This window comes from Dufourea novaeangliae, unplaced genomic scaffold, assembly GCF_001272555.1.
Source record: "Dufourea novaeangliae isolate 0120121106 unplaced genomic scaffold, ASM127255v1 scaffold25, whole genome shotgun sequence".
In the NCBI taxonomy this organism is placed as follows: domain Eukaryota; kingdom Metazoa; phylum Arthropoda; class Insecta; order Hymenoptera; family Halictidae; genus Dufourea; species Dufourea novaeangliae.
Genome location: NW_015373901.1, coordinates 1,552,175 through 1,678,001, shown reverse-complemented (window position 1 = coordinate 1,678,001; position 125,827 = coordinate 1,552,175). Strand labels below are relative to the sequence as shown.

Sequence of the window (125,827 nt, the reverse complement as noted above, 5' to 3'; positions counted from 1 at the left end):
GGGTCTATGAAGAGCGGGATTGCACTGTGGCGCATTGTCTCACTGTCGCATACGATTTTGTTACATTTTGTCAGGAATTTGTTTTTTGAGGACTTAATGAAAGATTTTTATACTGAACCTTATTCTTGTGTATTTACTATATCTGAAACTATAATCAAAAATTTTGTTTGGTGGAATATATGATACAAAGATGGCACTATATACCATAGAAATCGATCACCTCGAAAGAAATTGCTCGATTGGTTGTCATGATTCTAGTCGTTCTGTTCGTCTGAAATAAAAAACTAAAAAGATTCTTAAATTATTCGGTCAAAGGTTTTCAGAAGTACCAGATTTGAGTTGCAATATTAAATATCTTTAAAATGACTGCAAGTTGAAAATTAAATGAACAGATGAACAGAACGATGAAAATTATAACAACCAATCGAGCAATTTTCTTCGAGGTGGTCACATTTCATGGGCTACAGCACCATCTTTATTTCATATTTTCAACCAAACAAAATTTTTATTTACAGTTTAAGATATGATAAATATACAAGCGAAGGATTCAACATAAAAATCTTTCATTAAGTCCTGAAAAAGAAGTTCTAGCAAAAAATTTTTAAAATTGTATATCATAGTATTACACCCCCCTCGAAACATGGCAGAAAAAGGGTACAATTGCAGTTCTCAAATTTTTCCTCCCGTCCCACTGATCAACATCGCCGTGAGTATCACGGGCACCGACCATAATCGTCTGTAAATTCCAAACAAAGCATCCGTGGTCCCATGTGGAAAAGGGGTTGCTCTCGCTAACACGTACTAAAACGGGTACTAAATATAGCAGTGTGAAATTATAGATGCATTACCACAACAAGCGAACCGGGTTGGGCTCGCGAAAGCCTAACTAGAAAACCTAAACCAAACCCGCGGTTCGGTGGCGTTTTGCCAAGAAGTCCACAGGCGACCGCGACATCCGTGGAGAAAATGGGGGAGTAGGGTGAAGAGTGGAGGGGAGGAAAATTGAATTTGTTAAATATTTAAAGGCCCGCCCATGAGACTGGGCTCGACGCGTTAAATTACAATAACTTTTAACCTGTACTACACTTTCAAATGAAAAAAAATTAAGCTTATTCTATTAGTATATACGAATTCATAGAAAAAAGTTTATCATCGATATACCTCATAATTTTTTCTAACAAAATTCCTGAATGTCACCTAATTTTTAACTCGTCACAGTAGAGAGACCCCTTAATGCCGGATAGCTGCATACATATTCCCCTCATCGCACCCAAGAGATTTCCAACGTTTTTTTTTTATCTGGAAACCCGTTTTCCAGGGCCGTGCCTTGGCTCTATTAGAGCTGGTCGTGGCCGAGGACTATCCGCCACTTTTGTCTCACGCAAACTGGGTAAAGTCGATTCATCAACCTTATCTACCCGATCATCTCTGACTCACCGTATTAGGGGGATCGAAGGCCGTTTCAAGAACTTTTACTTCATTCAGTATAAATGTTTCCAGGCTTCGTGTCCCCCGGTGGATAGACAAGGTCTTCGTGGGTAATGCAACCGACGCTGCAGGCGAACCATTGTCTGACGGGTCGCGAGAAGAATACACCGGGTGGTCTCCGAGCCGGAATGGAGAAATGGAGAACTGGAATGGTCGAACGTAGGATAGCCTTCAGGGGTTATGTATATCGAACGATGTGATAGAATCGATTTTTCCGATTAGGTTATTGATAACCAGCGGAAACGTTTATGGAAATTCATATTTTGATGAAGCATCGTGGTAGACAAACTAGAATCAACGAAATCTTTGGTTCATTTGTTAAGGTAATTTAAGCCAGATACACACTAACGGTCACGGTACGGTTAGTTTAGGCCAAAACCGGCAGCAGTCTTTATCGTAATTTAATGAGAGAAATATAGATTTAATTCAGATTGACCGTGATCTCACCGTGCCTTTGACCACTAGTGTGAATCTGGCTTTAGTGAATTGAAGATAATACGAAAACAACATCGCAGGAAAATATACGAATAGTTTGCTTGAAATAAAATATCAGCAACACTTAATTCTACTCATAAACAGTATTTGAAATTTTGATTGAGTAATGATCATGACGGAAATGTTTCATCGATGATGGCGGGAAAATCTGTTCATCTGCGGGGCAGAATGTACCCTTCGTATGCGGAGTATTCAACAATAACTGTCAAATTGAGATGAAAAAAATAAAAAGACCTAAACAATATCTGAAAGACTAGTTATTTGCATCGAATCAATCGTCATTTTTTGCTGCAGTATTCGATGCAGAATAACATCTGACCCTCGCACAACCTCCAAATCCCATCCTCTGGGAGAAACACCGCGATACGTGATCAGAATTCGTCCTTAGAAGATTCCAGCTTACCGAATAGATTCTGCATCTTCTCGGATGGCTGTCCTATTTACTCTGCCGCGGCGGTATTCGAAATTTACTGCTTGATCCACGCTTTTCGATAAAATGTTTCCCCTTCGCGAGATACTCTGGATCGTTGCGAACGCAGTTTTCCGTTAAAACTATTGCAATTTGATTGATCGATAGCGTCGATTTCACTACGTAACGCTGTTACATATTTTAAAAAGTACAATCAGTTAGAAATGTATTCATTTACAATGAGCAATTTATATTTATATCTGCTGAACTTCTGAAAACCCCCATGCTCCGAATTGGATGAAATTTTCAAAATAGGTTGTTTTTTGACCAAAATGATGATTGCGAGAATATTAGTATTTCTTAACTTGGCGCGGAATATTAATATTTCTTAATAATTTTCATCTTAAAAAATTGCTCCCAATTTGCTCCCTCGGAATCTAAAATTGCTCCCATTGCAACTATGATATTTAATGAGATATTCGCAAATGAAAAAACAAAACAACAGACGACTTTCTACGCTGTCCGAAGTATGCCTAAGCACGGTGATTATGTATTTTAAAAGGTTCCGCTCCCTATAATAAAATATGTCGGTAAGGTAGGGAATGATACTCAAATGGTAAGCCGCTAAACTTCCGAAAACCCCCATGCTCCGAATTGGATAAACTTTTCAAAATAGGTTGTTGTTCGACAAAAATGCTGATTGCGAGAAGGATTTTTGGCGACTCGAAAAAAAGTTTTTTACCATTTAAGTATCATTCCCTACCTTACGGATATAATTTATTATACAGTAGGCGCTCATTTATTGCAGACTATTTTATTGTAGTGTAGAAACACCCTTCGCTCACACGTATTTCTTACCCACGTGCGCGCACCCCACTCTGTCGTGCAGCACATTATTTGTTGCAATCACTAACCCGTGCTTTTCTACACTTTTATACATAACTAAGATAACTAAGCAAATTTAGTTATTAATCATTTTGTACAGTACAATATTATTCAATAAAGAAGAATAAATGAAACTACTGTTCAATCATACGTGCATTATAAAAAACAGTGCAGTAACTTTGAGTGCTCAATATCTTCGAAAATAACCGAAGGAATCATGATCGCAGATTCTTCTGTTTGTTCGCTAAAAAGTAAAAGTATTAGAAAGAGGTTTTGTGTTTAAGTCCTGCCAGACCTATTATTTTTTTTTTTCGAGTACAAAAAGTAATAACGATTAATATTGCTATTATAAACACGCTAATATTATTTATACTGTATTCAAATACTAAATAAATTTAAGTTATATTCATTTCGTTATTAGTCTGCAAATGACAGTAAAACTGTTGAAAATAATAATTAACACACTAACGGATGAAATAAAGTTTTATTAACATACTAACTATCATAAAAATTAACTCTAATACCAAAGGTGTCCAAATGCCGCCCACGAGCTACAAGCAATTACAAACTTCCCATCGTAGGTATCCCTGACTACAGACCTCAAATTGACTTGAGATAGTCAATCCAAGTCCCATAGTCAGGGTACCTCCGGATGGGAAGAATGCTGCACATAAGTAGTAAATGAACACCTCTAGGCCTGCCCTTTTTAAAGGACAGAATACAAATACTCATTCCTTCTGAGTATATACGTCTACCATACCAAATATGTTTGTGGAACACTATACATACTGGTGAAACACAGTAGTACCTTCCCTGCATTTAACGCTCACACTCCATGAAAATGGTCGTGAGTACACGCCAGTACGTCTCGGTACTCTACCCGTGTACGTAACCGTATGCGTTCTTTGCCAGTGGCAACGAAAACACCGGCCACGATAACTGGAAATCGCAATGCACTTTTCAATAGTCATACATGCACAACGTGTTAAATTGTTCCATAACACGCGGTTTTTCACTAGGGCGTGCATATCGATGCACAGGTGACATAACTTAATACGTCTTCTTTTTATGCACGGATACTTTATCGCGATTCCCAGTACACGTATTCAACTGTTTCATGGAACTTGCAAATACGAATAATAACCTTTGTGTCTCGCGACACTGGTTCCGGCATTTCAAACGTGCTGTCGCGTCTCGTGGTATTGCGCTAACTGCTATAACATGCCCATCTGAGAAGGCACCACCCCGTTTTCGCCTCTATTTTCAACATACCTGTTTGGTGTCCGTTGTTTCTACTCTATATTCGAATCTACCATTGACACTTGTTTCACACATTAATGACTTGAATATTATTTTTTTTATCAGCTAACCGTTATTTACAGGCCACTGCGAATTTATTGTAGTTTCTATACTCTGTAATTTACTTTATGTAGAGCTATTTCATTTTATATTCATAAATGATATCTGACTAAGGTATTGAAATGAGTATACTGAAGTAACTACAATGAAATTATTGTGCACATCATCTTCAAATTACTGCATCTTCTAGTAAAATTAATAACCTACTATCATGATATATACTCAATTAATTAAAAACTAACAATTGTTTAAGTAATAGACCGCTCGGTCTTGAAATATCAAGATCATTATCATGTGTTAACTTGTACCATTAAAAAAAATACATCATATGCAATGTGGTTTCGTCTGCATCATGTTCGCCTGTATACCGGACATTGCATATTTAACTCATAAATATAGTTTTAATACAAAATATTTATGAATTATATTACTAATAATAAGCGCGGCGTACAAGAAGACCCTAGCCTAACTAAGAAACATAACAGATCAAATACTACTCGCGGACATGCAATCGTACGATTGCATAACCTCGTTCACTGTACTCGCCAAAGCACGTATACAACCAGTCGCCCGTGTCGTTTCGGACCAATCATTCTACGACATGATTGGGGACTGGAGGAATTAAAATATGCACTCACCCGATGACTGAAGAGCTCCCTATAAACCCTGTAGCTTCGTCCGAGGACATCTTCTGTAGTGGACGTTAATGCAGCATCTGATAAATCTGAAAAAAGGAACGAAACTCGTTATAACCTCTTCTCAAAATTCTAGCTGTTTCAGTTAAACAGTGTAGGTAATAAAACATTAAGATACTTACAATCTCTATTGCTAGAGCTTCGCCCAAAAACATCCTCTTCATTAATGCACTGACTCTACCACCGCGAACAAGCACTTTAAGGTAGAAAAAAAATTAATATAAAAGACTATCGCGATCGAAGATCCTAACCGGCGAACAAATGCAAAGAGTGTGCCGACACTCTGCAAGTAATTGATTGTACGCAACAAACACTGACTCTACTTTCGCGAGCACCTAACACCTCCGGTGAGATTCTACTGGGAGCCAGTTCGCTCCGAACAAACAGAAAAAACTTCGTTGTAAACAAACACTGACTCGACTCGGCCGCCTTGCGCGCGGCCACCAAATACTGTGGAAAAAAATGAGGCGAAAAGAAATACAATACAGCGCACGTACGCAACGTAAATTTTAACGGTCACGGAGGCATATTAGATGCTACAATTACGCATTTGAATATGAAATATATTTCGAAAGAATTCTTCTTCGATTTTAACAAAGTTAATCATAAAATCGTGATCATGTTTACGGTCAAAACAATAAAAATGCAATAAAATAGAAATATGCAGTCGAGTATAACCTATTTTGTTATAATACATCACCAGAATTCACCAATTTCCCGCCAAATTGCCTCTAATGGGAGAGTCTCGGTCTGTCATCGGTGGCGCGTTCTTTCTAGCCGGAATTCTGAAACAAAAAATAAACGTTAATACGAAGTAATTATACTACATTAACAATGATTGAGTCACAACGGAACAATTATTGTGTCAAGGAATGTCGCCAAAGATTGCAAATTGAACAAAAACTGCGTAAATACTAAGTGGTATCGGAGGGAGCACAGAAATCGTAAAGCCGGTTCAACTTTAGCTAGTAATACCGACTTTATTTACGATTATTTACACTGCATTGAATAGATATTAAACGAAAGTAACAATAAAGTGTTGACGAAAATACTAATAGCATAAATAATTTAAAGTGAAAAGTAATAATACTTACTCCACCACAAGCGATATCACTTCACGTCTAATCACTCCAGCTTCCCTGAGACGAATGTCCGTTAGGTTGTCTACGACAGGCTATGATTGGTTGATTCGTTTATATATGAGGTTCGTGATTGGTGCGTCGGTTGGTGAGGAATGTGAGGATTGGTCGCCTCCATCCTTGCCTCACTTTTTATTTGAACAAAATAGAATATTTACCGCCGAAATATATTTCAAAACATTTTTCTTATGTGCATCCGAAATTAATTTAGAAGGGAATGACTATCATGAAAGGGAAACGAAGAGGCACGCACTATTCCCGAAATTTTTATATTCTAATTAGTTTTAAATAGAAAATATTAATTTTGCTGCCGTCTTCTCGAAGTTTACAATCCTGCAATGGTTCTTGAACGCCATCTATGAAAACCATATCCTGTCAATTTGACAATGGCGCCAAAGTTTATGAAATACAATCTGACAGATAGTACCAATTAAATAATAGATAAAAACTTTTCGTTATGGAGAAAGTTTGACTACTTGAGCTCCAGTTGGTTCCAAGTTCACTATTTAATTACTCCCAATAAGTAAAATTAATCTAAATAAAATTATATATTAGAAGTCACCAATTGCTAGAAGGTAATTGATTGTGCGTATTAAGATTCCCATATCACGTTATTAGATAAAAAAGATATACAAACGAATAAAAAAGGAACGTGGAAAAAGTAACGTTATTAAAATGTCCATTAATGATGCACTTAGAAAGAAGTTATCTTATAGATAAGTAAAAATATATGTATATCACAGACGAGGTATAGGAGTAGACATTTCATGCAATGTCTTTTTGCAGCCCACTTTTCTGGGGTTACGTTACCGGAAAATAGTTGGCGCCGAATGTTAACGTATCTCAACGATTTATATCTCAACAAATTGCTCCCAATTTGCTCCTTCCGAATCTGAAATTGCTCCCCCAGCACCGTTAATAGTTAATGAGATATTCGCAAAAGAAAAAGTAACAATTTGTTGTTAACAAAATAGGGAGTAAATGACCTTTTTACAGAAATGTTATGGTACCAAAAAATTGCTCCTGATCTGTTTTATAATATTCAATAGTCAGATATGTCAATAACTTTACTCGTGAGGGTACATCTCACACACACGGGGTCCCTGGCGCCTACACCGGGGGCTCTATGACCCCACGCTCACCACACGGGGTCTCTGGCGCCTCCACCGGGGGTTCTATGACCCCACGAACTCACCACACGGGTCTCTGGCGCCTCCACCGGGGGTTCTAGGACCCCACGATCTCACCACACGGGGTCTCTGGCGCCTCCACCAGGGGTTCTATGACCCCACTCTCTCCCACACAGGGTCTCTGGCGCCACCGGAAAATAGTTGGCGCCGAATGTTAACGTATCTTAACGATTTATATCTCAAAACATTGCTCCCGATTTGCTCTTTCCGAATCTGAAATTGCTCCCATCGCACCGTTTATATTTAATGCGATATTCGCAAATAAAGCAAAAATTTGTTATCTGCAAAATAGATAGGAAATAGTCTTTTTACAACCAGATCATGGTACCAAAAAATTGCTCCTGATCTGTTTTATAATATTCAATGGTCAAATATAAATTAATTTGCTCGCGAGGGTAGATATGTAGTGTTGCACCAAAATGGGTAAATGTCTACTATTATTCCAGAATTCGTCGCTTGGTGCAGCACTTATCCGAAAACAACGAATTCCCGGATTCCCGGGCGTGAATACCCTCATTTCTCATTTCCTCTCTGTCAATATTATTGGAACCTGGGTGGATATTGACAGCTTCTATGAATGTATATAGTATTATCTTAACAGTTTTTATTTTATTCGTACCAAATTTTCAATATAGCTAGCCACGAATATAATTGGATTTAAACTTGTGAATAATACTGAAATGTCACATACATTGATTCAGCGATTGTAACAATATTATGCTTAACCTTCCAACGAAGTAAACAAAGAATTTTTTTAAATTATGGCGAGGTATTCTAGTGAATCAGATTCAGATCACAACAGTAGATATCGAAGAAGGCGCAGCCGAAGATCTAGGTATATAACATCTCAATAACAATTAAAAGTGTATAATACTTTACACAGTGCAATGTGTATACAGTTGGACATTTCAGATATATATTGAAATATTTTAAGCAGCTTGTAGAGAAGCTGAAATGGAACAAAAATATCTTACATTATCATATCCAATCTGTTACTATTTCACAGTAATAATGCTTCTCAATTAGCACTATTGGAGAATGCAAGTGGTGAATGTCTCCAAGCACCCATAGATTCTCACCTGCATATCTAATTTTTCAATTTACAGTTAAATTCATTTAACGTGCAGTTATTTACAAAATCATCAACATTAATGATTTACTTGGTATTAAAAGTACCTAAAGTGTTTAAGTATATAATTTGAAACATCAAACCTGTAATTTATTTTTTAGATCATCTAGTTCAGATTCCAGTGATTCATCATCTCATAGAAGAAGATCGTCAAAGCATTCAAAAACAAAACGAAGACATCGTTCGCATTCTAGAAGCAGAGGTAGAGATAGAGAACGTAGTCAGAAAAGTTATAAAAGCACCAGGAATAGTAGTTCGAAAGGTAGAGAAAGGCACAGGTACCGTTCTAAATCGCGATCTCTAGATCGCTCAAAACGAAGACCAAGATCAGTATCAAGAGAAAAGTCTAGTAGTTGTTCAAGTAGTTCACAATCTAATGCAAAAGCCATTGTGACTGAGAAAACTAAGAATATAGTAATTAAAGGTATGAATAACACATTAAGAATGTTACTTTAAATGATATTTACATTTCTCAACCAAATTGACAGTATCAGCTGTAGATTCTTACTTACCTTTGCTTATACATTATACCAGAGTGTGTAAAAATATTTAAAACATACAAAGAAGTGTTAAATGATCTGTTCCAAATTAACATAAAATTGTTCTTTAAAGATGATTTTCCAATTGAACCACGTTTTAAAGAAGGAATATTAGATGCAATAAATTCTGAAGGTTTCACTCCAAAGCAATTTTCATCCTCCAATACAAAAGAAAAGAAATTTAAAAATATTGTAATAGACATTGCAGCAGATACTATACAGGTTCCAACAGTGGCTGATATTCCTAGTGGGTCAGAAAGTATTTTTCATTCATCGGTAGTGTATCTTTTTCTTTCTATTTAATATTTCATACACAAATATAATAATGAATTTTTATTCTAATGTACCTTTTTTTTTTAGATAATTCTTGATCAAGAAGCAAGGTTTGATAAATGGGTGAAAAAGCTGTACACGCTCAGACAAAAAGCCATAACAGATTTAGCACATTCAAATATCACTTGATGATAATCTAGATTTATTAAGCGAATAATATAAATAAATATTATTTGAATATTACTTGTGTTGCAAGTAATTGTACAAGCATGTAATATAAGGAATAAATAGGATGTGAACATTTTTTGCAACTTTTATAGTCATAAATGAACTAAGAGCATTTATTTAAGTGATCCGTTAATAATATTTTGTTTATGCGTAAATAATATGTGTCATAAAGGTGCGAGTGAAAGATTGAACACATTATGGCCTACCGCAATATTTATTTATGCGGACGTTCGTTTCTACAGCTACAGTTTAAACATCATCAAAATATACATAGTATGATAAATAGTAAATAAATACAATATCTTAACAAACGTTACAAATTAGCGTACATCTGATTATGGTTATGAATTGGTGTACATAAAATCCACAAAGGAACATACAATTTGTAATGTTCCCTCAAACGAACACGATAATGGTACGCGCGAAATTAAATAGCGTACATACAAAAGTGACCAATCGGTGTATGAGATTCACTGAGTATATGTTGGAAGAACGCATTGATGAAACAGTCAAGTAACGTTGCGTTTGCTAAGTGATATGAACGATACCATTGGGCGTTACTGCAACGTATATAAATTCCATCGTAAACGTGTGCAATTATAGTATCCAAAAGCATCGTTCGTTCCTAAACATCGACTGTGAGGTGTTTGTGTGTATTGTATAAATAATTTTTCCATTTACACTATAGTAAAAGTATATAGTATGAATTCCGCGTCTAAAACAAACGAAGCGTTGCTTTTTGAAAGCTCAATCCGTGTTTACAGTTAAACGAAACATCCTTCCATCCCTTCCATTGATGTTAAACCGGAAATACTTGACGATTTAGTGTTACCGACAAGAGGAATCGATGGTGCTGTGGTTGTCACATGTGATTATCGTAAACAGCCACGTTTCTGCTGTTCCAGACGAAGACTATTCTATGCGTTATGAAGAATGTTGCCCTATGCATTCCCTTTTCGTAATACACGCAATACATATATCACTACGCCTAAATAAATATTTTAGTATTGGTATCCACCGTTGGCCGCGGCATCGCCTCCACTTCCGGATGGATATCCGCCATTACCATTGCCGCCACCGTTTCCGTTTCTGTAGCCGCCATTGTTCCCGTTCGGTCCTCCAGATGGATATCCGGCTAATCAGATGTATATAGTTATATATATATTATTAAAAAATATATAATTACAATAAAAGAAAAACTTCAACGAAATTCTACAACACTTTCAATTAACTCACAACCCGTTAAACTCATTTACGAAGAAAATAAATTTTCAATGAGAACGATTTTAAATATGACATTCTCCGAGCAATGTTTAACGCAATTGATTTATAGTATTTCACATTACGTATTATTAAAAATAGATCCAATAACGTAGTGTTTGTATTCATTTTTATCGAGAGAACATTAATAGTCTACGACTATTTAGTAACGTTTTCATGAAAGTAAAACGAGTAAAGTAGAAGTTGATATTTCTATTAACACGTTACTCATTCTGTGTGCTTAGATGGCACCTGGAGATCACTTAATTATTCTTTCACTTAAATGTTCTTCACTGTCAAGCAAACCCAGATAGCACATGACGCCTTAGAGATGCCCATTTTACTGCTAGGCCATTTTAGGTCTAAAGCGCCTGTAAGCTGTCTGTGTGCTATCTGGGAAGATAGTTTAACAGAGGGTTATGTGTCACATATTATACAAGCAACTATATTATCGTACCGTTACCAAAATCAGATCCACCTCCATTGCTACCTGGTCCTCCCGCTGGATAACCGTTGCCATTGCCGCCATTTCCATTCTCGTTGGGGCCACCACTCGGGTATCCATTACCACCGAAATCGCTTCCACCGTTCCCGCCCGGTCCACCGGAACCGTATCCGCCGTTGTTTGCCTCGCCCTCGTATCTAATCTGTGGTTTAAATCCGTCCTGATCGGCCTCGTATTCAATGATCTGCTTTCTTCCGTCAGGAAGCAGAACATTGAATTCTCCTTGCGCGCGATCGCCGTCTCTGGTTTCCGTGTGCCCGTAATCAGCACCGGACTGTTCATCCTTCACCTCATAAGAGAATTCGTATTTCGCTGGTTCCTGGATCATTAATCTTCGTTTATCCGACAGACAATACGCTTACACCGTGTAATCAAGAAATTCCTCATTACCTTATTCTTAGAAATGAAATACAGGAGACTACTCAGAATAATGTAACACGTATCAAAATGTTCGCGGAGAATTGCTATTTCATTAACTCGAATAGCAGAAGTTTCAGGTTAATTATGGTTGCAACTAGCATTCTCATAACGATCCCGATCGATATGAAAATGTTTAAACGAAACCATGTTAAACTACACTCATAGCTCTAGAACACTCCAGATATAAATGTAATCGAAGAATTTGTGGACCATTGTTAACCCTTTCATTCCCAAATTATTTAATAATCACAAAGAACTATTGTTGTGCATTTTGTTTTTGTATATGACATGATATGCGAATGATTCACAAGACCATTTTAACATTTCGAATGCGCTTAATTCTATTTTCTATTCGTTGCCATTTGGCAATCTTTTCACTTTTGTCATGATAGAATCCGTTTTTCTTACCTGTTCTCAGTAAACCACTTTAGAATATTTGAAAGAAATTGAAGCTTTACAGAGGTTTATTCCATTCCTAAAAATGCTGAACGCTTGAATTTCCGAAAATGAAAGGAACAGAGTATGTACAATAATGTCTTATTTTACGAGATAAGCTTGTAAATTGTATATTAAAATTCGTATCATGCCATCCTATACAAGACCAGACGAAACTATTAAATGCTCACTGATATGAAGAAATACATAACACTAATAATATTTCATTTCACAATTTATAATACGTAGCCGTATGGCTACAGTAGGAACGAAAGGGTTAAAAGAAAGTTCGTGAATACGATCGTCAAGACTAAAATGAAACCAGTATAAGAACCAAATCTACACCTGAAATCAGGACGAAGACGTTAAAACAAGTCTAACAATCTGCGCCTCTGTTTACAAACGTTACCAAAGTAACATTATTCACTACAAAAATTAATTGGAAGGGAATGTTTCCCCAAAACGTGAAATAAATAATACAGTACATAATCGACGAGTGTTCGAGGGCTCCGCGGCACTAGCAAAGAGAGTTCCCCAGATGTAACATTGATGTTATAATGAGATTTATCAAAGTGATAGAGCTTGAAATTCTGAAGCTCATGATATTTGTCTCAGCTGCATACGGCCATTAGTTTATGAAATATTTAATGTTCAGCGTCGCCTTCGAACGCTCATCGAGGATTCACTGTATTTCGTACAACTTCTACTCACGTTACTTTCTTCCTCTCCGTTAGCCCCGTAACCTCCACCATTTCCATTTCCGCCCGGTCCTCCAGACGGATAGCCACCATTTCCACCAGGTCCTCCCGACGGATAACCACCATTCCCATTTCCATTTCCACCGGGTCCACCGGATGGATAACCACCGTTACCACCGTTTCCACCAGGTCCACCGGATGGATATCCACCACCGTTGCCTCCGTTACCACCCCCAGACGGGTATCCACCGTTCCCTCCGTTCGGTCCACCAGACGGGTATCCCCCATTGCCTCCGTTCCCTCCATTCGGTCCACCAGACGGGTATCCACCATTACCCCCATTGCCTCCGTTCGATCCTCCAGACGGGTATCCACCATTGCCACCACCGTTCCCACCGTTTCCACCACCGTTATTCCCATTTCTGCCAGGCGGTCCGTAAAGTCCCGACGGCCTTCCATTGTTCCTTTCTGGTGTTCCATAGTTCCCAGACGGCCTTCCATTATTCCTGTCCGGTGGCCCGTAGCTGCCCGACGGCCGTCCTCCGTTGCCACCGTTACCACCATTACCACCGTTCCCGTTTCTTCCTGGTGGTCCGTACAGGCCGGAAGGTGGGCCGCCTCCATTGCTGCCACCGTTCCCACCTTCTGGAGTCCCGTAACTGCTGGATGGTGGGCCGCCATTGAACTGGTTCTTGCCGTTTCCACCGCCGTTTCCGCCACCGTTACCACCGCCAGGCGGTCCGTAGCTGCTGGAAGGTCGCCCGTTTCCTGAACCACCGTTCCCGCCAAATCCATTTGACGGTGGCCCATACGAGCTGGATGGTTGTCCACCACCCAAACCGTTCCCTCGGCCACCACCACCGTTTCTTCCGCCGTTTGAACCAGGTCGTCCGTTACCGGAACCGCCGCCATTGTAACCGTTGCTACCACCTGCGGGCGCGCCGTAACTGTTCGACAAACCGTTGCCGCCATTACCGCCGTTTTGACTGTCGAAACCGGGCGGTCCATAGGTGTTCGATGGACTTCCACCTCCGCCGCCACCGTTACCACCACCACCACCGCCGCCGCCAGGTGGTAGATACGAGCTCACTGGAGGCTCGGACCGCACCAGGCTGAGAGCCACGATGAATACTGCTAACGCGATCTGTAAGTGAGTTGGTCAAGCGTTTTATGTGGATTTTGTTCGGTATAATGCTTCCCCGAGCTATCAATCGAATTTTACGTGTAATGAATGGAAAGTTTTAGGGTGACTCCTTTTTTAGGCTTTTGTAAGTTACGTTCTTTTAACAGCAAGAGTTTATCGTCGCATGAGTTCGTAACTGTTCTATCTCTATTTTTCAAAAAAATTTAGTTACTTAATCTACGTGCATCTCATTGGTAGAAAGAATACAAATTTACCATAATATAAAAAAAATTCAACCTACAAATTCAACCTACCGAAATTTTGAATGTTCTTTTTCTTAATGGTTGTATCTCCAAATACTAACAACAATTAAAAATGTATATTGATAATAAGATAAAGTTTTATTAAATATTGTAATAAATAACTATTCGGTAAATGATATTATAGTGTGTTTGATTATTTCACTACTTTCTTGCTTCTATAATATTAAACTTCGTAAACTTTAAACTCAGTTTAGAAACTAATGGAGATGGAACAATTAAGAACTAGAGCGACGATATGGCAATGAGCTAAAATTTTTAAGCTTTACTTTTAGTTTTAATAGGGGAAGACGTTGAATTTGGACTATCGCCTAGGTTGGACCACTATTGTAATATCATGTGTAAGCAATTTTCGTCGTATGATAGAAACACAATGTATATTATAGCGATGAGTGTATTAACTAACATACTATACTATATACGCAACACATATTGTCTATCATACGGCGTAAATTGCTTACACATGACAAGTTAGAATAGTGATCCAACCTATTATTCCGTTATTTTCTATCTTCCACTGGAAATTTCTTACATTTTGTGTTAGTCGTGACTATGCAACAACTTTAGTCAAGGAAACATGGAAACTCAGAAAAAAAAGTTCTTTAAGGACTGGAAATTTATAGATTGCTATTAACGAAGTGTCCACTAGAGAAAGTATAATTAAGGAAGCTACTTTTATGTGACAAATTAAAGTCGTTTAAGAAAGTCAACCAACCGATAGATCAATTTAAATGAAAAATAATTGCAATAAATCATCGATGAGTGTTCGAAGGGTCCTCGGCACTGACAAAGAAGGGTCCCCGAATCTAACGCTTATTTAGCACAGTGAAAAAACTTAGAATTCTGACGTGAATAATATTTGTTTCAGCCACATATGACCATTAATTTCTAAAATACTTAATGTTCAGTGTCGAGGAGTTATCGAACACTCATCGATGCTTTACTGTACATCCACTTACACCGAAATTACTTCAAAAACGTCTAATTTTTCCTCTAATAAATCTCGACTACGGCCTCCTCTAGGACAGCTTCCCGGGCGTGAACAAAGTCCCAATAAACCGCGATCTCGACGTTTAATCTCTCGTTCCTAGAGTCTTTTCTATCCATTACAAACCACCGCGCACCTCCTGCAGGTTCCAATTGTGCTCAGGGAACCCGTGGGGTCACGCGACCCTGGCACCTCGGTTTCGACACAAGAAATTACCACGACATCCCCGACGGATCCACAGCGCGAGCTTCCCTCCTCTGTTCGATGGTTATCAGTTGCGACAGATATAATTCCCCTTGCTCACGCTGGGCCCCCAGGACGTTTTTCTCACCTTAGACATGTCGGGTTGAACCTGTCCGTTGTGCGCACGCCCCGTCGAACAATAAACCTCCTCCTCCTCCTCCTCCACTTGGTTCCCCGTTCGCTGTTGTGTTTATCCTCGTGAACTTCTGACGATCACGCGATCTTCCCGCCGTGACGATCACCGTTAGGGGTACCACCGCACGGGTAAGAAGACAGAGGACAGACTCTACCTTGACTATCTTCGGTTTGCACACCTTCCACCGTGGGACGGTGTCGAGGGAATGACAAACTTTGCTTCTAATCCGCTTTATATATCCCCGGGAATCATCCGTGTTTCTGGATCACGGGGTTTGGTGGAAGCGGGGCAAAGATTTACAGCGGGGACCACCGCGCATACACACATCGGTTGCAACCGTGTCACGGTGGTGTTGAATCGGCTCTACGTCGACGGTGGGGTGGTAGTGATGGTGGTGGTGGTGGTGACGGTGAAGAAGAGTGGGACCGTAGGCAGCATCAGCAGAAGCAACAGCCACCTAGAGTATACGGGTTCGTTCCATATTTCACGGCTTACGAATCCTATATTGTAACGCAATTGCGGCGCATCATTAACTTCGAACAACCGTCGTGGCTGGTACTTCTCTCTTTCTCTCCCGTCGATTCTAGGAGAGTAGACTTGGTCCGAACGAGGATGAAGGAGTACCTAAGGATACGAAGCCATCTAAGGATAGTAACTACATTCGAAACTGGCTCGTCTTCGTTAACCGGGCTTGATTAATACTACTGTGTGTCCGTGGGCTCCTAGGCTATTCGGACTTTCACGAAATTGTTCGATGGTACATGCATACGCGGCCGTGCAGACTCTTCCGTGGTTTCGAGTCCGAGAATAGAGACGTTGGGCAATGTTCGAGCGAAGGAGTGCTAATTACGCGGGGGGGTTAACCGGCATAATTAACCGGTGGAACGATGCCTGCCGGTGAATACGCCGAACGATGATTGATCGGGCGTGTCTGATCGGTGATTGATCGAGTCACGCGTGGTTTTTCGAAGAAGCTCGACGATCGGCGAAACGATACGTTCGGTTTTGGTGTTTTCGGATGTTTCACTTGAACGAGTCGACGAGGGAGAAAAGTGTTCCGGCGGTGATAGTGTTAACCCTTCGTTGTAGAGATGAAGAAATATTTATGGCATGTCGATTACTATCGTGAACTATCATCTTGAAAAAGACATATATGCTTTGTTGAATACGTTAAATGAAAATCAAAATAAATCAACAGCAACAACTTTTCGTAACCAAAAAAGAGTCACTACGATGTATCGGTAACTAACGATGGTTACAACTATCGATATTTCTCTATCTCTACTTCATTGTCACACCTCCTTTTTTGACCGATTTTGAAAAGGAGGAGGTACACAATTCGATGTGTACGTACGTTCCTTTTTTATGTATTTCCTGCGATTGCACTGCAACAAATGGACAAATCGAGATGAAACCTTTTGCGTCTTGTAGACGGTGTTCCCACGGTGATCCCGATTGCAAAACATTTCTGATTTTTTTTTGTTTATTATAAACTATTTTTTCCATTCAGAAATCACGTCCTTCCAATAGTCCAACCCTTAATTTTTTCTTTACGGTTACTGCTTAACTAATGATAATGAAAAGCATCTTACGTTGACCCATTGTCCCATTAGTATTGTTCCCTATACCTTTTCTACTTTTTAGCGCATTTCATAGTTGGTCCACATTTTTTTATCAAATCAAGTTGTCACACTGGATCCATTCGATCGCGGCAAAATTCTGAAAAAGTTTTTTTTTAAGATACGTGAAATTACTACTACATGGCGTTTGTAATACCATTTTCAATGAAGCCTCAAACATATTTTATTTCTAGGTGAGATGCTGAGTCAGTTTGACCCAGTGTGATAACGGAGGGTTAAAATGAAAATGGGTGCAATTACATGTAAATTGTTAACTATGGAAGATGGAGTGACGAGAAAGTCGTCTGTACTCGAGTGCATCTACCGATAGTTTCTCGTTTATTTTGTCTGTCTACTGAAAATTCTTAAATTTATTATTAATTATTATTATATGTGAACATATTTGTCAGTTACTATAAATTCCAACGTTTATTAATATATGGTACATATATATGTATAGTAGATATGGTATTACGTGTATTCTGTTATATAAATTCATGTAACATACATAAATTTATGGCGTTCGTAATAACAGTAATATATTTTGCAGCATCCGTAAGAATGGAAACCATGATAAAATAAAAACGTTCATAGAATTTAGTAAATAATCCTACTTGTTTACATCAATAATAAATGATATATGTTTACGTCAATAATAAACATAAATTTTTATTGCACTTCATGATCCATAAGTTAATCCTTAAACAAATAAATCATACTAATTACAAGTACAGCATCATACTTTTATTATTTTATAATATTTAGTTCACTTTCAAAGCTTTTACACAATGGAGATCTGTGAGAATTACGAGTGAACTTGGGATATCTTTTTTATCGAGATGTGGATTTATTTTCGGCCAACAATTCGCGCGTCGGTCGGGTGTTTAATTGGTTGTGAAACGAAGTGACCGGTAACATTAATCGCTTGCAGGTCCTTAAAATACTTTGATGATCATCCCGATTACCCATGTTAATTTCGCAACCGATAAGTAGCCTTCGACATGAATGTCATGGGATTTGATACAGTCCAATTTCCACGTGGCGTAATACGCTTACGCTTTCAATTTGATGATCCTTCAGCAGACGTAACGCTTGGATCGTCCGCTCCATTATTCGCTCATCGTAATATTAATTCCTTTTGATTTACTTGATGGGCCGTCTGGATATAATTGCCTTCTGTTGCCCGTAAACGGATCGAGTAAAAACGGATATCAACGATGACGAATAGAATTAATTCGGAAAAAATGCCTCGTTCCGAGAATATACAACGGAATGAATCATATAAGAAATATTGGAAACATGATAATGGTAAGTTCTACTAAATGAAATGGAATATAATACAATCGAAGCTAAATATTTAATTCTATGTATGAATCACAATTATTATACTACTATAATATATAAGTAAATAGTTAAGGAACGGTTATTCTATACAGTAACCTTAACACTTGAATTTTCTACTAATTAGTTTTGGTTAAATAATATAAATACATAACTCATCCTAAAATCTACCGAACATAAATTAAAATAGCAACTTTCACAAAATAAAATATGTTTGCGTTGCAAAGTAAAATAAATAGTTATTATATACACAGCATAAAACAGTATACTAACGTTGAAAGCATCTACGATTTTCAAGATGGCGGATGTATCGTATATTAATATATAATATATAGAATAATTTCTATATTCACAGATACATCATTTTAGCCTCAATAAGTGCTGCAAACTTTCTGTACCTACGAATTCGCTTGATTTGACTCCCTTTGTCTATATCCACTCTTCAATATAAATAATAAAGATTAAAAAAGACCTTATCTTTATATTTCTGTATCGTCTCGTTATCGAGTATTGTATATGTGCCTAGCACCCTGTATCCGGCATTGTGTAACCGGAAGTCGCCGCAAAGTCATAAGCCAAGCGGAAATAAAGTATTATTATTATATTAAACAAATGTGACTCTTCGGAAAGAAAAATTTTTCGAATAACTGGCAGCAAAATGCATAAATATTCCACTAAAAATTTGCCGTATCACTTTCAGTCGGGACACTTCCGATTCATCCCCAAAAAACGTGTAATACATGATATCCACCTTAAAGTTTCTGTTTTCAAGAAACATCGCCGCAACGCGTGTCTTCGGAACGCAAAACCCCTTTTAAAGTGTTCCGCTCGATCGTCGAACATGGAGACATCAAGATCCTTAACACTTGAACCAATCCTTCACGAAATAAAATATAGCGTCTCCTTAACATTCGGCGGGCAAAAAAAAAAAAAAAAGAAGCTAACGCCGTCTATGTGCACGTCGCGGGGACGAGCCGAAAGATTCTATAAAAAGGTAAGGCCGAGGTAATTCGTGCGCGGAGAGCCCGAAAAGGAGAGATGGCAATTAAACCTATTATGTCCCGCTCGGCGAAGGCAACGTGGATGACTTTCCGTCGTCGGGACTTTCTCGTCGATGTTCGGTCTTTTTTTTTATTTTCTTTATTACCAGCGCACACGTCATCGAGTCATGAAGGGGTTAAGACCATCGCTGCTTAAAATGTACATTACGTGAATCCCGAGCAGCGGCCCGATTCGATGTACTTTAATCATATACTTTAGCATGGTATTATGGATTAGACGCTGCATCGGCGAGAGGATTGAATGAAGAGGTACCAGCGAGTCCTATCAAATTACACAACATCCCGTGAGTGATAGGAATTCGAGAAGAAAGGCGCAATTGTTGGATCGTCTATCCAGCGTACTTTTAGTACACACTGTACGGGAAATTGAATTTTTTTTTTTCTCCAAGAATAATGTCATTAGTTGAATCGCTATTTCTGTGATTTATATAAACAGTTTTTACATAGAATTATTATTTTATTTGCCGTTCCGTATTTAGTTGTATAACATTTTTTTACTTGCAAATTGATTTCGAGCATGATCCGCATAAGATCCAACATCAGGAAGCACACCTCTGTACAAACATATACACCAGGGTTGGGCAAAATTTTTATCCAATTGAAAGTTTTGAATAATGAATAGAATTTTATCTGTACCTATATTTTATTCGAAGGCTCCGAATAAACCTTCGAATAACTTTGGCCAGGTCGAATAAACGCGCTGCTGAGCGTCAAAGGCTGAACGTCAAAGGCCAGGACTTACACACATTATAAGACTACAAAATAAATATTACTTTCTGTTAAATAATACAGTAATTATACGGAGATTTATTATATGTACCGAATGAATATGACAAACGTGGCATAAAGCAGTTTTCCAGACACCAATTGGCAACGTCCGCCCATTCTCAAGCCACCGGATGCGTCAAATCGCGTGAACCGCAGCGAACCACCTAACCATCGCTCGATAATTAACAAAATTAATACAAAGAATAACTACAGGTAAATGAACTAAATAATAAGTAATCAAAATTATGAAAGAATCAATCGTGTCTATGATTAAAGAATCAACAAACCATCTAACCATCGCTCGGTAATTAACAACATTAATACAGAGACTAACTACAAGTGAATAAATTAAATAATAAATAATAAACATTATTGAAGAATCAACAAACCACCTAACCGTCGCTCGTTAATTAACAAAATTAAGCTATTATAATATTAGAATGAAATAATAAGTAACAAAAATAATTAAAGAATCAATCGCGTCTATTATTAAAAAATCCACGATCCATCTAACAGTCGCTAAATAATTAACTACACTAATCCAAAGACTACCTACAAGTAAATGAATTAAATAGTAAGTAATAAAAATTATTAAACATTCAACAAAGATTAACAACAAGTAAATGAATTAAATAACTAAGTAATAAAAATTATTTTAAAAAATCGATCGAGTTCGGTCTAGCAATTTCACTGTTTTCCAAGTCACCGCGATAGAAAGCGTGCGACGACCAATATTTCTCGTGGCGTCCGTCACAGCGTCGTCGGGCGACTTAATTAATTTCGTCCGACTAATTAAGCCTGATTCGTTTAATTGTCCCGTATGGAAAAACCGAACCGTAGCCGCGTCAAGAGAAATTAGTAGGGCGCGCGCGCACCCAGACACACGGATTTCGAACTGTCCGACGTGTACACACGCTCGTATCCTGGATGCGGCGAGTTTGTGCAATCAGTGAACTCGTGCTGAATACAGGTGGTGGCAACGTGGGATGTTGGTTAAGATAGGGATACATTATGCAAGATTGCGTCACGGGGTTTTATTGTATCAGCGGCGCATCGTACCACGAGAACGAGATAGCGGAGCCTGTGTACCCGGCTGCGGGGCATCCAGAATCATTTTCTTTCTTTTTTCTGTTCTTTTTTTTTTTTTTCATCGATCGAACGATTTATGCTTGTACCGCGAATCCTGAAATTCGTCTTAATCGGTTTTCGAGCAGTTTCGATTGTATCGCGACGTTGTCTCCGCTTTTATATTATACATACCTACACATCGGGCCACGTAACGCGTTGCGAGATGCTCTCGGATTGAATCCTCCGTGCATAAATTGCATCGCGCAACATCGCCACGAAACTATACGGATTTAATAAACGACCAACGGCAAACTCTGTTTTTACACGATATGATTAAGTTGAAACACCACCACCACCACCCCTGTGACATTGACGCATCGCAACCAGGAAACAGTCAAGGTTCAAAATTCCCCTTGATATTTCAACGGGGGAAAAAAGAACTCGGTCGTTTGTTACATTGAACGGTAGGTTTTTTGTCACTGTTAACTCGATTTTTTTTATTCATTGTACTAATGTCAGACATCATAATTGTTGTAAAACCAATGTTAGAAGTTGTGGTATTAGAGTTAATATTTTTAATTGAAAAAGTTTTAGTTGCGAATAAGCATTATCGATGACGGAAATTTGATTTGGTTACCAGTAACCAATATCGAGAACAAAAATTTTGTTTGGTTCCATTCGATTATTGTCAATTGTTATGAACTATACTGATAATTAATATTCATTGACAACATCAAAAAATTATAAAGCTTGTAAATTTTATTAAGCAAACAAACGGTATGAAAACAAATGAAACAAAGGATAGAATAAAAAATATTGGAGTACAATATATTTTATTTTATTTGTTTGGTTGCTTAATAAAATATGTAAATTTTATAACTGATTTTTATTATGTTTTCAATGAATAGTAATTATCAGTAATGTTAATAACAACCGACAATAGTCGAATGTAACCAGAACAAATTTTTGTCGTCGCTATTCGTTAGCGATAACCCAAAAATATTCCGATCATTTATATTATAAATTTCCGTCATCGGTAAAGGTCATTCGTAACCAAAATAAAATTTTAATCATTCATAATGGTTACCAACAATCGGAAAAATTACAAGTATATTTTCCTAACTTGTCACTTCCAAAATTGTCCATATAAAAATTAATTCAAGGTAACGCAGCTAGTACCACACGGCTCGATCGGTGGAGCCGATGTTCTTCGAGGAGCGTTAACTTCGACTAATTTTCATATATCCAATTGTGAAGTGATCATATTTTCAAAAATATCCTGATTTTTCTTCAAACTTTTCAATAGTTCTCCGCTATTATAAAACCGCATTAATTTAATACAATTGCGAAATAATCAGTTAAAAAATATTTTTCTTACATGAAATAATTTCTCCCACGTTCTCTTATGTATGTACGCTAAGCACCCACATAGCTCATTGTGAACAGTTTCTTAGTTCAACAGTAATAATTTATGATAAAAAGGTTAACACTACGTTTCAAACAGCTGCAAAACCAACAATTTTTCAAATTCTCAAAAATCCTTCAAGATACGTTTACATACCACTGACCAAGTTGCAACAAAATCCGTAATGTTACTCCGAAAAGTGTCCAATTTCCCGTGGAATGACCCACAAGTATAAACTAGTGAGTACAGTCTACCGTATAACATTCAGTATAAATCAGAACGATTTTCACATGTCTACACCCTCGCGCGCCGCGTTTCTGTTTCTCATGTTCCGTGTACACCGTTCTGTGCGTTGAATTCCGCGCATTCCACTGCTCGTATTAAATATTATGAAACAAGATTGGATTAATTGCTGTTTAGACACGTAGCACGATATACAAAGAGATAAATGTCCCTTGTGCCAGGCCGATGGAAAGACATCCCAGCGCGCACAGGAGGAAAAGTTAAACGGGCAAGGGAATATCTAGATGAAAATTACGAATGGCTAAATTAACTCGACGGTGGTGCTTGCTTAATAGTTTTTCCGATGATTATCACCCAACAGTGAACCGTCAAAGGTAGGGGGGGGGGGGAAACGACACGGCAAATTAGTTTCGGAGATAACACGTTGCGCAAAACGATCGCTCCGCGGTTCACGCGAGGCACATCGCATAGTTTTATGCGCGGTCCGATTGTTTCACCGTGACATCGCAGAGCCCGTCCTCAAACGAGCAATTTATTATGCTCATTATATCGCGGACGCTTTCCTCCGCGAAACGCAATTCCTCTAATCGTTTCTATCTCTTAAATGCTTTCCGATCTCTCCGCGTCTCTTTCCTCCGAGTCATGATTGATTCGCTGGTAATAATTACTTCGCTCATTCACGGAATAACTTGGTGCTCATCACGCCTCTCTATTGTCTTTTCCACGGTTGATACCAGTCCGACGATGAGCGAAGTTCTGTTTCCGTGCGTCGAAACTTGAGAACGAATGGGAGTTCACAGGGCGGTTGTGGAACTATCGAGGAGGTTCTGTTTAGAATTACTCTATAAATTAAGAAATATTAAAAAAACAAATATAATTTTACTCTAGAAATTAAGAAAATTAACTGTTTTCCTCTTAAACACATTTAAGGAACGACCAATAATCCGATTTATTAAAGGAAATATCGATTATGAAAGTCTTCATATTAATATTATCTGTATTTTTATAATAATGCTAACTTACGAATACAAACATTTCTTTTATACTCTGTAAACTGCTGTGGGTCGTTTTCACCCACGATATGTAAATCAGAAGAACGTCAGATTCATGCATATCGTAACAGTTACAAAATCTCTTAAATGTTCATTTACTAGGTACGTTCACCCTAAACGCATAAAGTCGCGATCGGATCGTTGTTCCAGAGAAATTCCAATTTGTTTCTCGCCCGACCAGAAAGAAAAATGGCGCCTTAGGGACGGGGAGCGATCGAATACGAGGCGACCGAACGGTTGGAATCGCGGGGGCAGCCCCCAGCGGCGAAATTTAGCAATTCTAACCACGTTATCGCGACAACACGACCGATCGTCGCGAACGGCGATAGTTTTATCGGTGGGATATGCGCATTATAATGGGATGCATCCGTTTCTAAACGGGCGGCCATTTATTCCGATGAATCAGAGCGTGCTTTCTCTGGCCTAGCGATCGCTTGCGCGCGCGAGCACCGATCCCCATGCCCGTTCGATGCGGCATAATCGGTAGGCGAGTTTCACCACATCTCTGTTTGATCTGTGAAAGTGTTGGAGAGGCCTGAAGATGAGCGCTCGTGCTACAGTTAGGTAATGTTTCTTTTGCCCGATCTAATTTACTGTCCCTACATCGATCTACAACTGTCTCAACGCGATTGCAACACCCGAGCCGTTAACGATGCAACGCGCAACGACCCGCTTGAGCCCCGCTTACGCTTGCTGATATAACCGCGGATGACTTATTGCCGGTGAACAATGTTACGCGTCGACTCGGTTTCGTCCCTTGTTCTTTTTTTTGTAATAATACCGAGATATACACGATATGAAATCGTTCTTCATGCGTCGACGAGGATGATGATGATAATTAACGGTGGACTTGAACACGTAAATATCAAGAAATTATGGTAAAAAGTGCCATTAAGGAATATATCAATTTTAAGAACTATTGCTCGGAAGATTCTTTTCTTTTAAAAATTAAAATTATTGACATAAAAAGGATTAAGAAAACTGTGTTTAGCCCTTTATGTCCTGAAGGAATATAATATTTCCCTTTGCGTCGTTGTCAGGTGACTATCAATGTAGTTTTCTCGCAATTAGTACTAGAACTACCAAAACAGTCGAAATTACTGGTCAGTAGATACACTCTTATAACGATCTTTTACAAAAAGTTAGTTAATTTATAAATTTGTATATTTTCAAAAGTTTCTCATGTTTATCCATCTGGCAGAAATAAACACACGTTTATCGTCGGTAGTTCTGGTGTTAAATCTGTGGTCATCAACGCGTCAAGAGATCATTATTACCGATCATTATGACCAAGAAACGTAACGATTCTCGTTAATGCGCCCGCTGAAGTAACGTTTCGAGTGCGAAAGGTTAATTTCTATAATCTCTCGTTGTGCAATACCGCGAACGAGGGTCCCCTTCTCGGCGCCGCGAAGACAGTGAAATTATATTAAACGGCCGCCGGCGCGTATAAAATAAAAATCGAAGAGAAAAAAAAACAATCAGAAGAAACAAGAGAGGATCGGTTTACTTTTACCTGCCGCGGCGGTTAACGATCGTTCTGTCATCACCGGCGAGGTATCATCGAGGACTACCTTGAAGTCGACGACGAGTCCCTCAGCGTATCTGGTAATTACGGGAGTTCAAGGCAACGTTCGGATAAAAACTAATTGAAACGAATGGAAAGGGACGGGACTCGCGAGGATGAGAAAAATAGAAGGTAAGGTCGAAACCGATTTATCGAGCGAGGAGCTTGACACTGAGAAAAGGTTGATTTATCGAAGCATCAAATATGAAATCGATCTTATCGCGATGTATTGGGTCTTCGTACAGATGGTGTCCAATAGTAAAAAAAAAAGAATGAAAGGGAGTAAAAAAGTTTAAATGTTGGTTTTAAACAGAATAGTGATTGTTTATTTTATTCGGCCTCCCCTACCATTTCAACCGTTGCGCACTGTTTGGGTCAATTAGCCCTAAACTTTTTTTGGTATTTTTGTTATTGATTTTAATTTTTAATTATATTGTTTATCAGAGAAATTTGTGAATTAATCTGACACCAGTAATTTACATGTATATATTTTCTCATATAGGATCACCCCCTTCCCGGTTGTACCATTAATACCGAGACACCCTTTTGTGTTTAATTTAAATGTCCAGGGCTACTCACTCTTCCCCTAACGATCAAGCGATATGTACATGTATTTCCTTAATTCGATATTAAATCAAGTTTAATTTAAGGAACAGTAATGGAACAATTTATTGAACAGTGCACGACGGTTAAGGGGACCATTTTATTTTTCGGATACCAAGTGTATTATTTATATCAACATTACATTACTTTTTTTATAACTGTGAACAATTGAGATAGAACTATAGTATGTACTTATTTCTTTTCATTGAAGCATCCATCAAACTCCAAATTAAATGAAAAACGCATTAATATTTATTAAATTTCTTAATAATCTGACGTTTAGGTAATCGTATATACTATAAACACATAATTATTGTACTGCTATTATTCTAGTCAGCTCATTTATTTATTGTGTCTGTTACACGCAGAACTAGCGAAGAATAGATACTAAAAGTATACCAGTCTGAGGAAACGTGGAAGGATACATACACGAATTGGAAAAAAATTTAAACTAACGCGTGAGGATACATTATTGCTATTGTAAACAAATGTAAACGATATGTTTTTAGAATTATTTCCATTATACCCATATATTGCATTTCTTTTCGGGATTCATACGACTACCAACTGGACAATTGAAAGCTTTGGCGAAGTCGTCTGAATTCGATACGGAACCAATCACCCTGAGTCGACCTGTGCTGTGCACGTCATACATCTCTTCCGAATAAACTCCGGATTCTCGGCTTCACACCACAACTGTGAATCAATTGTTATAATTTTCAAATATTTATTTAATTTTACGTTCATTTCATTACGTGATTCGTATAATAATAATGATAATATTTACTTATTTCGACTTCACAGCCCAGAAATAGATTTAGTTTACTACTTATTCTTCTAATAACAGGCGAGAGAGTGAATTGCTTTTATAATACATTTCATTTTTTTTTCTACTGGCAATTAAGATATTCATATAATTTTCACATTTATGTTATACTTCTACATGAGTATAATTCTATGTCGACTTTCAAAATAATTATATGTATATAAATCTATAATATTTTATACTAAATAATAAATGTATAAATATCGAATATTTATGGAAATATAAGGGTCTCACGTGACTGGTGGTACATCTGTGTTTTTACGTTTTTTTTTCTCGAAGCAAATAGAAAGCAATAAATATCCACTGTTACTCCAACATAAAATTATATTTGTGTAGAAGATACCGTAAATGTGAAAATTATATGAATACCTTAATTTTCAGTAGAGAAAAAGAAGAAATTTATTATATTATGAAAGGAGGTCACTCTTTTTATTAGAAGAATTAATAGTATTGAAAACTGAACTATAACAATCGGTACGAGTAAAATTCTACATTCATAGATCCGTTCAATAAACCTTGATAATTGTAATTTTATAATAATTATATTGTATGGTAATTTTCTGAATAATAATTATAATATGAAAAAGAAAGAGACTTACGTTGGCAAAGGATAAGAAGAAGGTTTGGTTGTTGTCAAATTTCTCCAGGCCTGGTAACGCTGGATCCGGTCTATCACATTCTCTTTGTCTTCGTTGGTAAGCTCTGAACACGGCTTGTAGGCCCATTGTGTCGGCAATATTTTCGCCTGCTGTTTGGTTACCGTAATCCTACGATTTTTTTTTTAATATTTTAAATGTTAGTAATCCCTTCCCTAAGATTGTAAAATAAATAAATTATAATAAGTGTATAGTATATAACAACTAAATCCCTTTTTGCTACTAAATAATAGAAACCTAATTGCTGTGAACCGTACGAATGTTCGAATGCGAGTTATCGATACGAGATTTTTTATACAAACGTGTATCTTCCCGTGTTTCTGAACGATTAAATATTCGAGGTTCGCCAAAGGCATTACAAAATTTCCCCTCCTAATTAGTTGTGCCATTAAGGAGAAGGAAAATTCTTGGATTTGCCCAAGTGATGTAGAGGTGGGAAACCTTTATATCAGAGCGAAACAGACGCCAAAAAAAAATATGACGAACGTGGTCACAATGAGATTTGACCAGGGACTTCTACCGAAACGTAAAATACCGGTATTTTCGGTTGAACCTTCGCCCTATATAACCCTATATAAGCCGTACCCTTATAGAAACCGAAAAAAATACCGGTATTTATTTCGGTTTTCGGTAATATATCGATTTTGATATAGCTTTGATAGCGTAGAAAAAATTTTACATTCATAAAATGGATGATTAATGAAACATTTACCTCAACCGTGAAATTGTCTCCTTTAATGAGATCATATTGGTTGAACTGATGAACGAAACAGTCGGCTCTCTTATTGTACGCCGCCGCCATTGCAGATAACCATTCCATCTGCTCGCCTGTCCTATCATATAAATGACCTGGAAACAATGAATTAATTATTATTTATTAAAGTTACGTACGATATGTGTTTATCAATAAAATTTCACTTACCTTCGTCGTCAAAACCATGATTCACTTCGTGAGCCATGATAACTCCGATAATACCGTAATTTACGTTCCTGCATTAAAAACATTACTATTAACGACTCCATTATATAAATAAACTTATAGTAAAGAAGATAAATTTACCATGGTCTATTCAGAGCGAAGAAGGGACTTTGGAAGTCGACCGCGGTGATTGCTGTATTAAATAAAAATATTCTATAAAATTTCCGTTGCTCCATCATTGAAAATAATTAATTCTAATGTCTAAGATTTGTACACCTTGGAACGTATAAATTTGAATCAAAATCGTCAGTCTAAGTATCAATAAGCTATGGAATGCATTTATAGTTTATGTAACTTTACGAAATGCAATCGAATAAAAAATATTAATAAAAGTTAAAAGTATCAAAAAATTGAATAAAAGTTATAAAGTTAGAGTACCAATTAAGTGATTTAATAGAGTTCCTGTCACAATTTCATTGTCAATATTAAAATATCTCTTAATATACGAACCTATTAAATTTTCTGTTGGCATGAAGAAGGCATTCAGCATTAGAGGATCCAAAGAGTGTCTGTAAACATTAATAACTGTATGACACTACTGAAGAATATTATTGTTAATGTCCATAAATAAAATCTTACTCAGGGGGTTGTTCATCATCCTGTTGTTCCACTACTTGCTGTAATTGTTTCCACTTGCGGTATCGGAAGTAGCTCATTACATTTTCATATAAGGATGGGCCAACCGTGAGCTTTAACATTCATTAATTCAATATTCATAAATTACTCTAATTCAAGATGCACATTTGCAAAACTCAAGTTGGTAGAGAAAGTCCTCATCATCAACGTATTTTAAAAAGAACATTTTATTAATTTCTCTTTGTCTACTCGCATTTTTTGTCCACTCAAATGTATCAACTTTTTGTTCAATATCAAGAAATCTATGAATGTTTAAAAATAATTCATTTCTCTTGTAGTAAACACAATAGAATTCTTGTCTTTCAATTGAAAATTCCCAAAAAGAATATTTAAAATCGGAAAAAGTGAACATTCAGCCGACCATAAGGCAAACACTTATAAGCGATATCACGTGTATTTATCATTTTCAATTAAATTAATTATCGTTCAAAAAGTAAATTACCCCGCGGAAGTAGCGTTTCACAAGTGTAGTATTTTGGTACCAATCTGGGTAACCAACTAGATTCTTCATGTGCACCAATTTGTCCAAAATAAAGTGTTTCGTGTCGTCGTCCATCCACGTCGATTCCTTGATCTGATACTCGACCTCCTTTTGTATGTCGTCGATCATGTCTCTGGCCTTTCGTGACAGTGAATAATATTCATAAAATTATAAGGTAACATTTCCAAACACAAAAAGAATGAAAAAGGACCTAAAATATATTTTTATCTAAACATTTTTACCGTTCTCGCTATCTTCTCGGAGAAATGCTTTCTGGTATATTCGTACCCCACTATTTGAGACATCTCCACCATCATTGTGCACTGCTCCTTTCTACGAAAACGTGAAATCAAACGTATACAACAGAATCTATAACTCTGATATTATTGTCGACAAACTGTTGTTAAAAATCACCTCGACTCAAAAGACATGCCTCCCCAATCTTCGGACAATTTTCCCAGGTCCTCTGTCGTGAACAATACCAGTTTGCTAACGAAGAGCCAGTGAATATAATTGACTGAAATGAACAGACAGCGACGTTACTTAATGGATGATATTTGCTAATGATTAAAAGAAAAATTTGCCATCTTTTCACCGATTGTTTCACTCGGAGTTTCGTCAAGCAACGAATGGAGCTTCTCGAAGTAACTGGGCTGTATTACCGTAGTTTCTAAGTCACCCTCGACCTCCACACCTGCCTCGTCGAATAGTTTATGCACCTTCCGTTTCCAATTTACCTAAACGTTAATTATAATAATAAACACTAAATGTTTATATCAACTGTTGATTACAGTTGGACAATTCAGCAATTAACGTTGAAATACCGACTCCTCTCGATTATAGTCCCGAACTCGGGTCCACGCCGAGGCAATAATCTGACAGGGAGAAATGTTTCAGACCCTCGTAAATTCGTTTTTTGCTCAAAGCCCGAGCCTTGGCAACAAAAGCAGAGGGGCAACAAAGTATGCACTTGACAGGTTCGTGTGGGTTTGGTGGAGACAACACCTGGACAATAATCGTGTAGAACAAGCCAGACTATAATCGAGAGGAGTCTGTAATTACGCCGCCATTTTGAAAAACACTGCACGCAAGCGAAATACATTACCTTGCTATTTTGCGTTGTGGACTCCAAAGAGTTATAAGTTTCCTGGAAAGAATCCAATGTCGTTTCCAATGGTTCGTAGTCCACAATCGTGATCTGAAGAGTACAAAAAGAAATTTCAATCAACTCTAGGGACTAACATCTGTGAAAGAGGTTAGGTTAATCAGTTCACTTACTTCTCCCAATTTAAGTATGAATTCCATCAGATTAGCGACACCTTTTTCCAATCTCTCCCGCGATGGCTCTAACCCTCTGGCTTTTGATAGCACTAATGCCACAGATAATATATATTCGGTGTATTTCTCTATACGCTCCTCTCTCTCTTCTTCACTATTATCATCATCATCCTCATCATCATCATTTTCATCCTTTTCATCGTTTCCATCATTTTCATTATTATCTCCATCATCATCGTTCTTTTCACCCTTTCCGTCATCGTCGTCTTCCTCCTGATCCTTGTCCTCATTTTCATTATCATCTCCACCTTTTTCGACAGTGACATTACCACCATCTTCGTCGTTACCCTCAGTGTCAACCTCATTGTCACTACTGTCTTCGTTATCCACGTCATTACCTTCAGTCTCATTGCTCGAAAGCATATGTCTACGTTTCGATACTTTTCCCTCGATATGATGGACTCCGTGATGACCAACACTCTGCTTATGACGCTTATTACCATGAACCTGTGTCGTGACCGTCGTCTTCGATTTCTTCGTCCTTCCATCCACATGTCTGCCTGATCCTTTACCCTTATTATTTCTTCTTCTACCATGACCCAAACGTTTATGGTTCTTATCAGACACTTTAACGCTTCCATCTTCGTTCTTTCGTTCCAGATCATTCTTCCTAGTGGATGCTTTAGTGTGATGACCTACAGACAGGTGTGCATGCCTCGATAATCCTCCATTTGCCTTCGATTTTTTATGATTCCTGTGCTTGGCGTGTTTCCGTAGTTTACGAAGAGTGTTCTCCACGATAATATCCCTTTTCGTTCTTCTCCTTGTCTTCCTATCATCACTGTACTTTCCCGACACTGTCCTTCCATTACTTTTCCTTCTATTATGACCCAGCCTACCGTGACCCCTTCTTACTGATACTTTTCTCTTTCCTGTTTCTTCCACTTCGTTTTCGTCTTCGTCCCCTTCATCGTGTCCTTCATCGTCATCGTTGTCTTCGGTTTTTTTACCATTTTCCTCACCTTTCTCCTTGCTACCTTTCTCCTGACTACCCTCCCCGCTCTCGTTGTTCTCATCGCTGCTGTCCGAACCGACGTACAAGCCCGACGAGAGGAGTCCATAGATACCGGGAGGCAAATGAGGAGTATCTAACTGTAACATGAGAGAACAAAGCGAAATGACGTAGACGTAGGCGTTGATATAACATAGAAAAAAGAATTATTGACGGGTTGACTGCTCTAGCGAAAATGTTATTCGAGGCTCTGTTAACGAGATATTAACGAAAAACCCAGACGCGCTCTGATTGGTTGGGGTTTCTCGTTAATATCTCGTTAACAAAGCCTCGGATAATATTTTCGCTAAGGAAAAAATTGTTTCAAATCATCCCAGAAACTTCTAATTTCCGGAAGTCGAAGCTATTTTGGAACACCCTGTATATGTATAGAAATAACTTTTATAGATTTTTAACATACCAGTAGAGTTCCATTGTCGTCGTACGAAAAAGCACCGTACGATAGGTCGTGGAATGAGTTTAATCCCAACAAACGAGCGAATTGGTCGTCGACTATTTGCCAGTTGTACACACGATCGTCCCATTCGCCTTCTTCCATTATCAACGGCCAGCCACCGTGCCTCCATAGCGTGGACAACAATGGTTCGACTCCTTTGGCTCGTTGTGACTCTATAAATTAATTTAATTAGAAATCATTGTTTCCATAATATTTACCCTGTCACACACGGTGTACAGACTCCTCTCGATTATCGTCCCGAACTGATGTAAGATGTTTTACAAATGAGTAATAATTATAACAAAATGTCAAACAACTCGTTTTACTGTTGATAAAATATTTCTACAATCGTTTTTGTAAAAAGTGAACGTTCCGATCGTTGAAAATTCGCGAAATTAACTGTAATTTGTGTTATAGAATTCGCCAGATGACGCAAGAACGACAATCAATGGAAGCTGAATAAATACCTATGTCGATGCAACTTTGGTACCATTTTTTCGCCAGTTTCACGGCGAACAGATCGTCCGGTTGCTCAGGTGTTTCAATTATTTCTGAAAATTGCAAATCATCACAATCGTAAAATTTTCTTCGTTATACATATACCTATGTATGTAATATTTTACATTATAATTGGAGAAGTTAAATTGTATTGGATTTTTTAAATATGTTCAATAAGATCGAATTAGAAAAATGGCACGAACGTTCAACTTGTTTCTCAATTTTCTTCTGCACCATGTCCCACAAGCTCCAACTTGACATATTCTCGGGAACAGGATTGTCATTCGACCACTTTCCGCACGCGTACTCGTAAAAATCGTCGCAAGGATCCATGGACTCGTCCATACTATCCTTGATCACCTTTGCTGTTTTAAAGACAGTACAACGTACGTTTTAAATAATAAATACAGAAAAATAACAAAATTACATAGCATAAAGTATAATATAACTAATAGCAATGGTATCACAGAGATCGAGATCAATGGTTCTTTTTCGTTGAGATTAATACAAAAAAATGATCTTCATTGGTTAAAACTGTTTCTTTACCTAAATCGAAATTATACAAATAATATTGTCACGGTAGTCATCGATTTAATTACGACAAATCAACAAATTTATTTTATTTAATATCTTTGGCGAAGAAAAGCTTGGCTCAAAAAGCACCAAGAAATAAAGTTTCAACGGTTAATTAGCAATTAATAGTTAACAATTATTATTTAAGACTTCAGTTAGGAATGTTTTAAATTGTAATTATATTTAATTACAATTAACTACAACATCGATAATCCGCATAGTTAATATTAAAATAAAACTTTAGGCTTCATTCCAACCTAAATAAGCTTTATTCGTTAAGCTTATTTCCCGTTATTTCAACTAATTTTTGCATGAACTTTACAAGTTTCGAAAAATGAACATAGCAATTTTAGGTCCACAAAATCAGGTAATAGACAGCACTTACCAATCAACTTGCACTCCTCGGTCTCGCACAACGAGCGCTCCTTCACTTCATTTTTGACAGGAATTTCGCGTTTCGCGCCAAACAGACTGTCCAAGCCGTAAGAATATGCCGGGAAATAGGGATTGGCGCTTATAACAGCGCCTAAAGACGCTCTAAAAAAACATTGAAAATCAGATCAATCAAAAATCTCATGTAGGTATATCAATATTATGTTACTAAAAAAAAGTATCAAGATTCATGTAATAACTATATAATTTTTTTCCAAATATCTAACGGATGAAACAAATTTTTACCAGATTACAATTTTTCTAAATTAATTCCTAAATCTGCAAATTTGCATAAACATCCACAGTCTATTCAATAAATAATATTTAACTTCTTATTTTACGAATAAAGCAATGGAATTTTATGACACAGCGTATGCTTTAAATAAAACTCGTAAAAATACATCAACCCCTACCTGGTGAGCTGAAAATCTTCTTACTTATTACACAACTATTTGTTTTACATTGTAACGAAATAAAGCATTGAAATAAAGAAGCGTTCTTTAAGTAACCATTGAATATGTGTAAAATATTCTAAAAATATTCATTGTACTCCTCAGACCCCACCTCACCAATTCAAGATAATAACGAAACTGTTTATTGCAAACATAATTGCATTTAGCAATGGAATTTATTTAACTACATAAATTGTGAGAGCTTTCGCCAGAAGCTGGTATTGTAAAATGTTTACTTACAAGATCAAAATCCGGATCATTTCCGCGACGAGAGGCCAATCTTCGCGAGAACAGAAGTTGGCCTGACCAAGTGTCAGTCAGTGTTCCCTTTTGCGAAATGCCACGGGTGAACGATGGGAGACCACTTTATATCCATGGAAAAAGGGGAAGAAGTACCGATAGTGTTAACAATAGTTTGATAATACTAACACCTCACCTCGAACCAGATAGGAAAACAGTGCATCCTCTGCCCTTGGGATCTTATAGATAATTTATTTTAGTATCTCAATGTCACAACGAGAAATGGTCGTCCGTTATTGAGATTCCATTTCCTTCCGTTTCGATAGAGATGATTATGTTCATTAACAAGGCTACAATGAATTTGATATCTGAGATGCAGATATATTTCATATTCTGTTTCAGAAAATCATTTTTGAAAGTTCGAAGGATAATGACTTATTTCGAAACGAATAGTTTTAATCAAAAGAAGATTCCATTTGGATCGACACACTGTTGTGAATGAATTATAGGCTTATTGATAGCATGTTTAACGATTTCAAGATAAGTAAAATAAAGTACATTGGATAACGACATCTACTATGCAAGAACCTATGTAATACTTAAGAATTGCAGAATTGTTGAAGAGTATTTGAGTTTTAGTTTTTTATAATAAGTACAATATTATGAATGTTTATTTAAAATCACATTTTTATGTATTAATTTACAAAAATAGGTGTGAAAAAGAAATTTAGTTAAGAGAAATTGAGATTACAGTAAAAATAGTGGTCAATATTTATTACCGTGTCGATTTTATTGTCTTTTGCCTATTTGCATCTATAATTAGTGCATAAATGGCACTTCTAACAATAGCCATTTTAATTGTCTTAATTTTAATACTATTGAGTAGTATTGTAATCTTAACCTTAATCATTATTATTTTATACGTTCATATATGTATATTTAATGTTGTTAATTGTTTTAGTAGGGAAATAGTTGTAACTCTTAAAATTCTCTATAAAGTCGTTAATGTTTAGAATAAAGTGGTATATTTATTTACTTTCTACAGAATAGAATTTATATATACTTTCCTTTATTTACTTAATTAAACAAAAACACATCCTGTAATATATCTACATGTAGATAGACGAAAGAAAACACAAGCTTTACTGTGTTTATGTTATGTTAATTTTCATTTTTAACCAAAAAAAGTCTTAATTGGCTTAAAATTAAAAACTGTTTGTGAAAAATTTGTTTATCAAAAATTTGTACTAAGTATCTTATTTATATGCTTTTTTTGTTCGTTCTGTGGATACAAACATTATCTTGTCAAGTGCGTATATGTAGGCATGTAGCGCTCGCCGTGAGATAACCAGTAAACTTCCGCCATTTTGGATGACCAGTCCGCGACATTAACCCCTTATACTATAAGTTTTATCCAACTAAACTCATTATTAGACTGCGGATATTATATATTTATAGCCTGTAAGGCTGGCTCTGTGAAATACAATGAAAAACAAAACCTTCATCGGATCCAACGAGTTTTCTATTTTATTCTGAACCCAATAAGATACTTAAGAGGGCAAATAAATTTCTACGATTGCTCCTGTCTTTATGAATTACTTTAGAAACTTTTATTTTGCATAAAAATCCGCAGTCTACTCATTATATATTGTTTTCTACTAACACAACATAAAATAATGCAGTCGCCTGTATTTAAAAAAATATCAATGGTGGGCACATCTGTATAAACATTTCACTATGAAAATCGTAGTGTTAGTTATAGTTTATATTTAATTCACTTCCAATATACATGAATCAGTTACAGAATAATTATGTAATAATCGCACTGTATCAATATAAATTGTATTTCATATAACTCTAGAAGCGCAGGAATACTGAGGAACATTGAAAATGCCATTAACTATTAATCCTCGATGTAATATTCTTATTTCCAGATGCTACACTTCTTTTTAGGATTCATGGGGCTACCCTCCGGACAGTTGTAAGATTTGGCAAAATCCTCGGAATTGGACACAGAGCCAATCACTCTCAACGAACCTGGACTATGCGAATCGCGTTTCAATCTATGCTCAATTTCTTTCGGATCAAAAGCTGTACACCAGACCTGTAAATTGGGAAAAAGAAAACATAATTATTTTTCTATAAATTTCATATTTCAACGTTACGGTTTTGAATATATTAAAATTTTAATAAAATATATTAGAATTTGATTACTGATTATTTATTAACTTTTGCTTCTAGTTGATATTAACTTTATATCATTCACAGATTTTATGATATCTCCCTGTATGATAGAGTATAGAGATTATTTAGCGATTTCATCAATATTCCTATATACGGTTAATATTTTAAAATATATATATAATACATAATATAAAAATAATATATAATAATTTTCATACATAAAATGTTCTTACGTAGTCTTATTCAATATGTATTGGTTTTAGGGAATAGAAGAAGTCTGTCAAGTTTAATTAGTGAGACGGTAATTAACTTACGTTAGCAAAAGACAGGAAGAATAATTGATTGTTAGTGAATTTCTCTAATCCAGGCAACAAGGGATCCGGCACCTTGCATTTCCTTTGCCTTCGTTGATAAGCCCTAAATACAGCTTGCAAGCCCATCGAATCCGCGATATTTTCACCTGCCGTCTGTTCGCCATAATCCTATAGCCGTAAGTAAATTGTTTTAAATTAACATCAATTAAATTATTTTCAAAGAACGTCAATTAAAATATTTTAAGTTAATGCCAATTGAATTATTTTAAATAAAAATAACGTTCGTCGACGATCGATGATCGATGAAATATAACACGAAAGACTGATTGTCAATTTCACCTAAGACAAGTACATAGGTATGTCAGCCAACTCTCTAAAGCAGCAGAGACAATTTATATGGTGAAGATACACAGACCACCGTGTATATTGTAATATAAAGGTTTATTTAAAAAATTATGTGAAAATTTTCACCTCTATCTGAATATACGCTGTTTTGTTCTCCATGCTGTACTTGGTGAACTGGTCTATAAAGCAATCAGCCCTCTTCTCGTACGCGTCTGCCATGGCGTACAGCCATTTCATGTACTTACCGCGTCTGTCGAAAAGGCGACCTAAGAATTTTCGATTACAAATTGACATCATTCGAAGAAAGTATTATTATTAGAATGCGGATATTATGCATTTATAAACCCTAAAGCCCTATGAAATACAATAAAAGACAACTTTCATCAAATGCAACGACTTTTCTATTTTATTCTTAACTCAATAACATACTTAAACGAAGATAGATATTGTATCTTGATATTCCTACTTTTGTTCTTGTCTTCAAGAATTACTTTATAAAATGTTATTTTGCATAAAAATCCGTAGTCTAGTTATTATATTTTACGGTTAACGGAACGAACGGAAAGTTCTGTCCTTTTTTCTTAATTGTATGCTTTCCGATCGATCGTCATACATATATCAACGGATTCGTCATTTGTGCAACATTAAAACAAACCAATTTATTAAACTTAATTGAAGGAATTTAGGATAATTACCCGAATTATCGAATCCATGATTTATTTCGTGAGCCATTACATATCCGAGGATGCCAAAGTTACTGTACCTGTGCAATAAAAACATGATTGGAAGTAAACGAAGCAAATCACCTTATGTACTATATATTGTACCAGGTCGCTGCAAAAATTCTACCCCTTCAAACACATATTTTAACATATATTTACCACACTATATTTGTCAATTAAACTTTACACTCTCTAAATGGTATTCGTACAATTAGTTTCTCAGTGTGTATCAGACTCTTTCTTCTTATCTTCTGCAAAGTGTGGTAGACAAAATATTAGACAATTTAATATAATGAGACACATTTCTCGAATAAAAAAAATTTCATTTGACAGTTGCAATTAATTTTTTCGCGATGGATCAGCTAACGTATTTGTAACACCAAACGTAATTAGTATATAGCGGATCTTTATGCGTTTATGGCGACCCTTGACTTGTAAAACGTAGACAAAAGAAACATTCCAATAAAATTTAATATTATTTATGCATTATTATTAACATATTAAAACACATAGTATCGAAAATTCTTGTGCAATTTAGCTTTTTATTATATTAGTATCCAAAATGGTAAATTTACATAAACATTCGCTGTCTAATAATTAGTATCACCAATAATGGAGCATTCTGTATTTAAGAAGAGTAATTCGTACTTACCATGGATGATTAGGATCAAAGAAAGGTTTCTGGAAATCTGCCGCTGTTACCTCTGTAATCATACAGAAAGTAATCCATACTAATCCAAACTAAACTAATAACCTACCTAATCAGACTAAACGTTAGTAATACTTAAAGAGGTTGATCTTCAATAGTCAACCGATTTCGTATTCAGCTCAGAACTTACCAAATGCGTTGCTAACTGGCGAGAAGTAGGCATTCACAACCACCGGATCTATATCGTATCTGTGAACCAACGTTTCTTTTAATTATAAAATAAACGAAACTTTCAGTATCGTATTATGAACAGCAAACCATTTAAGCTTATGCAACTGTTGAGCGACTTACTCTCCGCGGAAGTCTCCCTCGTAGAGAGCTTTCAAATTTTCCCGTTTCACGTATCTCATCACGCCCTGAATGTTTTCGAAATGGGACCGACTGATGCTCAGCTGGAAGAATCAGGATCAATGAAGTAGACTTCAGAGATTGAAAAAAATTGAACAAACTAATCGAAGAAATTGTAAGAACGAACGAAAAAAGAAAAAATTATACATATCGAAGCTGTAGATGGTAGTTCTACAATTAAAGGGTGTAGAAACTTTCCGAATAACCGAATATAATGACTAGACTGCGGATTTTTATGCAAAATGATATTTTATGAAGTAATTTATAAAGACACGAGCAAATGTAGGACTTTCTTCTCTTAAGTATCTTATTAGGTGAAGAATGAAATAGAAAAATCGTTGCTTCTGATGAAAGTTTCGTCATTTACTGTATTTGGGAGTGCCCTATAAGTGCATAAAATCAGCAGTCTATTAATGACAATAGTCCATGAAGAATGTCACTAATGTAGCTTTAAATAAAATCTAACAAACAAATGAGTACTCGAATTTTTAGTATGGGTCACTGTCGACCCGGTGACAGACTTCCATATCCCATAATCCAAGAGTTACTTTTCCATAGAACGCAATAATTCAAAGACAAAATGTTCATAAAGAGATGTGAAATCACTCACGCCTTTGAAATGTTTTTTCATGGCTGTGAGGTTTCGATACATTTCCGGATAGCCCAACAATTTCTCCATGAACACCAGTTTGTCTAATATGAATTCTTTGGTATCATCGTCCATCCATTTTGATCCTTTCACCTGATACTCGACTTCCTTTTGGATGTCGTCGATCATGTCTGAAGCCTAAAATCAGTAGCGAAAACGAAATACATCAATGTATCATTATTATTTTTTTCGAAAGGAATTTTGTTATTCTGAATTCGAAATTATTTTAATTAACACCGTTCTCAGCCAATCATCGGAGAAGTATCGTTTCACGTATTCGTATCCTAGACAGTACTTCGCTATCAGCTCTTTGCTGCATTCCATCGATCTGTGGAAAAGTGTAATTGTTATAAGTATATACGTACAATAATAGATTTATATATACATACAACATATATATCATATAAATATTCTGTATATAAATCTATAGGTACGATGTGATCGATAGAACAGTATCTAAAAGTTTAAATAGTGTGATAATCAAGTAAGTGTTTTTCATGAGATTTTGTAATTATTTGAAATAGAAAATAAGTTACAGTAAGGAAATATTAAAAATTCTTCATCTCTATTAATAATCAAAGATAACAATAGATCATAGTACATATTTGCAATTGCATGGTTTTATAACTCAATAAAAAGTAAATTCAATGGTCCGAATTTCAATGAATATTGAATTTTTAAAATTCACATTGAAAATATATTTCATTATGCAATAATGAAAAAAAATGTTTAACAATCTGCATGCTTTATAAACTATACATTTATTACAACAAAAAGTATAGTTTATATTTCTGAAGGTCATTTCAAGACGATTATAAAATCGTGTCATTAGAAATACAAATATTAGAAGATTACTTTAAATTTTTAATTAAACAACAATATGAATTTTTCATTTAATTTAGAATATAATAAAACCACAGTACAGTATTGTACATAAAGGAGTATTATAATTTTTGAAAGATATTTTAATACAAAAACATTCCACCACAGGTAATATGTATTACCTGTCTGTAAAATCTTTCTCGTACGGATCCCAATTGTAATAAAAGTCCCTCATTTCCTCTGTAGTTGATTTTATCATTCTACTGACGACATTCCAGTGTATATAGTTCACTGCATAAAATCATTCAAATATTTTGTTATGAACTCTTAGTTGTTACTTAAATATATAAACTTCATGCGTACCGATTGTTTTACTTGGTGTTCTATCTAGTAACTTGACCATGCCTTTCATATAATCAGAAGAGGGAGTTAGGATTATGGTGTTGCTATCCATTTCCAATCCTGTCATTGTAAACAAGACTTGTATCTTCTTGATCCAATTTATCTAGAAACAATTATTTAATCGTACCTTTTATTAATTTTTAACAACCCTCAATTTTATCATAAAAATAATAATAAGTCTCCATATAGATCCAAATGAAATCTTACTTTGCCATTCTTCGTGGTAGGCTTCAAAGCATCATAGGACTCTTGAAACGCCTTAATCGTAGTATTATCGTCTTCGTCATCCAAAAATACTAACTGCAAAAATCAATTGTTTGGCATCTTAAACTTACTATCATACTTTACTACTTTACTACTTTACTACTTTACTACTTTACTACTTTACTACTTTACTACTTTACTACTTTACTATTTTATTTTACTATTTTACTATTTTACTATTTTACCCTTGTAAGACTGAGCTGAAACTCGACCAAATCTTCGATATCTTTCACTAGCTTCTCCTTCGATATTGGAACTCCTCTGGCCTCAGCAAGGGCCGTGCTGACGTTCAATATGTATTCCTTATATTCCTTCCTTAATTCCTCCTTGTACTTTCTATCTTCCTCTTCTCGCTCTTTCCTTTCATTACTATCGTTTTTATTTTCATCACAGTCTTCACCACTACCGCTACCATTTTCGTTCTCATTCTCATCATCCCATCCGTCGCCACTGCCGCTTCCTCCATTGCCCTCTTCGTCGTCAGTACCATCCCCTTCATTTTCATTGTCGTTATAATCCTCAGTAGCTGTTTCATATTCATCGACATCATCATCGGTACCATTTTCATCGACATTATCAAGAAAATATATATCGCTATTCATTTCTTCATTTCTTCCAATCTTCTTCAAATGATTCCTCAAACGCATTCTGACATTATTGTGTTCGTATATTTGTTTAGTACTCTTTCTGTTACGGAAAATATTACGATTATTTATTCGCCACTGTTCAGGATACTTCCTGTAGTGAACTTTCGAATCCATTACTGTCTTCTTTGTACTTTTATTCGTCTTCCTTACGACGTGTTTCGCCGACATTTTATTCCTGTTACCCTGACGATTATTCCTTTTTTTAGCTAATTTCTTCTTCTGCGAATCATCCTCCTCCTCCTCCTCCTCTTCGTTTTCATCTTCTTCGTTGTGTCTTTCCTCGCTGCCACGTTCCTGGCTGCCCCCTTTACTGTCGTTGTTCTCGTCGCTGCTGTCCATGCTGATTTTGTAGCTGCTGACAAGACTGTACGCTTTTCGCGGTAAGTGCGGTGTGTCAATCTAATCGATAATATTATTATAAATAGTAGATAATATTATTAGAAATAATATTAGGTGTACCAATAAGTAGCATAACATTTCAAAATAATTCAAACACTTATCCTACTTTAACAATATTCGTTATTTCTTATCAGGGATGGACAAATTCTGTATCTAAATAAAGAGTTTCGAATAAAGAATAAAAGCTAAAAAAAGAGTACTTCATCATTTTTGATTAATTAAACGTGAAAGTACTAATTTTGTATAGAAAAATAATTTCTTCTTGAATGAGTTGACATTTGGCGAACAATTATTTAATCTCATTAACCGTTTACAGGTCAGAATACCGATCTTAGATACTGTTCTTTCTTCCAAGGTATTATTCGAATAAAATTATGCCCAACTATGTTTGTTACTCGTCCGCCATTTTGACGGAACAGAAGATTGAAAAAATACATACTAGAACTATAGCGAATTACTTATTGATACATCTAACAAAAAATGTTATTATTATTAGTGATGATATTATCATTAATAATGTTGTCATTAACAACGTAAAATAAGGTAAGAGTCCTTCCATCTTGAATCGATCACGTTTCGGTCGTGATGTCAAGGATTTGAATGAAACGGAAACATGACGTAGTCTACACGAAATTATATAGGACGTGTTTAAGTCATCGCTCCGTTCGTTTCGAAATTGCGTGAAAAAATACAGGACGTGGTATTATGATACTATCAGGCTGATGTAAGTGATGGAAAACGCGCGGTGGAAATGTCATACGAGCCGAGAGATGAATATTAACGTAAATGACATATCAATAGAATCACCATTAAGTATGTGTCAATGGTGTCCGAATCCCAAGGAGTATCGACTTTCAAATCGTGTAAACTGTTCAGGCCAATTAAACGAGCATAATAGTCGTCAACGTGTTGCCATTGATACGTATCTTCGTCCCATTCGTCTTCCTCCATTAATAGTGGCCAGCCACCTATTCGCCACAGTGCAGAAACTAACGGCTGGAGTCCTCTTCTCTCTAATTCGTCTGTAATTTCATTGACAAATTGTCCCTGATAACCAGCTGCGTGCAAGTTTCGAGCAGATTGCCAGCAAATAATGATAAAATTTTTCTAAAAAACCATAGCCATCTGTTCCCGCATTTGGCTTGGGTTTTGTAGACAGAGCCTGCTGGCAGAATGGTAAAGCAAATTGGCAGCAAGTCTTGCAACATAACCTGTTGTCAGATTGGGCAAAAATGGAACAGAGTCCAAATAATAGAAAAATATTTATAATTAAACACCAATTTCATTTCATACTTTGAAAATATAGGTAAATGAAATATAAATAAAATGAACTAAGAAGCCATGCTGAGTGCGTAACCTTATAACAGGTATTGGAAAAAATTTGGTTTCGCAAATTTGGCTGACTAGCTGTTAAGTGTACCGATAAGTAATTCATTATACAGACTCCTCTCAATTATCGTCTGGCTTGTTCTATACGATTATTTTACAGGCGTTATCCCCACCATTGAGGGAAGGCATGAAACCTGTCAAGCGCATACTTTGTTGTCCCTCCATTTTTGTTGCAGAGGTTTCGAAAAAAAAAACAAATTTACGAGGGTCTGAAACATTTCTCCCTATATGATTACTGTCCCGGCACGAACCCGAGTTCGGGACGATAATCAAGAGAAGTCTGTAGGTTCAATATGGTGGCAATAGATTTTCGATTCAGTTCAATCTTCTGTTTAATTACAATGGCCGAGAGTAATGATAATTGTTAATATAGGATATGTATTTTTGTATTATTTCTAAACGAATAGAGTTTCACCGAAAAATAGTGGACTACTTATGGGTACTCCTAATAAAATGGGAATTAATTGGTACACTCAGCAAGACGAAGGTGAACGAAGAATTGACTGAAACGAATCGTTTTAAATTCACTAAAACAAATCACCTGTGTTCATACAAGCGTTGTACGCTCGCCTGGAAAGTCTCAATCCAAGGAGGTCGTTAGGCTTTGAATCTTGTCGCAATATATCTGTGAATAAGATATATTAATTAATATATCGTGTTCACTTATTGGGTCTTTCTTGAAAACGATGTTTAATTCGAACAAATCTTATTCCAAATTTTCGATTCGTTTTACTATAGAATCACATCCTTCGTGGCTAAATCACAATCCCTTGAACAAGTATTTTACATTAACAAATATAAAATCAACAAACCCTGAAGACGTTTCTCGACAACTTTAGCCGCCTTATGCATTGGAGTCCATACTACTTCATCATCCGGTCGGGGATTGTGTTTCTCCCAATTTCCACATGCGTACTCGTAGAAATTTTCGCACGGGTCCACAGACGCGTTCATATTTTCCGTTATTGTCTGTGCTGTTGATAAATTAAAGTAATTAAATTAAATTGGTAAAGTAAGTAAATGGTTTCGTAAAACATTGTGCAAGAAATGTGATAAAGTTATGAAATTAAATATCAATGCAAAAAAGAATCTCCATTATTTGAACGTGTTCTTAGCCGAACGTATATTCCCTTCTAGAATTTACTACACTTTGTAAGATAAAAACAAAGCAATTTTTTTTCTACTGAATGTAATCCATTCATTCCTGAAGAAACATTATTTCTCAACATGATTTCAAACCTGGCATACTTGGTTCGTGTTTATTCTAACCACAATATATAAGAATTGAAAATTTAAGGGTAGTTTTACAAAAATTAAACCACAAGGCAAGGATTACGAATAAACAATAATTAAATAAAATTTTTCACTCACCAAGTGCTTTACATTCCGTGGTGTCGCAAAGCGAGCGTACTCCTTCCGGTTCCTCGATATCAACGCCACCGTTCACGCCGAAGAACCGTCCTAAGTCCACGATTGTGGCGACGGCACTAGTAATGGCGCCGACAAACACTCTAGAAAAATAAAATTAATTGTATTTTACTCGAATACAATCGATTCGAGCGACGTAAAAAAAAATATCCTATATCCGTTGAAATTTCACTCACAAAATACACACGATTCGCGACATCTTGGTGATAAGATGCGCGCAAAATAATGAAATTCAAAGCCAAGTCGCGGATGTAGCAACCAGGCTTCCTGCTCGGAATGTGCGGAACGGAACGGTGCTGGTGGTGGTTTTATATTTACAGAAAACGGAAAGACCCTGAAGCCTGTTGATAATACGCACTTTGTATCAATTCTTGTCGAACTGGATGCATCCTCTTTATGATCGTGCACGTGACGACAGACAGTTCGATATTACAGATACAAAATATTTCTTTTTATTTCGTCAATTTCTGGATGTAGATTTTACTCTGTAGATTCGACACTGTAGAAAAGTTACAAAGACATCAATGAACGAAAAAGTAGCTGCGTACACTTGGTGCTTGCAACTCTCGATCAACGAATAGCCTGTGCCATTTGGACCAGGTCGCTGAACAGTCGCCTGGTCGTAAATTGATCTGCTTTTTATCGCTCTAACATAAACAATTGGCGAGTATTGACCAGCTCGGTTTACTAAGAACGTAAAGGTCTACTAAGAAGTAAAATGTAAACGTTCACGGTGCTAGATTGTATGTACATTGAAAACGACGACGATATACTCTATTTGAAATGTCGAAGTTGGAACGGACGTATTGCTGAAAACAATTAGAGGGTCCGTACTGTGAACGGTTCTGTCGCGCCAATCAAGCGAAAGAAACGAAACAAAGGCCGTGAGTTTGATAAATTGTTACCTTTTTGGAACGATGGTAATATTTAATTTTATGTATACAACATGGTTCCAAGAATATATACACAGCACTGACGGTCACATATCTGCAAATATTTGTGTTATGATCCTCTAATTGTTTGGAACTGTATATTTGTAAAACCCATACAACAGATACAAATGCGATATATAAAAATTCCAGTGAAACATAATAAATGTTTTATGTACATACAAATAAGTACATCTGTATTTTCATTACGTATTCCTTCCCTTTCTTTATCATTTTTATATCCAACACAGTATTTCGAGAAAATAGGGTAAATCAACTAGTAATTGACTACATACCAGTGAATAAATATTAGGCAAAAAATATAAATTATAAATTTAAAAATTATTAAATGTTTATAAATGGAGCGTTGTTGCACTTTTAATATCCCATATTATTAGTTATCCTGTTACACGAGCCTATTTTACCGTGTTATACAAGTATATGGGAGTCTCTTAACTAGTTGTAGATAAATGAATGAAAATAAACAAGGATTATATAAAAAATTACTGCAAATAAAGGTAATACAAAGGTGTAGATGATTTCAGAGCATAATCTGGCAATGGATGAAATTCTTTAAGGAATATGTGGTAGTAATATATAGTGGATTCTTTATTGTTACATCTAATAATGGCGAAGAATTTATCTAATATTAGCTATCGCAGACCGGCCGGAAGGAATACCTACTCAATGGTGCAGTTTTTTAAAAACGTAAGTTATATCAGCACGGAAGTGATGTCCTTATCGCGTACACGTTCCCATTACGATTTTCTTGGTCATTTCATTGAAAAGCTCGTCAGATAACAGTTAAATATCATTTGCTACAGCATCACTGGTTATCTCGGTGAAGTAATAGTAAGAGTAGTGAGACATGCAACATTTAAAGCAAGTCATCCGACGTGCTCATCGTGTCGACGTTATAAACACGTCAGAAATTGCTTCACGATGTTACATTTAGAATGCAACTAATTCATCCGTGTTACTAAAATTTCCAACGAAATTATTCTTTTGTGAACGTCTGAGATTATCCGTAGATATCTAAAAACTGTACAGTAAATTAGTAAAAAAAAAGAGTACCGCACTAAGAAATTCTTGTTAAAACAATAATTGTTATCATCTTTAACTTACAAATACTCTTGGAGTTATAATCACTGACAAATATTCATTTACACTTGTGTTATAAACAGCAACAAAAATTGTCCTCCATAACGTTACCGTTACTATTTTTCCTATAAGCTTAATACAGGTGAGCATTTTCATTTTTGCTGAGCAGAAATAGGGACATTTTATACTACATATTTAATGAACTATTATTAAGTTATAATGTTTTTAAAAATACTTTTATTTAAACTTACTTATAAAGGGAGGTTTAAATTTTACATCTAATATGTTTTCATGTCGATCGTTGCATAAATAAATAATAAAAATCAATTTCTGCAATAGCAGAAATCTTACATGATTAGAAATAGGGGCATTGACCTTATGTCTAATAAAATTCGTACAATGTTCGATGTAATACGAAGGACTGATAATAAAACGGCCATTTCATTTGCAACAACCTAATAGAAGGGTTGACTGTACGAATCAATGAAAAATTAAATGGTGAACATCAGCATCCGGATACACGCCACACATATCGCGGATCGAAGAAACGGTAGCAGCACACCGTAGAGACGCGCCAATATCCGAGCGAAAGGGCTGCGCAATCGTGATTTTTTTCCATGGAGCCAGACCGAATCGTGAGCCGGCGTTCGTATTGGATGGCGGCATCCGATCTGAAAATATATTGCATAAATATACCATGTTAACAACGTTGCAGCACAGACAACGGGGAGAATCTGTTGGCGACTGGGACGCCCGTGACAGGAAAGAGAGAGTAAATCCCGTAGCGGTAGCCGGGGCTCTTGCCCGATCGCGGATCGCGTTCGATCGCTGACACGAATAAGTGAAATGAGACTCATCGATCGGAGACGAGCACGGTTTCTGTAATAATCAACGGAGTTATGCAGACGATCGAATCGAACGACTCCACTTCGAACGGCGCGGCGTAACTTCCATTCTGCTTTTGGAAACAGCGAACGACGATGACTGACACCGCTCACGAGGGAAACTCTTGACTCGTCTGCCGAGTTTGACAAGCTTCGCGTTCCCAGGAACGGCAGAGTTGGGCAAAATTTAATCTAATTACAAAATCCAAATCACAATTACAATGTAATTCCAATATAATTAAGGGAAAATTAGAATTACATTGTAATTAACTATACTAAATTTACAATAAAAATTACAATGTAATTGTGATTTGGATCTTGTAATTAGAGTAATGTCTCGATGAGTGCGATGTACTCGGGTCCACTTCGGAGCATTCATGGCAAGGCGGAAAGGTTTTCAGCCCCTCATAAATTTGTTTTTCGCCCGAAGCCGAGCCTCTGCTTAGCCTCTGTTTATTCTGTATTGATTGGTTCCACATGGGAACTCCCCCCAGTGGTGGGAATAATGCCATTGCTCGTGTCGCATTCATCAATTTAATAAAATAATTTATTGCCATTTTTTCTGGTAAAAATAAGGTAAGTTAGCAGTACAAAATTGTATGCAACGGCCGTTACTGCTGTATATACCTAATGTAACAAATAATTTAAAAACAAGAAAGCTTTTTTTGTAATCAAATTGGGTTACAATGCTTTTTTTGTAATCAATATTGGGAATTTTTTTGTCATATTTAACATTATAGCTCATTTATTGCCGCGCTCTCGTGCGAACGATATTCCACGCGTGACTTTAAACAAATTAACGCGTTAAACGTATCATTCCCGCCGCGGCGACGTGAACGTAAAAATCGAGGGAACGCGATGAGTGAGAGCAAGTAAAAGGATCGTAATCGCGATCGTCATCCTAGAAGTGAAGCACGCGCGCGAGAACGAAAGTCCTTGTGGGAAACGGTATGCGTGGAGCGAAGAATCGAAAGGTATTATTAAAAGTCGATTCAACTATCTTGTAACTTAAATTCCCCCGGGTAAATGACGTTTACCGAACGCAGAATGACGAAAGAAACACGTAATTCAATTACAAAACACTTAATTCTAAGCTAACGATTTTATGAAGTATCAATGATCACAACGTTAACATTCCGTGATGCATCAATTTGTACAGGGGTTGTCTGGTACCTGCGTTTTTTGTGTTATCGTTTTGTCAACATCTAAAAGTTCTTTATCTTTGGCGATTATTATTGAATTGTATCAATATATTGTTAGGTTTTTGTATTATCTTGAACACATGGAAAATATTGTGTTTGCTTTGTAATGTATAGACCACTGTGCTGTAATATATGAGTGGTTGTACATAAATTTAACATAAACATGTCTTGTAGTTATATTCATAGACAAATGTAATATTTTTATTGTGTAAATAATACTACGACGTAATTTGATATTTAATATTTCATTGTGGTATTAATAACTATAATACCTGAAATACATAATTTAGGAAAAGGCTAGTAAAATATTATCACCTTTATCTTAAAGAATATATAAAAGACGAAATACATAATAAAGTAATTTCAAATAAACCGCCAACGCTACATTTTGTACACTCGTACTTCGTCGATCAGGGGTTCGTTTTTAACGCCTTATGTAAAATTACGAGAATTGTATAGACACACTTTGATCAATTTTAGGATTGGTAAATTTATCAGTAATTTGTAATATTGACAATACCAGTATGTCTATAATATTCTAAAATTTAGGAACGCGATAAAAATTCATAGGTAAGGTTAGGGTCTAGCTATGTGAACGGAATTTCGTAATTATTATTGATAAATTTTATCACTTAAGTTTTATCGTTTAAGAGTGTACGATAATTAACGTTTAAAAGCGTTTTGTCTTTAAAATTTATACTGACATTATATATCAATTTAAAGTACCTAGTTAATCGAATATCAAATACTTGACAATACGTTCAATATGTGATGAAATTATGTTTAATATTCTTATCAAACATTTTACTATAAAATAATTTTTAACAACGATTAATTACATAATATATAATGATATATTCATTTATTTCATGGCAGACAAAGTTTTTTAACACAATCAAGAAAAAGAAAGTAAAAAAACTATGTCGACGTTGACACGCATGCGTTTTATTAATGGTGGGGGGCTTCTTCGAGAGAAAATACTCCATAATTTTGGACAAAGAGGAATATCATCTGCTCCTGCTGTGAAAAAATCAAAGATGGTACGTTCTTCACGGTGAATTTAAGAATTGAACATATTAAAATTGTTTTATTACACGAAAAACTGCGTTTTTAATGTAGTACAAGTCTAGATCTACAATAAAATCGATTTGAACATTTTTTTAACGTTAGAATCTTCTGTTCTTAATTTATTACAATCACTGTCATTTATTTGCTTTATTACTTATAATCATTTTTGTAATTTAAGGTGAGAAAAATAATATATTAATAATATCGTCTGTAAAAATACCTCTACACATTCTCTGGATGTAACAAGTGGTTGAGATTATAAGAGCTTGCTATGTAAATTATTACTTTATAATTACGTCGGAAGAATAAAACTTATATAAAAATCGTAGTATACTTTATCGCAATATTATTTAGAAGATTAAAAGAATTGATTTTCATCGAATAATATGAATTATTTTGCATCATATGTTAGAAACCTAAGAACGTTCGAAATATTTCCTTATCCGAACGATTAGATTTTCCTGTCACCATCACCCTTGAATAAAGTAACTTTTTGGTTTTCGAAACTTATTTCACTAATAATTCATTTGATTCTTTGAATAATTCAATAAGCTTCTTTAATATGAACATTCATTTTTTTAAGATAATTTTGCATTTTTCAGGGAAAACTCACTGAGGAAGAAAGAAAAAAAAAACTAACACCATTATTGACCAGTGGTTGGTCTGTTCAGACAGATAGGGATGCCATTTACAAGGAGTTTCTGTTCAAAAATTTTAATCAGGTTTGGCTTAGATACACATTACCTGATACTGTTTATATTATTCTTTATTGTCAGGTACATATCTCTTTCTTTAATTATATTGGTAGGCTTTTGGCTTCATGGCTAGAGTGGCAATGCAAGCAGAAAAAATGGATCACCATCCTGAATGGTTCAATGTTTACAATAAAGTAAATATTACTCTCTCTTCCCATGATGTGAATGGTTTATCACAAAGGGATGTTAAACTTGCAACTTTCATAGACAATGTTGCTAAGTTGGATGTAAATTAAAACAATAAATTCAAATGATGTATCCATGAATAAATTTTTCTGTGAATATCTCAGAGTTTATATTAGATTATAAAGATTGTATAAAAAATATTATATTATGAGTACACCATATGATCTAAACACTTGTTTTATTTTATAATTTTAATAAATAAACATAACTTTTTTTAATAATATGGGCTACATAATAATTTTTTGGACTATAAATCTTATACTCTACCTTTCTAAATAACTTTTTCGATATCACACCATTCATATTGTATGATGTTTATTAATACAATATGACAATTAAAGACACATTTTATTTCTGAATACCTTACAAGACATTAAATTACAAAGTCCTAAATTAACATATTAACAGCCTATTAAAAAGCTGATAATAACAACTAATGTTGTGGTGGTTCTGAAGATTTTTGTTTGCCAATTGCCCAGAAATCCTTAATAGATCTTGCAACACCAGGACCATTATGTATAAGTACCAATAGTCCAGCCAGAGTAACTGCTGAAAGCAAAATCAATGAAATATGCAAAACTTTTGGTATTATTGGTCCAACAACAATGGGACGTGCATAGTCTGTGATCATGGCCTCGAAACCCCTGTTTAAGAATAAATATATTAGTACAAATTTGAAAAGATTTCTAATATCTATTAATAAATTCAGAAAATAGAAAAAATTGCTAAGCAATATTCATAAATATTTATGAACTATTTATAATGCAAAACTATAAACTACATTATTTACCAATGCATATGCATTACAACTAAAACAGACATAAGTCCATCAAGGGCTGCATTTTCCATTATGAATGCAGCAGGCATAACAATTGGAAGTGCCATAGCCACAATTCTTTCCAAAACCCACATTTTTACATGATCACCAGTAGGTGTAGCTGCATTACGAGTTTGTTGTAGACCAACAGTTGTGGTTGCAGGGAACTAAAAATTAAATAAATATTTCTTTTCCAACTATATGTATACAAATTCTTACAGATTATACAAAAGTTATTACCTTCCTTAGGAAACCATTACTTCCATTGGTTATTACATTAGAATTTAAACATCTATTAAGACCAGATGAACTTGTTGATGTTCTGACAAGTTGAAGTGGTTTGCAAGTGTTTGAAAATATACTAGTTTTAGAAATAGATTCTACAAACATAAAGCATAGAAGAATTCATATTAAAATATATTCTTCAATAGAAAAAGGATAATAAAACTGTTACAAAAATCTTAAAAGAAACGCTCAAGACTGTCACAGATTGATTTCAATAAAATTATGCAGAATACTGGATATATACATCTAAAATCTATCAGTAAAATTGTGTTTACAGAACTTTGTTCCAGAAAATCAGTAGAAAACAATCATGAGCCTCTCCTTTATAACTGATTATCTTATAACGTTGAAATATAACAGGAATTACAATTAAGATTCTAAATATGTGTTACTCTATTTTTCCAAGAATAATGAACTAAAACAATCAATATTACGTTCAGTAAAGTAAATATAAAATGGTTTTGTCAGTGAGGTTACATACATAGTCAACCAAGATTATGTAAACGAACAGAATTGAAATATTATCTGAAATTATAAATACACTTACCTAACTGTCTAATTTTACGAAAAATGTTTCCACTAATCATCCTTTCGAAAATCATTTTGTTAATTACTAAATACAAAATTTTTCAAGAACAACACTTCCTTTCCACAGAAAGCAGCGAACTTCTCTCCGATTCTCGTGACAGCAAATTTTTACAATTATAGTAACATACAGGTAAAAATACGACTGCAAATGAATGTTTCAAGTATCGACTGTGCCTATATCGATTTTGATTTTCAACTTATCGAACTCCTTACTTTAATTTTGTATGACAAAAATCTAAATAATTTATAAGATATCTGTTATAAAAATATATATACTGCATGAAAATGTTAGTATTTTACGTTATTAGGATGATCTTATTATATATTATTTTATGAACACCTGTTCAGAAACAATTAAATAACAATGCTGTTCCCATTTGCTAAATAATAAGTCAATTTTAATAAATACTCCATTATTTATTAATATTTGTTCAAATAATGTAATAGAAAACACATAAACTTCGGTTCTCAAGTTTTTTTCTAATTGAGAAACACTGCCTTAAAGCACAGGTTATCAGTCAGGTTAAGAATCTGTAGACAACAAAGTCGTCCTAGGTATAGTAATCACGATAATGTCGGTTTCAGTAGCAACTCCAAATGACTCTAAACGTGAAGTAATAAATACTCTGAAAATATAAGCAAAAAAATACCATTTTCTGTGAGGAATATTGTCTTTTGTTAGTATAAATAAATACACGCTATATTTCGTAGTGAATTATTAAATAAACGACGATGTCTGACTTGGATAATAGAAATAATTCCAATAACAGTACATGTGACCGTGACAGAGATCAAAGAGGCAAAAAAGATCGTCGTTTTAATAACGACTACAAAAGAAATCGGGGTTCATACCATGGCGGTAAAAACTAAAAACGAGAATATTCAAAATGTTTAATGCATGCGAATGTATTCAATTCTGTAACCTACATATTTTTTTAGGATACCAAAAAGATTTTGGTAAGAGACCATTCAAACGCAACTGGTCGAACAATCAAAATGACGGAAAGAGGAAAAAATTGGAAGTTGGTAGACGACTGAAAGAACATGAAGTCGGCATTACAGAATTTATAGGTAGTGAAGGATTTTTTGGTGTAATTAAAGAAAGATACACAGACTTTCATGTCAATGAAATTACGCTTGATGGAGAAACAGCTAAATTGACTAATCAAGACATGCCAGAAGACCCTAAAGAAGATCAGAATATTGAAGATCTGCAGCATAGTATACCAGATAAGATATGGGATCTGCTGCAGGCATTAAAAGACCCAGTATGTTCTTCTATAAAGATAGATGTAACAAATATGGATAAAAATCAACGCAGAGCAATTCATACTATTGCTAAAAAACTAACAAATGTTATTAGTCAAACTGTTGACAAAGAAACTAAAAAGATCATGGTGATTGTACCAGATAAACAGGATAACAGTAGTAGTATGTTTCAAATTATTATTGATACAGAATTTGTTTAATTACCTTAATGTCACATTTTCTTTCACCAGGTCATAATATTCGAAGGGATAATAGGGTAGACTGGAAAAAGCGTGGTGAATATTGTTACTTTGTACTGCACAAAGTGAATATGGATACGATGGATGCTTTGAATCAGTTAGCTATGAACTTACGTATAAAATCAAATAATTTTAATTATGCTGGGACAAAAGATCGTAGGGCATGGACAACTCAGTGGGTTAGTTTGAGAAGGATGGAACCATTGGATATATTGAGAGCAGCAAAAAATGTACGAGGAGCTTATGTGGGAAACTTTAAATTTATGAAAAAACCTTTAAAACTAGGTATGCTCAATGGCAATCACTTCAGGATTGCTCTGAGAAATGTTAATGGAACAGATGAGCAAATTGAGCAAACAATGATTTCTTTGAGAGACCATGGTTTCATTAATTATTATGGTCTACAGAGATTTGGTACTGTGGCTGCTATTCCAACTTATGACATAGGGAAAGCTCTCCTTCAGGGTAAGTTTTGTTTTTTCAAATATTGTAACTACTACTTTATTCAAGAGTTATTTGGATATTGAAATATTTTTAATTTCGTGTTGTATATTTATTATAAATAGGTAAATGGAATGAAGCAATCGAACTAATTTTGAAACCTAGAGAAGGGGAACAAGATAGAGATTTAGCAGAAGCTAGGAAGGTATATGCATCCACCAAGGATGCAGCTACTGCCTACAAGAAGATTAGAAGATACGACAAAATAGAAGCTACACTTTTAAAGGGCATTTGTATATCTGGAAATAATAATCCCCAAGGAGCCTTAGATGCAATACCAAGGAATGCTCGCTTAATGTATATTCACGCGTACCAAAGCTTTGTGTGGAATCACATGGTATCAAGAAGAATAAAGGAATTCGGAAGGAAGCCTGTAGCAGGAGATTTAGTATACGAAAATAATACTAAACAAAATGATAACGATAGCGATACTGCTAATGATAATGATAATGAAAACTTCGTGTATGTTAATGAAAATGAAGTTAAGACTGAGGATAATACGGAGTCTAATGAAAAAACAATTAAACAGGAAGCAAAAGATGTGCTCCAAGAAGATGTTAATGAACATGAAACTGAAACTGAGGATAATACAGAGTCTAATGAAAAAACAATTAAACCGGAAGCAGAAGATGTTAATGAAAATGAAGTTGAGGCTGAAAATAATACAGAGCCCGATGAAAAAACAAGTGAACATAAACATGAAGCAAAAGATGTGCTGAGAGAAGGTGAAATGACTGAAGTACCTATGGAAACGTCTTCTTCGATTAAAGAAGTAACAGATGCTACAGAGTGTTGTTTAAAAATAAACGAAAATGTTGCAGATAGTAATACTACTAACGAGAAAGATGACAATGAAGACTTGCTTAATCTTCCAACAGTAAAGATTCTTACAGAGGAAGATTTGCCGAACTATACTCTGGCAGATGTATTAATGCCTCAGGTTGGCTGGAAAGTCACGTACCCGCTGTACGCTAAATCCTGGTATGACGAGTTTTTAACAAAGGATGGACTGACTACAGACCTTAGACAAAAGAATAAGTAAGCTATGAAAGAACTATATGCACATGTTACTTTCAAATATTATGCTTGCTTCTAAACTTATATTTTGTTCGTTTCAGAAAATATAGCTTAGGTGGAGCTTATAGAAAAATACTGCAAGTTCCTACGAATTTATCTTGGAAAACAATGCATTATAAAGAAAAGCACAGTGATCTTATTATGTGTGACATTGATGAGATTAGAAAGTCATCGCCTCCAAAAGATGAACCAGGTATAATTTTTTTTATAAATAATGATACATTAGACATCTGGTAGATTATTTTGATCTAAGAAACGAGTGAATGAGAGGCAAAGTGTAAAAGATTTTTTGTTTTCAGAAGGGCAATATAAAGCTTTGATTATTGAGATGTCTTTAAAATCGTCTACGTATGCAACAATGGCTTTGCGTGAGATTTTGAAATACGATACTTCTGCGCAAGCGCAGGCTGCCCAATCTGCTGCATGTAACCCGGACCCGGAGAATGCTAATACCTCAAAGAATATTACTGAAAATGTAAATATATGTTCTTTGCAAGATACAAATAAGAACGTTGATGAAGGAAAGAGTTTGGAATTAGAAGCAAAGCAATCAAATGATTCCAATACACTAAAACAAAGTGAACAGGATGATGGTAAAATGGAAATGTCCAATGCAGTATAGATCTGTGATATATTTCTAACTACTTAAGAATTCGAAACTTATTAAGTTCTTTGTACAAGCAAATAAAACATGTAACAGATTAGTATAGTCCACCATATGTTATATTATGTTTGATATTAATGTATGTATTATTTAGTATGAATTAAATTCATTTTTTTCTATAAAGATATGTCATTTTTGCGTTATAATAATAGGTACTCGTACATTGAGATTTAAAGTCAGTTTTACAATACAAAACTAAATATTCATTTTTAATCTTAGATGATTATGTGAAGATATACCTATGAACTTAAAAAACACAGACAAAAAACAAATATCATCATTACAGTGTAATGTTACAGCTTATACACTATGTTCACAATAAATTAGAATTTAATGTGATCCTATCTAATGTCATCCAGAATACATACAATATATATGAATATGAAATCATGCTTACCAAAGGAAAGCATTATGTTCTAAACCTTCATTTATACGAATAATTATTTACATATATGTATAAATAAAGTAAGCAAATGCACCTTTTCTATAGTTTTTTAATAAAATGTTTAATAGAAAGTATATTCGTATCACAAAAATACATTTGATATGTATTCTATAGTTCTACTGAAAATTTAACATTTTAAATTTTTGATAACTACGTCAAATATGGCTCTATTTTTTAATATCGTTAAATGAATAAAAATGAAAAATTGTTCTTGAACGCATTTCAAATGTCAAAATATTTTTACGAATCGTTTGCTTGTCATATATTTAATATGCATGGCAATGTAATCAAACAGTTTTGTAGCTGTTAAATAATTTGAGATTTTTTCAATAACCTTTATATTATGCCCATAGAGTCTTACAGCATAAGAAAGGGCGTTTCAGCTGCTAATGCACAATTGTTCACAATGTAAATTTCACATCTGTGTTGGAAACATTCTCTATTTTATTAATCCGGGAAAACTTTAAATTTCATTTATGTATGATTAAAATAAAGAAGATGAATAATTTTTATAAAAGTGTATATATGAATGAATATGTTATTAACGGATATCTAAACACTGAAGTTACTACTGTTTAATAAAGTCGCAAAAATAAATGGGATGAATATCTATGACAGTTGATACGACGTAAAAAAATGAGGAAAAAAGGAAAAGAAAAAACTATCTATTTATATAATATACATTTAGTAAATATTATAACTTTACACTTTTACAAAGAAATGTACACAGAGATATTAAGCAACAGTTTCATTGTAATTTCTCTGTGTTATTTTACTTTATAATATAATGTAGTTCCAATGAATATCCCTAACAACAGTTTCTTATCAGTGATAGTCAAATTTTCAAACAGTTGTATATAGAGGTCTTAAAACGCACTGTCGTATTAAAAAATTTGAAAGTATAACGACAAAGAATTTTAGAAGTAAATTTTGAGTAAACATGGTCCTATTAGGTGAAACATTCCCGAACTTCGTGGTAGAAACGCAAAATGGCAAAATTAATTTTCACGATTGGCTAGGCGATTCGTAAGGCTATATTTATTCAGTGGACATAACCTTCAATATTATGCATTATGTTTTTGAATATTACAGCTTTCTCATTTATTTAGTGTTACTATCACTAATCTTGTATAAATAGTTAATATTTGCACATATTAATTACGTAGAATTACTGTTGACATAATTACAAAAAAATATGTTTTGTTTAAAACCACTTCTATGAGATAAATGTGTTTTTTTAGATGGGGAATTTTATTTTCTCATCCAAACGATTTTACGCCGGTATGTACAACAGAATTGGCCCGGGTAGCAAAATTGATGCCTGAATTTAAAAAACTGGGAGTGAAAGTTATTGGTCTATCATGCAATTCGGTCAAATCGCATCGTAAATGGATAGAGGTAAATTTCAGTTATTTTTAAAAAATTTTATTTGACATTTTACGAAGATAATAAACAATACAGGCTGAATAAGAATTTTAAAAATGCGACCGCATTTCTGTGATTTTTTTAGGACATAAAATCTTATGGAGAAATAATCGGAGAGTTTCCGTTTCCGATAATAGAAGACGAATCACGGAAACTCGCGACATCATTGGGAATGTTAGATCCTTCAGAAGTTGATGGCCATGGTGTACCCATGTCTGCTAGAGCAGTATTTATCATTGATCCAGTTAAGAAGATGCGATTATCAATTTTATACCCTGCAACAACTGGAAGAAACTTTGAGTAATTTCTTTTCCGTTTATCCAATGTTTGAAAATTAATTTTCATTATTGTGTATTTATCAATATCATTTTTGGACACAGTGAAATTTTAAGAGTGATTGAATCACTTCAACTCACAGAAAAGCATAAAGTGGCAACTCCTGCTGACTGGAAGGTTTGTATTTATAGTATCAACTATCTGTTCGAAACACTATTATCCTTACAGTTATAAAATGATTAATTCTTGCATCATGGATTTCAGAAAGGTGAAGAAGTTATGATTCAGCCTACTGTGTCTTACGAGGAAGCAAAAATGCAGTATGACAATATTAAAACTGTAACACTACCATCTGGCAAAACTTATTTGCGTATTGTACCTCAGCCAACCTAAATATAAATAATTCTTTGAAATATGAAAAACAATTATTTTACAATGTATTTTCTTAAATTACCCAAAATTGATGTTTGTAAAAATTAAAGTACACGTTCTGATAATATATTGAATTTTTTCTAATATTATAGTACTGTTGTATTCTTCGAAGTATAATTATAAATAAGCGTATTCATTTAGTGCCTTAACATTGGTACATAACAGTATATCATTCCAAACAGAATACAGTAGAAATGAACATTTTTTTTTTATTTAAAATTTCTTAATAATTTAGGACAAAAATAATTGAAAATAATGCGCTAAAAAATATTTTTTCGAAATATCCATGCTTTGAATTTTCACTGTCTTTATCTTCCATGCACACTTTCCACTGTTTCTATTAACACAATTCACAACTTATTTTTCTTGTAAGGCTGTTCATTGATTAAGGTGCAAGTAGTTATCAAAACAAAGATTCTAATGTTGGTATTTGCAAACAACAAAAGAAGCTGTTTATTATATCACCTAATGTAATTAAAAGTACACTGTGTTATATACATTTTTTCCAAGTACACGATCGCTTAAGGTCTCTAGGCATAATGTATATAATATTTACACTGTTCTTGTTTTCTTTATTAAGTTATTTCTAAATTTACTTTGCTACATTACGGTTATACCTTATTTTATGCCTGAATGATCCGCGAACTGTTGCATGACTACGCAATAGTGTGATAGCAGTTATATAAAACAGTCCCTCGTCAAAACCAATGAAGATCATAAAGAATAATAAATTTAACAAAACTATACTTTGTTATTGTAAAGTTATATAATTAAAAGTTAATTACCACACAATATATCGAGTGATAAAATACTATTGCCAGCCTTCGTACTTAAACAGCTTCATGTTATACATTCACACTGACAGTATGGTAATTCGCGCGTGTCTAATGACAACACGTGCCTCTCATTATTTGTCCCACTTCTTCCATATAACCTGGAAGGAGAAATCAAATTCTATAAATGTTTTTCATTCTTTCTTTTTCAAGTTCTTCGAATGCACTTGTGCTCTATTTAACTAAGAATTGTCGATGCATTGGGTCATTTATTTTAAATGTCTATCGATCGACCATTTGTTTCTTTTCTTTCTTTCTTTATTATTTTTTTGGAAATATCGTTGTGCGAATACTGCAGAATTATTGCAATAAAAATAGCCGCGACAACGGAAGATTTGATCATTATCATCACCAGTATCACACCGAACTCACTTAAATGTTGTCACTTCACTCGCTCGTTGTGTGAGTCTCTTGCTGCTGATCAGCTTGAAGTTCACCTTCCATTCTTGCTTGTCGTTCTGCTGCTGCTCTTGCTTGTCTTCCAGCACTAGACCGAAGATTTTTCCGTTCTGGTGGAGGTTCTACACTGAGCCGTTTACCGCTTCGTGCTTTTTTCCCTTTAGTGCCTTTGTTATCTTCCTCTGTTTCTGACGTTAACTTTGAAGAATCTCCCTTAGCGTTATTAGTGCTTTGTTGCGATATAGATGGCTCATCCGACACAATTGTCACCGGCGTCGTAGAAGTAGGTGTCAGTATAGACGTAGGGGTGGGCGTAGGTGTAGAAGTTGGTGTAGATACTGGTGTGGATGTTGGTGTAGGTGTAGTCGGTGTATGTGCTGGGGTTGGTGTGGGTGTACGCGCTGGTATAGGTGTAGGCGTGATTGTAGTTGCAGGTGTAAGTGTAGTTGTTGTTACCGAAGCATTTGTTTCATTCGTTTCTTTCTTGTTAGTGTTTGGCGATGTTTCAGTTATAGTGATAGCATTGTTTTCTTCTAGTAAAGTTGGCTTAATCGTGACAGACGAAGACCTCGTTCCGTATTCAACTTCGACTGCTGACACATCCACAGGTGTTATAGTTGTAATTGGAGCGGTCGTTATAGGTTTTGTCGTCACTTCAATTTCGATTCGTGGCTTTTTGGTGACCGGTTCGAGGGTCACCTCAAGCATGCTTGTTGGTGGTTGCTGCTCGTGGCTGTAATCCGTGCTGCGACCTCTCTTTTCATTCGATCGTTGAATATCTTCAAGATTTCTCGTCAAAAGCTCGGCGCTGGTTCTGCTTAAATGTTCCAGAGCTTCTTTCATTTCCTGTTCTTTATTCTTCTTTTCGAGTCTTCGCTCGGAAAGATCTGCTACATCGTTCTGTTCCATGGCTTCTCTTTTCTCGTGTTCTACTCTACGTCTGCTGTCTTCGCTGTGTAACGCCGCCATATCCGTGTACTGTTGCAATGTTAATCCAGGGTCCATGGAATATCTTGATTTTTTCTCGGCATCTTTCCGTTTAGTCGTCGAGTCACTCATGGTGTCTCGTTGCCTTGAATTATTTCCCGATGATGTTGGTTTACGTACCGTTGATGCGCTTGAAGTCGCTGGATTCAGAAGACCGCATTGAGCAAGGCTTTCGTAGGCCGATGATACTCCGCCAGGTTGCATGGAGAATGGATTCAGACCACCCAAACCGAGCGGCGTATATAAAAGACTCGGATTTGGAAAAAAGAACGGGAATGGCGTCGTTGTCGGTATCGTAGACGATGCCGATGAAGTCGAAGGCACCGAAGATTTACTCGTAGGTGGTTCCAGTTTGCTACGGGACTTTCCAGTGCTGCTAATGCTCGTCGAGCCAGTATTTTTACTGCTGACAGAACTAACGACTGGATTCGTATCAGCCGTGCTAGTCGCTGCTGTTGCGCCCAAGGCAGCTTCCATACCCGCTAACGATGGTAAACCAAGTCCAGCAAGATTTGCGAATAAAGAATTCGTTAGACTCATGTTACTTAGGTTACTGAGGTTGCCCAGCCCGCTTAATGCGCCCAAATTTGGTAAACCACCGAACGGCATTAGAAGAGGATTGTTCTTCGGGTCGAAATTGCCAAGGGAAAGACCAGACAGAAGAGAGTTGTTCAAGTTACCCAAGGAAGGGAAGTTTAGGCCTGAAGCCATCGATGTAGCTGCCAGATTGGCTTGACTCGCAGACTGCTGACTAGTAGGGCTTGGCATCATGGGCGGTCTTCCTGGACTCTTACCCTTACCTACGTTACTTCTATCATTTCCTGATAATCTCTTCTGCAAATCGTGAGGAAGATTCCCACGTTCTTTCACAAGTTCGGCCCACTTTGGATCCACATCGAACATTGGGTTTTCCATCAACCATTGTCCTAGACGTTTCAGTTGTGGGGCCTTGCTTCCAGTAACCTAAAATAAATAATTTTACCTTAATAAATCAATTTCCTCAAAATAACCTTCCTTTAAAGAAATTAAGGAGGTGAACAGAATAACGTAAAAAAACATTCCTACACAAACCTTTTTGCCAGTCATTCTATTAATCACAGCAACATTTTCTTCGCCCGTTAATTTTTTCCAGTCCAGCAAGGATGGATCAACGCGTGGTCGTCGCCGTCTGGGTGCGTTTAAATATTCTGCACTCAGCTGCTCGGACATGGCAGTTTGTTCGGCTAACCATTTGTTTACTTTCGCTTCGTGCGAGTACGATCCGATTTTAGAAGAGTATTCAGCAACTTTGTTGATGTCCGCAATCATTGCTTCGTAACTCTTTCTATGACTACTTGACGACGAATGCGCTGAATTGAAACTTTGCTGCTGCTGCTGGTGCTGCTGCTGTTGTTGTTGTTGTTGTTGCTGCTGTTGCTGCTGCTGTTGTTGCTGCTGCTGTTGCTGTTGTTGCTGCTGCTGTTTCTTAAATTCACGATTTTGTTGCTCCGCTTGAGCAATTAAAGCAGAGAAACTATCTTTGTGCGAATGTAAAGACGGAGGAGGTAATGAAGACGTGGAGCTCGACGCTCGCGAAGAAGGAATCGAAGTAACGGTAATCGAAAAAGGTTTCTGGGTACTCGTCGGAGGATTCGGAAGACCCATAGGTGCTGATGTTGGAGTAACCGTCACATTCGGCGTAATTGTACTCTTTTTACTGTGTTCCGGATAATGAGTGCTTTGTTGTTCCTTTGCCGCACTCAGTCCTAGTACTATTTCGTCAAGCTTTCTACGCTTCTTCTCCTTTCCAATGACAGGTTCATCCGGTGGACCACCTTTTCTCTTCATTAGTTTATCTAACATACTATCTAATTTTCCTTTATTACTACTAATTTGTTTATTTTTATTTGGCATTGAAAAGTCTTGAACCTCATTCATAATATCTTTACTACTATCAGTAGTCGGTTTTGGATACCTGAAAATCACGAACATTTGAATCACACTCGAATAAATCATTAAAACTTGCATTGATTATTACGCAATTAGTTCAGATCAATGCCTCGTAGAACATAATAATCTTACCCAGCAGATAAGTCGATGGGTGTTAATGTACTCGAAGTCCCAGGAATTACAGTCGGTTTTCCAGGAACCGTATACTTCAAGTCGAAAGGTATCCCCGGAGTTCGTGCTTGTTGATGTGCTGGAGGTGGCTGAACCGGTGTAGAACGTCTCGATTCTTCAGACTGTGATTCATCATTCATTTCCCACGTATTAGATCCAGATAATACTGTAGGCTTACTTAAAGCCGTAGGTGGTTGTGTGGATGTATGGCTACTATTCAAAAGAGCATGAAGTTTTGCTAAAAAAAAAGAAAAAAAAACAAAAAAATAACGTACAATTGTTACGTATTAAATAAATGCAAAAGATTTGTAAAAGTTGTTTCGGCGATTCTACGGATTTCATTACCTCGTTCAGTCTCTACATCAATAGCAATATGTCTCTTCCGTTTCTTCGATAGTGGCATATTATTCCCTGATGTTGTATTACGTGATACTCCGTGGTCTGTTGTTATAGTTATTACTTCGGAACATTCTTTTTCGTTTGATGGAATATCTACTTCCTCACCAGCACTGAAGTTTACAGACACAGGCCATTCTTTGTGTTCGATCGCATGAACGATATGCATTAAACGAGCTTCGATAGCATGCTCCTATAGAAACAGAGGAAAAACTTGGAATGCAATAGTGGCGATGTGAAAGGAATATTATGTATAGACTTGCTTACACAAGCCAAATTTGACAAGTGTAACGGAAACGTTTCAGACTCTCATATATACTATCCAATCTTCTTTTTAATATCTCTTAATGCATCAAGCAAATGTACGGAAGCTCCAAAAAAAACAGAATTTTTTTTTCCACACACACTAACGGCCGCATATGTAGCAAAGTTTACAATTTTACAACACGCCATTTACATTCCACGACTCCCGGAATCAGGTTAGAACATACAATAAAGGACAATTACATAAACGAATCGAGTTCTATTTACCTTTGGCCATTTCACAGCGTTGTTACAATTGTGCGACAAAAGATGCACAACCGTGGGTTCGTTATAATCTACTGGCTTGTCGCGAAGAACGAAAGTATCGATTTGCGTCAATCGCGATAACGGCTGTATAACCTCCAAATCAGGAAACATTGCTTTAAGTTCGGCTGCTTGAACGCTGCATTTATCCTCGATTTTGCACACTTTCTTATCCTTAGACGTATCTATCGGTTTTCCTTCTTGCGTTTCGGTTGCCTCCTCTTTAACAACTGGAGGATCAGCTTTTATATTCGTTTTACTATCCTCTACTATTGCAGTTTCAGTATTTTCTGCCGATTTTTCGGTTGTCTCTGTCGCGTCTTTTTGTTCTGTTACATTCTTTTCATTGGTCTCTGATACAACTTCTGAGGCTTCTGGTTCTTCAACTTTTTCTTCTTGCGTTTCCTTTTCTGTTTCTTTTGTTACATCGTTTTCTGTAATCGGACTTTCCTTTTCCGTTTCTGTCGTAGCGGTAGCTGTTGTTTCTTCAGCACTTGGCGTCGCGTTATTTACTTTCGTTTCATCCACCTTATCAGTTCCTGTAACTTGATCACCTTTAGGAACTTCAGTTTTTATCGATTCTATTACTATTTCGTTTTTCTCCTCAGTTTTTACTTTCGTTACAGGCTCTTTTTCCAGTGACATAGTCCTTGGAACGGTTGTAATTGTTAACGCATTACTTATAGGTTTTTCTTCGACTTTATTTTCCGCCTTGATGATAGTTAGCTCAACTTGACTCTTCTCAGAATCTACAATGTCTATTCTCTTGTCTGACGCGCTTGTATCTTTATCCTTCTTCGCGCCCACTTTTTCTATCTTCAACGTACCTTCACCCTTCTCCAATTTCACAAGTATTTCATCTTTATCGAACTTCAATATATCCTCTCTGTTTTCAATTTTAATTGCTTTTTCAGACTTATCCAAAATTTTAGGTGTCTGGATATTACTGTACATTTTCGAACTTAGAATTTTATGAAATGAAAAATCGGGATCATTTAAAATTGTTATATCGGTACGCCCTAAGCCATGCTTTGCAGCTCCAAGCAGCAACTCTTTATCGTGTTTTCCAGGTTGCCACCAGTCAGGTGTGTCACCTGACGGTTGACACAATGAAAGCCGTTCCTCCAAGTGAGGATGAGATAATGAGATATACACATAATGTTTAAATACCCTAGCGCCTAAAAATATGTAACGTTCAATTTCAAATTAAATATTACGATATTTAAATAATATTCTTTAATTAGTCATCAAATGTTCAGATGCGATACGTAATATTAACGCAGTACTCAATTTAGAAAACTAGGCCACTTCGAACATTTGAATAATTATTGCAATGATAAAATGTGATTATCATATACACATACCTTCTTCATCGTTCAACTTAGTGTTACATGCTTTCTTACACATTGCTCTAAAAGACATATAATAATCTGTAAGATCGTTGTCTGTTTTCTTATCAAATCTAGCAATACTCTTAAATTTCGTCCAATCGTATTGTGCCTTTTTCCTATCATAATTAACACCATACGTCGATACAACACGTAAAAATTCGCTTTCCTCGCGACGGGACCATTTTGCTTTCTGTTCTTCAATACGATTTCGTTCTCTTTCCTTCACCATAGCTTCCATTTTCTCTCTTCTCTCCATTTTCTGTATAAAATACAGAACGCTCAGATACAGTGTGCCTTAAATAACATTAAATAATATCTTAAACGTCGACTGCTCACCAAAAGATACATAGCAAGTTGTTGTAAATCCCAGCCTTGCATATTTAAAGGTGGTTCGTTCATAGGAGGAGTATGATTGATGGTTGTGTCTCCTTCCATTCCTGTTTTAGATTTTTGTAACATTTTCACATCGTCCTTTACGTTCTTTACACTTCGTTGATAAGACGATATAACTCGACGTAAACGTGTGTTGAGGTCAACCACGGAAGGCCAAGTCTTTTCATCGTCTAGCAGACCATCGTTTCCCTCGTGACTGCTGCTAGGTTCCGGTACAGGCGTGTCTGCCTTATTGGATATAGCAGGCGAATCAATCGGCGTTTCGCGACTAAATTTATCAGAATCTTTCAAATCTTTCATCATTCCAAGAGACTCGCCATCGTCCATGTCATTCTCCAAGCTAGTGTCGTCTCTGCTGCTGCTGCTGAAATTTTACGTATCATTAATTCACAAAAAACACAATTTTTTCCATGGTTTACGTTCAATTCCATTTCCACTAAAAAATAAAATCGTCTAATATTGTATGCACTCGTGAAAACAGATACATACTTAACTGATCATAAATATAACAGTTATTTCGAAAGTACAGTCTACGGGTACACAATATCAAAACTAACAAAAAAAAAGTCTTCCACGTTTACCATTTTAGAATGCTGTGTACATATGAAAAAGTTTTACATCGTGAACATAATATGTTACAAATATATACATTTACGATATGGAATTCGATCATTTAGAAGAAACGCTTAAGGATCACTGCATATTTTCTGGTGTATATATATACATATATGCGTAATCCTCCTTCACTGTAAATAAAGTCTGGTAGAAAAGTAACATTTTTAAAACTAGGTGAAAAAAATGACGAATAATTCACCTTCCTTGGCTGTTACATGTCGTTACAAATAAAATGAAAAGGTAGAGTTTACGCTGGTTCTAGCATAGGCATAAACATAAGCGAATTAAAAATGCGTGCCAAGCAGTGTATGTTAGAATGAATTAGCAGTAGCAACATAGATATGGAAGGAAATAAAAAAAAAACAAATAACGTAAAAGAGAACAATTACTCACTTGCTCTGTGTGGTCTGAGACTGGGAAGGGGGAGGGCAGCTTGTAATGAAAGAGAGAGCGGGATCGATCCTCATCTGCTCGTAATTCTCGTAGCCATGTTTGTAGCAGCCAACTATTAAGGATTTATCTGCTTGCGAGTCCCACCATTTCACTGGTCGTTCCGTCAACTGTGGAGGGTTTATCCGCAACGCACTGTAGGGCGGTTTCATTTACAATTTGCCAATTTATGTATGCCAATCAGATATTAAAGTTTACAAAAAATTTTGCACTTTTACGAATTTCGATAACTGCGAACCAATATATGATGTTCGCCGAGTAAACATAAAAAGAGGCTCGTTTTATTTAACTAAATTTAGAGAATCGGAATTAATACTAGTTTTAGTTTGTTTCTTTTTATTTTAGTCAAGGCAAATTACGTAATTTTTCTAACTTCCTATTTCGTTTGCCCCATCAATACAGTGCACTGCTTTTTTAATGTACTTCTTACCATGATACCGCTGACTTGACCATCTTTGACCATTTTACAGCCGTACGAAGTGTTGTTTACAGTAATTCGAAAAAATTGCGTGTATATTTGTGTACATGTTCATAGAACAGGATGGGAGGATTTTAATATTAGTAATGTAGGATCAGCAACTGATAGCTGTTTACAGAGCTACGAAGTAAAAACATAGTTTTAGCTCTATGAGCATTCCTCATACAATTACAGCTCCCAGGATAAACAAATACATTGCACATGCAACTATAAAGCTCTGTATATAAGCACATATGTAAGTGCACGATATTCCATGATAGTCAGTTGAGCAAAGAATAAATGAAGGTTCGTAAGTAAATATATATAAATGTATGTATATATTGTAGATACCAAAACACTAACCTGACATGAACACCGTCAGAAATGTGCTGAACTAAATCCCCGATGATCTCATGTTTAATATAGTAAAGCATTCGGACGCGTAGTAATACTCTGTAAATAAAATCATATTATTTAGACAGATTTGTAAATAGGAGCAGGCAATATTGTAAACGCAGGTGTATTCTCATTTTGAAAAATACAACATACTTATTCGCATGACGACTTAAATGTTTCCTGTAATTACTTTCCAGGAATATATCCCCGTCATACTTCTCAGCGTTACTCCAGTGATTCGGATCGGCTGGACCTCCGTTGACAACCGATCCCCGTGTTTCTCTACCTTCTCTGACCCGGCCCTTTTTCTTCTGTCTGCTGTTCCGCCCGCCAGTGTTAACGCACACATTCTTAACCTTTTCTCCATTCTCCACGGGCGTGATAAGATCCAAAATAAAATTCCGGATTTTCTCGTCGCCGCGATAGTAACGAAGGCAGTATAGCAGAATCACACGTGCACAGTCCTCCACGTCGATTTCGCGCCAGCCTCGACGAAACTGACTATGTTGAAGAATTTCTTCCCATCGACCCCAGCCGAACGTGAGCAAACCACGCTCCACTTTGAAGCATTCGCTTCGTGCCCAACTGCCATATACCACTTCACCTTCGCGTGGCACGTACTCGTCGCAGAATTTCCGTGTCTTCTTACCAAACTTGTCTCTTCGTTTTTTACCTTTTAATAATAATAGAGGAGTTTTTCTTTTTGTTTGTTTACCATGAACCTCAAACATGTAACACAGATAAATATCCTACTATGTACAGTGGACTCTAACTATATTGCCACTGAATATATTGCCACGCTAGGTACTTCCCCTTCACACGTACTTTCGAGCACACAATTTTGCTCTCCTACTTGTCACAATCCCACCTTCGCGCAGGCACTGAAACCGATGCTATCACGATAGAACTTAGTACCGAGGGGGCTCTGATCTTATTGCCATTTTACTTCCCTACAGCACCGACCATGGCAGTATAATAAGAGTCCACTGTAATGCCAAAAACATAAGTGTTCTGATGATAATGGCAGGCCACAGTACAGAAATGCCAGAAGAAATGTGAAGGTTTATCAAAGTGATACTTCGAAATATTTTCGAGTCGTAACACTTTCTTTTCTTTATGTTCCGTGTGAGGCTAAGAATATATGGATATTATACATGACGAAAAAGGGCACAAACTGAGTATTTGCTTTGCCATGCATTCACAATACAATAGAAAAAAACACCATGTTATGCTGCCATAGTTAATGTGTCAGTGTCTGTCTGATAATATTAATGCTGTAATCATTAGCATTATGGGCAAGCATGCATGTAAGTGTGTCCTACGTGTATATATAAAAGATTATTGCTCCCATATTCTGTAAATATTTACACATTTATTCTAGGATAAATCATTATACATTTGATACTGTTTTTACACGATAAATGCGTTTCTAAATCATAAAAACCAGTCAAAATAATACGATAAACTAATTAAGAATTTTTTTTTAATTAATAGCAATTTCCTAGAAAAATAAGTAGAATTTTTTTTGAATTAAAATGAAGTGAAGATTTTTAAAGTAAATTAAAAATGTTAAATCAAAAATATTGTCAAAAAATCCGTGTACAAACAGAATTAAATGCACATTTAAATTTACGGAATATAACTAAAAGCTAGATAAGAATAAATATTATTCTTTTGCATTTGCCTTTTTTTATATTCAAAATATCCTGTTATTTAACCGTAAACAATTATTTATAACTCTATTGTATTACAAAATCTTTCAACATGCAAGAATATTTTCTATAACAGTGATTTGATGAGCATGAAACGAATAATTTTCAAAATCTAATATAAAGCTTGAATATTTGTGTTTATATGTATGTAACGTATGTATGTAATGTTTAATACGAAATAATCATACGTCTCTAATATTTCGTAAACAGTGAAATGTTCGTCAAAAATATCGTTGAAACATATTTTCATATTGACATCTCAAAAAGAAACTCGTAATGGATTATTATTACATTGTAGATTCAGTGTTTAAAACATCTAGTATTTGTGTGTGTAAATAACTTGTACAACAATTGGAATATTGCCGTAGATTATGAATTTTTGTTATGACTGACAACTATATTACCATTTCGAAGTATAAAAAGGTCTGAAATCTCGGAACTAAATTGCGTAAATAGGGCAATACCTTCAGATTTAGTCGCAGATCATTTATCCACTCCAGGTATCTCACAGCCACGAAGTGATATATTTTATGAAATAATAATACTAAAAATGGTGTTGTGCTTTAACATGCGCCAACAATGAACATACCTCTACCTGTCAACCCACTACTTGTTTCATCGTCGCTATTATCATCTGAACTATCGAGATCCGACATGACAACCGATTCGTCATGACCGTATCGTTTAATTTGCGTCCTCCGTCTTGGCTCCGATATCACCAGTTCGTCCTCTTCTTTTTTCTCTGTCGTGTCGATTTCTGCTTTCTTCGCCCATTTCTTCCAAAAATCTGGATCGTCGATATTAATATCCGTTCTATTAGATGAACACGCGAAACTGGCCTTTGAGAACGTCGACCCTTTCTCCGCTTCTATGGTAATGATCTGCATTGAAAATTTTTCAATGTTAGCGCATCATAAGTAAAGAAATATAATTTCCTGATAAAGCAGTAAAATAGAAATCCAATCGACTCACTTGTGTTCTTCGTTCAAGTATCTGTTCTATATCTTCTTCGCAGAACTTATCTCCAGCATTGTCGTCATCCATAATAGCACCATAAGCACCTTTTTTTAATAGGTCCTCTATTTCCTTTTTAGTTAATTGTTTGTTACTAGGATCTTTACCCCCTTGACTCGTATTCATCGACTGTAAAATGGCTTTATCTAATCCAAGCTTCATTGAAGCTTTGTCAAACATTTCCCGTTCGTAAGTGTTGCGGCAAAGCAACCGATACACTTTCACCATTTTCTGTTGTCCAATTCGGTGACATCGTGCTTGTGCCTATATAACAAATATTTTGGTTAGATATAACAATCGAAGATTTAACCAATTCTCAAGCACCACTGAGTATAATATAATACCTGCAAGTCATTTTGTGGATTCCAATCACTGTCATATATAATTACAGTGTCAGCTGCTGTAAGATTAATACCTAGACCGCCAGCTTTGGTACAAAGCAGAAATACAAATCTGTCAGAATCAGGTTTACTGTAACGATCGATTGCGGCTTGTCGTAAATTTCCACGAATACGACCGTCAATTCTTTCATATGGATACCTAAACAGATTCATTAAATAAGTACGTCACTCATTGGTTGAATATTTTACCAACATATATATATATATACTTGTGTATATATATATATATATATTTGAAAAACAAATGAGAAACGAAATTTCTAATAAAACTTAGTGACATACTTTTTGTATAATAGGTAGTCTTCCAACAGATCTAAGCATTTCACCATCTGACTAAATATTAATACTCTATGTCCACTGGCTTTCAGTTTCGGCAGTAGCTTATCAATTAATACCATCTTCCCCGAACTGTTTACTAGTGCGTGATAGTAAGCCTCTGAATCTTCCTTCTCACCAGTCTTGTAATCCAATTGTATTTGATCTTCAGCGCCATTAAGTAGGAATGGATGAATACAACATTTTCTTAGTTCCATCATTGTATTCATGAGATTCGGAATGTTAGCTGATGTGGTTCCTTTCGCAAGGAAAGAGAAGTTTCGTTCTAGAATACCGCGATAATATTTCTTTTGTATATTTGTTAATTCCACCTAAACAAAAAAAACGAAAAACCATCATTGTAAATTATTAATCAATTTTATAAAAAGATGTTAATTAGTTATTACAATCACCTCAACAACAGTTTCCTCTTTTGGAGCTAACGATTTCTCAACATCCTCTTTAAGTCGACGTAACATCATTGGCTTCAAAAGAAGTTGCAACTTATGAACTTCACTTTCACAACTCAAATTCCCGAATTCTTTAAGGAATGCTTCGCTACTAGAGAACTGAAGTGGTTCAAGGAAGTTCAGTAATGAAAAGAGTTCGTTAACATTATTTTGTAACGGTGTGCCAGATAAAAGCACTCTATGTTCTAAATTTAATTGCCTAAGACCCTCCAGTAACTTGCAATTTCTATTTTTTAGCCTATGAGCTTCGTCTATAACACAAAGCCTCCAGTTATATCCTTTTAATTCATTAAAATCTGTTATAATTATTTCAAATGTAGTTATCAGTACATTAAATTTGATTAAATCTTTAATCTGCTGTCCTTTGTCGTTTTTGTAATAAACTTCATATTCCTGAAGCATAGTCCGACTTGCTGCGCTATAAACAAAAAAACAACCACGTGTAACAAAAAGCATTCTATTCTCAAAAATACGGAAAGCTTGTAATTTTCTAATCAACTTACGATCCATGATATACTACGACATTCATGTCGGTCCAACTTTCAAATTCACGTTGCCAATTCGGAATGGTTGAAAGTGGCGCAATTATTAAAAATGGTCCACGAATTCCATACTTGTACACCGAGTCCACGAATGTTAAGGACTGAATAGTTTTTCCTAAACCCATTTCATCCGCAAGAATACAATTATGCCCGTTATACCATGAAAACAACAACCAATTGAGACCTTCTAATTGATACGGTCGTAAACTATTGTTACTTTTGTAAATTGGTGACTCATCCAATTTTACCCATTGAGATGCGGTTGGTTTCTTCTTCGGCTAGGGAGAAGATTTATATTTCGTTAATAACAAAGAGCAGGTATTTAATAATTAATATCGACAAAAAATGATCAAATTATTTGATCGTAATGTATTACCTTCCACTGATCTTTCGGAGGTAATTTATTAAATTTTGCAAATTGAGCTATCTTTTCTGGATCGACATCTTCTTCTAACTCCCAAGTAGAGTCCTCGTATTGAAGAGATCGCCATTTAACTAAATAGTGTTTCAATGTTTCTCCACTTGTTGGATCAGTGTGTGTTGCCTCGTCCAGTACTCGATCGACTTCCACAAAATCCGGATTAAATGGATCATCTTCAGTCTGAAAAAAAATTACAGATTGTCCTTTGTTCATTGCACACAATTTTCGTCTTAACACTTAGCCAAACGAATGGGGAGATCTCCCCAGTTTGAAGGTTATGCTTTGCGCACGCGGTTGGCTAAGTGTTAACTCTTACTACCATTAACAATTTCAAATTACTATTCGCACGAATACTAAAATTATTGAACAATGTAATGAAATGCCAGTAATTACATTCTCGAAAATATTGGTGTTTTGTTGCTGCCTTTGCTTGAACCTTTTCAGTTTGGCTTGGATTCGTTTGTCACCCTTATACAATTCTTCTTCCGTTCTCCACTCGCAATGCAAATATGAAAAATTTCTATATTTAACGAAATACTCTTCTACTTCTACTATTAGGGGTTTCACTTCAGCCACAGCATCTTCTTGCTTGGATTCGGTCACCTCTTCTTCTTCTTCTTCCTCCTCCTCTTTACTCTTTTCTTTTACAACGTTCTCTTCAGTGTCACTGCTGCTTTTTTTTTCTTCCGATGTTTCATTGTCTTTCTCATCTTTATTCTCTGTTTCGGATTCTTTCTCGGATGCTTCTTCCTTTGTGTCAGTTTCTTCGTCCTTATTCTTAGTATCGGATGCTGCATTTGATGCATTATCATCCTTCTCGGTTGACGATTCCGCCTTTACCTCTGGGGCTGGTGGCTTAATTTCTCTTTTTCCCATACGGGAACATAATATGTGCTGTACTACCATAGAATCTTCATCCGTTGTATTCTGTAAATACGAATATTATTTCAAATTTTGTGCTTAAAATTTTAAATATATTAACAAAGATATTACACAATCCACGATACATACTATATACACAAAATTAGGCTTATTTGGCCCAACATCGCCACCTTCGTTCTCTTTTTTCACAGAAACAGGTTTTGCTGCGTTCACACCCTCAACTTTTTTCGAAAGCTGAGCATCTTGAAGAGGTACATCGTCGTCAGAGAATCTAAGCATCACATCATCGACATACTTCTTACGATGCGTATTTCTCGCAGAACGCCTTTTATTGTCATCGCCAGCTTCCGGTGATGGTGGCGGTGTAGCTGCTAGTTCCTCACCATCAGAGTCAGGTGCAATTCGACTTTTACGTTTTCTACACAAATTAATAAAGAAGTGAAAGCAAGTATTAACTTCTCATATAGACCTGATATAATTAAAAAATGGATTGATGCATTTTAATAAAACTTACTTCGCACTTCTCGGTGATTTTCCCGCTGAGACTTTCCCAACACTGGATCTTTTTCGTGCAGCAGCCTTCTTTTTATTAGGAGTAGCAGTTTCTGTAGCAGGAGCAGCCTCCGAATTCTCTTCTTTCTTGTCATCCGTAGAGTTATCTTCCGATTCCCCTTTTTGTTTACCTTCTTCTTTCGTTTCAATTACTAAAGGTTCGGTAGTAGAAGAATCCACTTGTTCTTGATCACCTTGAATGGACGGTTCAGACGGTTTTGCATCTGCTTCCTTAACTGCACTTGAATCTGAAACTGTCGTTTCTTCTGTCTCTTGTACAACTTCATCGTCGGCCGATTCAGACTGAGTGGCTTTTCTATAAAGGTACAAAATTTTCAGTGAAATAGTTACATTAATAAAAGTAACACATCAAGAAATAATGTTACTGTACAAGGTAACTTACTTCCTGTTACGTTTCGTTGAATCCTTGTCTTTATTTCTCTTTCTCGGTGCTTTAGGAGATTTCGCTTCCTTCGGAGGTTTCGGCTCCTTCTTAACTTTCGGTTCTTTCGGTTCTTTTGGCTCTTTCGGTTCCTTCGGCTCCTTCGGTTTACGTGGTTTCCTAGGTGGTCGAGACTTTCTACCTTTATTCCATTCTTCCTCCATATCACCAGACGATGGCTTAATGTCCTCCGAGTCGGCCGCGCTATCAACAATATTACTACTATCTCCAGGTGTGACTTGATTGTCTGATACCGGTTGTTCCGGCTGTTGCTGAGTAATCGGCGCAGGAGCAACGGCTTCTTTATCAGCTTTCTTCCGACTTTTTTTAGTTCTTGGTGTACCTTTACCACGACCACGACCAGTGGTACTTGAAACCTGAAAAAGGATATCGAACAACACTTCAGTTATGTCTTATTCTCGTTTACAAATCAACGAAGTGCAAAAGCAAAAAACAATCGACAACTCACCTGCGGACTATCAACTACAGCGGCTGTAAACATAGGAGTTTGTAATATGCATTGAGGTCCACCGTTACACTGGTCATTAGTTTCATGTTGCTGTAATGCCTGTAACTTTTCTTGTAGAGCAACAATCTTCTCTTGATTCTCGGAAGCTGGAGGCATACAGTACAATTCTTGCAATTGCTGTTGCAACGCAGCCCTTTCTTGATGGTGCGTAACAGGGGTACAAGAAGTACCAAAACCAGCCGATGTAACTCCAGCCGATGTAACTCCTGTCGATGTGGGATTTTGCGGTATATTATACATAGTCGGTAAGGTACTACCACTGACAATGTCGCCACCAGGAGGATATTGCTGACCAGAACCCACAACCATTTCGTTAGGGTATATATTATTTTTCGGAATGTTTGTGTATTCCGTGAAACCTGGCTGAACTTGATGCGGTGGTGGCGCATTCGGCACTGGTACTGCAGCCTGAAGAGGAGGCAGTACGATACCAGTGGTCTGGTTAACCGTAGGTATTTGCTGGCCATTTAAATGCGTCGGTGGTACTGGATTAGTTTGAGTTGGTAACTGTGGCGTCGGGTTTTGTACAGAGGATTGCAACTGTGGCTGATGCGGTATCTGGGGTGGAATTAATGGCGGATTCTGAGGCATTATAGCAACTTGCGGGGTCATGAGAGGCTGAGATTGCTGTGTCGTCTGTACTTGCGTTACACACGGTGGAGTCGGCTGAGGTTGTGACGGCTGTTAGAGGTGGTGGTGGTGGTGGTGGAGGTTGTTGTTGAGGAGTATTTATCTGCTGAATCTGCTGTTGATTCAGGGGCTGTTGCGGAGGAGGTTGTTGACTCATCTGAGGTTGTTGTACCTGACTCATTTGCGGTTGTTGCGGAGGCTGCAACGACTGCTGAGATTGTACTGGAGATTGCTGTGTTGGTGCTACCGTGGGTGGATTCATATGCATTTGTTGTACCGGTTGCTGCGGACAATTAATAGGTTGCTGTTGTGGTGCTGTTTGACTACTAACAACCGCGGGTTGCTGAGAAATTGTCGGCGTAGTATTGGCCGGCGGACGATTCGCTGAAGTTATCTCTAAATGTTGATCGTGCTGGTTCGTATCACAAGTGTTCTGACTTTCAATCGTAGGTACAGGATTCGGAATTTGACTCGGCGCTGGTTGTTGGGGTAACGTTGGTACAGTCGAACAATCAACGTTTCCATTTGTACTGGATGCTGGTAAAGTCTGTACAGTTTCCATTTGAGTGATGGTTCCGGACGTGTGTTCCAAAGGTGAATTATTCTGTGAGCTATTCTGCATCAAAGTGTCAGCCTGCTGTTGATTCAGCACATCCTGCTGTTGATCTTGTACATTCTGATGCAGTACCTCGTTTTCCTGTTTAGGTGGCTCGATCGGGTTATGAATAGGATCCGTAGACTCTCTGGTCGTAGCTTCCGCAACGCTGTGAATAGTTTCTGTTCCAGTCACCGGAAACATCGGTGCGCTCGGTTCGGATGCTGGAGGTTGAACTTCTACTATATTTCTATCTTCATTTATACTTGGCCTTATTTGCGGCTGTTGTTGTTGCGGATGCGACCACTGAGCAGGCAACGGCATTCTGGGACCTGTGATAGGTGGCATCGAATTTTGTGCGGTAGATTGAGATAATACAGTTGGGGTTTGAGGCATCGCTGGACGTGGTTGAAACTGATTGTAATCCTGATTCGGAACGTTCGTGTTCGTTGCGGCAACGCCTGGTATCACCATTTGTTCCAATGCTTGAAGAGTAGTTTGTTGAGAAGATGAATTGATCTGCATTGCAGCCGGAGGACAAGGTGATACGGACATTGGACCAGGTTGGTTTGATGGTTGATGCGGAAGTTGAACATGAGGATGGGGAGACAATGTATTAGGTTTGGCTGGCGACATAATCGGTCTAGGAGACATCTGTTGCTGTACTGCCGGCGGTCTTGGCGACATCTGAGGCCTAGGAGACATTTGTGGTGACAGTTGGGGAAAAGTTGCACGGTATTGAGGACTCGTGGCATGTTTGGCCGTGCCGAACTGCGTGGTCGGTCCAGAATGTTGTGGCTGATTGAACATGGAGCTCGCATGATGAGGATATTGCGGGTCCATTTGTGGTTGTTGTTGCTGTTGTGTATTGGGATGCTGTGAATGCTGAGGATATTGCTGAGGGTGCGAAGGATGCGTCTGATGACTCGGATGAGAAGGATGATGATGCGGCATCCTTTGCGGAGGCTGCTGAGCTTGCTGCTGCTGTTGCTGCTGCTGTTGTTGTTGTTGCTGCTGCTGCTGTTGTTGTTGTTGATGCATGGCAAAACCTGGATAACCAGGAGAAGTTTGATACATCGATACAGAATTTCCTTGCTGGTAATGCTGTTGCTGCCCAACCATGTGCTGATAAACACTTCCTGTTCCACCAGCTTGCATCGCTTGATGCGGTACCCCCATATTTCCTATCATACCTTGTTGATTACCAAAATGTTGCTGCTGTTGTTGTTGCTGTAACTTTTGATTCATAACTCCACTTTGGTCTTGTTGATGAGAATACTGCGGAGGCATATGTTGTCTATAAGTAGCAGGTTGCGGTGCCATCTGATTATAATGTCTTTGCATTTGTGGATAAGCACCACCACTACCCGGCCAACCTTGCATACTTGGATCCATAGACATATTTGCTCTAGTCATTGAATGCTGCTGTTCCATTGAATACATATTATCATTATAATTAGGATATTGTCCTCCACTTCCAGGATGAGGCCCTCTATGTTGCGGTGCCATGTTCCTCGCTTGATTTTGGAAGGCTCCCGGCACCATGGCACGTTGTGGGGCGCCACTATCGAACGTTCCAAGATTTTGATTAAACATGTTGCGTTGTTGCGTTGGATTTTGTAATTGATTAGAACTTCCAAATTCAGATCCGCCGAATGAAGTTAATTTTTGAAGCGGAGATTCTTGAGATATATAAGATTGACTAATGTAACTCCCTCCTCCATTAACGCCAGGGTTTGAACCATCTCTAGATACTACCACAGAGTTATTCGAGCCTGCAGGGTCAAAATGATCGTTCCCCCCGAGGTCAGGAAGAGCATCGAGCATCGAGCCACTAACATCTTCGCCAAACAGATCGTACGAGTCCATGTCTACGCCGCAGGACTCTTCGCCTCTATTTCAGGCTTAAGAGAATATCGTATAGTCTCTTTTATAGTCATTAACGTGCCCATTGTTGATCCGCGTCTTTTTTGCCTGGAACAATGTATAAAAGAATTCATATTACGATTGAAAAGTATACATTTGTTTTTGATAATTCTCTGCTGAATTACTTTTAGAACTATTTTAATTATCAATTTTAATTACTTCGATACAAACTTCTCCGATGACAATGACAAATGCCAAAGGGGAAAAGCTATACGCTTATGACTCAATTTTACATAATCGCTATAACCTTTCCCTCTTGGAACATGTCCTCATTTGTAGCATTATTTCCAATCATATTAAACATACCCTTAAATGAAATTCATAATATATAAATACTTATAAATCATGTTTTCCTATAAATGAAACTTATTAGCAATTTTCTGTTTCTCGTATGTATACACTTCACAAACAATGAATAATATTCACAGAACATATATAACATGCACATTTTTGAAAGCTTTTATTACAAAGACAATCACATAATTTCATATACATAGCTACATTATGTAGTTCTATTCATTCCTATCATTTTAATACTTATGAAATAGTTTCAACTAAACTGTTTATCTATATAAAAGAATAGATGTAAGTTTATAATGACATACAAGGTAACTATAAGGTCTCTATCTATTTTATAGGAATTGTTAAAAGTTACAAACTTCTAAGGGGATGTTCCACATGAACATCAATGATATGACTACAAATCTTAAATAGGTCACTTGTTTTGTGGAAAATATTTTCTAGCATCTGTAGAATAATCTGTGCCATTGCTGGTATAATGCGATATCTCAGCACTTGCAAATTCTCAAGTCGTCTGCGATACATGTGAGCTTTGAGAAAGATTTAAGTAAAAATGAATTTTTTTTAGTGCAATTAATTGAAGAAATTGTTGTACGTGAAAATATTCCTGCAATAACATCGCCTTGGAGTTTTGTTCCTTTCTCAACAATTTCCACAAAATAAAGAAGGACTTTGTGAACACCCTGTATGTTTCCATATTACTTTTATTCTTTTTCTCCAAAGTAATAAAAATTTGTTCTTGAACGAACATAGATAAAAAAAACACAAGCATAATAAATTAAAGTTGTCACTGTTGTACCTTAATAATTGTTACATTTACTTTTTTCATGTTACTGAAACTATGTTATGTAAAAATTCATGTTTTTTTCCTTACTCAATAATTTAGTTCTGTTGCAGCATACTGAAATTCTGTTTCATATATTAACCAAATTCCGTACCTAATGCAATTTTCAATACAGTTAACATAACCTAACATCGAAGAACAAGAAGTACTTAACTGCAAAACGAACAATATAAAATATGAATAAATGACATAATAAAAGCTAAAATTTATACATATACACGATTCTAACGTTTCAAAACTCTACAAATGTAAAAATTAGAATACAAAGAACTCATTACATAGCTACATAGTGGAACATAAAACAATTACAAGCAATGATTGTATTATAATTATAATACTATGTAAACGATGTAGAAATATTTAATATACATAAAAAGAATCAACAGAGGCACACATTAATTTTTATCAAAATCACTGCATATTTAGCAAAAGAAATTTTAACCTAATGCTTTATTCATTCAAAGAGTATGCCGGAAATTCGAACCCATTAAAGAATGAACAAAAAGCTTCAGAATAAACAAAAATTTCCAAAAGTAACAATATGGTATTATCGCACGCCGCTACAATTCGCGGAACCAATACGTAAAACCGAACCGAATATTCGCTTAAAGAAATTCATAAACAGAAAAATAGATGAGAACAACGAAAAAAACACCTTACAAACCTGAAGCACTGACAGCGGCACTAAAACGTACGAAAGAATATTCTCGTTCTCATTAGGAAACGAACTGAAATACACACATCGAGTATATATTACAAGGGTGAACAGAAAGAAACTGGCAAAGACGGGTATAGAAAGTTCTCACACTTTATTTCGAACGTATTTTATCGTCGAATATTCGCCCGTGGTCTCGGTAGTGGATCGTGCACACGGAAAAGCATAAATACGAGCGTGGTTAGAGGATCGGGAGCGAGTCGAGACGACTTCGTGAAAAAAAAACACGGATCGTCGGAAAGTACGCCATTATCGTGAGAGATTTCCGTTTGGGCTTCCGAGAGAACTCGTAGCGGCCACCGCGACGCTCGATATTCCAGCTAGCAAAGCGTCACTTCACTTCACCACGATTCACTCTTCCCTCGTGTATTTCGTAAGAACGGCGCTCGAAATCCCTAATACCGTTCAATGAAAGTGGTTACGTGTTAATGTTTTAACGAAAAACCACCCTCGTTCGCGCGCGCGTTCACACGATTTTCACCAACGGTGGCTGCGGCTGCGGCTGCGGCGGCACGGACCGTCGAGGTGCAAGCGTGTCCATAGGTCCGAATCATTCTACACATCTTTGCCCCCCTCCCCCTTCCCTTCCCCCTGCCCGTACCCAATTCCCCCGCCGACGGTTCACAAACGAAGGACTACTCTCTTCTCTCTTACCCTACCATCTATCCTATCCTGTCCTGTCCGACGGAGGCCGCTACACACACCAGTTACACATCGTAACATCTGTAGAAACTCACACACAGGGCCACCTTTCGCATCATGCGCGCACACTCACTCACTGCACCACCTGGTGGCGCGCGCATCTCCTCTTCGCCACTTATAAAACGTTCGTGCATGCACACACGTGTGTAACCGTATACACGAAGAAGCAGTAAGACGTTCCGAGTTGCGTTCGGGTTGATTAAAATCTTCGTTTCATTACGCCCGACTACACACCAGGCCAGGAGATTCAACACAATTTTATTCGAATAATGCATCGCGAAAAGAAGAGCAGCATTTAAGTTTCACTGTGACGTTCAAATGATTAATCCGATCGGGCAGTTGTTTGGTTATGTAGTCTACTCGTCGAGGAAAGAATATTGTTATTTTTAAAATTGATACTTTCATGTTTAATCATCGCAAAATTAGCAACTACTTGCCTATCTTCTATCTGTTATTGAACTCTTCACTCAGATAACGCGTTTACAGCGTATACCTTTTCCCTTTATCCTGTTTTAATGTTAGGTCGTTAAATTCGGACTCAGTGAATGTTTAAATACGATTTATTAAGAATCGTATTTAGAAATTTAATAAGAATAAGTCATTTCTGATTATTGTGTATGCATGGAAATAGTACTATAAATACAGTAGACTGAGTGTTCTCTTATCAAATATATTATTAGCAAAATCAAAAAGAAATAAAAACCTTCTCCTATACCTTTTCATCAATGGCCAACTACTGAATGCACTACAAATACTTGCAGTATCCACCACATGATATTTAAGAGAAAACAAACTATGTTATTAACGAAAAAGTATCGACCTGCACAGTTATACTTTTTCTATGCAGATCAGTTATTCGAAAAATTTCTCTTCCATAGTTCCCAAGATATTTAAGGTGATACATTTAATGGTACACCCTTGTATAACAAAACGATACGATTATCGAATACGTAGAATTGATCGATATTTTGATGCATTATATCGATGGTGAAAACCATCAATGGTCAGAACAGACAGTCTATCGTGGGTCACCGATGACCCACTAACCACGGAACGTGTTAACGCGAACAGCGGATACTCGTACATTGCTCAAAATCAGAACAATTAGATTCTTTCACAAGCACTTTTTACAAATTTATTAATTTTAATATATATTCAATTTGACCATTTTTATTTTGTTTACGTATTTTGATTTACACTCTTACATTTAAATAATTTACTATAAACCTTTCTGTCTTTGTATGTTTCCAATTAAATTTAAAACAATAATATTCGTAGTATTCATGACAAAACAATGTTAGGTGATAATATCGTATGGAAAAGATGTTAGTCTATCTATGATCTAAAATTAATTTCAATCGACAATTTTTATACTGAAGAGACAACTTTTCACGTGTAAATTAATTTTTGAAAGGCTTCCACAGATTGTTATGTACACTGTCACTTTTTTAATTAAATCAATTGAAATATCGAGACTGATACCAGAAAAATAATGGGAAAAATGAATTCGACAGACCGAAAATGATCATATTAGCATTTAACGTCGTTGAACGCCGGTTCGTGAAATGTAGAGGTAAAAGTGTGTCATCAATGATTAAGCCGAATCAAAGATATAGACGGTACGAGTCAACTGTATTTGAATTGTGACTGTAGAATTTCTTACTTTCTTTGAATTTTTGAAAATTAAAAATGTTGCACTGACAATGTTTTCCATATTTGATAGAGATTAACAAAATATGAAAAAATAAAGGTGTTTCTGATGATCCAGAAACTCAAGGACTTGTTATTCAGACAGAGAACGCGTCATTAAAAAATAAGAAATATACTACATATATCTGGAAATATATTATAAAGTATCTCAAAATTTCTCAAACTTTTATAGCGTTCAACTTTTGCATTATTAAAATGCAATTTCTGTTTAATATGTTACTTAGAAAAGTTATTTAGTACAGCAGTAATTTCCACCTCTTGTATTTCAACTGAACACTCGACGGAAGATTAAAATGCAAGGCTTCCCTGCATTAAAGTTCGTTAAAGGTGCGAAAATTCCGAATTCACTACAGTCGTCATTGTACAACCCGTATACAATGAATATAATTGTTCAAAACATACTTTTAAATAAGCGGTGGATCAATAAAAAAATTCTTTAAATATCAGTTTAATGAGAGCATTCTAATTTTACTTCTATTTTATTATATTTTGTGGGTTGCAATGCGCTATAAATACATGAAATCCACAATCTGTTTATTACAAGCGAAAAGAAAAAGTTTTAAATGACCAAGAGTATCAGGAAATCGATAGAGATACCGTACAATTTTTATTATTGATTACCGTCGGTATTTTGACTATTAACACATTTATTCCAACATATATTTTAATATAGTATAACATGTTTCATTTATTACGATGTAATTTTTAAAAAATTACGTGTTGTAAGTATATATTTTCCGAAAAAGTCTATTATAAAGTTTACTACAGAAAAATCCAACAGGACTGCACTTCGACCGAGTAAGTTCATTTATCGCTATATTGTAATATATCTCAATTACTGAATATCAGATTAGTTTACAAAGTTTTGTAATAAAAAGCACAATTAAAAATCATTCTTCGATTTCGAATCAAATTGGGACCGAGAGGTGCACGAAGGTTAAATACGACGGCCATTACTTTTGCGTACACAATTTCGTTCGCGACAGGCTGTCACATTTGTCTGACCGAATTACATGCCAAATTACGAATTTTATTTGAAAATTGCGAAAAATTTCACACAAAAGTACCTACCATAAGAGTAAAGATAACGAGAACGCATAAATAGGGGTTACATAGAAACTTTTACATTTTCAGTGAAATATGCAAGCGAATGTATGAATCACTGTAATAGTAATAATGGGACCGCAGGATATGTTATGCGCCCGATTTTGACAAAACTTGGTGGAAAGGTAGTGGACAAGTTATGTAGATTCTTGGTCGTGCAGAAACTCCGAAAGTGTAGACATTCAAAACAATGGCGGTCGCATGTTTGAAATAGATACGTGTTAACAAAATCGAGGATAATTTAATGGATATGAAGTAGATTTACCAATGAGGAGTCTATTTATCGCGCGTATATGCATTTACACAAAACCAAGACAATAATAACAGAGTGAACGTTGAAATGACAAACAGTTTATTTATAATAATAAGAATGAACAGCGCGACAGGTTACTTCCGGAAACACGAGGCTATATACACTTGTCATTACTGCATTTTGTGTAACTACTATTGCAGCATGTAGTCTCTTAGGTGTGCAATTTACTCCAGCATTACAGATCCATCGAAGCCGGCGGCTGGGTCAATTTTGACCTGTTGCAAAATTTTACACTCGCGTACGCATGCGTATAAGACGGTTCGGTGACCTATATTCGTCGATGGGTCATCAGTGACCCAGCCATAGGAACACGAATTTTAAGTTTTATACACTACGAAGAATTTCGAATCACTCTTCGAGTCGAAAGAAACAGAGATTAGTTTGTCAAAGAAATTCGAACGAAGAGTGCAATATACAAAATTGCTTTCACCAGTAAATGGAAAAATCGGCAGACTCGATGATTGTTTTTAAAAATAACAATTTTGAATTAGGAGAAAGTTTGTCGGGATGATGTGATTTTACCATAATGCGGATAGACAGTTTCGATGGATTTATTATTTTCCAATAGTGTTATTATAAAGAAAGCTGTAATTGTACCTACTTTTACCTTCGTTGTATTTTCGAGTGATAAATATCTGACCACCGAGAATGGAGAGAAAGATTAGTCGTGTAAAAATGATGTTTATGTATTAATGGAATATAATTAATATGTAGGTATCAGGGCACAAATTTCAATTTTTTACATTCTAAACTTTCTTTTCGGCGATAGTGTAGTTTACGAGACATTTGACAATGATGATCGCACGCGACCGAGTTGTAAATAAAGAATCCTTTAACTTCGCTGAACTGATCTCTCGAGAGTGATGACGCAAGTGGGAAGGTCGCAGCTTCACGAGCGAAACCAAGCTGAGGGTTCAATTCCCCCGCAAGGAGGACAATTTCTTTCCGTACAAATCTTCGTTTCTTTAATAGAAAAAGTAATTATCTCGAAGTAACTTATTTTGCAGTGGACTTATAATTTTAAAAGACATTCGATAGCTTCTTAATAATTGTAACTAAAACATTTCGCGTATTTTCATTACAAATAACCGTATAAAATGTTCAAACAACTGTAATCCGTGTTTTCATATTCAGTATTGAAAGTAATTTTTCAATGATTCTGATTCTTGCACGAACATCCTTTGTCTAGTTATAATTAACAAATATTCTTTTCTTTCCTCATTCTTTTTTTGTACAATTTATTCCTACGCGAGCAGTGTTTATCGTAAAAATATATAGAACGAACCTAATAAATGCAACTGTTTGAAGAAATGAGACAACAAATGTTAAAAGTGTGATATATATACTCTGCATTTAAAGCCTCCTTCGAAAAGTAAATTTTTAAAATATATGCGGTAGTATATAAATTGTATCACGAATACACCGCTATTCGGAATACTTTCCTGTGCATATTTCTCTTCAGACGTCGTAAACCACTACTTGCATAACGCTACAAAATATTACGTTATCCAACAAATAATGTCGTTTCTCGTCTTACTTTAAATAAATTCAGAATTAGTAAATATGGGAAGAGAAAATCCAAAAATTAATCAGAGATAGAAGATAGTCGTAGAAAGGAACAATCAATACATCTATATTTATTATGGATAGTGTTAATGTCTGATTTTCAAAATTAATTTTAGAAACGACATTACTTATAGCATGCCCTGATACTCGATTTTGAAACATACCTTGCATATCGTATTATATGTGTAATTAATATTATAATCGACAATTATTATAATAAACGCGGAAAGCCAATTATGATTCAAAAAATATACAGTAAACTATTACAAACTATTGCTTGATCTGTCAAAAAAACTAAATTTTACAGAAATCGAACCTCACATCTGGTTTACGAAGCTACGGCCATTACCATTACGCTGTTACTTCTTCCTGGAAGATCAATGATATTAAGATTTTACCCGCCACTCGGTCAAATGTGATCCTTCATTGTTAAATATGTATCTCGTAAACTGTTGAGTATCTGCACTTATATTTCAACATGGAATAAAAATTTACTTGCTCACTTTTCTGTAAAGTTTCATCAAAATCGACGAGTAACAGATCGCGCAGTCCCCTTATAAGTCACCGAAATTCATCGAGTGAAAACAATAAAACGAGAAAATCGAGTGGGGGAAAAAGAAGGGGATTGAACGCCTGCAACCTCTCAAGAATTACACTCCTAGTACATGAAGTATTTGGTATCGTGGTAAAAACACACAACGCAATTGGTGGTAGTAAGGCGGAGTCCGAATTATACCACAAAGAGAACCAATCAGATTTTACCTTATAAAGTAGGATACCAGGGCAGGATATTCGATTAACCAATCCTGTCCTCTAGGTATCCGCACGATTGTGTACGTTCACATGAACATCTTCAATGAAACAGGGCCGTACTCGTCATTGCATTGAACTTTTTCTTGATTACACGTAAATATAAAATTGGAACAAGTTCAACGGTTTGTGATAAAATTGTAACGAACGAATAAAGTTACGTAATCCATTAATTGTTGACGAATCTCAAATTGCTTCATTAAAAAAACGTATCAGTTAAATATCAAATTTAATAAAAAAATTTTTTTTGTCGAATACAGAATGAAATATTTCGGATTATTATTAAAATAATAGGCTGACTGATATCAGTTGTTTTGTAGGTTTATTGTAATGTGCAAAGCAATGACGCTTTGAAAAAAATGATGGATCAAAAACTTATAAAAAATAATCTTCTGCTTACCTTGCTTGGAACATCAGGGTCAATGAATTCAGTTTCATTATTACATTGAAACTAGCACTTGAACAACTATTTTAAATTCTATTTTTATGTTCTACTATGTTAGAAAAACTACAGAATTACAATGTATGAAGCAAGCAGCATGCAATGTGGTTAAGTAGAGTAGAGATCTATGCAACTATATTAAAGAAGATGGTTCTGTATATAAATTTGGTATATGTATATTATGATCTATTATTACAATGTATATTAACACTTCATATTGATAAATCAATTTTTCAATCTTAAAAATGATGAAAAATAAATTATTGATGATCGATGTGACTCAATGAGTATGTGTGTATGGTACTGAATTAAACTTTTATGTACTCTTTTTTTTCCCTCAAACAGAAGAAACAGCAAAAGTACCTGAAATTTTTCTTTCTTTAAGAAACTGTAAAAAGGTATTTATAACGCGTCGAGTTAAAACGTGAAACGTTAGGAAAATCTAGTGAGAAATTTAATTGTAAGCATGAAAATAATATTTATGTATATAACAACAGCACTGTGCAGCTCTGATCTCGATTGAAGTGTCAAAATTAAGTTGCAATATTGTAAAATTGAAAAAGGCACGACAGTTTCAGAAAAATTTAAGTGATACTGCTCTATTATAGAGATTTAGCGTTTAGCAATGATTAAGTAAAACTCACTGTAGCGTACACGTTAATCCCATTTTCCTGGACATTCCATGTAAATTTACTGCACAAATGTTCGCGTAATCGTTATCTCGGTGTCCATTTTGTTTGGTTAATTACTGAAGAGGCGTCAGTGCTGCCGTGGATTACGTTGACACAACATGACGGTTCTTCCGCGATTCAGGTAGAGTATATATGCCAAAAATTCAACTTCAGCGAATACTCTTGCAACTGGCCACATAAATTCGAACTTTGCGAAAAGTTGTTGCGAGACGGTGAAATGAAATTTAAAACACTGTAGCAACAATACACGTTTCTATTTATGTTTCACATATTGACCGCCTCAACTTCCCAACAATAACCCGATTCCATAGACGAATAGACAAGAAACGAAACGCTTTCTGCTTACAAATGCACCGCTGGTGTCGACACTTTACGGCGTGTCTCACAAGAAATTTGCAAGTTAATAGCGTATCACTTGCGTATCAGACTTAACATTTTGTGAATGGAGGCGGGAGTTTCAAATCAAACCGTCGAAATACTACATAACGAAAATATTAAAATAGGTATGATTTTTTACCAGCGGTAAATTCGAAGAAAATTATTAATATTATTTACTGTCAAATTATATAAAACGTCGTTCAATTTCTAAACAGTAACATTAACGATCATCTACATACAATTAGTTGTAGAATAATGATCTGAGTAATAAAAGTACAATTTAGCATGTAAGTATTTACAATCTTAATATCAAGAACGTATACAGATGTATTTGACAAATTTTTTAACATCTTATATATACGTACAGAACACATTTATTATACGTGATTTCATAAACGTGTTTCATATTCTTTACCCGTAAAGTATTAATACTACTAATACTAAAGTATTAATTGATTGATATTAATAGTAAATACTAATGAAAATATATGTATTATTCATTCCAGTTAAAGATGAAGCAATCACGAAAAAACCATGTAAATTGTGCAGGATTGTGAATAATATTTATATTGTGGTATCACTGTCATAGAAACCAACAATTCTCTGAATGAGATACTGCGGGAGTTTCCATTCTATACTTTCATATGAATTTAGGACGGTGTTGGACGGGTGTAATTATGATAGATATTGTGTTTGTGCGATTTCTTTTTAAAAGTACATATTTCATTGAAAAAGATATATGTATATTCTAGTCTTATCACATAACATTATATAATAATAATAAGTAGCATAGTCACATTAAACAAGTTTATCTGACGAAGAGGAGAAGATAATTGCACGTAGCTACTGCCAGGATTCAGTAATTTAAGCTTATTGTTTACGAAGTTGTATAAGAAAGGGTATGTTTTTTGAATAAAAATACATTACTTTATTAAATCTTCGTACTTACCCTTATTGTACTTAGACTTTTTAATATTCGTACCATATATTCAAGAAAATGTATGATGTTTCATGAAAGTAATGTCTAACTTTATCGACTTTATTGACTTTACGTGTGATTTTAACTAGTAGTAAAAGGTGAAATTAATGTATTACCATATAATTTTGTTATTATTCTTACATTAATGAATGAAAATCTTTTTTATTAGCGAAGAAACATGTCTAGTACATCGCAAAAGCATAAAAATTTTGTGGCAGAACCAATGGGAGATAAACCCGTTACGGATCTTGCTGGAGTTGGAGAAGTTCTAGGACGTAGATTAGAAGCTGCTGGTTTTGATAAGGTATCATATATCTAATTTTGGATATAGTTTCTTTGTGATTTGTTTGTCTAACGGAACTTTGGTTTTGTTAACAAGTGAACAAAGTTTTAGAAGTATTGCATGCTTCTAAAACTGCTTCTAAATTTGTTGATATCTGTAAACATGATTAAATAAAATACAATAAGAATCTGCAATACAAAAATGCATGTACACAGAGTATATTAAAAAAAGATGATTTCCTTTAAAGAAGTGATACAAGAAGTTAAATAAATTTTAAAATGTTTTAAAAATGTATTGTTAAAATGTTCAGTAATATCAATGAGATTTGAGTAGATGTTTTTATAGCAAATGTACTTCATATGAAGTCAATGCGACCGCAAGGTGTACCTTGAAGAGTACATAAAATTAATAAATTCTATTCAATTTATTGTACTGAAACTAATTCGTTTTTATATTGATTGAAAATATATAGGCATATGTGGTACTTGGACAATATTTGGTCTTGAAGAAGAACAGAGAGTTATTTCAAGAATGGATGAAAGATGCGTGTTCTGCAAATGCAAAACAGTCAAGTGATTGTTACCAGTGCCTCTCTGATTGGTGTGAAGAATTTTTGTAAAGTGATTACAAAGGTTACTGTTAATATCAAATGAATAAAATGAAACTGTTAATATAGCGGAATATCTTTTACAAAATTTTAATGCAAAATATAAAAACTGTTTCACTTTAGTGAATTTAATATTTTAGATAACTTTATAATAGTATAACTGAAGGCCGATGTCCAGGAATGTGATTAGCTTGGCACAATTGTAATACGTCGTTTAAATTATTAATTTAAATTAAAGTTCTTAACAGTGAAAGTTAACAAAAATTTATTCAAGAGTGAGAATTGTGTCTCTAGTTTTCAGTTACATCTCATTTATTTTTTTAATATCCACATACTTTATAAAATGGCACACGTTCTACAGTTCTTGTGTCTATAAATATGTATAAATCATTCAGTGTGTGAATGCTTTATATATAATACTTTAGCATTTTTAATATTCATTCTTGTACAAAAGTGTGAAAAATAAAAGAAAAATTTAATTTAAAAATATATTTTTGAAAGTATACCACAAGTATACATATATCTAAATTTAATATGATAAATATTTTAAATTAAATAAGATACATGTTGAAACTAAGAAACTAATGAACCTTGAATAGTATTTAAACTCACTTTATACAATGTAGTGTCATACCTTTATATTACTTTTTCTGATACATGAACATTTTATTAAATGAATTATTCTTTCAACACAATTTCATGTATTGTATTTCAACTTACATAATTTTAATCTGTGTCAGCAAAATAACATACAATGACTTCATCTATTTTAACAATTAAAGGATTTTTAAAGATAAACTAAAATAAAAATGTTGTAAATCCCAGTTAAAGTCTTTGTTTCATTGTATTTTATATATTTATGTATGTCATGAATGCATAAAATCTGCAGTTTACTAATAACTTGTGTAATCCAATTTTATTGTCTACTTTTGAATTAATAAAATATTATTTATCAGATTTTTCAGATTTTTTTTTTCAAAAGCATTCAATAAAGTTTCAGTGAAGTCAGTTATTTATTTAAATCTCCTTGTCCATATAACAATAAAAGTTTTAACTTGTTCTAATATATTTTAATACTTCTACTATGTACTACTACTTCAATAAAATACTTGTACTACGATTTGATCACTATTGTTGTCACGGAAAAATGAATGAACAAAATTTCAATACTTCTGTTATAACGTACTTGTAGTTTTAACAAGAGTTTTAACAGTAATATTATATATCTATGGTTTTAACGGTTTTAATTAATCTCAGAGACGAGGTACATATATGAATACACCTGTCATCTAATTTCTTGTTTTTCGTGGCTAGATTTCTGGAGTCCCAGGACCCCATTACCATTTTAGTGTTAATACCCGACGTTACCGATAAAACATGAATCCTGAGTATTATTAGTACAAATGAAGTGTCATATACTCCATTCATAATACATTATGTATGTAGTATGTAAGTCTATTCTATACCTCGTCTGTATTTAGAATTTAGAATTTACAATGTTTATGTATGTATAGTGAAAACGTGCTGTTCGATACGCAGTGTATATATGATATAAATAGGTAAAGCAGTTGTACGGTTTCAGTTAAGTTTGTAATATCAAATAGTTTTTAATTATGATAAGTGGTTTATTAAAACGCGCCAGACTCTACGGACAACTTACAGTAAATGTACTTCTTAATCCGGTAAATCAAGTGGCAAACTTTATAATTCCATGTGATAATAGTCAATTGTTTGTTGTGACAAGGTTAGTTTTTTGAATAGTTGAAATAACTATTATCAACGTAATTTACAATAAATACAATTATTGCTAGAAATGTGACATCGTCAACAGGAATTCACACACAGAATAAGGAGAAACTATCTGAAAAATTAAAGAATATGGAAATACGTATGTTGCAAAGCAGGTGGACGAACAAAATTGAAATTGAACACGTTTTAAACGATATTTCGTCTAAGGGTATGTAAATTATGTATAGCAAAATTTTTTTACTTTTCTTCGAATAACATTGATTTATTGTTCTGCTTTTGCTTTATATAATTTTTTAATAGTTTTTTGTTTTAATTTCTGTCATTTTGTAATAATGAAGTTCTTATATTTATTTGTTTTATTGAACTGATTACCATCATCATACACACTATGGGATAATTGAGCAAAGATGTTCTTGCTAATGTACAGACTATGGCATATTTATATTTCTAACAACATTTTTCACAGACTTCATATTACGTATAATTCGTATTAAATATTTATTATATTGAATGTTGCCCACGTTAATGGATATATAATTTATATAATAGCTAAATGTAGCCGTATACCTAGTTACATTACAGATGCCTATGTAAATTATTGTATCATTTTGTGCTATAATGAAAAGTATTTAGTTGCAGACATAACAAAAATACAAAATAACTGGTTAACAGTACTACTTGATAATATAAAGTAATGACTTATAAGTTTATTAGTAGTATTATTTTTATTTTAGATGATATAGGTCCCTCTGAAGCACTGTTAGTACTTCGGTGGTGTGATAAAATAATGGATTGCTTACCATTAGAGAGAGTTAAATTTGGAGAATATGTATGGAGTCATTTATTTGTGTGCAGTACGTTATCAACAGTGTACATATTATATTATTATTATTAGTTGATTTTTAATACTGAGTGTATATGTACATATACTTTATAGATATTCCACTGGGTGTACATCATTATAATGAACTTCTACAAATTTATTTACAAAATGATTATGATTTTTCACCTGAAAAATTCTTAAAAGAAATGGCTAATAATGGTATTTCTCCAAATATCATTACATATGAAAAGTGTATTAGGTATTGTTGCAAGAAAAGAAAGTATGATTTGGCAACACAATTTATGCGACATATGATGAATCAGAATTTAACACCGACTGAAAGTATATATAATTCTTTACTATGGGGAAGTTATCAAAATGGGTAACTATGTGTAATTAATTGTTGAAATATTTTGTACATATTATAGTATATGTATAGTATACTGTACATATATTATATGTATAATGAATGTTGCATATTGAATTTTATAATTTTTGAACATGAATTTTTTTACTCAGTAACATGAAAAGTGTAAATGCAATATTAGCCTATATGAATACAATGAAAAATTCTTTTACAAACACGGAAAGATACACCATCCTTCTGTGTATGTATGCTGAAAAGAATGAGATTGATAAAATCAGAGCATTAATGAAGCAGTGTAGATCATTAAACATAAAGCTTTCCAATAAAGATATCCTTGATTTAATTTATACGTTAACAGTAAACAAGAATACAGAATATATTAATAGTGTAAGTATCTTGTAAAAGTATATAGCAAATCATTATTCATGTTTGTATTAAGAAATAGTAATTCAGTCATTTTTTAATTTTAGATGTTATCATACCTTGATACATCCAGCAGATTTTCGTCTCATGAAATCCGATGTTTATTGAAATTTATATATATTAATGAAATAGACATTGTTTCAAAGATACTTTCGTGTATTCAAGATGCAGAAGTTGCACAATTAATTTTACAGAATTTGGTTTACAGTAGTAAGGTGAGACAAAATTTGATATTTTTCTATGCATTCTATTACATTATTAATTACTCTGAATAATCGAAACAATTTCAGAAGAATTATGTAATTACTAGTATGTGCAGCTTCTTACAAAAAATGCAAATGTGTGCAGACCCTTTTTTATGGGCAGTTTATTATTCGTTTTTTAACGATGATACACGTGTGTGTCTTACTTTACTTAAAGTTTGTAAATATCGTCATAAGATAAAACCGCATTATTTTTGGCCACTTTTAATAAAAAACGCAGAGTTGTATGACTTTAAAGGTATATATACTTTGAACAAAAATATATAGAACTCATTTATCGTAGATAGAGTAAGACAGGGTAACATGGAGTGAATATATACTTTTTCCATTTATAGGTATTTTAGATATTCTTATGATTATGAGGAGAGAATTTAAAGTGGTACCCTGTATTGAGACAATTTCTGACTATGTTTTACCATTCAGTTTCGGTACTATACCGACTGTAAGAAAACTGTTATCAATCTATGGAATAGATAAAGTGGTAATTGATAATGCTTATGTGTTGTTCCTATTAAAGCAATATAAATCAATAAAAGCTGATTATTATAGTAAGTGAAAAACAGTTAACATGTATATGCTACGTATATTGTAGCAAAATTAACAAATTTTTGTTTTTGTTTATTGTAGTGAACATTTATCCTGGTCCATATATGTATAATGCAATTGGAGACGAACTTAGGGAAGTTTACATTTTCAGAAGCGATGTAAGAAATTATGTGAATATCGGTGTGAAATTAGTACATCATTCATGTCCAAATGTTGAAAGTATCGAAAACATTGCCTCATTAAAAAGAATAAACCCTGTATCTATAGATAGGCACATATTGGATTATATGTTCTATTATCCAAAAGATCACAAACGGTTAATAAAGGTATTAGGCAAGAATCCTCATTTTCCTTTTTAAAAGTAGTTACCACACAATAAGTACTAACAAAAGTGCTAGAAACTATTAATTACTTTATAATCTTTACAATTGTTGCAGATAATAACTTATTTAGCAGAAACAAATTATAAAATAACAGATTCAACTGCAAGGAAAGTATATAATTTTATAAAACCACATGGAACATACAATGTCGATTCTATGCTTAAAAGAATCTCAAACAAAATGGTACGAATTTATTATTTTTTTATATTTATTTTCAGTTTTTATTAAGTTATAATTTTGATTTCAAATGTTCAATATTTATTCTGCTTTTACGTTATTGTATATATATTTTAGAGAAATGTACAGATTGATTAATGTCGATTGGATTTAATTGGAAAATAAGTATAATGAACGGTCTAGTGTACAGAAATAAATTTAAAGGAGTCAAGTGATTCAGTGGTGAGTTGATGTAATTAATTATCTACGACATTTTTTAGAACAATGATTTGCTTATTGTTTCCGTTTCTTTTTAATACAAACATTGTATAAATATGCTAAATAATCCGGGAGAAGATACAAAGAAAGCTGTATAAGCAGTTTCATTTGTATAGAAAACCAAGTCAGGTATTACAGGTTTTGCGAAATATGTACTTGTACGTAACTAAGTCATACTTTTTTTACAACAATAGATTTTCAAAAAACATAATTTGTCTTAAAATTTAGCAAATATTATTGCTAATATTTTGTACAATATAATAAAAATTGACGATCGTGATGATGCATTCTTATGGAATCTAAGTTTTATATAGAAAATAATACTAGTATCATTTGAAAAATTTTGAATTATCTAATTATTATCAGCATTGTGTTTCTTTCAATACCACATAGAGAATATAAAAAATACTTATTAGTGCTTATGACTGTACCCTTATGTTACTAGACTTTAAAAAATTTATTGTTATCAGTTATCTAGTAATTTGCAGTAAGTTACAAATAGTTAACGTATAGTAAAGTAAAAAAACGTAACGGACATTTGCATAAATGGAGTCATTTTAAGCAGGTTCGTTATTTATTATATTTTTCTTTCTTTTATTGATTACATTATGCTGTACTTTTTGTTGAATAAGTGGTATGAAGAATAGAATTAATCCACTAACAGTAATCATGCCACCAGCGGTATAGAATCCGGGATCATAAGACTCAATTGCGTCATATAGCCATCCTAAAAGAAACAAACAATTTTTGGAAGTATTAAATACCTTATAACTATAATTATCATAAAATTACAATTATACCTGCAATGGGTGGTCCTAAAAGTGATGCAACACCTTGAAATAATAAAAGTAAACCAAAAGCATTTGTAAGACGATGCAAACCTAGTAAATCCACTAACAGTACAGATGTAAGACCAACATAAGCACCGGATGTAAATCCAAACACGGAAGAGTAAATTGCAAACGTTGCAAAAGATATACATTCTGTACTAAGAATTGTAGCTAGAAAATAATAAAAACACTATTGATGTCCAGGAATATATAATGAAGTTACAAAACACACAAAAATTGCATCAGATAAAATATACGAAAACTTCTGTACCAAATTTTACTTTTCCAAAAAGTAAAGTAACCTTTAAAGTTAGAAGCTAAATCATTATTAGCTCAGACTTCTTGATTGTTAAAATATTTCACTTCGAAGCCATGTAATTTTTTGTACTGCAGCCTGGTGGTTCTAGTTTATGTTTTTGCTTATGATAAAAAGAATTCTTTTTGATTTTCATGGAATGGATAAATAGGATTGGAAGGATAGGATGGAATGGGTAAATAGTATGTTCTAGATATTTGCTTTAACAAACTGTGATCTCTCAAATGTATCAAATATTTCGTATGTGTTACCTGTATTCACAGTGACATACAAATCTTTCTTAGTAATAAAAAAATATATTGTAAATGAACTTACAAAGACCACATACAGTAAGGCACAAGTTATATATTAATAACCGATTTACCCATGGCTTATCGGATATGTATCCTAATACTATACGACCCACGGTATTAGCAATTCCAATCACTGCAAGAAGATAACTCGCATCCTCTTTATTAATCCCTCGTTCCTCTGCTTGAGGCTACATAAATTTAAATTGCAAAAAAAATGGTATATCTTTACAGTGTTTTTCTTGGAAGAAAATAAAATTTATATACACACCATTACATATAAGTATGGTACATTGAATCCAATACTGGTGCAGAAGTTGGAGAAAGTAAACAAAATAAATACTGGTTCCTTTAATACAGAAATATCGAATATTTCTTGAAGGTTACCCATCTTTTCTTCACAGTTAGTTTTAAGCTCTGTACTTTCTGTTTTTGCATTGTCCGTCGAATTAGGTAAATTTTTTGAAGATCCACGAATATAAATCATTTCTTCGGTGTACTTCTCTGCAAAACTTGGACTATAAATACACAAAAGAGAAATGCAGTTGTTTAAACAAAAGTATACTTGTGGATATAGCCCTTATAATTTTTATATTATGCAATATTTTTAATGCGGGAAAGTACTTTTCAGTATAAAAGTAAAAATGAAAGAAGAATAATTAACATGAAACAGGTGAATATACAAAGACTACTGACACTATCTGGATCTCCTCCAGGCTCTCTTCGGGCAACCCATCCCTCAATATTAAAGCAGGCTGACTGATGGTGGATATCACAGCGACACTGTTGTTCTCCTTTCGGAAAGCAACTGTATGTGAATTTTTATCTTCTTTTGAATTCTTCCTTGAGGTAACCTGTGAGATTTTCTTCTTAATGACGCAACACATGCAACGGACTATAGTATTCTCATCGAATACAGGGTTTACACTTTTATTTCACATAAATAATCTTGTTTCTCTTTCTGTTGGCCTATTTTTAATTACGTGTGCATGTGTTGTCTAACATGCAGTGCAGTCTACGTTATTATACTTCATATGATAATACATACAAGTATCCTGTACCTCTGGCGAATCTCCGTTCTGCAACTTTTTGGTCTCCAGGGGTCTGAAGAGTGCTCCGAGAACGATACAATTCAGCACGATCCCGGAACAGATCATTATTGTTCCTCGCCATCCGTAAAATGCTATCAGGTACTCTAGGCATGGAGCAAAGACCAAGGTGCCCAGGCCGGAACCGCACACTGCAATTCCCGTGGCAAGTGAACGATACTTTTCAAAGTAGCACGATACGCTCACGATCGCTGGCAAATAGATCAGACCAAAGCCTAAGCCTGCAGAAAGATTATATCTCGTTTTCTTCTGGTGTTTGTTTCAATCGTTGTCTGTTGTTTATTTCTTATATATACATGTATGTTCGTCGTTACAATTCAACTGGAGAGTTAAAATAATGAAGGTATCTCTAAAATTTCGAATATAATCCACGGAGATCAAGATAAGAGTTATTACTTATTACTTTTCTTCATATACAAGTCTGCATAAAAATAATCTGTATTGCTTAAGAGGCGACCATGCATTATTACTTAATGCACCAATAAGTAATCCATTATATTTTTTGCCAGGTCTAATATTTGTTTTTGGAGAAGTCAGAAGCGAGTGCTGCTTTAATAGAACTTCTTCTAATTCATCAACGGACTCCGTCACGTTTGAAACAGAAATGATCTCGAAGATGTTTTGGATGTACGTATACTGTGTCTCACTAAATTTACTAAAAAGAGTAGATTACTTATCGGTAGATCGAATATTTCATCGTTAGAAATAAATAATGATTTTTGGAATGTTAATCTTATTAACCCCTTAGGTACTGCGCGCCTTCACCCGAATATGGCCATTAGTTTATGAAATATTTAGTGTTCAGTGCAGAGGAGCCTTTGAATACTCATCGATGATTTATTGTAGGCTTTCCTCTAAAACCAATGTTTTCGGGACGAAACGTCATTATAATGGATATCTTCTCACCCCTATTTATCTACCGCCCGAAATGTGGATATTTTTTCATTATTATCATAACGACTGATAATAACACGAATACTCTGTCCGCGGAAGAAATGCATTCCGGTTTAGTTCAGCGGTAACAGTTCTTAGAAAGTTCTGCCGTAACTAAAGGGTTAAAAATGCACGTCTAAGAGATGAAAATATTCCTCACTTCACCTGTTCCAATACCGATCGTGAAGTACAGCATAACGATGCTGCGAGCCCACATGCTCGCCAGTAAGCACGCGCTCGCCAATATGGCGCCGGCTATACTGACCGCTCGACATCCGAATTTGTTCACAAAAGAGCCCGATATTGGTCCTGAACAGAAAATTGTTTTATATCGTTATTTTATTCAAACAATTTTCAGGCAAAATGACGATTAGACTGCCAATATTATACGTTCACAGAACCGCCAATTATACTACCACTCATAAGTACGTACAGACTCCTCTCGATTATCGTCCCGACCTCGGATTCGCACCGGGACAATAATCATATAGGGATAAATGCTTCAGGCCCACGTAACATCGTTTTTTGTAGAACAAACCAGATGATAATCGAGAGGAGTCTCTCTATCGAGCTTTAATATTCCCTAAACAATATTTACTTCAGACTTTTCGTAATTTCGTAATGCCTTACGGCATTTACTACATATTCGAAAAGTGTCCTAATACTTACGAGCGTGAGTGCATGTAAAACGCGTTTCGTTTTTTGTTTTTAATGCGACGAATTAATTACATAAAGTCATTCTTGATTCTGATTATTATAGAATAGTCTCTGCAAATGGGGATTCACGTAAATATACGTAGTTTAGTTATCGGTTAAAGGTAGCTTACCTGAACACAATGTGACTCCTACTAATATCGACGCGATCCATGCTGTCGCGCCTTTTCCTTCTTGGAAATAGTGCAGCAGTTCTAAGTAAAATACGCCGAAGGAGTAAGTGATGCCGTCCGCTGAAATAATAGGCGCACGATGAATGATAACGATCTTCATAAACTGATTTTTTAACAAGAAGATTGTTGTACGGAAGAATTTATTTGAACTATTTTCTTTAGAAATTATTCATGGTTCTTCTTCGGAAGATCCATCGCCGGGCGCGCTTGGTTCTTTCGACGAAGCTACGTGATAGAAATACAATTTTCTCAAATACCTATGCATGTAATTGTAATCGAATGCATAAATTATATTGTAATTTTAATTATCTTGAAATTATATTACAAGTACATATTACGATTACATCTGGTAATTACAATCGTATTCGAAGTTAGTGACAACTACAATTACAGGAAGTAATTTATAATTGTCTTAGCAATTACATTGTTGGAAACCCAGCAAGTCAATAATACACTGATGACAATGTAATAAATGTATTTTAGAAACTGCAAGGCTTACAACAAATGACTTGTATTTAGATACGACTAAGTCCACTGTACTATGGAATTGAGTTGTTATTGAGGATGTTACGAGTCTTATATAAATCTGGGACCCGCATCTTTTCGGAGAGCTTATACAATATATACTGTAGTATTAGGAGGGGACACAATGACCTTAGGCCCTTAACAACTAAATAAGAGGAAAACCGAACTTTGTACAAATTTAGACTTTGAAATGGAAAGCGAAGCGATGACGAATAACATATTTGGGAAACGGTAGCTGCATAGAAGTTATCAGGCTAGTGCTCTGTTGATTCAAGACTAACAGATGATTACTCATTTGTATGATTTGAATTTGTAGTTATGATTGATTTTGTAGTTATATAGATTACATTTTACCCAACTCTGTTGCTGACAAAGAAATGTCACAGTCGTTGGGTCGTCGATTTTAATGAAACTTTTTCTAACGAATCTAGAGCAAAAATAAACCGACACGTATTTTGCCGTTTTCGTCGATACTTACTACTACAATAATAACTATATAATAAATAGCTTTGAAAAATATAAAAAAGAAAACAAAATTTAACAAATAATACAAAATAAAAAAAGAAACCTGTATATGTAAAGAAAAAAAAAATTAATTTTCCGGGATTCGAATTATCGATACAGTGGTTTAAGAACCTAGCACTTAAGCACTTTCGCCACCACAGCTGTTGCAGTTAGCTTCTATTAATCCCGTACTTTTTGAAATCATAAAAATTAGATATAAAATATTTTCATAAAAAATGAGTATTGACGAAAACGGCAAAATATGTGTCAGCTTATTTCTGCTCTAAATTCATCAGAAAGTTTCATTACAATTGACGATCCAACGACTGTGAACTCTCCTTGTGAGTTTCTAGGGGTTGATAGATACGCGAAACTCCGCTGTAAATACACATTCGTACGGGAAAAAAGATTACAAGCACGTTATAATCACCGTATCAATTTATCACAGAAGTACGCGATAACAGTTATGTAAATTGCGAAACCTTAATAGCGGTTGATTTCTGTAAAATAAAAGCGTATCTCGCGGTTTCCTTATTGTCTGGGTCTATCGTATCGGGCGGGTTCATTGCGCCTGGTTTCGTTATTCTCGTCGAGCACAGCTACAGTGGACTTTCCAACGGCAGTAAGAACAAATAGTCGAAATGAGTGTTAAAAGTTTGATTTATTCGTATGCATAAATTCTTTTAAGTACCGAACCACAGTGATAGGACAAAGTACTTTCGTAATTTATGCTTCGGTATCGGTCTGTTATAGTTAGCTCACTACTAGATCGCAAACTTCATGTCTTTGTCGTAGTTGTAAGTCACGATTGGCCCGGCACTCCTACCCCAAGCTTTAAATATCAGAAAAATATGGGGGTCATATGGTTCGAACACTTTGAAGTTGTCATTCCTTATCGTTAGATATAGGTCCTTGAACCGTGTGACCTGTCTTACTCATTCTTTCGTATCACCAATGGTAACGGAAATAATTTAATACATACGAGACGGGCTGTAATTGTTTTCCAAACCCCATGGCCTGGAGAAATTAATTTTTCTTTTTTGTTTGTTGTAATGTTTTTAGTGTCAATATGTCACAACTATAATAAAAGACGTTTAATAGTAGCAAGTGTTTTGTTTATCACATTTTTTCATGGAAACTATAGTTGTTTAAAACGTCCGAACAACTGTTCGAACTGTTATAACACATTCCAGTGAAAAATGTCCAAACACGTGTTGGATCTGTTTGTTCATGGTCCCATAGTGATCCGCCCGTCATCGACGTGCCGAACGAGGATCAACTATAAATGTTTATGAAAAATATTTAACATTTTCAGGCGACTTAAAGAAACACAAAAAACGATTGTTTACCATCGAGTCACGAGTTTATTCAACACGAAGGTCTCGAACATGCGCGCATTCGCAAGGTCGCGTTCTTCTTCGTTCAACGATTTCGTGCTGACACGCGTGTCATCATTTTTCCCCACGTACAATACGATGCGTGTCTGCGTATTTCCGTGTTTGATTACACTACTACTCTGTTTTGGAAACGCGAAATCGGACAATTTTTGGAGTAACATTTCGGATTTTGTTGACACTTGGATATGTTGCTGTCTTTAAATCTGTCTGTTTTAAACAAGAGTCGATCAGTTTTTAATCGGCTGCATGTTACAGAAAAAATTTGTTTTGGATAAAAATTCAAGGTGACCTTCATTTGTTGACATGGCATTACATATGTTTGACTTCATAGTATTGTAGCTCATGTTAACACTAGAGCTACCAAACCTGTAAAAATGACGGATTATAGATTTCTTATTTCATGATTACTAAAATTATAATAATGCCTTCGATGGAATTCATGTTGGCTTTTAATTTGCTATACACTTTATTTCTGAATGCAAGGTCATTTCAAGGTAACAGTGTGGTTGTATACCTCAACTAGGTGGTTGAACTCTATAATACTATGAAGTTAAAAGTATGTAATGCCATTTAAAAAAATATAGCTCACCATGACTTTTTATCCAAAACAAATTTTCTGGAAAAATTTTTTCTGTAACATGTACCCGATTAAAAACTGATCGACTTTTGTTTAAAACACCTTTTCGTAAAATCACCGGAAGTGCTTGAGAAAATCAAGAGAATCAAAACCCTGTATAAACGTATTTCGAAGGATTTTTAAAAATTTTTTAAATTGTTGGCCCTACAGCAAAATTTTTCGAGATACGTTTGTATATCACTAAAGACTATAACATATCCAAGGGTAAAAAAAAACTGAAATGTTACTCCAAAAAGTGTCCCATTTCGCGTGGAGTGCCCCTCTCGACGAGTCTGAATGTGCTGCACACTTCTCTAGCGTTATTCTTAGATAGAGAAAGTCCATAATGAGTGACTAGTAGACTTTGTCCGCGCTTTGTTCGACCGGAACCGACGATGATGCATACGCGGAGGAAATGATTCGGATCAATCGCGGCCGCGTTGACTCATTTGTACGTTCGCTCTGGAGTTCGAGGAACTTTGTGGTTTTAATGAAACTTGGATCGATTGGTGATTGGTATGCGTTACTTGGTTATTTAGGATGTACAGTGCCTAGCTAAAAAATTAGAGCGACCCATTAATTTTCCATTTTTTTCGCGGTAATTTTAGAATTAAAAAGCCAGAACGTATTTTAATAATAATTTAATAGTAAAATTGTTACACATACTCCCGAATGAACATATATGGAAAGTTTTTTGGTGCATTTGAAAATTATTTATATATATGTCCCATTTACCGTGACATGAACAAGGTTACAAAATTTTGTTGTTAGAGGAAGTTAAACAATCCCGTGATATCTTCTTTACAAGCAGTACACATTTGCACGATGACAGGTTGAAGGCAACGCAATAAATCCTTCAAATGAAACTATTCTTAACAAAGTACAAATGAAAATAATTTTAAAGTCCTTTTTTCCTGCAAAACGAAACCAAACACTATTCTAAAATGTTCATTTGTTTTTGCAGGAAAAATCGGTCTATCTCTATATACATGTATAGTTTCATGCAAAATGTAATCTAATTACAAAATCTACATTCTGAATACATTGTAATTTTTATTGCAAATTTATTATAGTTAATTACAATACAATTGTAATTGTATTTGTCTTGCAATTACATCGTAATTGTAATTTGGATTTTGTAATTAGATTACATTTTGTCCAATTCCGGTTTCATGTTAACAAAATAGAGGTAACCTTGAAATCTCTGAAACGCCTTCACTTCCGGAGCAGATACACGCGTCATGTGATGCATCACACGAAATCATTTAAATTTGCCTAATGAATTTTTCTTCGACTTGAAAAATGAAATAAATGAAACTATACGCGTACACATATAGAGAAAAAAAGAACTTTAAAGTTTTTTTGACTTGTACTTGGTTAAGAACAGTTTTATTTGAGGTATTTATTGCGTTGCCTTCAACCTGCCATCGTGTAAGTGTGTATCTACTTGTATGACGATATCAAGAAATTGTTTAACTTCCTCGAACAACAAAATTTTGTAACCTTGTTCATGTCACGGTAAATGTGTGATATATTGAAGATTACGTTACTTACGACGGATATTTCCGTGTTATTACCAATATTGACCGTACATGTAATGAATATAATAATGTTGAAATTTAAGTAAATGTTTAACAATTGAATGCCAATAATTGCCGTTCTGTAAATGGAATTTCCCGGTTATTCCTGAAATTCTGACTTTCAAAAGTGAGAAACTTTTATTGCATTCACTAAACTAATTACCAAGTAATTTTGAAAAAATTAAGCTAGTTGTAGTTATCAAGGGGCAGATTGTGGGGAATCTTTTTCAGAATTCTTTATGCAGTAGATAGACAACATTCCATGCATAGCATTTATAAATATACAGGGTGGACCACAACTGGTACCAAATTTTTTGTCAAACCCTTCTTTTCAGGGTTTTCAAGGTCACCGTCAAGTTTTTTTTTATAAATAAACCTATAATTTTTTTACGCCCATCTTTTAGCGAATACTTAGATGAATTCAGCAAGCATCCTAACAAATCATTTTTTTTTTCTTCTAAACCAAAGATACATTAAGAAAATAAAAATATCAAACGATGATCAAAATGGTATCTCTCTGCTGCAATACTACACTCGCGTAAACAGTGAAGCCACGATTGCATAGTTCCATTTATGACGTCTGCACGGATTATTAAGCATGCAAACAAATTTTCGATTGAACAGCAAGCAACAGAATAATCCGAGCAGACCAAGTTGCCTGGTCCACCCTTTATATTAATTTTACTTCCAATACAAACAGAATAATAAAACTAACGATAGAAGAATTCACCGATAACTAAATAAGCAGTTTACTCGAACAATATTATTAGCAAGCATTGAACGTGAGAAACGAACATGATCTATACCAATGGTATGTAGCAATACTTTGTAATGATAAGAGCCCCACATAGCTTCTATTAGAATAGTATATTAAATATTGCATAGTTGCATCGCCACAGTAGATATTACCATGGGTGTAGCCAGATTAGTCGGACAGGGGGGGGGGGGGGGGGGCAATGTAATTTTTTTCCTCTGGGAAGGGAGACGCTCCTTTTTACGCCCCTTTTTTCCCCTAGTGGAAGCCAACTTTGCTCGCGGGTGTACTTGTCCGCACTGCACACCTATTAGAACCGGCGGTCCTGCCTCCATCATCGGAACCGTTTGTGCTTGCGGTGACGTATCGGTTCGCGTTTTACGCGCCCCGTCACGATATCGTTTCTTCGATTAAAGCGTATTCGGAACGCTGTCGGAATCGGGGCGCCGATAAAAAGTTTCTCGGGACGAGGAGAGAGCAAAAAAAAGGACGGTGAGTCCAAAAATAAATCGGCGCGAAGCGTCCCCAGGGGGCCGGAGTGTACACACGTTCGCGATAATCGAATAAACCGGGTGACGGGCCGAATTCAAATGCACAACGACCATTCATATATGTATGTAATTAACAACGTAAATATTAATACGTGTTTAAAAGGGTACAACGAAAATATCGGTAGTTGAAAGAGTATGGAGTACACTTGGTGTGCAAACGTCGAAAGAGAAACTCACTTCGGTTCGATCGAAACAGGACGGGATCGGTGTATTCAAGAACACAACGATTACCACTGTTGACCCTGTCGTGTTCGATAACCTAGAAAATTCCTTTGATTCGACTAGACATGGAAACGTAACACGGAGAAAAAGAATGATTTAGCATGATCGTAATTTTCTCGTGATTTAACCCCCAGACACCGCACAATGGGCTGGAAACACATTCTTTCGTGGCCAAAATGGATACAATAGTATACATCAATTGATAACCCTTCGAAGCATCGAAATCTGAAATATTTAGCCATTTTAGATAATTATATGTGCGCTGAAATCACTCTGAAGACAAAATTCACAAATTCAAAGTATGTAAAACCAATTATTCTAAGAACCCATTATAGAGTATGAAATAACAGGTTTGAATTAACGGTTTGCATACATTAATAGGCGTATTTTCATTATTTAATTAGTTCCTAAACATTATTTAATCCATGTACAAATGCCGCACTGTTTATAACAATTTAAACTTTGAGAAGGGTTTTAAAAAAATGTTTAGAAATGTTAGACATGGGACTTGTTTCATATGAAAGCTTAGACAATAATGAAGAGCAGCACTCAAATTTCAAGATAATGAATTTGTTACATCACCGTATTATCGTTACATGTTTTAGGAAATATTACCCTAATAAAAAATGTGATATGAGTTCAATTTACTTTTATTATCTTCAAGCTCTTAATTATCAGACATTCAAAATCACAATTCGTATTAGTGTGCGATGTTCACGTATGCTGAGGTGAGATGTGGTTTTATGGGTTCACATGTCGATCAGTGCATACATATTTAACACTAGGAACTACTAAATCCGACAACATGACACATTAGAAATTTCTTATTTCACGATTACGGAAATTACAATAGTGCTTTAGACGAAATTTCTGTTGACCTTTAATTTACTATGCATTTTATACTGTATTATGCTAAATTATATTGTATGTTACGTATATTAAAATATCATAGAACTTAATTTAGTATGCATTGAATGCTGGTGGTAGTTCTAGTGTTAAACCCTCGAATAGGGACCGTCAGTGCCGACGACCGGGTCAATAGTGACCCGTTACAATACACCACGAATATGTGTAAAACGATACTCAATTTTTCGCTGCGTAAACGATTTTTGGGGTCTGTGCTCATCGGCAGGTTGATGATAGCCCAGCAATGCAAATGGCACATGACCCCCAGGCAAGGGTCAATGTGTGTCTGTGTGTAAAGGTACCAAAGTTTCTCGAATGAGAGGACTGGGTAATTCAAAAATATAGAAACTACGGATTTTAAATTTCAATTATGAAATGTAAATTACAAGATCGTGCAAGGAAAGACGATCTTCAATCGGATCATCACGATCATTATGTAACGTCTTAAACTGTACACACGGTGCGCGTGTGTATAGGGAAAGTGTCGCATTTACATTCAATATTGTGTAATAATATTTGTGTTGCCTTAAACTTGTTTCTCGTGAAGATGTGATGAAAAGTTATGTAAACAGTCGTAGTAAGAAGACTGGTAATGATGTGGGCAAATGAGTAATCGTACACCGGTGTTTTTGAGAATGGGTTTAATACCGATACTTCGTAATGGCCGTCCAAATAGAATCGAAGATTGTCGGTAGTACGGTATAAGTCGGATTCAAATATAAATCCAGATTTATATTACAAATAGATTTCTTTCTGTGCATATGTACAAGTAGTGTAACCATTTTTTTTAAACGATACTCGATTTTTAATACCTAATTAGACATTAAGTATACTGAGATACCATAAAAATTGAAACATATTGTGAACAGAAAACAATATCAAAGTAACTAATCGAATGTTTAAAACAACAGCTGATTTTTAAGGAAAGAAAAAGTAGGAAGATCAGTCATTTCTTTCTTATTTCCTTGTTAACATTTCTAATCCATGACTCAAAAACGGCATCAATTATAAGTTAGTTCATGATATGTAATAGTTGTTTTCTTATAATTTTTTCATACTTCTATAACTGATAAATCGTGAAAATATACATCTAATAATATAATATAATAAAATAATATTCATATGAATACAATTCATTAACGATAAAATCTTGAATATTACTACAAGAACTCTAGTATTTTCAATTTGTACTTCACCATTACTTTCGAATTGTCTGACACATACGATACCCAGTCCCTTTCCCAACAGTACCAAGTTTACCGCAAAAATCGGTAATCCAACAATAATTTTCATCGGGTATTACCGCACAAAACTACAGCGACGTCGATGCGTATTAATTTCATGTTGCAACCGACAATCCAAATTCTTAAGTATCTTATCCTTATTTAAAAAAAAAAAAAAAAAAAAAAAGAGACCACGACGAATAGGGAGGAGGCTACGTCGAGTCCCACGGTGTCCATGGTTTCGCGATTACGGGGTGACGAATTAAGAGAACATCAATTACGTACTGATCACGTGGATTAAGAAGGATGCAAGGACGACCGCGTAGCCCCATCCTCCATCCAGCGGGAACGGCTGCTGCCTCTGTTGCACGGCGATCGTGTCCTTCGCGTCCGGCTGGCCCATCGGTTCACAGGCGGCGACATTTTCCCCGCTTGTACACTTTTTCACGCGCTTGTTTGTCTCGACGGAGGAGCCGACGGCCACGTGTGCCATGAGTTGCAAACTGTAGAACTTGGTGGCGGGCGTTGTTGCTCGCGATACCAAGTGCCACCGCCGCCGTCGAGTTCGCTGCTCATAGTGGGAAAGGACCGAAAGAAGGGGGTGGGGTGGGGTACACACACGACCCCGCAGCGGACGTTGAAAAGCAGGGCCGTTGCTATCGGTTGGGAAGAAAGCTTGATACATACACAGACACACTTTCATGGAAGAGATATAGCGTGTTGGTGTGTTCTTGTCACATCGACCGTCAGCTCAAAGTGTTTCGGTCATTGGGACAGAAGAATGGGATGTGGGGTCCTGAAGAGTCTTAGGGGGTCTCGCCTAGACGGGATGCACCGCGACACGTACACCCTCAGTTTTAACCCTTTGCACCCTTAAGTAACATACCCTTGCGGGCAGAGTATAGTGCCCCCAACCCCACCGAGCTGTAGTGACTTTGTAAAAACACCAGGGGTGTGGGTCCTTCACGTCTTTAACAAGGGCCCGAACTGTGCCACTTTGATTTTATCGATCTTTTGTGGGATGATAGAATACGTATTTCTAATGATATGTGTGAAATATTAACCGTTATTTACTTGGTAGTTTCGAAGGCATTGGCGTAACTAGATAGGAGCCAAGGGGCGCCTGCCTACCCCCCCACCCCGTGTTAAAAAATTATTGAAATATGTAAAAAAACAGTCGTCAGTAAAATCTTATGTTATAAGAAATAAATACTTGGGCCCAGTAAAAAGAAATTTTGAAAAATTTGCAACTCCAGCACGTCGATGTATTTTGCGGGTAGTGGTTGTTGGAGCCCGAAAGGTATCCGTACACCAAAACGGACAGATAAAGTATTCATTTATGATATTCTTAAATAGTTTTGCATCCTATGAACAAAAAAATATTACAAATTTGAAGGGCACAAAAAATGTATCAGATGTGTAGTAAAAGAAAGTAAATTGGACTAAATAAGTACACCCTTGAAGCAGCAAAGTACACATTTGGCGGTTTGTACTTTGTACCGTCAAGGGTATCACAGAGAAAGGCTGAGATGGACAAATTCATTATCTAGGTAAAGAGATTCCACTAATGGATAAAAGATAAAATAAACGTGCTTTATCATTTGGAATCGTTTAGAGATGGAAATTCCAATTTTTATAATCAAATAATATTTCCTCTTGAATATGTCGACAATTGACAAATAATTATATAATTTAATTAACTGTTTAAAGATCATGATGATACTCTTAGATATTGCAGCCTTTTACTGTGTGTTATTCGAATAAAATTGTGCCCAACTCCGCTGAGAGGATCACACCTAAAGTCACTATAGCACGGCGAGGCACTATAATCGTCTGACGTTCTACCCCCCCCAAGTATGCCTCCCGGACACTGAAGTTCGTACCGTTGCTATCTACCGACTTTGTATCATCATGTAACAGCTTATGGAAATAATACATTCGTATTCTAGAATCACGTGTCTAACACGGACAGCATAGGGCGAAGATTAGTCTGAACTGATGGTCGGCTGATTCGCAGAAAGGTCGAAGAACAAAGGGTGAACAGACTCCTGTGATAGTCAAGAACTGCAGGTATCTTTGAGGGAAACTGTCAATGGGAAAAACACTTTTTAAATGAAATGTGGAAATAGGGTAATCTGTCCGGTGAATAAACATTATGTATAAAAACGAGTAAATTAACTTATAAAATAAGCATAATGATTAAATATTGCAATGATTTTGTTTGAATTCCTTGTTTTATATTGAAACAACTTTTGCGCTACTAGTTAGAAATGTTCATTTACTTAGTATTGTTCATTCACTAGTGAAATCTGTGTTTTGTTGTCTTTTTAATTTAATTAATTACATTTTTCCAGTATTTTCAAATGGAAATCTATACGTTATAAAAAAGTATGGAGATTAAAAAATCTAATTTTCATGTGACAAATATTTGTTAATATTATTATCAGTTAAAATTCGGCTTTAATAGTTATAAAATGTCTTAAATGTTCATTCATTGATGCGTTTGCCCTATTTAACAATGCTACAAGTATTGAATTCGACGAAGGTGTAACTTGTGTAGGAAATAAAGGTCAGCAATAAATGAGTGTGATCAAACAGTAACGAAGTTTATTAAAAAATAAGTAATGAAATATATACTAGCTTTACACTTGCTCACTGATCTCTAATGTGTTCTCTTTCACAGTTTCTCGTTCTCTGCCGCTCTTTATTCATACCGATTTTTTAAAGACCTCACACACACATCACACATTCTTATTACGTATCACCATGCGCCCAAAAATTTTACATGCATTCTTAGAACCTCGCAACCGATAGCCGAAACTAAGCATCAAGTCGAGCCACTTCCGTATAGTGATGGGTAACCGAGCTGAGCTGTTCGAGCATGATACTTCGAGCTCGTTCGAGCTACTCGAACGAGCTTGGGTGTCAAATTTTTTATCTCAGCGGAGACCCGAGGCCCTGGCATGCGAAGCCTCGGCGCGTAGAGATGTTATCTGGTAGCCGGCAACCAACCCTCGGGTTACAAGGTAACACACGGAACGAATCATCCATGAATAAAAATTTAAACTTTTACTCCTTTCAGTATACTTTCTTAAAAATTTTATGAATAAATATAGGAGATTCTCTTGATGAAAAAAGTCCAAACCCGACTTAAATCAGACTATATTTAATAACATAGAATTCGTATTGCGATATAACGTATGAATAAAAATTGTTTTCCTTGCAATTTTTTAGATTTTTTGGTGAGGTGCGTCGTGCTTAGAACAATGAAAAAAAAAAAAAATGTTCCGCGCCGTTCCAAACACTGTCAATCGCACTAACAGTCACTCGAGTTGTTCTCTCCCAAAGTTCGCTCAGACTTTCATTCTCCGAATCTCATGATACTACATAGTTTTGGGGTTTTTATCTGTTTCTCTTATGGTAGAAACGTGAACGATTTTGGAGGGTTACACAGCTAGGGGTGGATTTTGGAGGTTGTGACTAGTAGTTTTAGGGGTGGACTTTGTAGGTTGTGACTAGTAGTTTTAAGGGTGGATTTTAAAGGTGGTGACTAGTAGTTTCAAGGATGGACTTTGAAGCTTGTAACTAGTAGTTTGAAGAGATTCTGTGAGTCAAAACAATAAAAATTTGAACAGTCAACGTGTTAAGCCCGCCATTGATACGCTTACAGTTCGAAGTTTGAATCGCCATAGTTCATCGAGACTGTTTCAAATAATTTTATTTATTATCCCACGAGCTTTGTAAATACTACTGAATGATGGGGACAAAACCTCATCTCGATACATTTGTTTCTAGAATTATGTATTGGGGGTCTACTTAATATGTACGCTACCAATGACAACAGGGAAAGGTACCGTATGGTCGATGGTAATAAAAACATCTTTACAGACCTGTGGAAAGATCGTATATTGATAGTACCTACAACTTGCGGTAAAAAACCAATTAAACGAAAAATTGAATCACTATCAAAATCATTCAAATTTAAATTCCACCGACATCAGTTTTAAGTGCTCTGATCTCCATTGTACGAATTTATCATCGTTTGAAAATGTTTCTTCTAATACGATTTCATTAATCAGAATTTTCATGTAATAGGTAATTTCAAAAATTTTATTGATTCTAAAATGTGGAGTTAAGTGGTCGGGTAATTTTGTAGATACACGTAGTTTAGATATATTTAATTTTTGTTCGGTATATATTTTTAAAACATTTCCGTTTCCATCCCGTTAATATTTTTAATTCTTATGAAATGTTAACTGTATTATGGTCTTTTTTAAACTGTAGCACATAACATTTAATCTTTGTAGTTATAATAAAAACAATAGCACTATCAGTTATCCACGAATTATATATTCATTCAATAATTATTAGTTAAAAAATTTGTTCAGACATATTGTACTCTTAAACACAAGTTTTAGGAGAATGCAATATTCCTTATTGCTACTGATTAATCATTAATTTTCTGAGTATTAGAACTTTGCAGAATGTATACATAAATGTCAATGAAACAAAGTACGAAATATTATATCTTTACTATCAATGATATGTATTAGTCAAGGTTGTCAATAAGTACATATGTTCGTTTAAACAAATATTGTATTTATTTATTTTGTGATACATTCGATTTCATGAAACAGAAAAGATTTTCCACCAATGTATTGTTACAAAATTAACTGACTGTTCTATCAAACTCAGTGTGATCCTTTGGATGGTCATTCATCTGTGGAAGTAATTCGTAACTACAAATGGTAACTCCATGTTGATGACCAGGTGACCATTCCCCTTTCAAGCCAATATAATAAATCTTGATTTTGTCCTGTCCTTCGCGTCCAGTAAAATACAAGCTTAAATGATTAACTGATGAAAATTTTACCACCCTACAATACAAAATACATTTAACGTTCATACACTTATAAATTCATTTAATTTAATAAATAGTAATGGTTTGCGTATAATGCATACTTGGGGGCATATTCATGTATTCCATTATTATCTGCACATAACTCAAATTCCTGGTCAGGTACTGTGGCATTATCAAACGTCATGCGTGGACGATTTTTATATCTGTATAAAAATAGTATTTTATTCAACAAAAAGTAATTTGGAATGTATCCACAAACATTTGGAAAGTAAAACTTGAAAAATACTCACAACTTGACTTTATCTGGGTGAACTTCATCTTCACCTCCAATGACAATAAGTCCTTTTAATTTTACATTTCCTGTAAATCTGCAGTGAAACAAGACTTACATCTACCAATTTGAAAGAATGGGGAAAGAATATGTTACGAATACATACGGTATGTTAAATAAAAGTTCGTTATCCATATCACTTTCCACGTACTGAAAGAAAACAAAATGTTGTTTGAAATAAACAAATGTTAAGAAGCTATTAAAAGACTTCTAAACGGAAAAGTACCAAAATATAAGAAATAAATTAGACAATTACTTTGGTCCTACTTAATCTATCTTCCCATGGTTTAAAGACGGTAGCACCGCTGCCTTCTTCGGATTCATTTAAACATTCAACATTTTGTATATCAATCTTTTGGTATAAATTGTACTGTACACCCAACTCTCCTTCATTATGTATTTCTCCGCAACTGCACTGATGTGACATTGTAGAATAATCTTTGCAAAAATAAACAGAATAATATAAATCTCATGTCGCAATTAAATAATATATACTCATTTAAAAAAAATATAATAGCTTATTCTAAAATCTAGAATATTTACGTAAATACACTAAGCTAATATTATCCGTTGTACTGAACTATTTGTTGTTAAAAAATTATTGAAACTACATATAAATTGCATTAAACATATGTACCGTGGAGAAACAAGATAAGACCTATGCAGTAATAAATGCAATTTTTTCCGTAAATCGAAAGAATAAATATTTCGACAAGTCCCAGTTTATCAGCAACGTGACAGTAACGTTTGTGGTGCTGAGAATGACAATCAGAATTACGCATCAGATTATATGCATTATTTGTTTATAATGAACATATAGGTGATAAACAATTGCAATCATTTGTATAATTTATATTGATAATAAATTGACCGTGGATGTTTTGCCAATTCTTAATGTCCATTCAACGAACCGAGTCAGCGAAGAGAAATAACACAAGCACGTGCTAAAGCACAGCTATTGGTTGGCAACTGTCGCTGTCCCTGTCCTACCTATATAAATAGTTATTACCTGCTTTTGTCTATAGTTTCTGTCTCGAATCATTCAATGAAGTTTAGATAAATTTTCAAAAATGGTCATTGTTGCGTGTCCGCCTTACACTTTAGTATGAAAGTAGCTTACGTAGCTATTCATAATAACTGTTTTACAGTTGCCAGCCATGTTTCGCTCTAATACGAGGTAGTTTTAATTAATAATGTATTAAAATTACTTATACACATAAGAGCATAAGCAGGATTTAAGGAGTATAGTTCAACGTTAGTATATTTATGTTATTATTATTGTTATTTAATGTTTACAATTCATATGTTTGTCATAGCTGTACACCTTGCTGTACGTTACATATTCGCATCCATACCGATGATCAGTGGTATATAGTACTATATTTAATTCGCCAATCTTTTACCATCTTTCTCCGTAACCTGCCTTCCTGATCTTCAAAGAACAGACAGAGTGAGGCAATACTGACATGAATGAAAATCTTGAAACAGGAAAGCCTTCGCTAACTGCGCCATCTATATCGACATCACTGTCGACATCCGTGCTAAAGGTGCGGTAAAAAAGTAACCACTAAATTCGTAGGCACATACCAATACATACATTCTGAGTTTCCCACAATTAATTATATCTTTATTAAATGCAACTTCCCTACAGAACCTAAATCTGTCACTATCCTATTTACTATCCACTGCTTCTGGATGAGTGCTACCAGTAAGACCAAGTAAGACCAATACACAATCGGTTCACCACAAGTCGGGATAGTGCTAGGGTTGCTCTCCGCTGCACGATTTATTTACCACAACCTTAAGGATTGTTATTCTAAAAGTAGAACAATTCTCTCAAACATCCCTATCCCACAAGTCACCTATTACCAATTTCTTTCTACTCAGTAAAGTAAAATGTAAGAGAGAAAGGGCATGTGAAGCCACACCCACCCCTTCTTGGATTTCATCCAGAATACTTCCTCCGCTTACATGAATAATCAAACACTTTTGTTTTTTGTAACAAAACATAAATTTATTGTAGGTTATACACTATACGTACTATCGTATGTAACAGTAAATTTCAATCCGAATGCGTTCCCTCCTATTTTCAGCATCATTCCCATATCCTTTAAAAAGGCTCTTTCCTTCTCTGTCGTTCGAATCGCGTACTCTTTTCCTCCGCTTTTCTGAGGAAGCCCCTCCTCAATCAATTCCCACGAACTTATGTCCAATCGAGGAATGTAAAGTCTTATCATCCTGATGATTAACGGAAAATCCATCGTACTATCACTGCACCACATGACGTACTCCATAATATGGGATACTTTTTTTCGCTTCAATTCCGCTGGTTTGCATTCGTAAAAGGTTTCTCCCAGCCATTTTTCCCCTCTGCCAATACCTTGCGCAACCATTTGTGGGTCTCTTCATTCCCAGTTTTGATGATCATTCCTCCAAGCTTCAATCCCCACCAGAAGATATTCATTGTCCTTCCCTTCTTTAATGCCCGTATTTGTAGGCATAAAGTTAATGCGTGCCCTGCATTCATCGAAATCGAAATCGAATATTGTCGGTGAAATACTTGTCAATGAAATGGTATCGGTAAAATAATGGTCGAAACAGCGATTTTCGCTTGACATTTACAGATTCCCCCGACCACAGAGAGTCATCAAATAAGAAACTTCAGCTCTAAAGGCACACAGTTATAATATATTATAAAGATACTTGATAAACATTCCTCTCCCAAAAATAATGTTCAAGAATAGGACAAAGTTGAAAATATCAACAGGACCGATAACGCAATTCACAGTTTTCAAACTTTCGTCCTTTCATTCCGAAATAATACACACGAATTCTACCTTGACTTCGTTTACCCGATTCCAGATCGAAATCGGTGAGGAAGTAATTCTTCGACAAGTTCATTTTTTGCAACAAAATGTTTATTATAAGAAACTAATTATATGGACTATAAACTATTTATTTAAGAGAAATTGCATTCAAAATGTGTAATGGAAATATCGTTCCACGCCAAATCATCATCATTGTGCTGATATCGCATTTGTTTAAAAAATACAATTCGTCAAAGTTTGCAATTTTTGCGCATGTTCGTGAAACCGGGGGTGTACTTATGAATTTTATCTCGGAAATTATATATTATATTGAGTTCATTTTTTCCTTTGTTTTAATGTAAAAAATTCGGTCGACTTGAATAACTAATATTTTTTTAAGTGAAAAATTATCGTTATAACAAAAAGTGTAAACAAAGTTTTCTTTAGCAAATTTCTCTCAGAGGGTCGATTGTCGATAAAGAAAAAAATATTACCGTACTCCTTTAAATCCTATATAAATACCTTCAAGATAAGCTGCTATTGAAAATGGAGATATTAAAATTAACTCTATAATGAGTGGTTAAAGACTGCTGGTGGTGCATCCTGTTTCAGGTATATAACCGAACTCGACGATTACGATCGACCGATCGTATCACTCGCACCCCATATTACTTCAGTAAAGCGTAAAGACAATATCGCCATGTCACGTACCAGTCCCGGTGGTGTCATTTATACCTGAAGAAGAGTTTCTTCGATATAGGGTGTTCGCAGTAAATTAGACCAGCATTTTTATCGTAAACAGTAAGTATTTTTAAAAAATGGAAGAATTTTTTACATGCAATGCTATATTGCAGAAAGAGTGGGTTGACGAATTCACGCGTATGTAACGCAATGACTTCCAAGGTCATACAAGGTCAGAAATAAAAGGATCACACACGGATTTTTTTTGTGGATTCGCATTAAAGATATTTTTTATACTATAAAAAACGCATGTGAAAATGATATACATATACCAAGTTACACATGATATCGGGAAAACCGCAAACTTCTTAAAAAATATCAAGTTTGACATAGATTTCCAGGACCAAACCTTGCATGCGATACTTCGTCGTATCTTCTCCGGATTATGCAATATCTTAGCTTTAGCCTCGAATAAGATTCATCCCTCTATCTCATTTCTATCCGTAGTTCTGCGATTTTTAGTAAAATTGTTTACATAAATTGAGCAATTCGTTCCACTGCGCGCCACGGCGCTGTTACTTGAAACAGCAGTCACTTTTACAGCTCCTTGTGATACTAATTTTAATTAATCCATCTTTCCAAAAGGCGCATTTTGTAGGTAAAATTTCAGGGAATATGACCATATTTTTTTTATTTAAACACCCTTTGACCATCACAGAGAAAATCGCGAAAAAAGAATGTTTATAATTTTCACTATAAAAAAAATTAATTTATCATGTAACAAAAAATTATTATAGTAGGGAAATCCCTCTAGATTAGAATAATCGACGAACGAACTCTATACGATAAATAGTTTCCGAGATATAAATTCTTAAGTACATCGCTGTTTTACGAAAATAGTCAAAAATTGTAAACTTCGGCGGCCTGTATATTTTAAATAACTTCGAGGACAAAAAAATGATGACAACACTCGCTTCCTAATTTCACGTGGACTATATTATACATACTTCATTTTGAACAAAATTCCTAACATCGAGTGCAAAAATGATCGATTTGGCGTGAATTGATTCATACATGGAAATACTGTAAAGCGAGTATGTCAAAAAAATGGACTGATTACGGGAGGTCGACAAAACAACTGATACCTACTCGGTATACCTTAGTTTTCCTGTAAATAAGATATCAGTACCTTATAATTTCACAACATAGTTTTTGAGTTGGTATAAACATACAGATAGCAAGTCTGACACAAAGTGCCAGCAGAATTCAAAACCCAACTAGTCGGGTTACATGATATTAACATTATTATTTTCACACTATTTATTTGTACGTTATTATTTATACATACTGTTGCTGAACAATATCTTTAACTGAATTCCATTAGTTTACAATTACAAAATATCTTACAAAATAGTTTTCATCTCTCATAAATTATTGAATCAATTTCGAGCTTCGAGCAGAGAAATGAATGACATGGAAGGTATGTAATTTTTAAATCACAGTACATATATAGTAATACACATACTTTTAAACTATACGTTTGTTTATTAACTTATTTTATATGAAATTAGTAAAAATTGTAACATTACTAACAAAGTTATTGATTTTGTAACAGCTGTATTATTTCTGCTCTTTTTTTTTCCAATCTTTCTTGTGCATCTATTCTGGCTTGTTTTAACTTTCTCTTCGGGATATGTTCTAACGCTACAGCCCAATCGTTTGTATGACGCAAATCCAATAATATTTGAAGAACTTGATTGATAGGAAGATTCTTTCCAGATCCAGTTCCCCACTCTAAATGTTCAGCCAAAGGAAGTCTAGCCATTGGGAGACCTTCTTTCTTAGCTTTCGCAAACGATAATGGTTGAGGGTCATACTAAAAACATATGTTAGTAAATATATACTGATTCTGTTAACTGGAAACAGGAGTATTTCATAGACCATTGAAGATACGAAAAAATGTGTTTACAAATGTTGTTTGGCATGGAGGGGGACATTATGTGGTTTAAATAATTTTTTTATAGGTAGAATCGTAGGGAAGGTGTCAAGATCAACTACATTTTTTTTAGCTGGAACATTATACATCTTCATTCGTAATACGATAGCGTTTGGTAAAATGAATTCAACGGCGTGCAACATCAGATAATTGAATGTAGGAGAAAGTTATAAATTGGTGAGATTCTAAGGAATCAAGTCAACGCGAATCGCGGCTACGGAGCTCGAATCATATCATTGTTTTTGACCAAATATTACTGTTGTGGAGAGGATGCTAACATTGTAGCAATTATTAAAAACTAAGTATTATTTGAGATATTTGGTGACTTTCTATGGGGACTTATTATGCTGTATTACTCTACCTACAAAAAAATTGTTTATACCAAGTAATGTCCCCCTCCATACTAAATAACTTTTGTTAATGTAGTGCCTGTTTTCAAACTCAAGAAACGCACTTTAATTGTTTATTATAAAACTGCACCAAAAATACATGATCTTTTATGTTGGTTCAATTTCTTAAAAACCATCTCATTTTAATCTCATGATTTTATGAAATCAGAAGATCTTAAACTGTTAGAACTATACAAGTATTAATAGCGTTTATATTCATACAATAGTTCTTACAGAAAATGACCCTTCAAACAATATGTCAGTGCATCTTGCATTTGTTCAGAAACACTCTATCTATGTACATTGTAGAAGTAGTTCTACGTACTTCTATCATGCAACTGTTGACTTCTTTAATACTTAAATATATTTTACCTTATCTACCATTGCACCAATTATATACACCATATTAGGATCAAATTTATGCAGGACCTTCTTGGCATTTGCTGTCAGATATATTAATTTATTTTTGTCAAATACATTCAAATATGACTGTTCAGTCATATTAATTGGAAAATCAAGGTCATGCAGAGTTGGTACTGTTTTGTGAAAATGTTTCATCAAAATGCCAGACTTATCACAGTTACAGAAGTACAAATTAAAAGGATCAATGTGTATTCTATTTGCTGAATATGAAAGTATTAATTGTTTTGCACAGTTCATTGCTTCGTGTGGTGACATAAATTTGTCATATCCAACATCAAACACCACTGTTGGCTCGAACATCATAGCTGGTATTAATTTGCTATTATAAAAATGATTCATTTTGCTATCAGATATACGTATGAACATTGAATTATGATTTAGTCCATACACAATATGATCTGATTCCATCTTTGATTGTATTTCGAATAATTTTTCTCGCTCTTTTTGTTTTTGTAGCTTTTTAACCAATCTGTTTTCAACCTTTCTCTGAATTTTCCAACGGTACTCAAGATATCCCCTGTATATTTAAGAGAAGAAGAAATTACATCTGTCCTAATATATTCTGAATCTAAAAATACTTTCTCATACAAAATTTAATAAAATACAACCTCCGTTGTCCTTTACTGGTTATTGAAAGTAATAGTATCCAGTCACGGTGCTTTAATTTCTCTGGTACGTAGCCATCCGTGTGCCGTATATGTTCTACTTCTAGTTTAAGTTTCTCATACAATATAAGTGTTTTAGGATCTTCAAGAAGTTCTTCTAATTTCTTTGCGTCTTCCAAATCATACTTACTATTCACCACATAAGATTTATTTTGACATTCAGGTTGTGTACTACACCTTCGTGTTATTAATACACTGTAGTTAATATAATGTATTTGTTTAGAACTTGTAAATAATGAATTAACAGCTTTATCTTGTACTGGGCGAATAAGAGCACTAAAACTAAGTTTTTTAGTAAAAGACATACAAGTCCGAAGTGTATTGCTATACATCTTAAAAATTGTGAACACTATTAAAACCAATGGAAATAACCTATCTTTCGTTCGCGTGTTTTAAAATTTAAAACATTGAACAACCATGGACATAGAAATAAGGAAACGGAGTGTAAACACGTGTAAGGTGTAAGCCGTGTAAGCTCAGTTTTTCGGTGGGTAGCGCGAAGCTTATTTCAGTGGGAGAGAGGTACCAAAGGGTGCCTAAAGTTGATTGGTTGTATTTCTACGCATGCTCGGTACCATGAATTACGAAAGTGATAACCACAAATTAATATAATTATCAATGCATACTTTATTCCTCCATCTATTGCTACGTTGTAACGAATTCAGGGAAATTACATAAAATAATTGATAATTTTGCAGCACTGTTGGTTCTGCCTGTTACTGCGTGTTTCCTTCAGAAATAAAATCTGTGCTGATTTATAAACTCGATGTTTTACTCTTAAACTTAACTTTTAGCTCAATTTAATTACAATTTCAATTCAAATATAACTTTTAATTCTACGAAATCGAATGCAATTACAATATCTTAGGACTTAGGAAATATACGTGTTAATAATATAATGCTTCAACGTTAAGGATGGACTTGAATTCTTCTTGTTTTTTATGTTTTTACAGTAATTAACAGGAATGCTGTTTTTGTAACATCTCTTGGAAATTTGGAATGTAGGAGAAGATTGGGCAACCATGTTTGGTGGTGTTTTTTTTTAGTATTTATCACTAGAAATTGAAAGCAATGAATGGCTGCACTGAATAACACTCTGTTTACAACTTCACAGTACCTATAGTGTGTTGTGTTTCCTTTTGGTATTTTAATCGTATTTGGTAGGACGTGTCAGAGGTTAGGTCCTTAAGAGTTCTTAAAACAGAACTAACTTGTAAATATTGATATAGGGAAAGCAAAGTGGCATATACACGAGAAACAATCGTTCCGAACATAAACTGCATGTTTGTGTGTGGTATATTTTAAGTATTCCATTGATTCTTCGAGGGCCGTGCTTGTATTTTCGAAGGCTGTACTTATTAATAGTGGTTTCTTAGAAAGTGAATATTTGCATGCTGCAGTTATGTGCTTCCATTGTGAAAACATAATTGTTTTATGGTGATAATATGTCAAAATCAAGCATAAGAAAAATAACGGTTGACCCTACGAAATGTAATACAGACTCTCGTCGACCAAGTGTGTTTGAGAGGTTGGGGACCAAACCAGCAGTTACTGCCGGCCAAAATTCATCGGATTATTGTAGAAACTGGGCATTAAACGGCAGTTGTTCGTATGGAAAGAATTGCAAGCAAGTATAATTTTAAAGCTTTCATACATTAAACAATACATAAAATACATTACCGTCTTTTGTACAATGAATTGTCGATAGTAGCTCTGTTCCTAGATCTGCTGATAGTCTGCTACCATAGCATGGGATATGTTTTTCAGTTAGAAGCATTCAGATGCAACATTGTATACTAATGATATTGTATTATATATCATTTTATTTATACTTGAAACAGACTCTTATAATTTGTTATAAAGTGTCAAACTTGTAATATTTGTATTTGGGAAAAATTAATCTAATTACAAAATCTAAATTGCAATTACAATGTAATTGCGGGGCCATTACAATTACTATAGCATTGTAATTGTGATTAGGATTTTGTAATTAGATTACATTTTACCCAACTCTGGGTATAGGTAACTTCATTGACATACTACTAAGGCATTGAACAAAATGAAAGGATAATAGAAAACCAGAGCATAAAAATAATAAAAATTGATTAATTATTAGAATTGGTCTGATTTGTTTCATTGACTACTTCAATATTGTTAATTAGATTACTAGATGATTATTTTCATGTATATGCATACTTCAATTATAATGAATCATAATTGAATAAATGATTTCTTGCTTTGTCTTTTTAACATCAAACAATATAAAATTGTTTCATTAATAGGACGAAGTATTTAGTATAATAAGTGTTTATTGCTTAGATTGTTCCTTCATTAGCTGCAGTAAAGCAATGGTTCACAGACACAACAGAAGCTTGTAATAATCAAAATGAATTTTATATATAGCCACAGTTGCATTTTTCTGTTCATGGATAAAGTAAATTAAGAATTAATATTATCCGTTTACTTGAAAATGACCAATATTTTCTTTGTTTGATATTATAACTAGATATGCAAATACTCACACATTAATAAGTCCATCCAAGCGTGCCAAGAAGGATAATGCTATTGCTAGTACAACAGGAGTAAGTATAGAATCATTTAGTTATATTGCTATCACTTTATAATAGACATTCTGTGAGAAATAAAGGCTATATTAATGTTTACTACAGATTGATATTTACATATGTATGTTTTTAATACATAGCTTATTGAGGATCCATTTAAAAGGCTTACTTCTAAGATTGTAAAAAAAGCATCACACAGTCCTGATCTGAATCTAGAAGAGTGGAATCAAACAGATCTAGAATACGAGGACGAAAAAGTGTTAGAAAGACGTAGGCAGCTTTTACAGCGTGAATTAGAGTTACAAATGAAGAAGGATAAAGAAGTTCATGGAAAAGACAAAGTGAGACAGAAGAAAAAGGCAATGACCTCTTCCTCTAGTTCTCGTACTTCAAGTACATCTAGCAGTAGCAGCAGTTCCAGCAGTGAAGATTCATCTTCTAGCTCAACGTCCGATTCACGAAAGAAGGTTAAAAAAATCAAATCCAAGCGTCACCATAGTGGTTCTACAGATTATGACGAAGATAAAGAACGAAGGAGGAAGTAAGTTATTTTCATTATTGTTATACAGGGTGTTTCTTAGTATATGGGACGTACTTCGGCAGTGGACGGGAGATATAAAAATCATTGAAAAAATGTTCATACGTGCCGTATTTAACTTTACTCCCCAATTATAGCCGTTTTTCGATACCAATTATTTCTAATGACAAACTGTGCATATATTAAACTTGTTAACATATTAAATTGTAATACATATTAAAACTGAGTGTATATCATAGATTGAAATTGAAAAGACTTGGAACGAAGAACGACAAACCAGCAATTAAGAAGAAGCGTAAGCTAGAGAGTAGTTCGGCGAAAAAGGAAGTCAGTGGTAGATCAACCAAGAAGTATACATCGTCTTCAGCGTCAAGAAAACATTCTTCAACTCCTCGTACGAGATCACCAGCGATGCAGGTGCCCGCAACAGTTGCATCTACACCAGCAACGGTACTAGGCTCTTCAATATCTGTTCCCCATCATGGAACATCGAATAAAGTCAGAGAACGAAATAGAAGCGAATCGCCGAAACTAGCCAAAGCTAGAGATGTCGAAAAAGAGGACAGGCATTACAAAAAAATACGAGATGTAGATGAGCTACCTAAAGACAGTACTAAGAATAAATCATTTGATAAAGGCAAAGATCAGGAGAAAGAGAAGAATCGTGCTCTAGACGAGAAAATAAAAGCCGACGAGAGGATAAAATTGAAATGTAAAGATAAGGATATACGTTCCAGAACGCCACCACCATCTGAACGATCGAAACATCAGCACTCAAAAGAAGCAGTTTCAACGAAAACTCGGCGAAGTCGTACACCCGAGAAGACGTCGAGATCGAAACGGGAGCCTTCACCGTCGAAAACGCAAGATAGACAGGTTTCTGCGAACAGACCTAGGGATATGGAGAAAAAAGATCGTGAGTCCCATAAAAGTGAGAAAACTAAAGACAGGGAAGAGATTAGAAAGACTGAACAGAGTAGTAAAACAAGGCAAGTGTCCAGTCAGGAGGAAAGCCACCGAAGGATTGGGAAAGAATTTGAGGATAAAGCTTATGTGGGTGATAAGACACGACAGAAAAGTAGAGAACGACGGGATAAGGATCATACGAGGGACGAGCGTGGTCATTCGAGACTTGGTCGAGATCAACGAGACATTCGCGACAAAGACAAGGAGGACATACCGGAACGTTGTCGTGAACGACAACGGGAGAGAGATCGTGATCGTGACAGAGACCGAGAACGGGATCGTGATCGGGAGAGGGATCGAGATCGTGACCGTGATCGTGACCGTGATCGTGATAGAGATCGGGATCGCGATAGAGATCGAGATCGCGACCGTGATCGAGAACGGGATCGAGAAAAAGAACCGTTAAAAGCCAGGGACAGGGATGTTCCGCCCTTGGTTCCGACATCGATTAGTTTGACAACCGACAAGAATTCACGTTACAGTCGGGACAAAGAACGAATAGTTGGAAAGGATAACGCCTTCGAAAAAAATGGTACTCGTGAACGTAGGAGTGACAGAGAAAGGGAACGATCCGAAACGAAAGCACTCTCTGATCGAGATAGAACGTCATCCCAACGAATCGATGGCAGATATGATAGACCTACCGTCGATAAGGATGCACCTGTTCGTAAACCAGGTGTAAACTCGCCCAGAGATCGTTTCCCACGTGAAAGATCGCTGGATAGAACGTCTTTATTGGATAAAAGTGTACATAACGTGCCACCACCGACGCAAGCACCCGCAATACCTCCTGTTCAAACCTCTATAGCGTCTTCGTCGTCTTCGTCTGCACCAGCAACGTTGACAGCGACACGAGATAACTTGATCGACAGGATAGATCCCGGGCATTATGACCGGGACCGGCACAGACGATTTGGTCCAAGGTATGATCGAACTCGTGCATGTGAACGTGACCAATCGCTCGTTCTACCGGGTAAAGTTAATCATTTGGTTGGTAGGCGGGAAACGACTAGTCCACGTCGTACCATTGAAATCGATCGAAACTATAATAGAAATTACGGACGGGTGTCCGAGCATTGGGACGAGCAAGAGGAAGCGTCCACGCA

The 125,827-nt window shown here is 35.2% G+C and overlaps 15 protein-coding genes across 15 annotated transcripts in view; 7 read left to right on the top strand and 8 right to left on the bottom strand.

Moving 5' to 3' along the window:
* The first annotated feature begins 8,224 nt into the window (after positions 1–8,224).
* LOC107193703 (luc7-like protein 3) lies at positions 8,225–9,790 on the top strand. Its single transcript, XM_015583196.1, has 4 exons — positions 8,225–8,495; positions 8,891–9,213; positions 9,402–9,604; positions 9,689–9,790. The coding sequence occupies exons 1-4, from the start codon at positions 8,422–8,424 to the stop codon at positions 9,788–9,790; spliced, it is 702 nt and encodes a 233-aa protein (XP_015438682.1). The 5' UTR covers positions 8,225–8,421.
* A 1,040-nt stretch (positions 9,791–10,830) lies between these two features.
* LOC107193659 (pro-resilin-like) lies at positions 10,831–15,918 on the bottom strand. The gene is made up of 7 exons (XM_015583148.1): positions 15,910–15,918; positions 13,684–14,291; positions 13,553–13,641; positions 13,268–13,438; positions 13,161–13,192; positions 11,547–11,913; positions 10,831–10,964 (listed from the first exon to the last, which is right to left on the bottom strand). The coding sequence occupies exons 1-7, from the start codon at positions 15,916–15,918 to the stop codon at positions 10,831–10,833; spliced, it is 1,410 nt and encodes a 469-aa protein (XP_015438634.1).
* Positions 15,919–27,043: 11,125 nt separating this feature from the next.
* On the bottom strand, positions 27,044–36,096 carry LOC107193658 (membrane metallo-endopeptidase-like 1). The gene is given in 19 exon segments (XM_015583147.1): positions 27,044–27,350; positions 27,353–27,380; positions 28,110–28,277; positions 28,879–29,015; positions 29,089–29,156; positions 29,227–29,278; positions 29,596–29,654; positions 29,725–29,834; positions 30,224–30,400; positions 30,505–30,595; positions 30,677–30,779; positions 30,858–30,999; positions 31,368–31,460; positions 31,541–32,692; positions 33,013–33,221; positions 33,516–33,599; positions 33,750–33,911; positions 34,505–34,656; positions 36,023–36,096. Coding segments are annotated over 19 exon segments (3,207 nt in total). The 3' UTR covers positions 27,044–27,204.
* A 1,071-nt stretch (positions 36,097–37,167) lies between these two features.
* Positions 37,168–45,406, bottom strand: LOC107193657 (neprilysin-11-like). The gene is made up of 16 exons (XM_015583146.1): positions 45,250–45,406; positions 44,979–45,062; positions 43,856–44,070; positions 42,188–43,048; positions 41,946–42,038; positions 41,700–41,841; positions 41,519–41,627; positions 40,752–40,842; positions 40,476–40,652; positions 39,809–39,909; positions 39,648–39,706; positions 39,461–39,512; positions 38,782–38,849; positions 38,213–38,352; positions 37,742–37,909; positions 37,168–37,347 (listed from the first exon to the last, which is right to left on the bottom strand). The coding sequence occupies exons 1-16, from the start codon at positions 45,389–45,391 to the stop codon at positions 37,168–37,170; spliced, it is 2,682 nt and encodes an 893-aa protein (XP_015438632.1). The 5' UTR covers positions 45,392–45,406.
* A 5,482-nt stretch (positions 45,407–50,888) lies between these two features.
* On the top strand, positions 50,889–52,173 carry LOC107193701 (pterin-4-alpha-carbinolamine dehydratase). Its single transcript, XM_015583194.1, has 3 exons — positions 50,889–51,021; positions 51,652–51,771; positions 51,858–52,173. Exons 1-3 carry the CDS (start codon positions 50,902–50,904, stop codon positions 52,038–52,040), a joined length of 423 nt encoding a protein of 140 aa, XP_015438680.1. The 5' UTR covers positions 50,889–50,901; the 3' UTR covers positions 52,041–52,173.
* Positions 52,174–52,381: 208 nt separating this feature from the next.
* LOC107193699 (succinate dehydrogenase [ubiquinone] cytochrome b small subunit, mitochondrial) lies at positions 52,382–53,782 on the bottom strand. The gene is made up of 4 exons (XM_015583192.1): positions 53,640–53,782; positions 53,048–53,187; positions 52,781–52,974; positions 52,382–52,634 (listed from the first exon to the last, which is right to left on the bottom strand). The coding sequence occupies exons 1-4, from the start codon at positions 53,692–53,694 to the stop codon at positions 52,424–52,426; spliced, it is 600 nt and encodes a 199-aa protein (XP_015438678.1). The 5' UTR covers positions 53,695–53,782; the 3' UTR covers positions 52,382–52,423.
* A 458-nt stretch (positions 53,783–54,240) lies between these two features.
* On the top strand, positions 54,241–57,388 carry LOC107193656 (pseudouridylate synthase 7 homolog). Its single transcript, XM_015583145.1, has 6 exons — positions 54,241–54,539; positions 54,620–55,111; positions 55,180–55,653; positions 55,755–56,727; positions 56,808–56,959; positions 57,066–57,388. Exons 1-6 carry the CDS (start codon positions 54,413–54,415, stop codon positions 57,386–57,388), a joined length of 2,541 nt encoding a protein of 846 aa, XP_015438631.1. The 5' UTR covers positions 54,241–54,412.
* Positions 57,389–58,707: 1,319 nt separating this feature from the next.
* LOC107193676 (peroxiredoxin-6) lies at positions 58,708–59,972 on the top strand. Its single transcript, XM_015583166.1, has 5 exons — positions 58,708–58,901; positions 59,117–59,273; positions 59,386–59,600; positions 59,681–59,753; positions 59,841–59,972. The coding sequence occupies exons 1-5, from the start codon at positions 58,816–58,818 to the stop codon at positions 59,967–59,969; spliced, it is 660 nt and encodes a 219-aa protein (XP_015438652.1). The 5' UTR covers positions 58,708–58,815; the 3' UTR covers positions 59,970–59,972.
* Positions 59,973–60,384: 412 nt separating this feature from the next.
* On the bottom strand, positions 60,385–79,380 carry LOC107193655 (chromodomain-helicase-DNA-binding protein 7). Its single transcript, XM_015583143.1, is given in 23 exon segments — positions 60,385–63,190; positions 63,299–64,181; positions 64,289–64,565; positions 64,673–64,916; positions 65,255–66,468; positions 66,655–66,940; positions 67,018–67,438; positions 68,083–68,274; positions 68,960–69,049; positions 69,146–69,665; positions 71,294–71,585; positions 71,677–71,982; positions 72,063–72,258; positions 72,402–72,766; positions 72,848–73,322; positions 73,408–73,724; positions 73,823–74,047; positions 74,261–74,794; positions 74,879–75,167; positions 75,264–75,617; positions 75,705–76,120; positions 76,213–76,958; positions 76,960–79,380. Coding segments are annotated over 23 exon segments (13,011 nt in total). The 5' UTR covers positions 79,367–79,380; the 3' UTR covers positions 60,385–61,228.
* A 10,503-nt stretch (positions 79,381–89,883) lies between these two features.
* On the top strand, positions 89,884–90,880 carry LOC107193692 (barrier-to-autointegration factor B). The gene is made up of 3 exons (XM_015583185.1): positions 89,884–89,898; positions 90,148–90,282; positions 90,734–90,880. Exons 2-3 carry the CDS (start codon positions 90,157–90,159, stop codon positions 90,878–90,880), a joined length of 273 nt encoding a protein of 90 aa, XP_015438671.1. The 5' UTR covers positions 89,884–89,898; positions 90,148–90,156.
* A 1,601-nt stretch (positions 90,881–92,481) lies between these two features.
* LOC107193654 lies at positions 92,482–95,737 on the top strand. Its single transcript, XM_015583142.1, has 8 exons — positions 92,482–92,612; positions 92,680–92,825; positions 93,352–93,471; positions 93,555–93,782; positions 94,829–95,041; positions 95,121–95,365; positions 95,477–95,605; positions 95,717–95,737. Exons 1-8 carry the CDS (start codon positions 92,482–92,484, stop codon positions 95,735–95,737), a joined length of 1,233 nt encoding a protein of 410 aa, XP_015438628.1.
* A 677-nt stretch (positions 95,738–96,414) lies between these two features.
* LOC107193653 (monocarboxylate transporter 12-like) lies at positions 96,415–109,046 on the bottom strand. Its single transcript, XM_015583141.1, has 9 exons — positions 108,786–109,046; positions 100,163–100,282; positions 99,501–99,644; positions 98,342–98,623; positions 97,990–98,188; positions 97,565–97,811; positions 97,319–97,484; positions 96,658–96,858; positions 96,415–96,584 (listed from the first exon to the last, which is right to left on the bottom strand). Exons 1-9 carry the CDS (start codon positions 108,991–108,993, stop codon positions 96,415–96,417), a joined length of 1,737 nt encoding a protein of 578 aa, XP_015438627.1. The 5' UTR covers positions 108,994–109,046.
* Positions 109,047–113,129: 4,083 nt separating this feature from the next.
* Positions 113,130–114,413, bottom strand: LOC107193697 (PITH domain-containing protein GA19395). The gene is made up of 6 exons (XM_015583189.1): positions 114,330–114,413; positions 113,949–114,130; positions 113,799–113,842; positions 113,652–113,729; positions 113,463–113,564; positions 113,130–113,377 (listed from the first exon to the last, which is right to left on the bottom strand). Exons 2-6 carry the CDS (start codon positions 114,117–114,119, stop codon positions 113,170–113,172), a joined length of 603 nt encoding a protein of 200 aa, XP_015438675.1. The 5' UTR covers positions 114,120–114,130; positions 114,330–114,413; the 3' UTR covers positions 113,130–113,169.
* A 4,364-nt stretch (positions 114,414–118,777) lies between these two features.
* On the bottom strand, positions 118,778–121,120 carry LOC107193651 (mitochondrial ribonuclease P protein 1 homolog). The gene is made up of 3 exons (XM_015583140.1): positions 120,597–121,120; positions 119,938–120,505; positions 118,778–119,056 (listed from the first exon to the last, which is right to left on the bottom strand). The coding sequence occupies exons 1-3, from the start codon at positions 120,983–120,985 to the stop codon at positions 118,778–118,780; spliced, it is 1,236 nt and encodes a 411-aa protein (XP_015438626.1). The 5' UTR covers positions 120,986–121,120.
* Positions 121,121–121,897: 777 nt separating this feature from the next.
* Positions 121,898–125,827, top strand: part of LOC107193672 (zinc finger CCCH domain-containing protein 13-like) — a 6,928-nt gene continuing 2,998 nt past the window's right edge. The window contains exons 1-4 of the mRNA XM_015583163.1: positions 121,898–122,280; positions 123,160–123,235; positions 123,358–123,758; positions 123,995–125,827. The exon at positions 123,995–125,827 is cut by the window's right edge and continues 237 nt beyond it. Coding sequence (XP_015438649.1) covers positions 122,099–122,280; positions 123,160–123,235; positions 123,358–123,758; positions 123,995–125,827 — 2,492 coding nt within the window. The 5' untranslated portion in view covers positions 121,898–122,098. The remainder of the gene's footprint in view (positions 122,281–123,159; positions 123,236–123,357; positions 123,759–123,994) is intronic.

What these genes read in the sequence shown, in the direction of transcription:
- LOC107193703 (XM_015583196.1), top strand. Translation starts at nt 8,422, where the DNA reads ATGGCGAGGTATTCTAGTGAATCAGATTCAGATCACAACAGTAGATAT. An exon ending in TAAGAATATAGTAATTAAAG is followed by an intron (nt 9,214 to 9,401) that starts GTATGAATAACA and finishes TGTTCTTTAAAG; the next exon opens with ATGATTTTCCAATTGAACCA. An exon ending in AAAGTATTTTTCATTCATCG is followed by an intron (nt 9,605 to 9,688) that starts GTAGTGTATCTT and finishes TTTTTTTTTTAG; the next exon opens with ATAATTCTTGATCAAGAAGC.
- LOC107193659 (XM_015583148.1), bottom strand. An exon ending in AACGGTGGCAACGGAGGACG is followed by an intron (nt 13,642 to 13,683) that starts GCCGTCGGGCAG and finishes GAATAATGGAAG; the next exon opens with GCCGTCTGGGAACTATGGAA. An exon ending in TGGATCTGATTTTGGTAACG is followed by an intron (nt 10,965 to 11,546) that starts GTACGATAATAT and finishes ACATCTGATTAG; the next exon opens with CCGGATATCCATCTGGAGGA.
- LOC107193657 (XM_015583146.1), bottom strand. Translation starts at nt 45,391, where the DNA reads ATGAACGCGTCTGTGGACCCGTGCGAAAATTTCTACGAGTACGCATGT. An exon ending in CTACCACGAAGAATGGCAAA is followed by an intron (nt 41,842 to 41,945) that starts GTAAGATTTCAT and finishes AATTGTTTCTAG; the next exon opens with ATAAATTGGATCAAGAAGAT. An exon ending in TGAAAAAACATTTCAAAGGC is followed by an intron (nt 39,910 to 40,475) that starts GTGAGTGATTTC and finishes TGATTCTTCCAG; the next exon opens with CTGAGCATCAGTCGGTCCCA.
- LOC107193701 (XM_015583194.1), top strand. Translation starts at nt 50,902, where the DNA reads ATGTCGACGTTGACACGCATGCGTTTTATTAATGGTGGGGGGCTTCTT. An exon ending in CTGTGAAAAAATCAAAGATG is followed by an intron (nt 51,022 to 51,651) that starts GTACGTTCTTCA and finishes TGCATTTTTCAG; the next exon opens with GGAAAACTCACTGAGGAAGA. An exon ending in TGTTCAAAAATTTTAATCAG is followed by an intron (nt 51,772 to 51,857) that starts GTTTGGCTTAGA and finishes TTATATTGGTAG; the next exon opens with GCTTTTGGCTTCATGGCTAG.
- LOC107193699 (XM_015583192.1), bottom strand. Translation starts at nt 53,694, where the DNA reads ATGATTTTCGAAAGGATGATTAGTGGAAACATTTTTCGTAAAATTAGA. An exon ending in GTAATGGTTTCCTAAGGAAG is followed by an intron (nt 52,975 to 53,047) that starts GTAATAACTTTT and finishes TTTAATTTTTAG; the next exon opens with TTCCCTGCAACCACAACTGT. An exon ending in GTTGTAATGCATATGCATTG is followed by an intron (nt 52,635 to 52,780) that starts GTAAATAATGTA and finishes ATTCTTAAACAG; the next exon opens with GGGTTTCGAGGCCATGATCA.
- LOC107193656 (XM_015583145.1), top strand. Translation starts at nt 54,413, where the DNA reads ATGTCTGACTTGGATAATAGAAATAATTCCAATAACAGTACATGTGAC. An exon ending in AGGGAAAGCTCTCCTTCAGG is followed by an intron (nt 55,654 to 55,754) that starts GTAAGTTTTGTT and finishes TATTATAAATAG; the next exon opens with GTAAATGGAATGAAGCAATC. An exon ending in GACCTTAGACAAAAGAATAA is followed by an intron (nt 56,728 to 56,807) that starts GTAAGCTATGAA and finishes TGTTCGTTTCAG; the next exon opens with AAAATATAGCTTAGGTGGAG.
- LOC107193676 (XM_015583166.1), top strand. Translation starts at nt 58,816, where the DNA reads ATGGTCCTATTAGGTGAAACATTCCCGAACTTCGTGGTAGAAACGCAA. An exon ending in CACGATTGGCTAGGCGATTC is followed by an intron (nt 58,902 to 59,116) that starts GTAAGGCTATAT and finishes GTGTTTTTTTAG; the next exon opens with ATGGGGAATTTTATTTTCTC. An exon ending in CGCATCGTAAATGGATAGAG is followed by an intron (nt 59,274 to 59,385) that starts GTAAATTTCAGT and finishes TGATTTTTTTAG; the next exon opens with GACATAAAATCTTATGGAGA.
- LOC107193692 (XM_015583185.1), top strand. Translation starts at nt 90,157, where the DNA reads ATGTCTAGTACATCGCAAAAGCATAAAAATTTTGTGGCAGAACCAATG. An exon ending in AAGCTGCTGGTTTTGATAAG is followed by an intron (nt 90,283 to 90,733) that starts GTATCATATATC and finishes GAAAATATATAG; the next exon opens with GCATATGTGGTACTTGGACA.
- LOC107193654 (XM_015583142.1), top strand. Translation starts at nt 92,482, where the DNA reads ATGATAAGTGGTTTATTAAAACGCGCCAGACTCTACGGACAACTTACA. An exon ending in GAATTTAACACCGACTGAAA is followed by an intron (nt 93,783 to 94,828) that starts GTATATATAATT and finishes TTCCATTTATAG; the next exon opens with GTATTTTAGATATTCTTATG. An exon ending in AATAAAAGCTGATTATTATA is followed by an intron (nt 95,042 to 95,120) that starts GTAAGTGAAAAA and finishes TGTTTATTGTAG; the next exon opens with TGAACATTTATCCTGGTCCA.
- LOC107193653 (XM_015583141.1), bottom strand. Translation starts at nt 108,993, where the DNA reads ATGGCACACGTGGCCGTCGGCTCCTCCGTCGAGACAAACAAGCGCGTG. An exon ending in CTGGAGGAGATCCAGATAGT is followed by an intron (nt 97,812 to 97,989) that starts GTCAGTAGTCTT and finishes GTGTATTTATAG; the next exon opens with TCCAAGTTTTGCAGAGAAGT. An exon ending in TTTAGGACCACCCATTGCAG is followed by an intron (nt 96,585 to 96,657) that starts GTATAATTGTAA and finishes TGTTTCTTTTAG; the next exon opens with GATGGCTATATGACGCAATT.
- LOC107193697 (XM_015583189.1), bottom strand. Translation starts at nt 114,119, where the DNA reads ATGTCACATCAGTGCAGTTGCGGAGAAATACATAATGAAGGAGAGTTG. An exon ending in GAACTTTTATTTAACATACC is followed by an intron (nt 113,730 to 113,798) that starts GTATGTATTCGT and finishes GTTTCACTGCAG; the next exon opens with ATTTACAGGAAATGTAAAAT. An exon ending in CACCCAGATAAAGTCAAGTT is followed by an intron (nt 113,565 to 113,651) that starts GTGAGTATTTTT and finishes ATTTTTATACAG; the next exon opens with ATATAAAAATCGTCCACGCA.
- LOC107193651 (XM_015583140.1), bottom strand. Translation starts at nt 120,985, where the DNA reads ATGTATAGCAATACACTTCGGACTTGTATGTCTTTTACTAAAAAACTT. An exon ending in ACCAGTAAAGGACAACGGAG is followed by an intron (nt 120,506 to 120,596) that starts GTTGTATTTTAT and finishes TTAAATATACAG; the next exon opens with GGGATATCTTGAGTACCGTT. An exon ending in TTGGTGCAATGGTAGATAAG is followed by an intron (nt 119,057 to 119,937) that starts GTAAAATATATT and finishes ATATGTTTTTAG; the next exon opens with TATGACCCTCAACCATTATC.